The sequence below is a fragment of the Lipophrys pholis genome (assembly GCF_963383615.2).
Source record: "Lipophrys pholis genome assembly, chromosome: 7".
Classification (NCBI taxonomy): domain Eukaryota; kingdom Metazoa; phylum Chordata; class Actinopteri; order Blenniiformes; family Blenniidae; genus Lipophrys; species Lipophrys pholis.
Window position 1 is genome coordinate 2439063 of NC_137638.1, and position 126555 is coordinate 2565617.

The following is a 126555-nucleotide window of genomic DNA, read 5'->3' on the forward strand; positions in this document are numbered from 1 at the left end:
CTATTTATGATTCTTAACGTCTCATTTGGGTGATTTTGTGTGTCTTTGTTGTCATTTTGGTCCGTTTGTGGTCAATTTATATGTCTGCAGTTTGACTTTATATGATTTTGCATCTCATTTGTTCTTTTTGAGGTTTTCTTGCAAATATCTGTATTTATTTTTTGGAAGAGGCAGATTCTTTAAGTCTATTAACCGAAGTATAAATGCTGTGTTACATATTTGCTTAACTTTTTAATTGTTAACATAATTTTAAAATAACAAGTTTTGTTTTATGAAAGTTTGCAAAAAATCTCTTTAAAAAGAACAGAGGGAAATAAAATAACAAAAATATTAGGATTTTCAAATAAAGTTAATGGGAATAACTTCTAATACTTGAGGCAAAGTTTTTTTTAAATAAAATAAGTATACCTTTTAAATATTAAAACAAATCAAGTTGCTCAAAAAATTGCCGGAGAACAATCCGATGAGGGTTGTTTTTATGTCTCTATGATCAATCATTTGTCGATTCTCTTCTGACATGCACACGGGCTGAGAAGAAATTAAGATTATTTGCCAGAGTTACCTGATTTAAACTACAAATAATTTTCATTTAGTTTTTTTTTTCCAGAAATACAATTTATCGCTTTGTGACCTCACAGCATAGTTGCTGTGTGATAACTTTTCTTGTATTGTATTATTTTTGCCAAAATTGTTTTGCTGAAATTTTCACATTGATGTATTGATTTATGGAGAATTTAAGCTTCAAGTATGTTTTTGTTTTCTGTCTGGAACAATGCGACAAGGAATTCCCCTATGGCATAAATACTTTCTATTCTATTCTATTCTATTCCATTCTTTTTTTTCCAACTATATTACGTTGTACTACTTGCTAAAGCATAACATTATTATTTAGTTTTGTTTATTTAATCGTTATTATTGGTGTTGTTCTCTCGTGAGTCTCTCCACCACCCGGAAACATTTATCGTCAAACCGTGGTTCCCCCCCGGAGATGTTATTCTGCGACACATGCTAAACGCTGCTAGCGGAAGATAAACATGGCAGAGGTGAGCTCGGAATTGATTTTTTTTAAGTATTTCTGCTCGTAGCAGCTGTGTTTGAACAGATTTTCTTTGGAGTTGACGATTGTAATTTCCCGGGAAGACGTTTGTAAGAGAAACGGAGAGAAACGTCGTGGAGCCTTTAAGCTTGTTAGTTAGCTTCTGAGCTAAAGGCTAAAGAAACATTGAATGTCACTTTAGTGACGATGAATGTAATTTTACAAACATTTCTTTCTCTCCTGACAGCTCAATAAAAATGGAGCGGTTTTGATTCACGTGGTTGCAGGTTGTCAGGATGTTAAATATTTTCCATAAAGTGAAAGAAGGCAGGATACGTGGGTGCAGCTCAGTTAACTAAACAGTTTACATTTGCACATTAAAATACCATGGAGAAGTTTTGAGTCAAGTTTTAATCTGTGGCATTTTCATCCACACAATCTTTTGCTTGCTACTATTTCTGGACTGGGGTGCATTGTAGATCATCTACACATCCACAGCTCATCACAGTTGACAATTAACCTTCCATGTTTGTCAATTTTATTTTTATAGCACGAAATACAACACCGTCATTTTAATACACTTTTACTGAGAAAAACCAGACAAGCTCCTATTTAACAGGAAGAAACCTGCAGAATCAGACACAGATGTGGGGACTTTCGAACAGAACCAGATTCAGACGTGGATATTTCTGCTGTTCCGGTTTGATTCTGGGGTTGACAGAGAGAAAAGGGATCAGACAAGACAGATCGTGGTGAAGGAGACAAGCCCTGGTTCTTGTCGTCTTTGGATTGTGTGAAGAAACAGGACTTCTTGGAGAAAACGCACAGATCCTCAAGGGCTTCGACCCTCCCGCCACCATTTATCCTCTAATACTACAGAAAACTTTACATTTCTGCCACATAACTTCAAGTATTTTGTTTGAATCTGAGTGTTTTGCATTGTCGCTCTTTCAAAATGTGTTGAGTCTCAGAATAGGCAAGGCAGAAGGATTTCTGTAGCACCATTCAGACACTATTCACAGCTTTATATAGATAAAGGAAAGACATAGAAAAAAAAACACTGAAAAAGGACTGTTGTATTTAGTGCTGTATAAAAAAAGTTGTCGACTCAGAATCTTAAATTTAAGCGATTAAGACGAGACTGCATTAAAACAAATAGATTAAGAAAGACATGAAAAGGAGAACAAATAAAGTGAAAATGTTATTAAGATAAAGATGATAGCATAAGTAAGATATACTGTTTATTTAAAATCCTGAGCAAATGATGTTTTAAGTCGTGATTAAAAAGACGTGAGGAGGTTTGTTCCACAGTTGAGGAGCTGAGGATTAAATCTGCTTCACCTCGTTTCTACTGACTCGAGGAACACGTGGTGAAGATTCTTTGAATGTTGTTGTGTCAGAAAGCCTGTCTAAATAAATAGAAGAGTATTTCTCTTGGTCAGTCCACAAGATTTTTTGCAAATGGCAATAAGTATTTTTATTTGTAGCTGACATAATCTGCAGTGTTTCACAATGAAGGTGAACAATGTTAAAGTTACATCATGCGCAACACAAACTAAGGTATCTCCATATGAATCTTTATTTTTCTGTGCTCGGTCATATTTCAGACTCACAGCCTGCAGGACATGAGGCAGCAGGCGGCCATCGCTGCCAAAGTCTTCATTCAGAGGGATTACACCAACGGCACGGTGTGTCAGTTCCAGACCAAGTTCCCCTCTGAGCTGGAGACCAGGGTAGGTTCTCCTCACTGTCCGATCATCACAAACTGGCCTCGTGTTTCATCTGGTGGACTGACTGTCGGTTGAAACTGCAGAGACGCGAGTGAGAAAGGGAGAACAAAGCACAAAAACAATAACGTCATGTTCTCGTATTTCCTCTCAAATACCGTCGTCGCAGTACTGGACGACGTGATGTCACATTGCATGTTTACCGAACACACTTCAGACCCTGTGGTTAATCTCCTGTTCTTGAACACATCACGTCTACACAGCACTGACGAAACACTTGCTGCTGCAGAAATGTGGTAATTACAGGACATTACCCAAATTGAAACATGTTCTCTCTTCAGCTTTGACTAAAGCAATGTGCGTATGTGGTGCACTCATCAAATTAGCCCTTTCTGGGCACAGATACAAAGACACACAGACACATTTCAATTAATTGAACATGCAGCCAGTATGTGAAGTCAACCCAGTCGGCATCACCGCGCTCGGCCCTGTCCTGACGTGACCCTGCGGGGGAAGTGGGGCTGCAGGCGGGTGTCGTGTGACGCCGCGAGGAAGGAGCAGCGGGTCCCACATTAAAGCCGCCGCCAGCCAAAGCGGCTCTGGAGTTCGAAGGACGGGGAGCTTCTCGAAACGTTCGCACCACATGAAACGCGCAGCTCCACAGCACTCCTAACCGCTCGCTGGTGGTTTATTGGCACTTCCCTCTGGGATGGGTGGTCTGCCATGTTTTTCCGGTGCGCACTGGGTTCACACAAACACGGCGAAGGAAGAATGCTTTTCCTGCTTGAGGTAAAAAATAAATAAATAAAAAGCTTAATCCCTCTTTCATAAAAATGTTTGCCCACATCTATACTTTTCATTGTGTTGGTGTAATCCCTCGCTTTTAGTGACATTTGCAGCGGAGTTCCAATGAGCTGAGCTGCTTCCATTTGTAGGACACTTAATTTATGTCCGTTTTTATGGATGTCTGCAGGCGGCACCGTCAGAAAAAGCCTCCATCTTTTCTTGAATCAACATGAGCCTGATTTAGTTATGCAGATGGACTTGTTTTGTCGAGGTATGCATGTTATAATATTATCTTTGGCGGCCCGGGTTATTATCTTTAGTTGCTCGTTTCTGTTTGAATGCTTTTGGGAAAGGGTGACAAAGGACCTGGGAAATCAATCAAACATATTAAGAAAGTAGAGCCCCATTTCTAAAATGTCTTTCAAGTGAAAATGCAGAACTCTTTTTTGCGTTTTGAGCATCTGTTTGGATGAAAAACTTTTCTTAAACAAGAATGATTAATTTTCACTTGAAACATGTAAACAGAGCCTTAGTTTAACATCTCAGAGATTTATGTCATCATATCTGAATTGTAAAATTTAAATGGTGAACAAAGGCTCTGGATAGTAAATCAGCGACGCCCGAGGATCATTGATGCATTGGGCCCTCTTGTTGAATTCCTCAGACACAGGGAGCAGAGCGTTGGGCGCTTTCCAGAGACTCGGGAGGCCCCCGGTGGGCTCCTCGTCTGTTCCTGTTTGAATAACTGCCTCTTTATCCTCGGGAGAGATCATCCGAACTGTTCTGGACCCCGGTGTCATATCGATGCTTCGGTCAAAACTCTCCCATTCCAGCCAGCCACCACACTTTTCCCCACATTAGGGCTTCATTTTTATTTAATCATTGAAACCATGTAACCCAACAACTGTTGAGATGCGTTTTCACCGACACCAGAGCTCGTCCTCACCACCAAGACGGTTCAACCTTGAAGAGTCCTCCTTGGATCATCATTCTCTGTGTGTTCGTGTTCGTGTTCGTTCCCTGCTGCCCTGTCAGTTATTAAGTGGAAACATTCACAACGCACACGGCCAAGGCATCCTTATCATTTGAGGAGGTGCTTCCAAATGCGGGAAGGAGGCCCAGTATTCCCTTGATGTACGACCAGTCCAAAAAATATTCGAGCCTCATTTATCTCGAGATGGAAACAACAGGAGAACACGATCCGGTGCTAAGAAGACGGTGGTGTTTCCACTCAACGTACCCGGGCGCTCGCACGCCGCCGTCCAAACGCACCCCTGGTTTTTAACCATTTGCTCTTTCCTCTGTGTGTCTGTGTGCATTTCAGATCGACAAACAGCAGTTTGAGGAAACGGTGAGGATGCTGAACAACCTGTACACTGAGGCGGAGAAGCTGGGCAGCCAGTCGTACATCGAAGGCTGTCTGGCCTGCCTCACGGCTTACACCGTCTTCCTGTGTATGGAGACTCACTACGAGAAGGTGGGTCTTCACTGCAGATTCACGAGACCGTTGGGAAGACTGCTTGGCTTTTAGCCAAGGATGTAAATAAAACTCATGTTGGACAGCAGCTGTGCATCAACAACAACAATGCTTTGTGTTGAGCTTGGTGCAGTACAGTGGATGTGATGGAATGTTCATCAGGCTTACAAAATGTAGAAAAGCTTCAAAACATCAGCAGGACCTACTCCACTGTTGACACTCCAACCCAATGACCGATGAGTCAGCTCAGCCAACAAGCCCCCCTGAAGAAATTCAATCACTAATAGTGTAATAGATACCATCTCCTCCTGACATGTGACGGGATAATACTGATTATCTCTTCATGATTCCACCTGATGGTTGCAGCAAGTGAGTATTCTGTTCTCCAAGGCGAGGTATCAGAAACACAAGGAGTATTGGGTTTGACAAGGGTGAAATTGTAATTATTGGACGAGTGTGTCAGAGCAGAGAATGTACAAATACTGATGAAAACATTAAAGTTAAAGTTCCTCCACCACAATCCACACGGGAACAATTGAAAATGTCAGTTTTAGTTGTCGATGTAAATCTCTAATATGTTGTCAGTACCTTTGTGATCATCACACTCACACATGTTCATTTGTTCATGAGCTCCTGACTTACTGCAGGAGCCGCTCTGCCTGGGGCCTCCTTCTTTATCATTACAAATGCTCTTTACAATATTACATACAAGGTCACTCACACATAAACATCATACAGGTAGAGTAGGTAGACTGGTAGAGTAACTTTTTTAAATTTATTTATTTATTTATTTTTTTCGCCCTTGTCCTGTTCGGCAGCTTGGGCCAACAATATGATGTGATTGACAGCCTTCGGAGTCAGAACAGTTTTTGGTCTTGCAACAGGGAGAGACCTGGAGTCTCCTCCTGTTGCCTCCTCCGTCAGAAGTTGGCATGGCTGCCGTACACGACCGGGGGGGAACGCTCAAAGAGAGAGAGAAGAGAAGAGAGAGAAGAAAGTTGAGGGGGGAGGGGGGTGGGGGGAAGGGGATAACATACAATGTCCTTGTTGTGCTACAAATATTATTTGCAGTTATCACACTGATCCAAATACTTTCCAACTGTTTTTGGATTAAACCAGCCTGAGCAGCTCTATCTAGACAGTAGACGGTAGAGTAACTTTAAACCTAACCCAAAATTACCAGATTGAGTACTGAAGCATCCTGACACTTGCAGCAAATCCTTGTCCTGTGTTTCGTTTGTTTTATTGTCCGACTTCCCATCCCAGCCCCAATGTAAACGGGGCCTGAGGTGTAAATGTGAGAGTGTGTGACCCCGTTAAAGTGGTATAGAAGATGGATGAATGGGTTATGCAGAGTAAAATATTTTTGTTAGAGAAATATGATTTCCACCTCTTTACCAAAGTCTGCCGGTTACAAATCCATCCGTCAAAAACAATCCCGATCAAAGTTTTATCCAAGCACACAGATGTAATACATGTGGAGTTTTTTTTTATAAAGCAGCAGCATGTTGAGCGCTCGCAGGGAAGAAGAATTTAATTAAATCAGTGGACGTGTTGTGTTAAAGCGATTCCGTTTCCCCAGCTCCACGTTGAAAAAGTGATCTGGCCACTTAGAGGTGGTAATCTGGGAGGATTACTACATCAGTGGGAAGTTTATTGGATTTTCACATTAAACACCCTTTCTCCAGCTAATTTAAATAAGGAATTTGACACGTCTCCTTTCATAGTAACAGCCTGAGGAGCGTTTGCACTTGAGGAAACGCGTCTTGAACTGGTTTTCCTGCAGTGAAATCTGCTCCGGGGTGACTGAAGCGGCTGCTTGACAGGCAGACAACTCACACAAAAAGATTTAAGTTGATTGATTCAAGAGTATATGTATAAACTTAACATATGCATGCATTTAAAGAGCCCAAAGTTCTGGATTAAAAGATCAAAATGTGCCACAGTTTTCTTATGCCACTGGAAAGCCAGTTTATTTATGCTGCTCATCCCACACAAATGGATTCTTGTCAAATTTGGTTAAATTTTTTTATATTGGAGAAACAAAAATGTCCAATGTTTTTTAGATTTACAGAACGAATTGTTGGAACAAAACAATAATTTACCAGACAGACATTTCCTTGGCTTAGTGCATGATTTAGATTTAGACTTACGAAATAACCGAGGACTTCTGTCGTCTGAATCAGTGGACGATGATGAGGTGTTGGCTTTCAGGAAGAAAATCATCTTTCATTCTTAAAACATCACTGAAGGTTTACGGCACAAAAAAATAAAGAACATTATGACCAAACAAGCACTTAGGTCCCGTTTACGCGTCAACAATTCAAGTGAAAATGCGTCGTTTCAGAAAAGTCTTGCATTTGTTTTTGCGATGTCCGTTTACACGGAAACACTGAAAACGATGTAGTTAACCTGCCAGGCCACCAGGTGCGCATGTGCAGTTTCAGAAACGTTGGCTCTTTACTCCGGTTCCACGGAGGTAAAGTCATAGTCATAGTTTTTGAAAAAAAATCCGCTATGGGAGCCGTTTTTAAAAAGTTGTATCTTCAGTGTCTCCCAGCTCCGCTGTGATGTAAACAAACACCCCAAATACACAACGACTGTTTCACTATTGATGGTATCGGCTATTTTACTGCCAAGAAAATGTACTTGCCATCAATATTGGGGTGCAACCTATTAAAGTTTTTGGTCAATTTAAATAAAAAGTAACTTCAAACATTGGGGACAATTGGTGCTCATACCACAATTTGTTGTGTAAAAGTATTGAAACGTGGTTTTTAGGTCCAAAGTGCATGTTTGCTGCTGCTCGGAGACACGACGACGCGGCGTGGAGACGTCGTCGACTCGTCTCTGCGTGGAACCTCTTAGCTTGGCCGTAAATCTGCAGGTTTTTATTGCTTCTGCGAGAGCGTGCAAATAAATATGATTGATCCATTTCTAAAATCCCCTTTTGGTTGAGCTTATGCGGAATGTAAATGAATCCGTATATCAGCGTAATCCCCTGAATTTCTCTTCTAATGGACAGGAGTGATCTGGGGTGAAAAACATTTGGCTTGGTTTGGGGTTTTATGGGCACTCATAAAGTCAGGCAAATTAAATGTACTGATCATTACCAAAGGAAAAAATGGAGTCTGTGATTCAGCTGCTCGACGCAGGAATGTGGCGTGTTTTCTTTTCTTCTTTATTTTCTTTTGCTGAATCTTTTGATTGCAATTCCTCCGAGGACAGAGCTGCTGGATACACCTACAACAAGAAACTGTTATTTATTGTTCTTCAGTTTTGGTATTACTGTATTTTCTGGAATATAAGTCCCACTTTTTCTGTTGTTTGGTTGATCATGCGACTTATATTAAGTAGCGATTTCGTCATGAAAATATACCGGGACGCACCACCCTTGGACCACTAGGTGTCGCTGTATGACGGCAGAATGCTGCTACTGTACCACAGAAAAACCTCCATTGTTACTGTATTTGACCGACGGCACAAGACAAAAGGAAGCAAAAACAAAAGGCACAACAGAAAAGAAAAGGCACAACAGAATTTGAATTAGAAAAGAGAAAATATCAACGAAGCGTCAGACAGAGTTCAGAGTGTGACAAACTCATTTTCATGACAATGCATGAAGTGAAAACGGATTGTTTTGGGCATTTTCACGTTTTAAAAACGAGAGAACAGTGCGCTGTTCACGTTCCAGCTCCTGGAGCTCCAGTCTTTCTTCATCGTTTTAGTCCAGCCATCATGATCGGCTGTCTAGTAAGAAAGAAAAGTTTCTCCACAGGTGTAGTAAATGTACACTGTTGGAAAAAGAGTGAGAATCACAAAACTGCATTCAGTGTCATGAATGAATCCTTCTTGCACATAGGCTGAAATATTTACTGTGACCGTAGTGAGCATGTGCATCAGCAGCGTTTCTGAAAAGTTACGTTTTTGAAGTTTCCACTGAGGCCCCGTTTACACGACAACGTTTCATGTGACGACACCTAATCCGTTCAAAAAATGGTTTTAAAAGTGTTGCATTTACACTGCAGCAGCGGACACACTGACAGCGATGTAGTTAGTATGCTTGACCATGGGAGGGCGCTGTTACTTGTTTTTGTAATGAAACCACAGAGACGTGTGCCGAGATCAATATGCTATAAACGTGTACAAAATGTAAAGTACCTGACTCAACCCGTCTCGACTATTAAACTACTGATATGGACGATAAAACTAGAATACGGACCGCGAGCAATACCACTACGGGGGCGGCCATGTTTGTTTACAAGTGGATGAGCAGAAGGAACTATTTATCATGGGGGTGGGGAAGCACATGAGCAGTAACAGACTCTATAGCCTCCATCAGTCTGCAGGGGGGAATAGCGACCGTGAAAGAATCTTTCCATCTTGGGAGCCGGGATGAGAAAGTTGCGGATGCAATGGATCTGAACACCGCTGTCGTGTAAACAGACCCCCCCAAAAGTGAAGAAAGTTGTCTGGATACACTCGTATTCGTTGTGGCGTAAACGGGGCCTGAGATGGCGTCGGAGCGTTTTCAGTGACTCGGAGCACCGAGGTCGTTTGATCAAGACTATTCTAAACTTCCTGGTTAGTTTCCGAACCTGTACGACCTTCGCTCAGACCTTCACTTTTAGAAGCAAAACATTCGGTGAAGCTGGTTTTAGCCTCTCCGGGCTGCTGGATCTACTTCCAGGGGCTCTGAATCAGGTCAACGATCTCAACCTTTAACTCAAAACACCTTTTCTGTCTGGCTTTTATGTAATGCAACTCGCAGCTTGCAATCGAAGGGTTTATTGGTTTGATGTTTTTGTTTAAGGGTCAGAAAAGGCTACGGTTACGAAAGTCGGACCACTTTTCTCTGAAATCCACTCAAACATCCTTTTCTCATTCTAACAACTTGTGACACAGAACATCTTTGTCATCTTTGAGTAATTAAGATTAAATAACACGACTGCGCGCGTCAAAAATACTCTGCCGCTTTTGCTTTTTAGAATTCTTTTTAGATTATGTGATTGATTTACGTCAATGGGAACCCAAACAGAACAATGTAGGAATCTTTCAGAAGTGGTCTCAAAGCTGTTCCGGAGCCACTTTTTGTTTTTTTGACAACACTTTTATATTTGATGTTGACACAACCTCTACAAACTACCTAGTCTAATCAGGATACCTGTGTTTCTTTAAGTTTCATTACTGTAGGAGAGGAGTGTTACAAACCTGCTGTGTTTTCAGTGCTTCGGCTCCCTTTTTCATGGATAACTTTTATTACCTGCTGTTTCTTCAATGTTACTGTGTGTTTTTTAATATTTGTATTTAGTTACAAATGAGTGAGAATCATTAGATTAGAAATTTGAAACGCTTCTACTGTGAGTGCTCGCCGTGGTAAATAGTTCTCCTTTTCACTTGGAACGTTGACAAGGCAAGTGCTGCAATTTCACAGACAGACAGACAGACAGACAGACAGACAGACAGACAGACAGACAGACCAGACCAGACCAGACCAGACCAGAATGTTGTGGGAGTCACGCCACTCTGGAGGCCGCCATGTTTATCGTCCATCCTCTCTTTACCACAGCGGTGGTGCAGCTTATCTGCCGTCCACACGAAGACGAAGCGTTTTCAGAAAGTTCCACTTTGTGATCCGTTTCCAAAAAGGCTCCGCCTTCAGAGGGTCCGAGCGGCGTTGTCGTGGAAACGGGCCATCAGTCACTACCTCCTCAGTAGCTTTTAAAATGTTTGTTTTATCGTTTCCTCGGTGACGTCAAGACAAGAGTGAGGGGCGTGTTCTAAAATGTGACTGCTGCTGCTGTTTTCTTCTAGGTTTTGAAGAAGATTGCCAAGTACATCCAGGAGCAGAATGACAAGATCTACGCGCCGCGAGGCCTCCTGCTCACCGACCCCATCGAGAGAGGCCTGCGAGTCGTATCCTACTCTTTCTGTGTGAAGAAATGCAACATGTCTCGAGCGTCCGTGCAGCTTTCACCCAGCTATTGCATCAGAGCACATTTGAAGTCGCACTGCCAACATTAAAGAAACACATTGGAGTTTGAAAGCCGCAATGTTTGCGCGACGAAAAACAATGTTGTTCCGCTCGAGCGAGGACGTACGGGAAGAGAGGGATGGTGTGCTGAACATTCTGGGTCAAACGTTTTAGCTTGTTAAACCGAGCCGGAGACCAGGGAATGTGAACGTAATCGGGCGACGGTTTTGAAGTGGAACAAGGAGCTCTCACAGCGACCTAATAGATGTAGTGATTTACAGGCCTTCTGCCCCCGCTAACTGCTGGCTGAAAATGGAAAGCAGCAGTCAGCGCAGCTTACAGGAAATCCAGCGCTATGTAGGGATACACTGTAAAAACACCAGATAAAAGTTAGTATGTAATCCATAGCATCTGCATTAAATCAGCGGGTGCACCAACATCCTGGCTGTCCCCGTGTGTGTGCGTGCGCGTGTGCGTGCGTGTGTGTGCGTGTGTGTGTGTGTGTGTGTGTGTGTGTGTGTGTTTGTGTGTGTGTGTGTGTGTGTGTGTGTGTGTGTGGTGACTCAACGTCCCAATTAATTGCAACAGGGCAGCAATGGGAGATTAAGGATAACAAAATATGACTGAAATTGTTTGCAGCTGAGTTTTGTTCCCACTGCTGCCTCGTGGCTTTACGGGGTTGACAGTGATCTGGATTATTTCTCCAGCAACGCGGAGCTGCTGTGCTGACTTTGGCACCGGAGCGCTGAGTGATTGATGGTGAACGTCTCACCTGAGCTGCGGCTTTTAACATCTGAACCAAGGAAACGTCGTCATGTTTGTAACTGTCCCATCATGTGGCAACTCAATTTTACCATCTGCACTGTGAAAATGTGCCTTTTCCATCCAGGACTGATGGCTTTAGAGGATGTTTTATAAATTACTTCCTGCCCCTTTTTCAAATGTTAAAAGAGGCCAATTATCCTCATTTTCAGTGTTGTTTTTTTAAACATTTACAGATTTTATTCCCAGGTTAAAAAAAAAAAAAAACTTGATCTTTTTCACAGTTCACCCAGCTGTTTTAGTTTCTGTCATCCCAACTCATGTAAGCCCACTATCATCTGTTCAAAAGCTTGTATTTCAGCTGCACTGAGCCTGCAGTCATGATCCATTAAGTGCCTGTAATTTAACTCCAGCCTCGGCGTCTTCGGGAAATTACGACGAGCTGATGTCGGCATGTCCAAATCAAGCGTCGCCACAGTCTGAGATTGACTCTTAAAAGTGTCACTGAGATTCATGACATGATGAATTCTTCATGAACCGAATGCTGGGACTCAAAAACATGTAACTCTGCAGTGTTGTTTTTTCCATAAATAATGTTTATGGGACATATTTTAAACCTTTTCAGGACGACCACATGTCCTTGAGTCAAAATGACATGAAAACCCCCCCGTATGCATCGATCCCCTGAGACCAACCCGTCACATTTGGTGTCTTATGACGTTTGATACCAAGTTAGACAAGACAAGTTTGATACCGAGTGTGGCTCATGGATCACTACCAACACATCTTATTTTGTAAGTATTTATCAACTACCCATCAAGCGCAAAGGCGACACTACAAGAAAACCAACTTGAATAGTTTTCTTAACTTTCCCAGATTATTTTGAGTCCTCGTGTGGTTTTATCACCACTGAATGTTGCGTCTGCCACTTGGCGTTTGCTTTAACTGCAGGTTGAATACAAAGTGCCATTTGTTCTCCTCCTGGCTTCCACTGATATTATTTCTCTATGGCATCTTTCTCGACGGTGTCTTTTATAGCCAACTGCACCGTTTGTTGTGTGCCACTGCCCAATTCAGAGGCAGAGTTCTTTTCAATTGTTTGAAGTATTTTTAATACTATTATGACGTCGGATTTCTTTTCACGAGGTGAAACACATTTAGCAAACTTAGTTCATTTTTAATCCGAGCGTTAGTGAATTAACTTGGTTGCCTGTTAGCACGGTGCTGTATACATTGTGAATCAGGTCATAGTTTAAACAAAGATGGAAAAACGTGTTTCAGAGGTTCATCATAATTGACTGAGGCGTGGTTACACTTAGAGACCAGGATTGTGCACACAGACATGCTAATTGTCGAGCCGTTCCTGAGTTATTTCGTGTATATCTTGTTGGTTAAAATTGAGCCTTAACCCTCGTTGAAATACTTGGAAATTGGACATTTTGCTTCCACAAATGTACATATAATCTCCCACTTATATGGAGTAGAACGGTTAATAAGTCATTAAAGTGACCCCCAAAAAAAATCACACATTTTGTTATAATATCTTGCAAAAAAAAAAGGATTTTTTGTATACTTGTGTATTCGGTCGATTTACTGTTACAATTTGGGAACAAACAGGAAGTTGCCCAATATGGTCAAATGAAGGGTTAAAACCTTAAAGACCCCACATGAATAAATAGGGTCGACGTGGATCAGTTGGTAGAGCAGGTCGTTTTCCAATTGGACGTCCATCTTCATGTCCATGTGATGAAGGGTCATGATGCTCCCAATGGTGAGAGAGACCCTCCATGGCTCCCATTACCATTGGAGTGTCACTGAATTCTCCTTCCAAACAACCTATGGCATCATCTTACATAAACAAGGAATTTGCCCCTATAGATATTTGGATGGATCCCTCCATACTCACACTGGCATCTCTTCTAACATTAAAGAGTTGGCGGTGGCAGTTGCACCCTACGTCAGTGTTCTTGCAGTGTTTACCCGTCGACATGAAAGTGACAGTAAAGTACAAACTGTGCAGTCGAGCCTCCTTGTCACCACAACTGCTTTGTTTTTGGTGCTGCTCGGCCTGGTTCTCAGCAGACTCACAATATTACTTCACTAAAGACCATGAGAGAGAGGGATGTTCTCCTCATGACGAGCGGGATGTAGAAGTTCTTAAAACTTGTTAGCCTGCAATTACGCGACAATGTATGTCAGATGTTGCGACGTATTGCAGAAGTGTACATGTATCAAGGGTTGTGTATTGAACTACTCTTCACAGGGAGAAAACAAGTAAACAAATGTGTTACTCCTGTAATGAGTTCCTTTTAGCCCAATGACCTCGGTGCTGATTTTGAACCCCGTACGAATTCCCAACGTCGTAAAGGGACAGGCATCGCTTAAGGTGCAAACCACACTGCGGGCTTGTGAAACGATCAACTTATACGAGCTATACAGGTCTTGGACAGCCAATGCCAGGTCCGCGTCGGCCTCTGCCAACAGAAACACCCACCCAGAGGCTTGGAAGCGCACCGCTGTTTCCACTGTCCAAAAAGTCAGTTTCATCCTCGGCTGAGATGCTGAAGAATATGAGCCGCAGCTGCAGTGTCGGCGCATGTTTTCCTCCCCGGTTTCCTTGACCCAGGTTGATGTAGATTGAAGTCACCATCTTCGAAGACCGAAGCCTGACCAGATAAGAGCTGCCCACGGTGAGTCGCACGATCGACGCTCCAAACACGACGTACTCGGCGCGATCAGCTGCCACAGCCGAGCAAATGTTCTCCAATTTCACAGATCTATTTTTCCAATTACAAACCACAAAGGAGGTAATAAATGTGGGCTTGCTCTCTCTCTCTCTCTCTCTCCCCCCCTCCCCCCACTTTGCCCCCGCTGTCCGCCGCCCTCATGCTGAAAGCTTGCCCGGCATTCTCAGAACAAACCCACATCAAAGTTTAAAGCTTTTTTTCATCTGTGAGTAATATCGCCTAACTGCTTCAGCACCGGGAGGCCCATTTCAGACGGTATTTAAGGGATCATTCCGCTCACTTTACGACTCCGCGGCGCTCGCTGCGTCGTCATGCGTTCACTAGGGGATTCACACACACACACACACACACTCGCGTCCAGAACCAAAACCCAACGGCTAAACGCCAGAAGCACCACCAAGTCTCCCATCAATACCATAACCACGTCCCTCCTGCTACACGTATGTTATTAGCTGCAATCAAACAATTATCACATTTTAGTCAAAATGGCCCATTTCCTTGTTATTTTGCCGCCCGCTGGGTTTTTACCACACAGATGTCTTGTTGGAGGAAGTGGGGGTGGGGGGGGTTAATGCCTCAAAATCAACTAGAAAGACAAACAGAAAGCAAAAATATGTTAGTGGGGTTATAATTAAAGTGTGTCAGTAAAGATATAAACACACCTTCTCCCTCTACCTCCTATAAATTCTTTTTTTTAGTGTTACGGTTCGTTAAAGTAAGAAACTTCCTCCAGCCGGCAGATTAATTTATATTCAGTCCTTGAGAGGTTACATTTGTCAGTCTGTTGATATTTGAGGATTTAAGTTAAACGCATTGTCTTTGTGTTTTTTGTGTTCAGATAAGTTTCACGTTCAGCGTATGTGTTGTCCAGGATTATTGTTGTTGTGTTTCCGTGTTGCTCCCATAATCCCTGGAAAAACAAACAAACATCTGAAGTCATTTATTTACTGTAACTTGTCCGGAGATGTAAATCAGAGAGTGTTTGTCTCTCTATGTTTGTCTTGTGACGTTCTGCTCACCTGTCCACGGTGTCGTTCTTATTTTTTTACACACGCACACTCAAAAGTAAAAACAATAATCGGCTGTTTTTAAAGCCAAATTTGACCTTTGCGTTTCATAGATATCATTTATTAACACTCCCACCGGGCAGGAAGACTACAGTTTTCCTCACAATTCTCCCAAAAACAAATAATTGTGAGTTCCTGGTAGTTGTGAAGGTTTTCTAGAACTACATTAATACATTCAGTTAAAACACATAGCAGCAGTACTGTATAGCTTTTTATCCAGTTGGATACCTTCCTAACTGGGGAAAATGTGAAGCTTCTTGTGGTGTAATTTTCATCTTGTGTGACGGAAACACCTTCCAACTAATTTTATATTATATAAATACGATAAGATTTTTTTTCTAACACTATTTGATTGGCATAAATGTCCTAGAGGTGATTTGATACAGGAACGGCTCCGGTTCCAACAACAACAGAACAGAAATGTGACCCGGAGCCGCTCGTGTTGGGAATTCATAATGCAAGTCAGTCGGTCTTTGTGTATTTGACTTGTTGATATTCCTCGTCTCAGTAAACTTTCTCATGTGTCGTCTCAGCCTGGGTGAACGCTCAAATTCCACCGAGCGCGAGACGTTTCCGAAGCATTAAACTGCTCGTTGGTTGAAAATCCATGATGGGAAAGCCTCATTAGACCATTTCCCAAATATCACTCACCGGGTGTTTTGAGTTGGGAGGACGTTGGACGTGGATTGGTTCAGTGAGAGACGTGTTCAGCGTATGACTAACAAGTTGACGGTACTGAAAGCGCAGGCTTAAACGGTTCCAGCTCTTTGACCTTTCCACAGCAAACAAACCAGCTCTTGGCCATAAAACTGATCTCACGGCGTCACAGACTCCTGGCTGATCTCAACCAGAGGACCGCTCACGTCAGCGTGCTGAGGTAGCATCTCTGAGCGGGCATTTATAAGCTCCGTGTGCAAGTAAAGAGTAAAGCCCCACATGATCTCTAGGAACCAGCTGAACACGAGCTGACTGGGAAGATCTACTTCAGGACACATTATAGTTGGTGTGCGGTTTCGTTGAGTGACTCTCTGGCCTCCAGTAATCAGCATGTCCTTTCTCTTTAGCAAAATAAGAGCCGTCCACACGGGAGCGCCATTACAGGTAAACACAAGGCGCCGTTTAGGAACCGGAAACCTTTTTTTTTCTTCTTTTTTTTAACACCGGTCCCAGAGTGGGGAAATTCTGAAACCCCGTCTCGGCTTTGAGGTGTGGACGGCAAAGACGATCATCTGTGGGGAAAAGTTGCCAGAATCCCCCCGGCCCCCTCCACGGTCCGCGATGTCCCCTAATAACCACAACAATCATGGACTACAAGCTCCAGGTGGAGCGTCAGAAGCTACTACTACTAACAGGAGGAGGAGCAGGAGGATAGACCTATAGAACTCAGAGCAGGAGTCTACTTCTAAATTCTATGTGCTCCGTGTCTTCTTCTGTGTTTCTGGTGTGTTTGACTCGCTGTATGGATGGAATATTTGTTTGAGAACGCCCGAGAGGAAAAAAGCTCGTTTTGTCTCGTGCAGGCGAGGACATAGTCTCATGAATGTCCGTGAAGAACTCGGTAATGAGAACCGAGCAATACAGCGAGTTACCAGTGACCGTTGTTCATTTATGACCCCGTCGCTGGCTTCAAAGGGCAAACGGTCTTAAGAAATGTGTTTCACAAAACCAAAATCTCTGTCCTCCCTCCTTCGCTCACCCTGTTGTAAAACCAGTTTTATCGTCCCGCCGCGCTTCGTTTCCTTCCCACAACACACTCTGTTTGCTTAAGATGCTAAAACGTTGAGGATCGTCGCGCAGTATGGCCGTCGACCACAGATGGATTTTATAAAAATCTGCAGGTCTCCCACACTGGCGGGCCTCTGAAGAACACGTCTCGTCCCATAAATCCTTTCATCGTCTCTTAACGGTAAACCCCTGTCTGTCCTCTTGTGTGCAGAGCAGAATGAGACGGGGAGGCTCATTTAGAATCGCACTGAAAAGTACTTTGCACAGAGGCTGGACGGGACCCAGTCCCGCGCCGTAGCCCCGCCGCTGCCATCACGTAGAGCAAGACGTCCCCTGTAAATACTTTACCGGGGGGAATGTTGTGTTTGGCTGCCGCTTCGTGACTGTAGACCCCTGCGGACGGGTAAAGCATTGCCCCACTACCGTACAGACGCACGCGGGGAATAATCTCCTCGTATGAAATTCCTGCCGAGCGCCTGCATACATATACATGTCCTATTGAGGAATGTAAACCCCGGACTTTTATAAGTAGCTGTTGATAGAGGAGTATGTTGGAGCTCTGCCACAGTCGGACGGGGAGACCACAGACTGAGTACACTCACAAGAGTATCCATCTTTCCCAGCGTTGAGGCCTCTTCGTCCTGCCAGGGCCTCCACTCTTCTGTCTTCTCCGGGCTCGGACTGATTGAGCCGCAGATCAGGAAGGAGTCAACCTTTTCTTTTCTTGCCACATTGATTCGTCATTAACATCTCCGGAAAGCAGTAATAAGTCTGCGTTCGTTTGTCACACGAGAGAGAAATGGGCTTTCAACCACCAAACCAAATGTACCATTCCCATTAGTCTGAGCGTGAGACGGGATTCTATTATCATATTATCACCACCCTATTTACTGACTAAACCTTTTTTCTTTGTGGAATATTTTGATATGACCGATGCAATTTATACTCCGGTCTGACTTATACTCTGAACAGTACAGTATTTTAGAAACATATGGAATCATTGGTAATACTATTATCATTGTCTTATCCTGTCCTTTATTTCTATCAATTCCGTGCAAAACGTTTTCATCTTGACGTCCTGAAACTGCTTTGAAACAAATACCTGCAGACGGCGCTGGCAAACTGCAGCATGCACACAGATAACTGTTGTATTTAGCATTTTTACGGCAAGTGACTGTTTTTCTTTGGGTCACCAGATGGTTGAGTTCACTTCACTTATCACCAAATACAACACGGTCAACTCGAGGCACTTTTCCAGAGAAAAGCTCAACTAAAAGCCCAAAGATAGTTAAAGAGCATCGACGATCGGATAATCGACCTATAAGAGCGAAGACGATACGATAAGGAAAGACCATACTGGTAGAAAAACCCTTACGCAGCGCGTTCAAGTATTTATCTTTTAACACCACGAATTCAACAAATCTGCAGACTTTAAATTCTGCCGTTTTACCGTCCCGCAGTTTTGTTGATTTTATCCTTGTGGACTTTAAATTAATTTGAACTTGCCAGAGTTTCTGCACCCGGAAGCTTCTCAGAAACAGAAACCAACCGGTTCGGGCGGGAAGGCTTTATGTCCAACGTCGAGTACAGATGAGACTTTAGCCGACTTGTTGTTTCCCTCCTCCTTACGGCTTCTTTGATTTGATGTCTGCGGCTCCATTTTGATCGTTTGCAGCTCCAAAGAAGTCAGTTAAACTATATGGAGGACTAAATGTGCCGAAATTAAATAAATTCAAACACCATTAAATTATTATTTAAATGCATAATTAATTCATTAAAATACAAATTATTTTCATCTAAAAAAAAACAAACAACATATATAATTATTTCACTATTTAATACATTTTTTCATGGTCTAAATTTGCCGAAATTAAATAAATTAATTCACAAATAAGTCATTAATTAAATGTGTAATTAATTAATTAAAATTGGAAATAAATATATAAATGTCATTAAATCATTAAAATACCAATTATAAATTATTTCATGGTCCAGTGGTCTTTTATCTGTCAAGTCGTCCATCTAAAGACGAAACTGAACCACGGAAATAATTGGAAGATGCTGGAAGGAACTGCTGAACAATTAAAACACTTCAGTTCCAACGTTTGATTTTGTGTTTCATGTTCAAACCGGAGACGTGCGCCGAGACGCGTTCCCCCTCTTATCCAGCGTGCCTTCAGAACGCAGGCATTTTAATCCCCGAGACGGAAATAAAAAGCGAGAGAGAGAACCGGCCGGCGTCCTTTGGCTGCTCTCGGGCTTCCTCCCCGTCCTCGCCCCTCCGTGGTCGAGGCTGAAGGCCGAGCGGGATTAGAGCGGGATTCTTCGGCGCTTCCCGGGTGGACAGCCTGATGGATCGGCCCCTGCTGGGATCAGAACATCGCGAGGAAAAACCAAAGAAAAAAAAACTAAAGTTCTTGGCTCCTGAGAGTCCCGACGACCCCGCTTCCATCCAGCGGCGCCGAGTCGTTGGGTCCGGACGTTTGCTCTCCCGATAACGTGTTTTTCTGGCTCGGCGCAGCGACTCCCCGCCCGGCCGCGGCGCACCAGCAGAGCTGTAAATTAGTCTGCACACGCCAGGATATTCGGTGTCGGCGGGGAATGTTGAACACGGCGAGGACAGAGGAGGGATTCATCGCGGGTTTGCGGTGCTGTCTGTTCATTGTCTGGGGAGAGTTTGTCCTCGCCTGCCATCAGTCTGTCTTTGCCTCAAGAAAAAGCCTTTAAAAAAAACATCTTTCTACACAGTGTCCATCATTTGATAATATTTGACGTAGCAGTTGCTGACTCGGCCATAAAGCTCGACTATGAACCCTCCGGAGTCCACCATGTTTGTTATTGTCCCTCTACTGAGCATGTGCAGAAGAGTTGTTTACTAAAGTCCCGGTGCCCATGAGCATCAGCAGCGTTTCTGCCGTCAACAAAGAAGACGTCCAGAACGCGAGGAAACTTTTATGTTTTCACTGGAAACTGGAAAATTAAAAAATTTAAAAATGGTTGCCGTGGGAACGGGCCCCGCGATCGTACCTCACGAGAAGCCTGCAAGATTGTGATGTTTGGTTCTCTGCCGCAGAACAAATCCAGAAGCAATCAGCTGTTTCCTTCGTCCTGCGTCTCTGTCAGACTTCAAATAAAGAAGGATCATCGCCACATGTCAGCTTCCTTTGACGCTTTCATTTTACACACCTCAGCGTCATACCTGGTTTTCTTTGTCTTTTGAGTTTATTCTTTATATCACTCCAGTGTCTTTTTATCGTCTGTTTCTGCCTGTTGTGTTGTCTGTTTGTAACTCGACTTCTAGAAAATTCCCAAACTACGGGAAAGAAGGAGAGTTTGCACCGTTACAGCGGTGAAACTACTTAAATCAAACGCAGAAGACAAAGTTGAACATATTCAGATTGAAAGTTTCCTTCCTGTTCTTTTTCCTGCAGTTCCTCAACCTGGCCACCAGATGGTGCTCCATGGTTCTGATCAGTGTTTCTTTGTTTCCGCCTGCAGCCCGAGCCGATGACGGCGCCCGCCTCCTCGATGACGGCGCCGCCCTCCTCCTCCTCCTCCTCCTGCACCCTCCACTCTGCGTCTCTACAATCTGTGCACATCGCTCTCCTCGTAAACCAAACCGTTTCCTCCGCGCGTTTAATGGCGTTCCGTCACCGTGGCTTTTTTGTTTTAGTTTTTTTCGCCGGCGTTTCCTTCAGATCCGTCACATATCTGTATCGTGAGCACAAAAGAGGAAGACACAACAGTTTATGAAGATTGAAGCCGTTATATTTCAAAGTAATTGCCACTTTTTGAATTGTAGAATTCGTGCTAATTTATCAACTTTTATATAACCTCGACTCCTTTTTTAAGAACGGAGGGGAAACACAGGGTAACGCCACCTTCTACTAAACTTTCTCTTCACTTTATCTGCACGCGTTGCACCTCGGTTCGTCTTCCTCCCGCATGTTCCCCCAAACATTCCGCTCACACACTTTATTTTCAACATTTCTTCACTTTATATGTTTATGACCGACACAAACCCAGTCCTGCTCGCTCTGTGTTTAGCATGTCAAACTGTTAATGCAAGCACTCCACTCATATTATCATTTTAGTTATTTGGGTTTTTTTTTTTAAAACTGTGCTATGCACAGTGTTAAGTGACTACTGTTCATTTTGGACTCACGCCTGGTGATGAATCCCTCGTATATTGTGAGATTGCCTTTGACCGAAGTATTAAAAGTGCTCTTGTTTGTTGACGGTGCCTCCAGTGGCTTTGAATGTCCTTTTGTTTTTTAAAAGTTTAGACGTGGCGGTCACACCAGGAATCCAATGAAAAGTGCTCAAATTGGCATCGGCTACATTGGTATCGGCTCTGTTGGTATCGGCTCTGTTGGTATTGGCTCTGTTGGTATCGGCTCTGTTGGTATCGGCTCTGTTGGTATCGGCTCTGTTGATATCGGCTCTGTTGGTATCGGCTCTGTTGGTATCGGCTCTGTTGGTATCGGCTCTGTTGATATCGGCTCTGTTGGTATCGGCTCTGTTGGTATCGGCTCTGTTGGTAACGGCTCTGTTGGTAACGGCTCTGTTGGTATCGGCTCTGTTGGTATCGGCTACGTTGGTATCGGCTCTGTTGGTATCGGCTCTGTTGGTATCGGCTACGTTGGTATCGGCTCTGTTGGTATCGGCTCTGTTGATATCGGCTCTGTTATCGGCGCATGCAGTTCAGTTTAATCTCAATGGAGCCTTATCACCATGATATACAGACAAATCCTGAAAACGTTCACGTTTTATACTTTTTTCTTTACAAAATCTCTTCGTTTTTTGTGCAAAAACAAGAATAATCATGTGAACTCATCGATACCCGAATACCGATATCTCAGATGCCACTTCTGTCTTTCATGTAAAAGTGTCAGTATTTACACCGTAGTTACTGTTTAAAAAAATAACATGTTATTGATGTATAAATGTTTAAATACCTTTTTACGATCATGAGCGTCATTTCAAAAATTGGAACGTGTTCATATGATGGCTAACCGCGAACAACAAAGTATCGATACCAAAATACCGATACCACGTGAAACAAAAACACTTAAGTTCAAACTTTCAATATTTAGTTTGAATTACTTGCTAGCATTGCTAATTTCTACTCATACGGCTAAATAAGATCGATATTAGTTTGACGTTTAGTCACTTCTCTCTCGTGTGATTAGCGATACTTTTACAGTAAACGACGGCCGCTAACGCGATAGTAACTATACCAAAATGTCGATACCTCCGATGCTACATACATAAAATATCGATATTTACACTGTAGTTGCGCGCTATGCTGGTTAGCATCACTACTTGTTCCTCCACGTATGACTAGCGATGCTAACACAGCTGTTCAAGTCCCTGGCTCATGACGTCAGAGGCTAACCGCTAACACATTGTGTCAAGTATCTTTTTAACGGCTTTAATTTTAGTTTGACAGGAAATATCTACAATGTGGTTTTTCGTACCGCTTAAGCTCACGGTGTTAGCCTCGCACACTCGTCCGAAGTATCGGTATCGATGATTTACCTGGTATCGTATCGCACGTCGCTACATGAAAGAATCAAAGGTAGTTTACTCACTATTAATTCTTAGCGATCTACCTCCAGGAACTGTTGTAACTTCAATCGTGAAATCGTTTACATTTATTTTTTATTTGTGCAAAGTCATCCAGATTAAAACCTTTTTGTGTGACTTAGTTAAAAGAAATAAAAGTGTTGCACTTATGTGATTTTTACATGATTTTTGATTTGTTTAAAGTTTTGTGCCACTTCCTGGTGTGACCGAGCCTAAAAACTAAAAGATAAGAGTTTGATTTTAGTCTCGTTTACGTGGCGCAAAGAAGCTAAAAACCCGCGTGAGCGTCTTGTGAATGTTTTCCGACAGAAGCATCAAACCGCCACATTTTCTAGTTGTTGTGTCGTCTCGTCTTTTATTTATAGCAGAATTTTATCTCTTTGATTTTTTTTTTTCTCTCTGTCGACGTTCAAATGTTAAATGAAAACTATACTCTAACAAATAAATCATGTACATTCTTTTTTACACCCGTCTGCCTCCTGCTTTCGTCTGCGCAACTTTTATGAGCAGATGAGTGACTTCTTCAAAAACATCAGCAAAGAAATAACATTTTTGGACGTCTTGATGACGTCTTGTTGCAGTTAAATTTTTCAGATTCACTCCTGAAGGAACTCAAAATGTGTGAAACATTAAAGTTCAACAATTTACATCAGGATTAATCAGAAAACGGGAGTTTATCAAATAGTAACTGTTGATTTTCAGGCGTTTTCTTCAATTTGTGGACATTTTTTCCTTAATTTTGACTTTGTTGCTGCATATAACAATAATTTTTGTCAAATTTTGTAATTGAAAATGGGGGAATAGGACTTTAAAAAAAAAAGCAATTAAAACAAAACTTACAATTATTCATGTTTTTAATCTTTTAATCGTTTTAAATTAAATGATGGGATTTAATTATTTTTTTTTAAATTTAAATAATTTTTGTGGAAAGTGTAAAACTGACCAAAATTGTACATTTAAATTAGAAATATCTAAAATTTGATTAAACAATTTAACACATTTCAACTTGACAGTTTAATTTCTCAGTGTTGCTGCAGTTAACTGAACTATACAGATTAACTGGTAGTAATAGTTGGCAGGTTAAGTGTGTTCAAATATTCTCATTTTACTCAGTATAGATAAGTTAAATATCTGATTAAAAAGTCATATTTCATCATGTTTGTCTTCTGTATGTTTGACATTTTTTGTGTTTTTGCTGCTTCAAGCTGTTTAAGGGAATGTTTTATAAGAATTTTCATGAATACAGTATTTCTATACTTTTCTATGAATTCTCAGTGCCGGAAACGATGTGATGTGCTCTTCAGGCCACCAGAGGTCAGTGTTGCACCACATCAGAAGCTCAGCTTTGTGAGTTCAAGTTGAGGATTTAAGTTGGACCAGGAATGTATTTTAATGTTTTATTAATGAATCCAGTTTAATTTTACCCCTTAAAGCCCAAATAATCCCTCATTGATACCGCTAATCCTGCGTGACTGTGAGGAGTTTATAGTCACCTGCACATTGTCAGGGAGATTATTATTATTGTTGTGAGGTGACGGAGCAAACCACTGCACCCATGTGAAGCCAGTGAAACAACCAAGAACATTACTATGAGTCACTTTGAATAATACTTTATTTTAAATAATTTATGTATTTGAGCAGATTTTCTTATAGAATAATTGACTTTAGAACAATCTGCTTTAATAATATTTTTTCTTTCAAATTTTAAATGATTTTTATTAAGTAATTTATTTTTGTCATATTTTCTTAAGGGAATCTTCTAACTGTATTACATTTTGTATTTATTCATTTATATCTTTTTTCTACTTTTTCTTGTTTATTCAACATACAATCATCCATAATAAAAAAATAAATAAATCTAGTACCCGAAATCACTTTTGCGTCGATTATAAAAGAGATTTATATACTTTATTTGTATTTCAGAGGAATATCTGGGCAGGAACTAGTTGAAAGTTCCACCTGTTGCAGGCTCAGTACTTCCTGTGCCTCTACAACCTTCTGATTCCATTTTTATTCCAACATGACTTCCTCACACGTGATCCACAGGCGCTAAACATTCAACGAACAAAAAAACAGGATGAATCGTGAAGTCGGATTTCTGTTTGCTCCTTAACTTTTATTATAGTTTAACACACACAAGCACGTTGTCAGTCCAAGTATACGGTTCGTATACATAACGTAGCTGTTCAACATGTGCTGCGCCTCAGAAAACAGAGGGCCAGCTCCGTAGCACCATGAACACAAAGAAAAACAGGATTCACACACATTTTTACACCAAAAAAAACCCCCAAAACAAAACAAATGGTTTGAAGAAACCTTTAAAGTAAAAGAAGTGTGAGGCTGTTTTAGGTGAAAGTGATGAGACGACGCTTCAGGATGCAAATCTGACGTCTGATTGGACGAAAAAACTAGTTTGTTTACGCTCCGTTCAGAAAACATTCGCACAATATGACGGAAACATGAGATATGGTGCGTTTATATCACGGTACAAACACGTATGCAGACGATGTTGAAGCCTTCGCGCTTGGTTCTTCAAAAAAAAAAGAAAAAAACAGTGCTCTTTCTCTCGGCATCGGTGGTATTCTTTGTGTTTTTGGTCATTATTTCTTTTTCTTTTTTCCTTTTTGTGACTTCTGACTGCCGCCCTGTGGCCTCCGGGGATCAAATGTATGTTTTCATACGTGTGACTATGACTACACAGTGCACAGAAACAGGTTTTTGTTTGCAGACTTTGCGATTTGTGTATTGATATCGTGATTAATCGGCGGTGATTTACACAGTTTTGGGAGAATTCAATGTCTTATTTAGTGAGAGGGAGACTCCGGTGGCGAACGCCAAGAGGAAAATCTTTACGGTTTTCCATCGTCGACGTCGCGGTAAAGAACGTTTAGATCCACTGTCTTGTTTTGGGATCGAAAGGCGAATTAAAGATGATTTATTCTGCTGCACAATTTTTTGTGTTGCGAATAAACAAGCTGTGACTGAGGCCTCATGAAAACACAATTTATAGTTGGTTTCTTTTCCCCCCGACATATTGTTGATATCGCCATGACGACACATTTGCAATAAAATGCACAGACCTCCTGTCAATCGATTGAAATTTTTAAATAAGTTAACTATTTTTTGTTAATAAATTTAAATTGATCACAGTTTTTTTTTAAAACATATTTTAAACTATTTAATCTCAAAACTATTTGTCGCATTTCAGATTTTTTCGGGCGACGTTCACCCCGTGTATTGATGATAATGACAAATCGTGCAGAGTTCAGAACGATATTTGGATCTTGGATGTTTGTTAATAAGCATTATTTTTTTAAGCCTCAACTTTGAATAAAAAAAACTAAAAAAAAAACGTGAAACCAATCAATCAAAGGCACTTTATCGAAGTGACAACTTCACATCAGGCTGCAAATCTTCTGCTTGAAATGAGGCGTCAACCAGTGGCGTTCAAGATGCACTGCTGCATTACACCACTTGAGGGCAGCGTAACCACAGAGGTGGAAAGATGAAAAAAAAAAAAAGTAGAAAGACAGACATGAGGTTCCTTATTAGCTTAAATGTTGCTACATATCATAAACAGGAAAGATATAAAGAGTATTTGGATTAAATAGGACTGCTTCGACACATTTTCACGACACCAACTGGACCGTAGTGCAACTCTTCTGTAGGAATGTGACCGCGGCTTCGTCCAAAGAGGCCCGTTTCAGCCGAACCTCCGTGACAAACTTGCCCCTCGAAGATTTCTCTCCCGCGGAGACGCTCGCGTGACCTCGGAGCGTTTGGACTTTGGTCGCCGAGAAAGGGACAACAGTTGCCGTTTGTCTCGATGTTCTCGTGCGGCCTGACGCAGAAGTCCAAACTGTGGAAGGAGGCGGGTTCTGGTAAAGTGCTGCAATTCAAAGAAGCCCCTCCCCCGAGTGCTGCAGCCGGGTGTGAATCGCCTGCCCCCGAACCTGCAGAAGAAAAAAAAAAAACCCAAAACAAACTAAAAACTGAAAGGCATCCAGAGAGGTTCGCCGATCTCGTGAGGTGTTGTCGGATCCGGATCGGGAGGAATCCGGTTTTCTCTCGGCTGCAGGAGGACAGGAGGGTCATAGAGATCTGAGCGAGAAGGTTGGACCGGTGGCAGACGGAGACGTTGTAGTGGTCCCATGGTTCCATGGTTGGTTGGCGGGCTTCAGACAGTCGACTCAGCGTCCCTGCTGCTGGTTTACCTGTGAGTCACCTGGTTGTTGAGGAGGCCGGGGAACGTCTGTTCCGTTTCGGTGCTTAGCGAGCCGCCTGCAACCAACGGAAGAACACGCCGTTAGCGCCGACGCTCCGGGTCCCTGGACCCGTTCACACGTGAAAACGTGTTTTCCAAACGCTCTTGTCTCCACCTCTAGAGCGGCGCGTTTGTTCTGCTCACGCATTTGAATGAAACAGCTCCTCCACAACAAAGTGTACATTTACTACGCCGTCATCTGCAGACGTGGAGAAACATTTATTACCTTCGCCAACGAGAAAGTTGACCCATCTACTGAGATATTTTATTTATTGGTATGTACTTATTTTACCAACGTTTTGCAAAAACCACTCATCCGAATTGCATGAAATCTTCAGGGATGATTTGCCATCGTTCAAGAATCAAGCGATTTAATTTTGGGACGTTAACGGCTAACCGGCTAACCGTTTCTGAATAAATCCCCCCAAAAATACGAATAAATGTCCCATAGGAAGCGGATGAGAGGTCTCCTCATGGAGATCAAAAGAGATCAGTGTCTGTTGCCATGGAGACGCTCCCTGCTCTGTGTTTCACACCGTGATGTTGCTGCCTGACCTAGCTAGTTTGCATCGATATGAGCTAACGGCTATCATGTAGCGATGCTAACTCGGTTCCGCAAACAAATGTGGCGTTGGCGAAGGTCTGCGCTCTACCGAGTGTAGCTCTAGTTCCGTACAGCAGACGGATTCGCCAAATCCTTGTGTGTTGTGTGAAACCTTACGCTACGCTCGGTCATCGTTAGCGGTCTTGAGATCTTTCGCGGAGGCTGAGAAATTCAACTTTTCCCGAACATTTCAGTCGACTGCTCTTAAAATCCCTCCTGCGGGAGCGGTTACCGTTATGGCAGCTGTACATCCACACGCGGTGGCCGTCGTATCGACATCGGCATTTCATGATGTTGTTGCTGTAATCCGACTCCGGCACTTCGTAGTTGGGATTAATTACGATCTGCAGCAGAGAGAATGGAGATCAGCGAGTGCAGCGTGAAGACGTGGAACAGATTTTATTTTCTTTTTAAAAATCCTCACCTGGAAAATGTAATCTCCAGGCTTGAGTTCGGTGATGTCGACCCACTGGCAGTCGATGTCGTGTCGGTACGTATCCCAGCAGCCCACGGTGATGCCTTGCTCGCCGAAGTTGGCGCATTCGTACACCTTCTCAATACCTGCAAGGCAGAGAAATGAAAATACGTGCTTTAGAAAACGAACCGCGGCAGAAACAGCGGTGACTGGTGGCCAAACGGAGCAGTGGCGCTCGACGTCTCAACCGATCCCGTCTGGGTTTTTGGGATATTTGAATCCGCGAAGGTTTTTCTAACGGATTCACTTCCTGATGCAATTGTCATTTTTCCATACCTGGCAGGACGATTCGGTGAACATGCGGCGTGAGAACAAATCGCATTTAAATCAAATTGCTTCGACAAAATGTGCCCCGTTGTGGGGGTTTGTGGCGTTCCTTGTTTTAATATGGATCAGCTATCTAACGACGTCCTCCTCTCGTTCAGCGCCGTTGTTCACGGCGAATCATCACAGATCTTTGAGAAACCCGACGTCCCGTTAGAGCCCGATATGGAACAATGAAATATAAAATATATGGTAATAAAACCCAAAATGCAATGACTGATCGATGATGGAACAAAAAGTGCTGAGCCTGAAATGTAATTAAAAATTAATTAATTAATAAAAACCCAAACTGTAGTAACTGGTAATAATGATAAAAAAAATTAAGTGATTTTAATATGTTTGATGATTAGATTTTATTTTATACTGGTAATTGGAGAAATTGATTCCAGATTATAGAGAACAGAAAACTATAAATTACTTGGACAACAGCAATCCTACATAAATACCATAAACTGTATACAGATATACGTATTATAAAATAGTCCAAACCTTTAGAGCTCGTTCGTTCAGTGTTTCTCAAATTGAAGCACCAAATCATAAATCAGCGACTCACTTTATGATGTAATAAAATCATTATTATTATATATTTTCTTTTATAATAGCACCTTTGTTTTTTCCTGTCTTGTTTTGGTTTTTATGTTGTTTTAAACTTTTGTGAGATGACCTTGAGTGTTGTGAAAGCCGTCTATAAATAAAATATATTATTCATTTTATTATCATTATTGAGATATTTCTGCCTGCCCCATAATGTAATATTTAAAGTTTTAAAGTTTTTAAGCTCAGCGTTTTATTACATTATCAACCACTTATTACATTTCTGGTTCTATTACATTACATTTTCTAACAATTCGAGCCGTTCTTACATATCGGGCTCTAACGCGGAACATAAAATGCAGAACTTTGAAATGTGGACAACGGCGTCGACTCGCTGCGTTGAGTTGGAAGTGTTGGACCCAAAACAAGGAGAGCAGTGGCACGAACCTGAAATCTGAGCAGGATAAAGTTTTGGCTGCGAAACCGAAACAACGAGCTGAAAGTCGCTAAAAAGTCCCGTGTAGTACGTGACGAAATGCAGTTTTTAGTTATCGTCCTGAATTCAAATCACTTTATATTACATATTTTGGTTACGCGTTGACCTCGAGTGAAGGAAACTCAGCTTCGACTCCCGACTTTGGCGGGAAGAGCGTCCGGCGTGAAAACTAGCCAAAGTCTGCGGGAAATTAAAATGATTGCGATTTTTTTTTCACCTTCGTCACACTCCGAGTCCTCCAGGCAGAAACTGGCTTTGTGTCCTTCTGCCACTTTGGTCCCGTTGAGGCTGAACAGGTCGTAGACGGTGAACACCTCCATGCTGTGATAATGCCTGCAGGCACACGGAAAGTGTTAGCGTTAGCCAAACGCGTCTCCTTAGCCGTTACACTTTCGTTAAACTCCTGTTCACAGGGGAGGGGAAGCGACTCGCTAATCCTGAGCTGCACAAATCCTCTTGACGGCTACATGAAGGAAGTAACATTAGCATTAGCCCCCGTGGTTAGCAATTGGATACGTTAGCTTCTCTCAAAAGCTCAAATAGTTACACCAGATAGCGTAGGATTAGCAGTTACTATTACTAATGTTTCTGTGGGCTTGTTACTTTTGACAAAAGTTAAACAGTTGCTCTCTCTCTCTCTCTCTCCGTTCGGCCTACTGAGCCACCTGTTAGCTTTAGCATTTTTGGACGCTACTGTCCAACACGTTACTGTTTAACTAAACTCCTGTTTAATGTCAAAGTCTCCTATCAAACCTTCTGACAGCAACATAAACGTTCAACGGCGACTAAACTAAGATTTAGCCTGTAGCTTCAGCACCGGCGATTAGCAGTAACTGTAATTAGCATTAGCATAATCAAATAGCAGTTAGCCTCCCTTTCTAAGAGCTGTTTGTGTGTGCTGACGTCCAGATTGTAGAGCATCTTCCTCTTAACATCCAGATTATGGAGTATTTTCCTTCTCTCACATCAGATTATAGAGCATCTTCCTCCCACATCGACCAAGCTAGAGAAGTAACATGAGGTACTTCCTATGTAACCAGTGTTTTTTGGGGTTGTGGGGGCTCTAGGTAATTAGGAGTGAGTAAGGTTTTTTAAGAAATAGTAACTTTGATGACACGCGAGCCTTTCAGCTGAATTCCTGCAGCTGAAACTCGGTTTGAAAGCAGAGGTTTCTGGAAGCGTTCGCTCTGGGGACACTGACCGGTGGCAGTCGTGCCACACCCAGGAGTGGCGTCCCGCTTTGGGCCTGAAGTCGGACTGGCCGTTGTTGTGGATCTGCGAGGAGAAGCGCAGCAGGCGGCGGTAGGTGTTGGCGGGCGCCTGGCTGGAGGTGGAGGACAGGCAGTTCTCCTCGTACGCACACTGCAGCATGAACATGGGCCGGTCCTCCATGTAGGTGGTCTGCTCCACCACCTGAGGGTTCAGCACCAGGTCCGGGGCGGCTGAGGACCAACCAGCACACGGACACTCAGTATCACCAACACAGAGCAACAATCTGACAGTGGGAACGCTTAAAGACTAGAGACTGCAGGATCACTACTGTACCTCACTAACCAAGAAACAATGACCTCACCAAATATATATATATATATATATATATATTTATTTATTTTTTTTTTTTTTTATTATTATTTTTTTTTATTTTATTAAAAAAAAAATTCTAGTGATTTAAGGTGTTTTAGCTATTTAAAATTTTTTGTCATTTTAAACAATACTGGCTGTTTTAGCCAGTTTATTTAATTTAGCTGATCTTGATTACTTTTCCTTTTGACCTTATCTTGTGGTTTAAGGTTTTTTTTGGCAATCTGACAAATTTTAGCTTTTATACTTTGTTAAAGCAATTCGAGCCCAAATATTTTATTTTTACGAAAGTCACAAAAAGCATTTTTTTTCCTCCCACCTTTTCACACGGGTTTGCGTTATTTATTTTTTTCAGTTTTAATCATTTTCACAATTTGACCCTTTTTTTTAAAAGTAGTTTAACAATTCCAGGTCTTCTAACATATTTAGTTATTTTTGACATTTTTGATTCAAGTCGACATTGTGGCTATTTTTTTTTTTTTTTTTTTTGCAGTTACAGGATTTCCAATTTGACTTTTAATAGTAGTTTTAGCGATTCCATTTTAAAAATTTTTTTTTTTTTTTACAGTTTTAGACATTTTAGCTCTTTTATAATTTTTTTTTTTTTACATATTTTACCTAAGTTAGGTATTTTACCTTTGCCTTCTTTGCCATTTTATTCATTTCTTCATTCATTCATTTGAGCTATTCTAGCTGATTTAATTATTTTAGCTTTTTTTTTTACCTTTTCTAATGGTTATAGTTATTTTTGCAATTTTTTAGGTTTTTACCTGTTTTCGTCATTTGAGCTGTCCTTTATGTTTTAGGTGTTTTTTCTCAATTCTAGCTGTTAAATCTGTTTTAATTATGAGAGCATTTCCAGTCATTTTAGCAGTTTTGACTGGTTTTCCTTTTTAAGCTTTGTGGTGGCTTTAGCCACATTTTCCAAATATCAGCCAAAGGTAGAAACATATACTCCAAAGATTGAACCATAGAAGGTTTGAAGTGGATTCATTCGTGTCCATTCAGAAGCTCAGGGCAGCAGCAGAGGAAACATGGCGCTCGGTCAGGTAAAAGCAGCGTCTCACTCTCGGAGCAGGAGACTCCGGCGGCGTTGCGGCCGCCTCCTTTAGCGCAGGTCAGGTGGTCGCCGTGGTGTAGGCAGTGGGACAGAGACATCTCCGTCCCCGAGCAGCGGACGCCGCTCATCATCACGGCGTCTGCGCTCACCTCGCCCGGCCAGTACCACGTCTCCTGTGGAGCGAGAGAGAGCAGCAAGTTATCAGTCATATCTGATATTGTGTACTCGCACTGCTAAACGTTGTACTAAAACCTTTTTCCATCAGCTATGTGACTCCATGCAAGTCAATAGTGCGTTGGTGGGGTGTTATTCTTCGTATAATTCGGGTAATCAGGAAGGAGAAACATCTTCGTAGGTTTTTATTTTTCAGTTTCAGAGAACAACATATGCGATTCTCCCAACACGCCACTAGAGGGAGCACTGAATCTGTGTACAGTAGTGCTGTTAAATCCTGATCACTTATTTTATTCCTTCCATAACATGATGACCTAATCTTGTGTGACTTCCCCTGATCATCACAGTTCAGTCAGCCTTTTAATCACATGCTGATACCATGATATCAATTATTCTATGATATATTGTCCAGAATTAGACCCCCTACTATTTGACTTACTTTCAGATCGCCTGATTAAATCTCCAGTTTTTCCTCATTTTAACAGTGGTCATAATGTTTAGGCTGGTCGTTTCATATTTAAATGTTGGGTTATTAACAGATTGTTAGATTGTGGCATTTATCCACACAGGAGTTCTGGAAAAACTTTGTTTTTCAAAGTAATAGTTGTGATAAAGAAGTAAAGTAACGGTCGTGTAGTGATGATGTCACAGATCGTAATCTCAGCTCCGCTCGCAGCGCTCAGAGGAGAAGAGAAAACAACCTGTGATCATGCAGCTCCTCACTCTCCTGACGTTGACCTGCTGCAGTGTGACCGGAGCTCCGGGGTCACCCGGTTCAAACCCAGGGATCTTTGACTTAACCCTTTCTCATCCAAACGTTTATTAACTTCCTCATTCTTTCACGTTTCCTCGAGGAAACTCACGAAAATTCCGACGTCTGTTAGGAATGTCGCACACAAATATGGTCTGCTTTGACTAAGTATTACTTTAAATATGGAAAAATGTTCAATACTGTTAGAAACTGTAAGTCCAGTAAGTCATATTAGGCTCATTTTGTGCAAATAAGACAACAAAACATTGGGTCTTTCGTGATCTAATTGACTCTTTCTCATAAAAAAAGTTTGTATTTCGTTACGAACGTGCGTCAAAATTAAAACGCCTTTCACCCAGTTTCGCGCTCTCGTACCTGGAAGGCGTTGCTGGCGAAGCCGAGGCCGAGCTGCCTGCAGACCACCATGGCCTCCATGGTCCCCCAGCCCTCGCTGCACACCGTGCCCCACACCAGGGAGCCGTTCCTCTCCATCATCACCTCCACGCGGCCCTCGTACGGATTCCGACCGCCGCTAAGACGCAACTGTGAGAAGAAGACGGGAAAATCAGAGCTCAGATTCACTGTTACGCTTCTGTCATTTAAGATTATCTTCAAATGATGCATGGAAATATGTAGTAAACAAAAGGACATGCACTTTACTGCTCGCTAATTTAAATCATGTTGGGCATGTAACCTCGCTACTATATGGTGGAGGGCGGATTTACGTGATGCACCTGAACGCATCACTCAGCTCCTGTAGTTAAAACCAGAACAACATGGCGACACAAACTTTCTCTTTTATTCCATGTTCTCCCTGTTTCTCCTGGTACTCTGGTGTCAAAAAAACATGTTTCAGGCTAACTGGTGACTTTAAAATTAGGTGTAACTAGTGGGTAGAGTAACTAGTAATCGGATTACTTTTTCAGGGTACCTGAAGCAACACTGATGGTAATGACTTGCTGTGCAGCAATGACTGTGCTGTGTTCAGGAACTGCAAACTCTCTTTAACTACTGCTGTAATCCTTTTTATAGCAAGAACCTCTCAACCCGGGGGGGGGGGGGGGGGGGGGGCAGCAGCTGGCTGAAAGTCCATCAGATCAGACGACTTCTACACGTTTTCATCTGGTCCCGGAACCTTTAAACGCTCAGATCAAACCGGGTCTCGTAAGGACTGCAGGACTGCCTCCAGACTGAGCTCCTACATGTGGCACCCAGCCAAGAAACCAACCAGTAATTACCCCTCGTGTGCGAGCTCACATCACTGCTCTCAACGTTTTTAAACAGGAGACACATGGCGAAGACCAGCCGCTGGGAGGAGACGGTCAACCGGTGACTTGAGGTAAGAAGAGAACCGCTTGAGCCAAGAAACACAAGGGAGGGACGCTGAAGTGTAATTTGTGCGATTCATCTACCGCATGTGTGAACTCCACCTTGAAGTGGAAGGACCAGCAGTTCTACGACAGGACTAAGAGCCGGTGGAGGCTCCACGTCGCCGCGGAGCAACGTCGCACTGTTGCAGATGATTTGGACACAACAGTCGCCCGTCGACAGCCGGCCGAGACAGTCTGGGATGAACTCATCCACGGAGCGAGTGAAGGAGAAGCAGCTGACAAATGGTCGCCATATGTGGGAAAACAGCTAAAAACGGTTCCAGAAGCGAAATGTGTCTGTCCTGAACACAATGTTTTGTACGGTTCACATCAGTCGTCCATATGACCGTGTTGTCTAGTTTATACTGTGATTTAAAGAGGAAAAAAAAGTACTTAAAGAGACGCATACAGACAAAGGGAGAACACGCCCAAGTCCAACACCACAGTGGCCTGGAAGTGCAAAACACTGCAAGGTTCAGGAAACACTTCCAAATCTAAAGGAACAAATACCAATCGAAAAAACACTTCCAAATCGAAAAAACACTTCCCAATCTAACAAAATGTAATTGGGAAGTATTTCTGAAGTTTGTAGTGTTTTGCCCTTCCAGGCCACCGTACAAGACGGACTCGAACGCTCGGTGTCGGCACCAACCACTGCGCCACAGTGTCTCAACGTCTGCTAGTAACTCACCCTCTCCTGGAAGCCCATGGCGGGAACGTTACACCTGACGGCGGCGTCCTCCTCGTGGCTGCAGCCCAGGGCCTCTTTGTTGAAGAAACACTCCGTTATGGACTTCTCCGACCCCGAGCACGCCACCTCGTTCATGTGCACCGGACCCATGCCTGAAACACAAACACACAAATCCACAGATTCAGGCCCCCTGGTTACATCATGATGTTTCAAGTTAAAAAACGCTTCTATTTTGGTGTTTTTGTTTCACAAAAGTTTCACATTTACGTCACAAAGTTGGCGCTGGTGGTTGTTTTTGTAATGAAAGCACACAAATACTTTACAAACATGAACAATGGGACAACATGGACATTCATAGGGACACGCAAGGAATTGGACGCCATCGTGGGCAGCTCTCAACTACAAAACTACCAAAACGAGAATATGGAGTGGGGGTCACGACACTCTGGAGGCCGCCATGATTGTTTCTGTCCATCTACTGAGCATGTGCAGACGGGACTGTTCACTACGGCCGAGGTGGACACGCGCAGTAGTGGCGTTTCCTGCGTCCACAAGGAGACCGGCCCCCAGCATAAAGTCTCGATCTCACCCGTTTCCACGGCGACAGAGCCTGACTACCGTTGTCGAGTGAGCAGATGCTGAAAACGCAATAAAGGTTTTGCGTTTTCACTCGTAATCGTTGCCGTGTAAACGGACTCTTAAGAAGTTTTTACATTTTTTAAATGATGATTTACTTTGATGTGTTTTAATTTAACTTTAAAAAAAAAAATCAGATCTGGAATACGCTTTGAACTATGAAAATGTAATATTTTGGACAATATTCTTTTGATAAATGCGAGTAAGGAAACACAAAATAAATCATATTCCTCGAATCAGGCAAGTGACTAAATACGTAAAAAGAAGCTGAGATATTTTTGACATCAGCCTGACGTCACTTATGTTTCCTGTCAAGTAGAAATGTCTTCATCTGTTCTGATCTTCTGGATCGTGTTCCGTCTCCCGCCGCACTCGCACTGCTTGTTTGGGGTTTTCTATCTTTTCCATGTGGCCGTTGTTTTTCATGAGGTTTAGTCCGAGTGATGAGAAATCACGAAGGAAAATGAATCTGGAGAAGCCACATTCCCTCCATTTCAACACTTTCCATGTCTAAGCTGATTGGAATGTGCAACAATATCCATGTTTATGAGAAAGGAAAAACACCCCCCTCTTTTTTTTTTTTTCAGTTTTTTTTCTTCTTGTTAGTGTTGCACAGACTTTTTTCCCCCCTGATAACTGTTTTGGTGAAAAAGGAGATCTCGCAGCTGCAGCTCATTTAGAAGTGGGTCAGTGGGGTTTGTCTGAGGGGGTCCCGTCCTCCAAACCCATTTTTCCTGTTGTAAACCTCCCAACCAGTTATATAACTCCGCCGGCGAAGCCCCAAACTGGACGTCTTCCTTTGAAAAGAACTCAATAAAATGAGAGACCTTCTTTCCAACCCTCCGTCATTAACCCTGAGAATGACACAAACTTCACTTTCCCACATGTGAACCTAAAACTCATTAGTTTGAACCGTCGACCATCAATATCTTCTTGTTGGAATTATCTACCACGTGATTAAAAATATCACTTGTGCTTAAAATCCTACTTAGAATCACGACTGGGTTTGCAGTGTTTTGATTGGTTCAAGCTTCTGTTGCTTTAAAAACCCAACAAATGTCACCATCAAATTATAATATATTGTGTGTCGCTAAAGAAGACAGTGGAGTATTAAGTTGGTCGAAAAAGAGCCGAGGCCCCCGGCACGTTCGAGTTCGTGACGAGATAATAAAAGACAAAACACGAGACAAGATACAACTAGAGCTACACTCGGTAGAGCGCAGACCTTCACCAACGCCACATTTGTTTGTGGAACTAAGTTAGCATGTTAGCCATTAGCTCATAGCGATGCTAACTAGCGTGTCAGGTAGATACGTCACTGTGTGAAACACTGAGCAGGGAGCGTCTCCATGGCAACAGACGCTGATCTCCTTTGATCTCCTCCATCTCTCATCCGCTTTGCATGGGAAATATTTTCACAGTTTTTGGGATTTATTCGGACAAGTTTTGCTGTTAACGCCCTAAAATCGAATCAATTGGTTCTTGGATGATGACAAATCATCCCTGAAGCGATTCAGGTGAGTATTTTGGTGGTAAAATACATACAAACCAATAAACAAGTAAATACACGCGGACGACAACTTAACATGCTCGGCCGACTTCGTTAGGTGAGATATAACAAAACCAGATACAACAAAGGTTAAGACAACACACTGGACGTTATCTGGGGACCCTGAGCCTCCTGCTGGACGGCGGACAGGATCAGACCTAGGCTTGAATAATCAAAAAAATTTCTAAATGCTGCACTATACAATATAAATCTCAAAAGCACAATAAGCAGTAACGTCGTCTACCTGCAGCCTTACATAACACGAACACTGGTTTCACAACCGTCTGGTCACATCATCATATGAGAAGGAACAGTTTGAATTACAGTCCCTGGGCGTGCGGTTCTACCCGATGGTCACAACCTCCCACCCCACGCCTCGGAGGAAATATACATAGACATTTGTTCCAGCTATAAAGACTGTCATTCTCAGCTCACTGGCACAGGACGGGAGGATCAACGTTATAATTAGTCTCAGCTCGTTCCTTTTCTTTCTTTACTCTTATAGAGGTTTTTTTTTTTATGCAATCGTCTATGTTTCACGGTCCCTTCCTTCAAGTCAGTCTTTCCCAGAACGCTGAGCACGGTTCTCAGGACTGCCTGGAAGAGAGGGTCGGTTCAGAGAAAAGGAAGGGAGAGCCCCGGCGTCACCTTGTCCCAGGCGGCCTCCGGACAGCGCCTCCTTGGCCGTGCCGAAGCCCAGCTCCCGACAAACCACGGTGGCCGACAGCAGGTTCCAGTTATCGTCGCAGATGGTGCCCCACTCTCCATTTTTCAACACCTCCACCCGGCCCTCGCCCACGATGGCCCCGCCGCGGAGACGCACCAGCGGTTGCTGAAGAGGACAAAAACCAGACGTTGTGGAGTGACGGAAAAGTGAAAGAAGAGGAGAAAACCACATATTTGACTTGTTGAAAGTAGCACAGTGAAACTGGAAGACGTTGGACGTGTCGGGAGACGACTGGGTGGGTCGGTGTGTTTATGGGACCGGCCTGTTAATGCTGGTCTGCTATTAGCTGTTTGGATAAACTGGAAGTGTTTCATCTAAACAGTTTCATCTGTCGCGCTGCGACTTGTGTTCCCAGGATGAAATGCTGTTACTCTTCATGTGTGGCCGCCGGATCACGTCTTCGTCCAGCCGAGACGCTTCACGGCGTGACGGCGGAGTGTGACGCGCCGACTCTCAAAAGTTTAGGAAACTCGGGCTTCGTTAACGCGACAACGTTTCAAGCGAAAGCGCATCGGGTTTTTTTACGATTCTTCTATCAGGGAAGTTTTTGCATTTACACGGCGACGTTTTGAAAACAACGTCCGTTTACACAGAAACACTGATAATCATGTAGTTAGCATGTAGGTCCACTAGTCGGTGCTGTTTTGTTTTTTTTGTAATGAAACCACACACACACACACACACACACACACACACACACACACACACACACACACACACACACACACACACACACACACACACACACACACACACGCTCGGCAGAGAACAATACATTCTAAACATTAACAAAAACACAAAGTTCCTCGAGGACAGACGAAGATCCGACACTTTGCAATATGATGGTTTATATAATGTTCACGTCATTTTCTATTTTCTCTATTTTTGTATATATTTCGGTTGTACATATTTATCAAATCTGCATTCAACATTGCTTCATATATATATATATTAATATATACTAATATTCAACTTGGATTCAATAAGGGGGAAATCACAACAAAGTGAAATTTGACAAAACAGTATCAATCAAACGGCACAATCATGAAATTGTCATTTTTTTTCTTTTCTTCTCTCACTTGAATAAACAACGCAGGCGTTGTCTCCTAATGTTTTGGACTTTTTTTTGTCGTATGGTATTGATCTAGGAAGGGAAGAGGCCGGACTCTGTTGCGTCGGCGCTGGTTGCTTCGCCTTTACACTTGTTGTGGAACCAGCAGGAGACGTTGACGTTGTAAAAGGACTTTAAGAAAGGAGTCCCACCTGCCGGATCTCCACACACCGTCACTCGCGTCTTTTCTTTTTATAACATCACTCATAACAGCATAAAAAAAGCGCCTGATTCCAAATTCGAATCATTGTGCTCGTAATTTACCAGTTTATGTCTTTTGTTCCTGTTTTCAACGCCGGTCGCCAAAGAACCTTTAAGGAGCAGAAAACCACGGCAGAGTGAAGCTTTAGGTTAAAGGAATGTAAACGTCACCGCTGCCTGAAGGCTGCACACAATCTGAAGACGGTTATGTAACGCACATCTGGTGAAGAGATTCACAAGATGATAAAATACCTCCTCAAGATGTTTTGAGGTACCTGAACGAAGGTGAAGAAGAAAATTAGAAGCAGGGAAGTTTAATAAAAAAAATCAGGAAAGAGGCCCGTCTCTTTGACCTCCAGCGGTTTTATTGGATCAGAGTGAATCTGAGTGTAATTTCTTGTTTGTTTCCAGGGAAACTCCACAGGGCGTCTTTCAGCCCGCGATTGAAAAAAAAAAAAGCATCGCGCAGAGAAACGTGTCAGAAAGAAAGAGATCATCATAGTTTCCATCCCGGATTCAGAAACCTGAGCGCAGATTGACTCAGGAAACGATCCCCTGCGTCTGTCGCTGAGATTTATTAACCGACAGTGTCCTGCAGCGTTCTATCTTTATCTAACGAAAATGAAGAACAAGAAAAGTTTGCAGCTTTTCGAGCAGCTGGAGTGACTGAACCCGGACGCCACGCTCACGGATGTTAAAGAGGAACAGGAGAAGAAATTTTGTGGAAAAGGTCTGCTGAATCGATAACAGAAACAGACAATTCCCAATTTACTGACTAGTTATGTGGCGAAGGAAGGAAAAATATTAATTAATTAATGGTAATCTTTGCACCTCCCCTCTTAAAGAGACAGGCACACAGAATTAACACAAGTTGTTTTTTTTCCTGCTTTGTGACTCCGAGACGAACATATTTTGAAACGTCGGATCTCCACGGCGTCACTCCTGGCTGAACGTCCCTCCTGGCTGAACGTCCCTCCTCCACTTGACATTACAGCCGCTGAACTGCTGAGCCCGAGCAGATATTTCCTACGTCGGCGTTGTTTACAGTCTCGGTTAGTGCACTTTACTGTTTCTTTACCTCTTGTCTGAAGGCCTTCCTGAATCCCGTCATTGGCGTCGGGGCGAAGGCTCTGCCGGGGACGCAGCTCACCACCACCGGCAGGCCTTCGCTGCAGCTCCCGTTGGACTTGGCCGACGTGACCTGGCCCAGTTTGCAGCTGGACAAGTGAGCCTCGGTGCCGGTGCAGTTGACGGAGAAGTCCCAGTAGGAGGGCTTTCTCCTGCGAGCGAACATCCTGCAGGAGAAGGAACGAAAAATCAACACAAACCAGTTGGAAGGCATTGAAGTTAGGCTACTTCATGTTTGGAATAGAGCTTGGAATTTAAAGAATATATATAAAATAATTAACCAATATTCATGGATCTCAGTGCGCTTCACGAAAAAAGAACTTTGGTTTGGAAAAATATTCACAGACCGACTGTAACACAGTAGACGGGACAGTTGGTTTCCATTAGAGAGGAAAATATATAATAAAGTTAACGCAGCATGTTTGTGAGTGTATATGGAGGCCATTCGTTCTGTGTATTAAAGATCTGGATATAATAGAGCGACAACGTGGAGAAACTGGGGTAAATGCAGACTCCAAATGAGAACACTCTCTAAATGCGTTCATTTTTAACTCAAATAACACTTAAAACTCACAAATATTTGAAACATCCAACATTAATTTTGGCAGATTATGTTTCGATAAGATGTTTGTTCTGATTTTGTGTGTTTTTTTCTTTTTTGTTGTGTACGCATTGGTAAATATAACGCAACGTGAAATGGAAAGGTGTTTGTACAGCAAATAATTGTCAACATGACTGAGTGACAAAATATATCTAAGAAGCCGTATTTTAATGTGAAATGTTAAACAAAAATATTGTGTCGGAAAAATTTTAATAAAATTTAGGCCTCGAACACGACCACGTCAAAACGCATGATTTAAGCGTTTTCCTTGCAGAAAAGTTTCCCGTTCACACGGTAACGTTTTGAAAATGATGTAGTTAGCATGCCGGGCCACACGTTGGTGCTGTTGGTTGTTCTTGTAGTGAAAGACCAACAGGATGAATTGCCATTCCGGTATCGTTGTTATTGTGCGTTTACTCGCACATGAGCAGAAGAACTATTTACTACGGCGCAAGCGAAGGAGCAGTGATTCAGAAAAGTTCAGAAAAGTTGAGTTTCACACCCCAACTTTAGGAATTCTTCCTCCTACAGTCCAAAACTAGAACTACACTCGGTAGAGTCCAGATCTTCATCAACGTCTCATTTGTTTGAATAACCGAGTTAGCATCGCTAACATGATAGCCATTAGCTCATATCAATGCTAACTTGGTTGGTCAGGTAGCTACATCACTGTGAGAAATGTGACTTGTCGCTATGGAAACGGCTCAGCTACCAGGTTACGGAGAGGTTGCCATTCTTTCTGGGAGATGTATTAGTGATATTATTACTGGAACATTTCAAAGAAAACGTAGAGGCCATCCACACGAGAACACCAGTTCACTTAAATGTCCCGGAGTAGGAGCATAGACCTATACAACTCGGAGTTATATATAGTCTATGAGAAGGAGTCTACTTCTGAATTTCTATGTTGTGCTCCGTGTCTTCTTCTGCGTTGTTGGTGTCACAGCTGAACACCCCTGAAGGCCTGGCTTATGTACTACGTGTTCATAGTGACGTGTTCATAGTGACGTGTGGACGGAATTTTTAAGGAACGCCGGGGAGAAAGAAAAGATCATTTGGCTCGAGTGGGCGGGGCTTGAGTGTGATGGAATTAAAGGAGAAGAATGGGAAATTTTTTCATTTTTGGGGGGATTATTTCAAAGACGGTTCGCCGTTAACGTCCCAGAATCTAATCGATTTGTCCTTGGATGATGACAAATCAACCCTGAAAATTTTATGCAATTCATGCGAGTAGATTTTGTGAAAAGTTGCTCAAATACATACATACATACATACAAACCAATGAATAAATACACGCAGACGAAAACACAACCTTCTCGGCCAATCTCAGTAAAAATGTTTGGTTAATTTATCTCAACTGACGTCCAAGCAAAGAGCCATTGACACTCAAAATGAATCTTATGTTCGCCCGACTCCTTGCATTCCCCGAAGCTTTCGTAACGTTGCAGAAACTGCCGAGCGACGTAAATGTTGCTTACATGAGGAAGCTGGCAGCCAAGCAACCGCGGGTTAACGGCGGTGTACCATAAAAACTTCCAGCTTCCGGAGTTAACCTTGAATTTACTGTCTGGCAGTGCTGCAGGACTCCTCCGCTTTAGGTAACCACAGCACTGCTGCCTCACTTTCCATCGACGTGTCAGCTCGCCGCTGCAGCGCCAGTCAAACGTGCGCTGAAGCTTTTACAGGTTTGAACATTTGTGCTGACGCGGAGCCGGGAGGCACCGTCGTTTCATAACCAGCAGTTCGTCTCTGCTCTGGAGCTCCGGAGTAAAACCTTCAGCTCAGGCTGAACCAGGGTCACTGCTGAGCCCATGGCAGGGGGGGAAACTGGTTCCTACTGCTGCAACCTGAACCACTGTTTAAGACAGTTAAAGAATTAAACTTATATGTAGGTTTTTAGGCTGAGATCTTTGTTTTTAACTTCAACAAAACCGAATTTGAGAAACAAACATCTTAAAAGAGTCATATTGTCCAGCTTTATAACATTTTCACGTGGTCTTGTTGGTCCAGAAACCTTCAGTATTCAAAGTTTCTAGCTCCTCCTTGGTTTTCCTCCATTTGAATATTGGATCATAGGAGCTGCATTCAGAATCTGCTGTGTCTTGTGTGAGCTGGACTGGCTCCACCCACACATGCCCATCTTGGGAAGAGGAGGAAGTACTTCCTCTCGTGGTGCCATGTGCCAGAGCAGAGCTGCCTAATTGTGGGAGGAGTCAAAGGGAGGAGCCTACCTTGATTGTGATTGGCTAAACCCCCGATGACACTATATAGGGTTTGATTTCTGATTGGCTGCTTGGAGCAACACACTTTTTAAAACCTGGAACAAGCCATGGAGAGAGAGGACAGACTGTCTTCACTTCTGGGACGTCAGTCCAGGTGTGGGGACGATTAGTACTGCTGGAAAGTGAATTTTGTATAACATGAGCCCTTTAAAGAACCTGCAAGACAGATTTCTTCATTTTCAAAGCTCTGCACTTAGACCTTTTTCACATTTAGTGGCTCCTCTGCACTTTACGATCGTAATTTTGGAAAATATGAGCAATGCTAGTATATCTCAAAGCAATTAATGCCGCGTTTACGCAACGTTTTCAAGCAAAAACTGAAAACTTTAGTTGCATTTAGGTGTCCTTTAACACAACAACGGAATGTGGAAAACACAAATAATGTGCAATAGCTTTATTTGAAAAAAAATATATCGATTTCCCGCCCTATTTTCTTTTTATACACAAAGATCAGAAATGCTGCTCATGGAAACTACAGACAAGCACACGGTAGAAAACAAGAGCAAAGCGGGAGAAAGAGCACTGTGAGTAGAACAAATCCGAGTGCAAGAACATGAACATCATCGACGTACGTGTTTATAATAATCCCAAATCAAGTAGTATCGCTAATCAAAAAATGTTTGCATACTGCATGTTTAACTAATAGATTGTGCAGCCGTGGTGGAAACTTTGAATAGATCTATGGAACTAGTTTGAGCCTCATCATTCACTCTTGTGATTGAACCCGAATGCTTGATTGGACACACACACACACACACATGGGTTTTCAGTTAGAATAATTTCCAGGTTGATGGAGCTCATGTTCCTCGCTGGAGCTGCTTCGTGTTTTGGTAGCAATTTGTAAAGCGCCTGTCAAGAAAAGCCCGAGCGTGCTTAATCTCACGCAGCCATCGGAGGCAGCAGGACTGCAGCCTCAACATGTGATCACCAAGAAACAGGCGGAGAATAGATCAAGATTCTACCGAGCAGCCGCAGCGTCACAAACTCTCCTGAAGGAGACTGTGGATTTCTTGTCCGGTGACCTCCTGCTCGGACCACACACACACACACACACACACACACACACACACACAACACACACACACACACACACACACACTCACTTGTAGACTCTGGCGTTGTACTTCCTCTCGCTGGGGAAGCCGAACATGCCGCAGATGACTCTGCTGTTGAACTCGGTCCACTCCGCGTTGCAGATCTGCTTCCACTTGCCGCCGTCCTTCACCTCCACGTAGCCTTCGGTCACCGGGATGCGCTTGCGGTACGACGACAGGATGGCCCGTATGCGCACGTCCTCCACTTGGATGTCCATGTTCTGTGGACGACACGGGGAGAGAAACACGTCAACGAAAACGTCTGGAGACGCACTCGCTCGTACTCACCATCAAATATCTCAATGTGAAGTACCTGAACATTTTGATTAATTTCTCTGCAACGTGCAGGTTGAAATGTCTTACGTGACGTAACCCCACCCCCCCCACCCCCACCCCCGCCACCCCCCACCCGGGCACAGCAGCCACCACAGCTGCTCAGCCCGCCTCGTAACTCTCCTCGAGATTGCTCAAATATTTCTACAGTGGAATAACCGATTAATGCTTCTTTTTTTTTTTTTTAAAGGCCGCGACCGCCCGCCTCGGCAAACTGTTAGGTGTCAAACACGTTTCCATGGCAACCACACGTGCGACACGTTGAAGTGTGGGGAAAATTGCACAGACGCAGCCTTGTGAGCGCACAGCAGCAACCGGCAATTAGGAAACTGCCCCCCCCCCCCCCCCCCCCCCTCCACAAAATATAGCGTTTACATCATCATCATCCAACCACACAGAGACACAAACTTTCACACTCAAACATTCGGAGTATTTGGGAAGTGGGAAAGTTGCACTTTTTACGCCTCCTTGAGCTCCATATTTTTGCTTTTCTTACCCGAAACTTAACAATGTTCTATGTTCCTTAGCACTGCTTTCTTGTTACAGTGCATTCATTGGGTTCCGACTTCATCAATATGTTGTGTTTTTATACTCTACGCTCATTGTTTTTCCTTCCTTGAAGTTTTGGTTGATCCTTTCAGTTCTTAAAGTATCTTTATTACATTATTTATTTATTTGATTATTTACTTATTTATTTATTTACAACCTTCATCAACGAAAGCTGATTGACTCCACAAAGTTGGCCGAGAAGGTTATGTTTTCATCTGCGTGTATTTATGTATGTATGTATGTATGTATGTATGTATGTATGTATGTATGTATGTATGTATGTATACAGTTATTTTTTATTTTTCATTTTTTTATTTGTTTGTTTTATTAATTTATTGGTTTGTATATTTTACGAACCTTTCGCAAAAACTACACACCCGAATTGGATGAAATGTTCAGGGATGATTCGTCATCATCCAAGAACCAAACAATTAGATTTTAGGATGTCAACGGCAAATCGTTTGTGATTCAATCCCCGAAAACTGCCCCAAAAAAAGTCCTATACAAAGCGTATCAGAGAGGCACCTCATGGAGGTCAAAGGAGATCAGTGTCTGTTGCCATGGAGACGCTCCCTGCTCAGAGTTTTTGACACGGTGATGTAGCTACCTGACCAAGCTAGTTTGCATCGATATGAGCTAATGGCTAACATGCAAGCAATGCTAACTCAATTCCGCAAACAAATATGGGGTTGGTGGCGCTCTACCGAGTGTAGCTCTAGTTCTCATAGTTTTGGCATTTCCTGCCAATAATGTCCAAGTTTTGGTTCATGTTCTGTTGTTATTATGAACAACTGGGAAGTGGGAAAGTTATGAAATATTCAAATCATCTTTAAACTCAATGTTTGGCTTTTATTGCATTAAAAACTTTTTTTAGGTTGATCCTTCTTTTGTTATGTGTTCATGTGTAACTTGTGAGGCTTCCTCAATGTTTGACTCTCTTTATGCTTATAGTTTCCTTTTTCTGCCAGACACGTCAATGTTTTGCTTTGATCAGGCGGTTTTCTTTGTGTTTCGGGTAACTAGGAATTATTTTCTTGCCTAAAACCAACAAGTTTTCTATAATTCTTTCCACCGTTTTCTTGTTACGGTGCATTTAATGGAAACCGGGAAGTGGGAATGCTCGGAGTTCTCGAATCTGCTGTCAGTACCAGCGTTTCCACCGTTTCCATGGAGACAGAGCATTTTGAGAAAGTTTCCAAATTTGGGGTCGTTATCAAAAAGTTGCTTTTCCAGATGTTCACATAAGCAGACACCCAAAACCTAATGAAAGTTTTGCGTTTTCACTTAAAACGTTGTCGTGTAAAAACGTGTGCTGCACGACATGTAAAAGGACAAAGGGTGAAGGTAGAGCTTCAGATGAATAAATTCTGCTTGGATAAAGATGCATTATGTTGACTTTCTTTAATACGGACCTGCGTTTTCGCGATATTTCCTGATACACAAACCACACGGAGGCAAGCCATTAAACTTAATGGAAGACGTAATGCGACAACGGTTAATGTCTATCATCAAACAGCTGAGCGGCGCACTGTGATTATCCTCCAGCCACGCTCTGTGAGGCTTCACATAAGGAAGGGCAAAACATGAGAAAGTGAGTCGACGGAGACATATTTGCAACGCCGCTTTTTGTTTTTTGTTTTTTTTGTACATATTACAGCCCGACATTTTTACAGTCACGTTTGCAGCCCTGGCTGTTATTACTGCCGTTTCCAGCAGCTGTTTCCAACCAAAAAGCAACGGGCAGAAAAAAAACCATAAAACAAAAACCTCTGATTACTGTAAACTGCACAGTTAGCAATCAGCTGGGTAAACATAGTTTATCCGGTTGCCAGGAGACGATACATATATTTATCAGGCACGGTTTGAGCCTCCCCCCCCAAAAAAAAAAGTCAGCATTTCATTCAGCGAGTGCCAGATGACTTTACGAGACACGCTCTGGTGTACAGCTAAAAACTAGTAAAGTACGCAGAGCGTCACTTTAAATCACCTCCTCGCAGAGAAACAAGGTGATTTAAGGACAAACGCTGTTCGCCTTCCTGTCGTTTCTGTGCGAGTCTCATAAATCTGAGGCGTCGGTGAAAGTTGGACGGAGGGGATGAGCACATTAGGAAAGCAGATGTTGAGATTGGAGGAAGCGCTCGATTCATAACATCATAACACAATGTCACTGTTTGAAACGTGCAGTCAATTGTTTGGTAAAATTCTTCCTCCTGTCAACCACGTTCAGTGTTTTTAAAAAAGAAACAAAAAAAAACTCTTTTAACAGAGCCACTGAAAACGCAACTATTTGAAAACGGCTCCCAAAGTTTTTTAGAAAAACGCTTGGGCTCCGTTGCCGTGGAAACGGGTGTAAACAACACACTGTGGAAACGCTCGGCGCCTCATCCTGAGTAGACGGCGGCTAACAGTGAGTCCAATGCGCCGTCCACACGACAACAACGTTTCATTTTACTGCATTTTAGGAGCCTGAAAACTGGGTTGTTTTGAAAACGAGTTCCAGAGTGGAGAAATTTGACATGTGAATGCGCAAGACGCACATTAGCTGAAAACGATGATGTCATCGCCGCGCCTCTGAACTTGATGACCCCGCCTTCCTCTCTGCGGCGTCACTTCACAACAACATCGAGCTGCAGAGGCTACTGATGCTCGTCGCTTTCATAAGGCCACATGTTGGATTTATCGACTTCTCCGTTTTTGGTGTATTTCTTTTGGCAGCGTTACAGCACCGCCTATAGGCCTGGCATACGTACTACATCATTTTGAGTAGTTTTCATTTCCAGTGTGGACGGAAAACTTTTTCAGATCGCTAACAGCAGCTAACAATTAGCAGCTAACAATCAGGAGCTGACGGTGCAGCTAACAGATAGCAGCTAACAGTTAGCAGCTAACAGATAGCCGCTAACTGACCGAGACAGCATCTCTCTTCTCAAACAAAGTTGACGTAATAAACATTTGTTTGGTGCCATTGGAACATTTTTCTGTGTTCAGCTTCAAGTTCAACCGGAAACTCTGCAATTCTTTTACGAAAACTTTCAAATTACTGCGGAATGCACTAAAACACACAGCGGGAGTCATTATACCAAGAAAACAGACTTGAAAAAAAATGTGTGAAATGGGATTCACTCATTACGCAGCAGGAATCAGTCAACAATCAGCTCAGAGACTTTCCTCTTGGACTTTTTTTCTCAGGGGTTAAACAAACATCCCTGTGGTTCATAAATCACAGCAGCAACGCAGTGCTACGTGCTGAATGTGCAGGAGCGAGTTTAGACTGGCTACGGGGGGGGATACGTCTCTTCAGAAAGCAGATGGAGCTGATGCAGAAGCCTCTTAAATACGTCCAAGAACACATCAAATAATGAATAAGAGCGAGTTCCTCCAACTGGCATTGGCTTCCCAAAGGATGGGCGAATGCCACCAGAGTGAAACCAACAAATCACCACTGTTTCTGCTATTTCTGTTCAAAGATCACCACATTAATCACGCCGGTCAGAGGCGATGAGGTCTGGACGGCGGAGATTTGTACTGTAAAACTGCAGAAAGGCTGAAGTCACGGCGCGAGAGAGAGAGAGAGAGAGAGAGAGAGAGAGAGTAGCTAACTGGAAACGTGGCGACGATGAGCTCGTATGGAGGAATTGGTATACATGAAGACGTGACAAAACAAAAACCAAAGAAAACCCCTTCTTGTACTGTCAGTCGGACTTTAAAGTCACTTCAAAGTCAGACTGAACTTGTTCCACGTTTGTCTCAAGCGTCTTTAATTCCTCTCATTTCTCCTAATTAATTTCCTGTTTACAGATCAGATGTGTCTCACGTGCACGTTTTCCAGAAAAAGAGAAGAATTTCACATGTGTGTCTAGTTTTGGCCGACTCCAGGGATTGGATGGAGGGAGGAGAAAGAGGAGAAAGAGGAGGGGGAGGAAGAGGGGGGCTTTCCTGAGTCTTGTGCGGGAGGAAAAGTGGTACGGATGGAAAAGACATTAGTGGGACGGAGTTGTCCAGGAAAGGTGAAGTGGGCCTCAAGTTGTTGCAACACGGAGAAAAGAGAAAATACTTCAACTGGGACTCGCCGTTTCAAATTTTCCGTCACTGCGGGAGGATTTCTTCATTAAAAGCGCTGCTGTGCTCTAGAAACGCTCAAGAATCAGCGCCTGTCTCTCAGTAGTGCAGCTGTCATGTCACGTTAAATTACAACTACAAAATAGAAAAAAAGGATGAAACTGTGAATTCTGTCCAGCAGGATTATACTGTATAGTTACACTAACTGTATGTGGAAGCTAAATCGATTGAATATTTTGTAGAAACATTGGTTTTGATTGAGAAAAGGTTGAAATCTTCAGGTAAAGAATTTAATACAGTCTCCTTCAAGCTTCTCAGAATATCACTGTATGTTGATGACGCCTGTATATCAGCAAGAGGCTGTCGAACGCTAATGAGAGGTCATGATTTTATATGTTAGATCACCTGTTTCAGGTTCTGTACATCCGAGTATTTGCTCCCCAAACTAGTGTTGTATTACCAGAGAAGGTCTTGGTGTCGAGCTCGGTCTCAAAACCTTAAAGTCTTGGTCTTGACTTAAAGGGCTATTATCCAAAATTCACTTCCTAAAGGTTTTCCAACAGTACTAATCGTCCCCATACCTGGACTGACGCCCCAGAAGTGAAGACAGTCTGTCCTCTCTCTCCCTGGCTTGTTTCAGTTTTTAAAAAGTGTGTTGCTCCAACCAGCCGATCAGAAATCAAACCCTATATAGTGTCATCGGGGGTTTAGCCAATCCCAATCAAAGTAGGCCCTCCCTTTGACTCCTCCCACAATTAGGAAGCTCTGCTCTGGCACATGGCACCACGAGAGGAAGTACTTCCTCCTCTTCCCAAGATGGGCATGTGTGGGCGGAGCCAGTCCAGCTCACACAGACACAGCAGATTCTGAATGCAGCTCCTATGATCCAATATTCAAATGGAGGAGAATCAAGGAGAAGAAATATACTTTGAATATGGCGTTTTTTGGAACAATGAGGCCATGTGGAAGAGTTGAAAAGCTGCATAATATGAGTGCTTCAAAGTCTTGGTCTTCAAATGCTCTGGTCTTGGTCTTGGGGTGTTCTGGTCTTAACATAAATGAGATTGTGAGATATGGGATTTTATATTTATTACTGTGTGTTAGACCAATGATTCTCAATCCCGATCCTCACGGCTCACGGCTGCAGCACATCTGATTGAAGTGAATGGATGATAATCAGACCCCTGCAGGGGCTCCATGACGGACCATTTATTTGGATCCTCCAGCACACGCCGGGGCAGGAAGACATGAAAAAAGCGCAGGGCAAAGCGGTATATCGGATCAGGATTGACTGACTGTGTGTGCCCCCAGAAGCTGGCAGACTGAGAGGCTCATTAGAACCAGATGAGAATATTTTACTCTGGATGTAATCCACTGAATTCGCACATCAAAGCCGGCTCCTGAAACATTCTGCAGGCTGCTTCAATTTAAGGGCAAAAACAAATAAAAAAAATCAGTCCAGTGGCGTTAAAGTCATACATGACATTTAGGCCTTGATATCTGAAAACGTTCTTCTGTACAGTCCTTCATGATGCTGCTGTAAGAAATGACTATCAAATAAAATGTGTTATAAGAGAAGGTCAATGTAGTTTATCACCTAAACATGCTCCTAAACAAGGTTTTCAAAGCAAATTAAAGAAAAGAGCAAACCAATAAAGTCCTCCATAAAAGTATTAATCCATGACTGTATTCAGTCAAAGAAACCAGCATTTACCAGAATATAAAGTGAGCTTAAGTTTTGCCACGCAGCAGGCAAATGTGACCGCAAGCTGCATTTATAGGTCATTTCTCTTCATTCCCCTCGTCTTATTAGGAACCACGTTACTAAAAATGCTTCCTGACGACCTCACCGGACTGAAGGTGGAACAAAAAGTGTGTATTCTCGCTATACTTTGATTCAAGGCGGCAAACATCAGAGAGTTTATTCAGTAAAAGCCAAAGGTGCAATTACATGACGTGTTTGAAATCCACGAGCTAAATCTAGGTAGGACTTTAAAGAAAGAGTAGAGTATGAAGTAATGCGAGTAACATCTTACTGGGGTCGTTGAAGTTTTAGTGAAATCATCGCTCTTTACTTTTTATAACATCTAAATACAGATGTGAAGCCGCAGAGCTGCTGTTTCTGTCTGTTCTGCTCGGTCAGTGCTCTGGTAGCTTTAGAATTAGCGTCATCCAACAGGAGTTTTCCCCCAGTGGAGCGCAGCTCTGTTACTATTACCCTGAACTCCTGTTTCCTGAGCTTTAATGTACGTAACACAAACTTCCGCCTGTATCCACAGTACTTCCAATTAGCAGTATGAGCCTTACATAAATGTTAGCTTCTGTTTCTAAGGACTGTTTGTTGATTTTGTTTCTGTTGCTGCTTCTTCCTGTTCACTTTTTATTTTTGTTCTGTTGCAATTAAAGTGGCATTTCAGTTTTTTTCTTGTCACAGCATCTTCCTTTCATTAACCACACCAAAATAACTTCAATCGAACTTTTTAGTCTTTAATATCACTTTACTCCTCAAAGCAATTGTTCCCAACCCGAGGTCTCAGAACCCCTTCGTCCACGGCCAAGTTTACGAAACGCAAAGTTTTTCATGTGAAAATGGAAAACGGCTCCTATGGTGGAACTTGGATGACGTCGTCTTAATAATTGTTTTGACACAGTACTTGACCTGACTCGAAAAACTGTCCTATACTTTTATTTTGAAGACTCCCGCTTTGGTGAATTGATACGAGACGCTTTTGTTTGCCGGTGTTTGGCTTCTTGAAATGTTTAGTAAAATCGGAGATTGGAGAAGGGATCCACAACGACTCCCTTCAACCTTTCACTCAGGTGTTGCTGGTTCTGTATTCCAGGTTCGTTGTAACAGAAAAGGAGTAAAAACAAACGACACTTTCCTTCTTCACCAGTCTCAGATTCCAATCGATGGGACCACATTTCTTTTTGCACTTTTTGACTGTTTCATGCCAAACATAGTATGAAACGGGACTCCGACCAGAAAGCTCCGGGATTGAAACGATTCTCCCACAGACATTCCGACACAGAGATCAGCCCCTGTGCGACTCGGTTCCTTACCGCTCAGGAACATGTGGTTCCCATTGAGACCCTCGACAGCTCTGCCAGCAGAAATCACCTCACATCCACCACGACATACCGAGACCCCCGGTTCACACACAGGGTGCCGCTCACATCCGCTTCTCAGAATTTCACTCCGTTTTTTTTTCTAGTTTTTTTTTTTTCAAGGTACTATCTGGTTTTCAAGACATTAAAAGGTTTCTGCTTAACTCCCAGGTTTTGTGTTGTGAATCGATGAATCCACCAGCTGTGGAGTGAACTCTGGATCATTTGTTAAAGCAGCCAAGCGTTTCCCTAATGCCGAGAATATTACCTCGCAGTGCGCGGCGCCTCGCTTCAAATCCATTAAAGGAGGTTTCTTTGGCCGCTGCAGTGAAAACAGATGTCGCACAAAGTTGTGACAACTGAGCTAAACTGGGGTGTGAATTAAAAACACAATGATCGAATGGAAATGAAGAGCTTTTATAGGCTGTTGCAACTGAAGTGGTTTGGTGAGTGGTTGCAGGGTCTGGGAAGTGGGCGTCATTTCTCAGGGCCCGTTTACGCGATTTCAAGTGAGAACGCAAAACGTTTGTTGTGTTTTGAGTGTCTGTATAGACGACAACGGCGCTCAGGGTCTCTGAAAATGCAACTTTTAGGAAACGGCTCCCAAGGTGGAACGAAAAACAAGTTTTTCTGGAAACAATCCCGGCCCATCTTTTTGTTGACGGTGGAAATGCTCCTGTGCATGTGCACTATGGCCGTGGTAAATAGTTCTTCTGTACATGTGCGTGTAGATAAACAATAACAACACTGGCGGCCTCCTCAGAGTCATGACTCCCATGATCCTTTGCCTTTCACAGTATTGCACTGTATCTACTACAGTAGAGCCACTGTCTGCAGCACTAACCACACGTTCCCATGATTCCTTGCCATTTGCAATAATATGCCGCACACACGTTTTGAGGTATGCCGGTGTCTTGATCTGTTGGAATTACAGAAACCACCTACAGAGCAGAAGACGCAGGTAGAGATGAAACATTTACAGCCTGTCTGAACAGCTTAAACAAATCTTTGTGCACACGCAGCTGCAATTGAGAAAACAGGCTGTAATTTAGCGTAAAAATTCTTCTCGGCAGAACAACGAGCGCTTGTTTGGTTCCACTTAAGAGAAAGTATTTCTTTGGAACCAGGGACGAGCATTAGAAGTGAGAAATCATGTTTATTAACACAATTTGAAGGAAACTTCTAGCTTCTAGCTTGTCATAAGTTTTTTAGGCTGTGCAAATACAAACAGTAACCAATAATGTGACAACAGCCAGGATCATTTTGGCTTTTCCAAATGGAATAAAGCCGATCATAACATTCTGCCAGCCACGTCATTGGTTGTGTCTGTTTTTATCTGTAATCTTGTGATTTTCTCCATAGAATGGATATTGTTTAATCTGTCTCTCCAGGAGGCCGTTATTAGCTTTTCTTGCTCTCACAAAAATGAATCAATCAGATCTTTCTCTATTATATCATCTTAATCCAGACTTAAGTTCCTATTTAATGTTCTAAATGTGTTATTTTGTGAAGTAAAACATAGATTTTCCTGCATTAGTCCAACTCCTGCTCGTCCGTTGACGCTGATGTTCAGATTGAGTGTTTTATTTAAGAATCCCAGAAGCTAAACGTCGGCATGAGACTGCGATGCCCCGAGGTAAAAAGACACAAAACATCGAGCAAAATGATTAAATGAAACCGGTTCAGAGCAGCCGAGTCGTAATCCACGGTACAAACCCGCTGAAGGGCTGACGGGGCGATTTATGATGCCTTACCGCGACATGGTTGAAGAAAGCAGAAGATTTGACCTCCAGGGCTCGTAGGGGAAAATATGACTACCGAGAGGAAAATGGGAGTTAGAAACTCCGCTTGGGGTGACTTCATGGCTGCTTGTACCCTCCTCATGAGGAAAGAGAGCAGTGAGAGAAAAAGAACTTTTCATCGCTACCTGTCAAAGCTCAAAAACGAACCAAACTGAGCACGTCATGAATACCAAAGGTGGACAAAAGGCTCCGACCATCTTGGCCTCACTGTGAGAACTGAGTACTGACAGATACACTATTGTGTTGCTCTAATAAACCAACGCTATAGACCGATTTTTGTTCCTTGTAAAAATCTTTTAATAACCAGCAGTTGAGCACATTCGCACCAGAAATAGCTCAAACAATCACAACCCTCCTCCATGAATACGAATCTGTCTGTGCTGCTCCAGTGTCCCACTTAAGTTTACTTTTCCCAGTGAACCAATCAGAATGTCCCTCAGTCCTCGCAAGTTTCCAACAGCTGTTTTCATCCGTTCCTTGGTGTTGAATAAAATAAAATAAAATAAAATAAAATAAATAAATAAATAAATAAATAAATAAATAAATAAATAAATAAATAAATAAATAAATAAATAAATAAATAAATAAATAAAATTAAAATTAAAATTAAAAAAAAAAAATAATAATAATAAAGAATAAAATAAAAAAAATAAAATAAAATAAAAAAAATAGATTTAATTTGGAGGTGCGTTTCAGGTCACCCAAGGTCACCTTGCAGAGAATAAGACCATAAAACATCATATTAAAAAAACTAAATAAAAAATGAGGTTGAGGAGCCTGACTGGGTCACTGTTGGACTTTGGCAGCTTTCTGCCAAACGCCACATTTCATAAGCCTCACATTTTAAAATGGAATGAAAAGCATCACAGGTCGCACCTCAAGAATACTCAGTTACTCCTGCATCAACAGCAGAGCCACAGTCCCCCTCAGACACACACACACACACACACACACACACACACACTCACACACACACACACACAAACAGAGGAAACACACTGTGTAAATAAACGTGGCAGAGGAGCGGGTGGTAAACAGTGACAGAGCTCATCGTCGGCAGTCTGTCAGTGTTGTTTACCATCCAGCTGCTAAATATAAAGAATCGCGCAAACCTCAGACTGTAAAAGAAAACATTTATAGCATCACGTGTTTTTATTTCTGAGCTCTGAACGAGAAGATTTTCTTTCCATCCAAACAGAACGGAGCACATGTCAAAGGTCAGCTGCAGCACGTGTGTGCGGGAGCTCGTGTTTCTTCTCCCTCTTAGCTCACGCTCTGGGTATTTCCTGTGCGGTCGCTCATTGTGTTCAGCTCGCCGTCACCTGGGAAGCAGGCGGTGCCTCTAGATGAAGCCCACTCATCACCTCAGGCCACCAGAACCCCGCAAACAACGTGACATCACTGGCGAGTCAGCAGACGATAAGGGTGCTGGGCGGCAGAGCCGGCGGCCCGTGTGACTTGTTCTCGTGAATGGAAAAGCTGAGTGTGGCGTTCAGCTGTTATCCTCGCCTGACTCCAGACGTCTAGACCGCTCCCGCCGCACTGCGCTCAACCTTTTGTCTCTGCAGACCGCTGTGCAGGAAGTCAGGAGGACGTCTCCGCTCCCAGCGGGCAGACTTAAAGGGGGAATGATTATCTTTTCTTAAACATCAAAAAGTGCTTCCAGGTCTTGAGGGAGAATGGATGCATTTGTGAAGAAGTCATACAAAGCCTTTGTGCCTCCGGGGGGAAACAGTGTAAAGCCTGATAAATGCCTTCAAGTTGTGTTTCTCAAGTTGGGAAGCTTTTAGGCCCCTGCAGACTCCCGTAAGAACCCATAGGAACAAGAAGAAAAGCTCGACTGTGACATGTGAGATATGAAAGCATTTTTTTCCGGCAGGAGAGTTCAAACTCCGAGAAGGAGCTGTCGAGCTCTCAGGCCACGCCCCCTCACGGCAGGCGTTTTAACTTTTCAGCTGAAAGGCTTATTTCTCACTTCAAATGTTTTCAGAAATACATTTCGCTGAACTATTTCAGTAATAAAAGAGAAAGTTTGTGTCCCAGCCGCCATGTTGGTCTGGTCGTAACCACAGGAGCTCGCAGCTTTGAGTGATGCGTTCAGGTGCATCACGTATGTTCGCCCTCCGACATGTCAACGAGCTGCGGGGCTCTAACAGCTCAATTTGTCTGGCAGGACCAGAGCTCATATCGATGCCAACTAGGTAGGTCAGGTAGCTACGTCACTGTGTGAAACACTGAGCAGGGAGTGTCACCATGGCAACAGATGCTGATCTCCTCCACGAGGCGCCTCTGTCATCCGCTTTGTATGGGACATTTCTTTGCAGTTTTTAGGGATTTATTTGGAAACGGGTAGCCGTTAACGTCCAAAAATCAAATCGACTGGTCCTTGGATGATGACAAATCATGCAATTCGGGTGAGTAGTTTTTGCACAAAGTTGGTCAAATACATACATACATACAAACCAATAAATAAATAAATACATGCAGACAGAAACATAACCTTCTCAAACCAGATTTCATTGGCGAAGGTAATTAGCTAATCACATAAGTTTTGTGAGTCAATCGTGATTAATTACACTTTTTGTTCATACTGGAAATTGTGTCAAAGTGCAATGAAACATCAGTCAGACTTTCACCCTATTTATATTGCATATAAATATATCAAGATAAAAGACTGAGCTGTTAAAGAGCAAATTTGCATTTTCTTTTTTGTTTTCTTTCTTATTAATTCCGTTAAATATCTTCTTTGTCTTTAGCTCAGTTTTTGGTCTCTAATGAGTCCCGTGGTAAATCTGTGGTACTTGTGTTGCAGTGTTGAGCAGGTCGCGTTCACAGCGATGTGAGGCGGACGAAAGCGAAGCACGACATTAAAGTTTGGGAAGTCCTCATTACTTTTACACATTGTTAGTTCAACAGCACCAAACGCCTCCCCTTTAACAAGCTCTGGAAGCCCAGGAGCTTGGAGTAGAGTACTTTATTCAATAATAACAAGCTGTAAATTCTTCCAGTTGCTTTTGGGAACAGATATGGAATCTCTGTCGGAGTTGGCCACACATTTTGAGGACGATATAAAAAGCCAGGAGGTCTGTACTCTCCAACAAAACAGAGGAGTGGGTGAGAAAGTTAGTTCTGGTCTGCAGTTTGCTCATAACGTTGGAATGTGGATTCATGAGGCCGGCACCGTGAGCAGAAAGATAACATTCTGCCTGTGGCGGCAATTAGCTCCCAGCCTATTGGCTGGCCCACAAAGCGACGCTCTGCGGGGGCCTTTAAAGCTCCGGCCAGACGATTCTGACAGTTACAAGGGCAGAAACTAACAATTATCCCGTTAACTTCACTTTCACTGACACTGTTTTCCCCCCAGCAGGATATTGAGAATGGGCTGTTTTTAAGAGAAGGAATTAGGAAGGGTTATTGACCTAAACTTTATAAATGTGTCTCCATAGGAAGAACTGAGGAGATTTATCACAAAAAAAAAAAGCTAAATCAGTAGTACAACTGCACAATGTTTTTGTCAGAGGTTTCAAGTGAAAACGCATCGTTTTGCTTTTTCGTTTCGGAAACTTTTTCTGAAACACTGAAAACGATGTAGTTAATATGCCACGCTATGAGTGCTGTCGGTAGTTTTTTTGTAATGAAGCCACACACACACTCACACTCACACACACACACACCCACACACACACACACACACACACACACACACACACACACACACACACACACACACACACACACACACACACACACACACACACACACACACACACACACACACACACACACACACATGCAGCAGAGAACAATATGTTTTAAACAATAACAATGGGAGAACACCGACATTCTTGTGGACAGACGACCAAGTTGGATTGTTATTACGGTGACTGTCAAAATAAAAGAACCAAGTGCAAGGAGAATATGGACTGGGAGTCAAGACACTGAGGAGGCTGCCATTGTTGTTATTGTTTATGTACTCTCACATGTACAGAAGAACTATTTACTACGCAGTAGTCAACAAGGAGACTGTCCCCAAGCGTTCCCAGGACGTCTCATTTTTCGCCCGTTCACTCAGCGACAGAGCCCGAAACGTTTTCGAAAAGCTCCACCTTGGTAGCTGTTTCCAAAAAGTTGCGTTCTCAGTAGCATCAAGTATCGTTGTCGGCGAAACGGATACCTAAAACGCAACGGGAGCTTTCACTGTATACATGGGGGCGGAGTCTGGGGAACAAAAACAATTCAGGGGATGAATTTGGGGGATTTGCAGGAACCGTTGCCATGACGATGTAAAGTTGCAGGATATGCAATGTAGGAGTATATCACGAAGCTTTGGCCACCATTGAAGTCCTAAAAGTCTTCTCCAAATTGAACATTTTATCCATATTAGGCCATTCACAAAAGGAATCAACATTTTAATCTGTGTAGAAGCTCCAGCTGAACGTCCCGACAGGCTCTGACCCAGATCTTTTTTTTTTTGTTTTATCTTCAACCTGTTCAAACTGACGTTCCTACAAACAGCTGCCTGTTCTGTAGCTTCGCTTCACCGGGTTGTTGGGTGTTTTCCTCTCACATATTTCACACCACTTCAACACACACAAACAGTTTACTTTAGTGGCTTTGGGAGGTTGGAGTCGCTTCTGCATGATTCCCAGTCAGAACAAACTGAGCCGACACGAGTTGACCTTTGAAGAAGGACTGTTTTTGAAAAGGACTTCATGAGTTCTTAATAAATTCAATGCAATATTCAAAATATGACTTAGGAGAAGACAAAGAATGTTATATAGTAATTTTAGTAGAAGTATATCCAATTTTCAGATAAATCTTGTTTAAAATGAATCTTTGTCATGTAATTATTATCCAGATATTTCCACTCTCGCACACTTCCACTGATCCAAAGGCAGGAAAGTTGACAAAACCATTATTCTTTTAGGGAAAGTAAATCAAATTCTCTGATGCGTCTTTTGTTTTAGGCGAGTCTTTTTTAAGTAGCTGCTCACTGGAGGTCACTTCCCTCCACTTTGACACACTTCCACTGAGCCACAGGCGGGACAAGGTGTCAACATCAGACCCCCTAAAGGACAGAAGCTTCACGTCGTGTCGGCTTTACCTCCACATGGTTGGGCAGCGTGTTGACGAACTTAAATCCCGGGATCCTCTTGTCGCTGCACACCACGCCCACGTCTTCGCTGTGTTTGCAGTCGGAAACGCCGATGCCGTTGGACGGGCAGAGAGCTAACGTCTTTTCTTTGCCGGTGCAGTGCAGATTGTCAAACCAGATGGGTCCTGAGGAGAGAAGGGAGAGATTAATCATCGTTTTCATGGTGGAGCAACAAAAAAAACCCCAAAACAGGCAGTTCTCTGGAAGGTGAGGTTGGATTTTCCGGAAATATTTTCCCAATTTCTAAATAATCCCACTGGAAGCTCACACACTGGGGTGATTTCATGTCGAGCTGGAACTGAGAGAAGAGAGTGAAAAACACTGAGTCACCTTCTCCTTTTCCGTATTTGGAGGACGGAGACCAGGACACGGCCTCCAGGTAGCCGAGCTCCCGGCACACCACCTGCGCCGAGTGGATGTTGAAGTCGTCGTCGCAGACGGTGCCCCACTCGCCGTTGTAGAAAACCTCCACTCGGCCTTCGTTGTGCTTCCTCTTGTCTCCCGCCAGCCGGAGCTGGATCCGGGGCGTGTCCGGCGCCAGCAGGGGGGCGCTGTACTGCTCCTGCTCCGGCTCGGGGTAGCCCGGCGGGTAGCCCGGCGGGTAGCCCAGGTGCTCGTACTGGGCCCCGCTCAGCCGGAGCAGCGCCAACAGGAAGACCGTGCAGCGGGGCATTATGAGGGCGGCGGCCATTTTGCTTGAACCTGACAAGGTGGAGGAGGAGAGAGCAGCTCATTAAAATTACTTGGCCGCTCGTCTCGGATATTGTTTATTCCAGAGACACCAAACTGAAAGAACAGGAAGGAGACGGACTTTGGAGGGACACTTTCACACGCGAAGGTCGAAGTGAAGCTAGATAACATCCACAGGTGACGTCACATTGCATTGTGGGAATGAAGTTTATCAGCAGTGCTGGAGACAATTAGGCTTCTCTGTGAAATCAGGTTTTTAATTTCATCACATTTGCAATTCATTTTTTTACACACGTGTTCTCTTTTCTGATATATTTCAATCTGCCAGCCACTTTCTTTCACTCTTGATGTCAGCCATGATGAGCAGAGCTGCAGGAGCAACGGTACCAATTTGACAAAAAAACAAAACAAATAAAAAACGGGATATCCTGGACATGTTCACATTGATCACAATTTAAAATAAAAGAAAATCTATAATGAACAACAAAGTAAAACCGTGTAATCTCAAAGTTTTTCTCTCCAGACTGATATTGGCAGAGAATCTCTTAGCATTGGCGTGCACCCTCAGGTTAATGCTTTAATGCTAATGCTATTTCGCCAATGATAACATTAATGTTCACTACTTTAGAATTGAGTATTGCTAAAAATCGGTTTCGATGTTGCATCGCGTTCTATATTCCATTGTAACAGTGCAACACCTAGTGGACAAAGATGGAATTTTGGCTTTGAATTCTAAATTTGCGGTTTTATTCTTCTCTGCATGTTCATCCCAATTTTAGGTCACAAGTTGGACATTTCAGTATTTATTTAAATGTTTCAGATTCCCTTGTTATCAATAGCTGATCAAATTATCCTAAAATACCGATGAAAAGCAGGATTGTAGTCTTACATCTGGATGTTGAAAGTAGTTCCGGTCCCCTGTAGGAGTGCTGATAAGTGGCCAAACTACCACACAGATGAAATATTAAGTCACAATTCAAAGCCTGACAGGGTGTATTGTTGCCGAAGAGCACGCAGCCATAACCGCCCACTTGACTCATCAACAGCTGTGTTTCCACAAAATGCTAAAAGCTGAAGCTCCTTTTGTGTCAGAACATCTGGCGGGACGGGGATGATCCATCAAGCGCCGGGCTTTCTGCTCCCCTGGTTGTAACGTGGCAGCGGTTACACAAGCTGGAATCAATGCACACATTACAGAATGAACACATGGAATGAGGGACGGAGCCCCCGGGTCGGCGCCGCACGGTGTTGTCGTTGCAAAACAGCGTGAAAAGTCACAGTTAACGTTCAGCGCGCGCGCGGGGTTTTAGGTGTGGCATGTGTCAAGCAGGGGACGAAGGTGATGAAGACATTTCGGGAAGGATGCGCGAAGCCGCTAAAACCACGTCGTGACCAAACAGATCGGTTTGAGAGTTCTGGCTCCGATTAGTGGAAAACAGAATGTCAAGAACTCCACTGAGCCAGAAACCGTGAAACATGAAACCGCCGCTGCTTCTCAAAAATCCTGACAGTTGTGAAACGCCAACCTCCCCCCCCAACTCCACCCATAACCCCCCCCCCCCCCCTCGAAAGAAATCAAAACGTGCTCTAGAGATTAGTTACAAAAGAGTTTCTGCCGCATGAACGTGACTCCTGCTTTTGAAGGCGTTCTTGCTCTTGTTTTCACCTTCATGTCAGACGGGCGAGTCCCACCTGCTGCTGGAGGGAATCCCAGCAGTGGCCCAAAAGGTCAAGATGTCAGTTTATCAGAATGTTGAACCGTGTCTCTTCTTGCCCTTTTGAAGACCTCCAGACTTCAAGCACACATGGAGGGGGAAAAAGAAAGGGTCTTTTCCTCTCCTCCATAATGACTCCCAACAAAGTTTTAAAAGTCAATCTATATTAAAAAAAAACCTATTTGAAACGTGATGCATGTGCAGCGGACTTCTATTTTGTTTGAGTAACTTTGCAGATGAAGATTTAAGCTTGTGAGACTGAAAATAAATAATGTAAAAAGACAATAAAAATCCTCATTTGGAGAAACTGGAGCCCAAAACTGTTGTTTTTAAAAACAGTCATTTGCATTAGTCAGTTCATAACAACAACAACAACATCCAACGTTTTGTAAAACAAAGCAAGATGTGACATTTAAATTCATAAAGTATAAACCAGTGAAAGTGCTGCAGGGTCTGAAAGCATCAGTCTCAAAAGCAAAATGGATCAAAAATAAAAAACAAAAAGTTGTAATCTGGGTGTTAACTTACTTGTTCTTCCTTTTCCTCCTGAAGCTGCAGAGAGAGAGAGAGAGAGTCCCGGACTGGAGAAGTCCTCCTCTCCTCCAGCCGCCCCCTGCTTTCTAAACTCCCCCCACCCACCGCCCCTCCACCGAGCAGCGGTCCGCGGCGGACCCGCCCACAGGCGCCCTCCTCCGGGGAGAGGTCAGCGGAGGGTCCGGCCCGTCGGGACGTGGAAGTCTGCGCGTCCCAGGAGCTGGAAAACACGCTGCTTTCAAGGACTGTCGGAAAGAAACCACATAATTAAGAAGGGAAAGAAAAGAAAAAAAAAGAAAAAGAAAGGCGCCTCTTATAACAGAGCTGAGTCATTTGTTTGTTTGTTTTTTTTAACTTATTTCTTTAAAGGTGATTTTCACAAAGTTTTAATAAAACAACATTTAATACTTTTTAAACGGTATTATTGTTGTTGTTGTTATTATTAGTCTGGTATATCTTTATTTTGGACATTTGCTAATAAAATATAATAAAACAAATTCTAGTACGAATAATAAAATGAGAAAAATATATTAATAATCATAACAATAACAATAATAGTATCAATAATCAATAATTAATACATGTCTGAAAAGGAGTAAGTAATATGCTTATCCATTATTTATGTTAAATATGATTTGATGATTTGAAATTGGTGAGTTTGTGCCTCTTTTTCATATTATGAACATTTAGGTTGTTTTATTATTTGATGTTATTTGGAATAACTCTTATACATTAAGGCAGGAGCTCCCAAACAGGGCCGTGCCGTTCTATGAAACTACAGATTCATTTATTTATTCAGTAATACCCTGCAGTTTGAGAGTGTAATTAACCATGCACTATATATGCACAACAATCTGTGTAGGGATGCGTCAATACCACTTTTTTGAAGGACGAGTACAGTTACAAGTACTAACCTTTAGCTACTTACTGATACTGAGTACTGGTTCTTATCAAATGACATAAAGCCTTATTCATGCTCCATATGCAAACGATATGCGAAAATACAGCATGAGAAAATGTTGTATTTGATATACTTTTTATTTTGGTTAATTTGATACAAATCAAAAGTTATGTTAGTTTCTTTTTTTTCCAATATGTATGTAAAAAGATTGAATAAACACTCCAGTTTCACAAAAATAAAATTTCGTGACAATTCCATCTTTACAGGATTAAGAAATAGAGCAGGGTAAATCTTAATAACATGCTGTGATGTAAGGTTCAGTTCATCAGTGGATCTGAACTCTCAGCTCTGCTGCCACCTTGTGATGAGTTCTTCAAATTAAAGTTACGTGGCAGATTTTTTCAGAAATATAATTTTATATAAATTTAGGTATCTCTATTTTACTGGAATCATTTTTCTGCCAACTTTTTAGTTCTACGTCTTACTTTTTCAGGCAATTGTCTGTACTTTCTACTCTTTAATTTTAAATAAAAACCCTCATTACTCCTATTTCCTGTTTTTAACTTATTTTTATTCTTTTGTAAGCGTTCTAAAAAACAAACAAACAAACAACAATGACGACGACCTAATAAATCACACCCTGATTGGCTGAGAAAGTCGAGATCCTCGGCCCCTGAACATGAATCACGATACAAATGACGTCACACGCCAGGAAGCAATTACTGGGAGCCAGCCAGTCCTGTGCACGTATGCAAATTAGCCACGCGCCAAACAGGAGTCAGACTAAAAATGGCTACCAGGCTAAAGCTGAAGCAGAGTGTGTCCCCGGCAGACTGTGAGTTCACCTCCGGAGAGGAAGAAGGTGGTGCAGCACAGTGGAGCCGCTCGCTAACGGAGCAGAGACTTTACCTGAAGACCAGCAGCCGCTGAGCTAAAGCTAATGTTAGCTGCCACCGCCGCTAGCACAAGACAACCGCTGCTTGGACAACCAATGGAAAGACCACAAGCTAAGAGGCTATTTTTTCTTCATTGTTCTTCAATCGTTCAGGGACTGAATTGTGATGATAGAATGGACTGTCCTTTCCGGTGTTTAGGATTAACTGGTTTCCATGTTAACTGATGACAAACTTCTTTCAGGGTCCATTGCAGCTGCTAGTAACTGCAGGTGTTAAAACTGGATTTAAACATCATAGATATATATATATAGAGATAGATATATATATATATATAGAGAGAGAGAGAGAAAGAATCTGCTGTGGTGCTCTTTTCAATGGGAGAGCAATGTCCTACATACAATATTGTGGCATCTAGAAAAATTTTGTTTTTGTTGTCTAAGCGGGTTTTGTCCTTAATGGCACTTTGTATTACTTTTACTTTTGTACTTTAAATAGTTTTGAAGACAAAACTTTTATACTACTTGAGTAAATGCTCGAGATGATACTATTTTTTTTTAAAAAACCCAGTATTTATACTTCTACTTGAGTAATGAATGTGAATTCTTTTGACACCTCTGCAGCCTGTGTTCAAAAAAGTTTCACTTGTTGTCTTGTAAAGGGGCCTAAAACTAACTGGGGTTTTTTTTTTGTTTATTTTGCGCCACTGTTGGCAGTTGAAAAGTCATGCTTTAATGGTTAAATTTTATTTTTTTTACTTAACATTTTTTATTGTGGTTGATTTTATACAAATCAAAATTCGTATCTAGACAAATCTTTTTTTTTAATTAAAAAAATAATTATTCACTAATTTCCCCCCGTAAAATTTATTTCCTTGCAATTTGATCGTTTAGGCTTTACAGGGTTAAGAAGTGCAGTGGTATTTACCAGGTTAATTCCTGATAATATGCTGTAAAAGTAACTTCAATTTAGTGGATCTGAACTGGACTCAGCTCTGCTGCCACCTCCTGTGAAGTGAGGGCGAGTTCTTCAAATTAAAGTTGTGTGTCAAACTCTGTGAAGTACAATTAAATTATTCAGATTCCCTGAAATCTTACTTTCATTTCCCCGTCCCAGCAGAAACCAGCCTGCGACTTTACAAGTTTGGCGGCATGTTATTGGAGGAAATGTCTTGTTTGTTTTTTTTCCTGCTTGGCAGCGAAGGCAGACGATATTGTGTGATTTAGAGCCTCTCAGCGTCAGAACAGTTTTTGCTCCTGCAAAACAGGAAGAGATTTGGAACCTCCTCTTGTTGCTGAGACACATTTTCACGGGTTTTTATTAAGTCGGTTATGAATGTTGTCACCTTTCTGTCGTGAAGCTGGGTTTGACGTGTGAAACACCTGGTCCTCTATGAGTGAAGAACTGAGCGTGTCGTGAATGGAAACTTTTGTAACGGGAAGAGAAACGTCTTTTAAAACCGGTAAAGCAGTTCGGGTGCCATTCATGATACAATGAGGCCCCGTTTCAAGTAAAAAAAAAAGCGGAAATCTTTCGTTCCGTTTTACACGACGCTATGAGCCACTGAAGACGGCTCCCTATGAGGTACTTTTTGAAAACGCTGTGACTCAAATCTCCGTGGAAACGGGGGAAAACGGGACTTTTCTGAAACGCTGCAAAGAACAATGTCTTCCTCCATTTTGCCATGACTTTCATTACTACAACAAACAACAGCGCCACCTCCAGGCCTGGCAATGCATTTTTCCACTTGAAACGTCTTGTGAAGTCGGACATGCATCAGTGGCCCCTCACTCCAGTTTCACGCTTTTATTTTACAAAGAAAAATTCTTCCATATAAGATTTAAAAAAAAAAAAATCAACTCACAAGCATAAATAAGTATGAAAGTCGTATTTAAAGAGGAGTGTGGGTGAGAATAAGGATGTAAGAAGTAAAAGAAAATTGTGACAGAACAGTGACTGCAGGCATCAAATTATAAAATCACAAATTAATGGTTGACACAAAAAAAATAACCTTTTCCACTTTCCAGTCACTTAATAATTCACCATAATGTCACAGAGAAGGATTTTAATTGGTTCATAACACGTCTTTGGATGATCATGGGTAAACTGCAACCCCTTTTAAAACCATCTCCACCATTAAAATCACAAACTAGACCCATAAACCGCGGCGGTGTGGTGTACTTTAGACCCAGGATTTCTTTCCACTCTGTTTAAAACCGTTACACATAAAGCAGCAGAAGAGAGAACCCAATCAGATGATTTCATTTTCAGTTTTCATACTAAAAAAAATGCTTTACTTCTTCATTTTTTTTTTAAATATTTGCGTGTAAAGTTGTAAAAAAAAAGAGGAATAACTAAAAATGCGTTCATTGTGAGTCACCGCAGACGGTTTCAATCAGACCTCCATTTCTTTTTTCCAGCCTCACCTCAGTGCAGTCGGAACTTCCCGTAATGAGACTAGTGATTTTTTATTTCTTTTTTTCTCTCACTGGTTTCACGGCAGACTTCCTCCAAGCTTTCCTCTACTTCTGCTTTCTGTCGCTTTTGTGACAAAACAGTAGTTCCGTCGCGTTACTTTTTTTTTTTTTTTTTTTGTATTTCAGGAAAAACCTGTGCGACGAGTCAACGCTCCAGCGGTGGATCAAAAGTAGTTCTCACTCGAATCAGACAGCAAATATTGATGGGACTTTACTCGGACAGATTGTTTGCTTTTATTATAGTTTTGGGAGGATGGAAGCAGCTTCCAGGTTATGTTTTTTTTTATTTTGGACAGTCCTTCGAGCAGATGGCCTCAAATCTGACGAGACGTGTTTTGACTGATTCTTTCATGAGCACTTCACATGGTTTAATAATCAAAAAGCACGAGAACGTAGAGGTGGAAAGAGAAGAGGAGTTTTCAGCAGCATCATGAGCTGGATTTAAAGTTCCTCCACCAGAATCCACACAAAAGGAAAAAGTTTTGGTTGTTGATGTTCGTCTTTAATACGATGTCAATACCTTTCTGAAGGACATTTGTCTTTAAGACTAGTCGTGTGGCTCGATTACTTTTCTTCTTCTTCACTCATAAGGAATATTTTTTATATATATTCATATTTTATAACCCTTCATACATTTTTTTTAGAATAACTTCTTGCATGATATTTAATTTTTTTTACGATAAATTCTGGAAAAAAGTGAATCTGATTGCCTTTTTTTCTTCACTAACTTCAGAATCCTTCCATAAAACCTCTTTGTCCTTAAGTGGCTGAGAAAGGGTTAAATGTCTCACCTGCAGTTAGTAAATGATCCAGCCTTGTTAAAAAAAAAAATCGTTTTTTACTGCAGGGGATAAAAGCTGCAGTGCATCGTGGGACAGATTGAGCAATGAGAGAGAGAAAAACTTTTTTATTACGTGAACACAAAACAAACGTCAATCTTAAATATAATTTCAAATACATATTTACACCCACGACACAGAGAAGTCCCAGAAGCTGCTTTTACATTCAGATTTAGTTTGTGTTGATTTCACTGATTCAGAGAGCTGCTTCTTTTTATTTTGTTCTTCTTTTTAGAAACATTCATTGGTTTTCTTCCTGAAGCAGCGGCTGTGAAAATAAAGCAGATCAGGAGGATTAGTGAGAGAGTCACAAGTTTTGAGGGCCCCGTTTACACGACACTGTTTTCAAGTGAAAACGGGAAACGCTGGTTGTAAATAGTCCGACACGTCGCCGTGGAAATGAGGCAAAATCGAAAAAAATAAAAAATGAAAAATACTCCGACACGTCGCCGTGGAAACGGGGGTAAAACGCAACTTTTTAAAAATACTACAACCCATCTCCATGGAAACGGGGGGACGCAACTTCTTTTAAAAAAACCTCCGACCTGTTTCCGTAGAAACGGGGCAAAATCACAACATTTAAAATAATATTCCGACCCGTCTCCATGGAAACGGGGCAAAATCGCAACATATGGAAAAAAATACTCTGACTCGTCTCCATGGAAACAGGGGGGGGGGGGACAAAACTTTTCTGAAACACTACTGCGGCAGAAGCAAATACTTGTTCTGCACATGCTCAGTAGATGAACAAAAACAAAAATGGCAGCCTCCAAAGCGTCCTGATTCCCAGTGCCTATTCTCCTGGGACTTGGTAGTTTTATTTTGACAGTCACCGTAAAAACAAGCCATCTTGGTCGTCCGTTCGTACGATTGTCCCGGTACTCCCCGTTTACAGTGTATTGTCATCTACACGTGTGTGTGTGTGTGTGTGTGTGTGTGTTGTTTCATAACGAAAACAAACAACAGCATCAACTCGTGGCCTGGAATGGTAACTACATCGTTTTCAGCCTTTCTGCAGTTTCCCTATGAACGGACATCGTTTTCAGAACGTTGCCGCGTAAACGTTTATGAGATGAAAACACAAAAACGATGAGTTTTTCACTCGAAGCGTCGTCGTGCAAGACGGGGCCTGAATCCTCTTTTCCCGGACGTCGCGTTTGAATTGTGAAGAGCTTCTCACCGAGTACACCAGATCCCCCGGGCTGGCCTCCGGCCTCTGCCACAGCGGGTTGGACAGAATCTTGAAGACGACCAAACCGAAGGCGACGATCAGAACTCCTAATGAGTTTCCCAGCAAAGCTTCGGATGGGAGGGCGGAGTACGGCGGACTGTCGACGGCGTTTCCTTTCCTGAGGTGAGAGGAAACACATTTTAACGGGAATAACGCAACAACTTCAGCTGCAAATATGGGAGAAACAAAAGGCCCTTACAGGACGAAGAACAGCTTCTCGTTGATGCCGGAGACGCAGGCGGCGATGCTGAGGATCAAAATGGCGGCTCCCATCCACACGTGGACGGGCTTCAGGAGTTTCCGCAGTGCGGGAGGGGAGCAGGGCAGGAAGAAGCCGGCCGCACCCGCCGCCCACTGAGTGGACATTCACACGCAATGAGGAGAAGAAGGAAAAAAAAACAAACGCCAAGACTTGGTCTGGGATTAACGTTTGTTTACCTGAAAGGCGAAAAGGCCGACGGCGGCTATTCCGATCCAGCTGTGCAAGGAGTAGAGGTTTGCGATCTTGTTGGCGTTGTGGAACTGGAATACGGCGCAGAGTCCCACGATGGTGAGGATGAGGGCGAGGAACATGAGCCCGGCGTGGAGGATCTTCCAGGGGAGTTTATTCTGACCCCAGGTCAGAGGGATGCGGTACAACACCGCTCCTGGAGGGCCACAGAAAACGGAAAACTTTCGTAATGTTCCACTTACACTAGAGACCTAATTTTTTTTTGAAAACGCCTCCGAGGTGGAACTTTTTAAAATCGCTCCGTCTCTGTTGAAACAGTGAAAAACCCAACTTTTCAAAGACACTCAGTAGGAATGGGGTAAAACACAACTTTTTGAAAACGCTCCGACTTTGTTTCCATGGAATTCGGGGAAAACACAACTTTTTGAAAATGCTTCAACTCCTTTTCCAAGGAATCGGGGTGGGGGGGAACACAAATTTTTGAAAACGCTCCGACTTTGTTTCCATGGAATTCGGGGAAAACACAACTTTTTGAAAATGCTTCAACTCCTTTTCCAAGGAATCGGGGTGGGGGGGAACACAAATTTTTGAAAACGCTCCGACTTTGTTTCCATGGAATTCGGGGAAAACACAACTTTTTAAAAATGCTGATTCCTTCTCAATGGAAACGAGGGAAAACACAACTTTGTGAAAACACCCAGACTCAGTGGAAATGGGGTAAAATGCAACTTTCAACACTTCTACCTCTACGGCCGTAGTAAATAGTTCTTCTGCACATGCTCAGTAGATTGAGACAAACAACAAAGTTTCCTCCGTTGTGTCATGACTCAGTCCATGTTCTCCTGGGACTTTTATTTTGACAGTCACCTGTAATAGCAATCCAATTCTTCATCTGTCCATACCAGTGTCAGTGTTCTGCCATTGTTAATGTTTATAGCGTATTGTTTTCTACACTCATGTCTGTGATTTCATTATAAGAACACCCGACAGCGCCCACTCATGGCCTGGCATGCTAACTACATTGTTTTCAGCATTTCTGCTGTTTCCATGGAAACAGATATCGCTTTCAAAGCGGTGCCGTGTAAACGAAACCCTTTTCTGTAACGAAAATGCAAAAACGATGCCCTTTCACTTGAAACGTTGCCATGTAAACGACGGCTTAATGAAACACCAAGATTCCTAGCAAAGCATATAAATTAGCAGTAAGATTATTTTTCTCAAAAAGAAATTCCAGTTCCAGTGCATTATCAAGCTTGATTTTCCATATAAAACTGCTTCGAGTCACTTTATATGAGCTCCTGTTTTACAGTATTTTATACAGCGCGTGTCCTCGACCGTGTGATGAAGTTACAGTTTAACTGTATTGATTCACATCCAAGGTTTTTTTTCATATATTATTTATTGGTGTTAGAGTCTGGAAAAGCCCCCCCCCCCCCCCCCCCCAAAAAAAAAAAAAATATTTCTTTTAACAAAGAAACTATTCTAGTTTTTTTTAAATATATATTTTTTACTCATTTATCCTTCCACATTTAACTATATATATATATATATGTATGTAATGGAATAAAATATATTAATACTAAAAAAAATAATAATAGGTATATAATGTGGTAGAGATTATTCATGTAAATATTTCCACACTGTATTTTGTCATTAAAATGTAAATGATGACATTTAAATAGTATATTAATATTATTATTTGTAAATGTTCTTGTTCAATATTATTAATATTATGTACATGTCATGTACATGTGTATATATATATGTGTGTACGTATATGTTTGATATGAATGTATAAACGGTATATATAAAACTTGCGTGTAGTATATATTGAATGTGTAAAGTAAAAATAGTAATATTAGTTTAAAAAGTTTTTGTGTGTGTGACATTATCATCAAATCATACGCTCGGTCTCCAAAACGCTGATAAAGGTGCAATGAGCTCAAATACAACCTGGCCGTCTTGAGGGACGAAGAGCAGATGTGACAAGCAGAAGTGAAACTCACAATGCTATTTTTGAAGAAAAAAAGAAGAAAAAAGAAAACCCCGCCCCTCACCGTTGCCGTACAGCACCACCAGCCCCACCACCATCAGCACCGGGTGCCAGTTGAACTGCAGGCCGGAGCCGTCCCAGGCGAAGCCGCCGCGCCACTGGCTGTTCCACACGCACACGCAAACCACGCAGGCCAGGCTGAGCGCCAGCAGCAGCAGGTGGCAGGCGTAGAAGGTGGTGATGGAGCTCATCCTGACGACGCCGGCGCGCTGCGGCCAAAAGAAGAAGAAGAAGAAGAAGAGAGAGAAATGAAAGGGAAGTGGGTAACCGTCGACTCTGATTTCATCCAGAGAGAACACACCCCGGACGGGTGGCCGGTCTGTGCATTACACAACAGCGGGAATTTAAAGTCACAAATTCATTTTTGGTTGTGTATAAGAATGCTATTTTCATTTATTTAGTTTATTTGGACGGGACAGTGCGTATTAATGAACAGGCCATCTCTTCACAAGGTTACCGTATTATATGCTGGATTTAGCACAAGGCTAATTTCCATCCGTTGTCCCACATAAAACCAGACAAGGTTACAAACACATAAACTATAAAAACAATAAGGTAAAACAAAGATGAATATTTCTTCCTAATAACCATAAAGCGGTAGCCTGACATAGGGAAAGGGCCATTTTTAAGAAATATATTTATTTTAAAGTGCATGATTGTCCTAATGATCACAAGTTTCACGTTTACACAGCAACATTTTTAAAAAGTTAATAAACGGCAGAGAAGCTGAAAACAATGTAGTTGGCATGCCGGGCCACGAGGTGGCGCTGGTGTTTGTTTCTGTTATGAAACCACACACACGGCCCATGGCGTGCATGCACACTGTCAGCATTTCAGGAAAAAATGCATTTTTTTTTCTCCTGTTTCCACGTCGACGGAGTCGGAGCATTTTCAAAAAGTTGCTTTTTCAGAGGCTGCGAGCAGCGTTGTCGTGTAAACGAACGCCCAGAACGCTACGGAAGTTTTCTGTTGTCACTTGAAAACGTTGTCAAGGATTCAAATGAATCTTATACGTCAAAAAAATTAAGTTATTCAGAAATATTTGAATATTTCAAGAGATCAGATGATTTTCCTTTAATTTGTTGAAAATCAGATGATATAATCATCACAGACGTTTTAGTTTATATGAGGCAAATGTAGATTTTTTTAGGTGAATGTGTAGCCACACAATAAATGCTGAAGACATACTGCAGAAAGATAAGCAACTGTTCCAGGAACATGTCACCTTATCATGCTAAATGATAGAAAATGTAATAATGAAAGTTAACAGTTAGAAATTAATCTTACTTGAAATGAAGTGTGTTAAAGAGGAAACATGAAGTTCGTCCTACCTCGTTCAAAGCAGCTGTGACACTGAAAACACTTCCTACTGTTTCATGATGTCGTTCACTCCTTCTGGACAATGTTTGACTGTGTGTGTGTGTGTGTGTGTGTGTGTGTGTGTATTGTGTGTGTATTGTGTTCTGTGCAGTTCGTAGTGAATGTGTGTGTATTAGTGTGTGTATGTACTGTTTGCAGTTTGTGTGGGGGGGGCTGCGTATATTTTTGTGTGTGAGTGTGTGTGTGTGTGTGTGTGTGTGTATTTTAGGTATATGTGTGTGTGTCCTCACTTTGTCCCCCGGTTCAGATGAGTTCCTCTCACTTCCACACGCTGAAGCTCCGCGGCGGCTCAGGGGGAAACACGGGGAAACCGGGGAACAGCTGGAGGATGAAGAGGTGCCACCCTGCTGCATCTGCCACCTCCAGATCAAAAGCATGAAAAGGATAAACGATGAAAGGTTCCTGATGCATTAGAAATATGTATATACGTTTACGTAGGAAGATACGACTTGCAATGTCAACTTCTATAATTACGCCATAAATAAATATCGTAGCTCTAACGCATATTTTATCCACGCCGAATTAAAAGGCGCAATTAAAACTGCAGTTTCCAACCTAAAATAAGTCACAAACATCTCAAATCTATCTCTTGTTTTGCTTCGCGACTTTAAATTATATTGTTTACTAATGGAGTCTGGCGAAGTTAAGTTACGTATCGCTGTCGTATCAGCTTCAAATCACAAATTCCAAACATCCCCAGACAGTGTATAATCGTGCCCCTCACCTGAATACATGCAAAATGTAAATAGACGACGTGAAATCTTAAAATATATCAAAATAAACGCTGAGTTTACGCGAGAAACACTTTCAATTTGACGAAGAGGTATTTACCTAACCAGTTCCTGGATTCGCGCAAGGCCTTCTGGGAAATGTAGTTTTTTTTATATATATAATTTGCTTCAACGTGAAAACTCATTTGAAGAGTTGACCAAAATACTCACCTTTATTGATTTAAATAAAGCACGAATACTTATAAAATCTATAAGCACAGACCTAAATTATTTATTGAAGTACAAGTAAAAGAAAAATCTGCAGGTTGTAAAATGTACAAAGTATAAACGTTATTTTTCTTAATTAATTTTCAATTCTGTACATTTGCATATGCACACATTGTCACTTTTGTAATATATATTTATTAGGATACACAAGCCCAATCATCAATGTCACAGATCATGATTCAACTCGTATCATACTTTTAAATTAAAAAAAAAAAAAAAAAGCTGTTGTTAAATAAAATAAAAAGGTATCAAATGGTTGGACTTCATATAAAGACTATTGATTCTATTTAAACCATTTCTTTTTTACAAGAACAGTAAGGTCCAGGCATTTATATATACATTAATGATGCGACTTGATTCCTCTTAAATTGTCTCCTGGAACTTCAGTATGATTAAAGAAAGGGAAAGTACAGATACCTGGCTGTCAATTTAAGGACGACATGTAAAAGAAAGAGGAGGAGAAAGGCTGGACTGTCTGCAGAGATGTGTTGTGTTTCAGCTCCACTTGGAGGCAGTATTGGTCAGGATGTCTGCAGGAGGCTGACGTCCACGTTCAAAGTGACTTTTCATCCAGTTTTATTGTGTTTGCATGAAGCTGCAAGCAAATTCTATTTCAATTCAACTTTAATTATTTATCATCAAACATAACAGTCATTTCCAGCCATTTCAAGGCACTTTTACAGAGGAAATCAATTTAAATACTAATCATTACAAATGATGTTTAACAGATGGAAGAAGCTCTAAACATATTAAACTGATAAAGATTTAATGGAGAAAAAAAAGGATTTATGCCAATAGTTTTTAAAGTGTGGGGCCGGAATCTTCAGGTGGGACCGCAGAAATAAAACCTGGGGTTCAGGAGGAATCCCGTTTTAAACATTTTTTTTAATCTTTTAGTGAAACTATTAGTTTTTCTATGAACATTTTTAAAGCAGATTTTTTTGTAATTGCAAAATAAACCATCTAACATTGTGTGTTTATCCCTGTGTATGTGTGTAGTGTGTATTTGTATGTGTGTGTTGTCTATGTGGAAATGTGGCCCCAGTGTGAAGAGAAATAATGGAGCTTTGAGTTTTCCTCACTGCTGTGATTGAATTTTCTTTTAAAGATGTCGTGCAGAAAAGTAGTTTCCATATTGGTCTACCAAAGAGCTCTCTCTAAAATATAATAATAACAACAATAATAATAATGGCTTGGATTTATATAGCGCTATCTTCGCGCTGACTCAAAGTGCGTACAGAGACCATGATTCATTCATACCAATCCCACCAGTGATGGTAAGCTGCGTTGTAGCCACAGTTGCCCTGAGGCATAAATACTTGATCTGTTTGTTTTCGACTCATTTTTGCCAGAGAGAACATATTAAGTGGCAGACGGAGCTCTGCTAAAGTAACAGGCCGATTCCTCACAGTCAGACACACGTTCATGTCATGTAACTTTAATAGATATCTTCAAACCTCCTTTCCCGAGCCGTAATTTGGCCGCTGCACTCGATGGCCGTGACCGAATGCTTGCTCTATTTGCGTTATTAGTTACCCCAATGATTCTGTTACGTTTCTGTTTCGTGCTTCTGGGTGAAGGGGCTGTCAGGTGAACCTGCATCGCACGCCTAAGCCTGACCTGCTAAATGAAGAATGAAGTTGAAAAGGGGGCGACGAACTACTGACCCAATTGTCAAGCGAAGGGTGAGTCAGAGCGCCACCTAAAGGGCAGTTCAATTCGAGAACGTCGCTTTGGCCTTCAATATAAGAGTCTTTTTTCTTAGTCGAGAGTTTCGTGACCACGAGTAGTGGGCGGAGCAGGATTCAGCACTTGAACCTGCTGAGTCATGTTGAAAACATCCTTGCAGAAGCACAGAGGCTCCTGTTGTTCCAGGTTCTGGGTGGAGCTCTGCACCGAGCCTCTGATGTCACGCAACTTTGAGCGACGCAACAATGGAGAACATGCCCATCGTACTAAAAGTACTGAAAACACACCTGCGTGGATAATAGTGGTGATGTCAATTGGCTTGATCAGCTGCCATGTTCTGCATGAAAAGGCGTATTTCCCACCATGAGTGACTCCGACGAACCCATTCGACCTTTTCTGGAATGATGCAATTAGCTTTTTCTTTCGTCTTTTAGCACAATGTCCCAATAAAAGTCTCCAAAAGAAATTTGCTTCCCACAATAATTAAATAGAGAAAAAAAGAATGAAAGACAAACACTCAAGTACTTGGGCATCAGAAGGGAGGCCTTGAGTCGGCAGCTTATCCAACCCTGGTGGAGGCCCCGTTGACGCGACATTTTCAAGTGAAAACACAAAACCTTTGCTGCGATTTTGGGCGTCCGTCCCCGTCTCAGATGGTAGGAACGCTGCTTCTGCGCTTGTGCACTACAGCCGTGGAAAATACGTTTAAGTAGATCGACGATAAGAACTTGGTGCCTCCAGAGTGTCATGACTCACAGTCCAAAGTGTCCCGGGACTTGGTAGTGTTATAATTGAGTCGGCCGTCTGTCCATACGAATGTCCATACACTCTCATTGTTAGTGTGTATAGCGGATTGTTCTCTGCAAGCATTTGTGTGTGGTTTCATTACAAAAAACAACAGACAGCGCCAACTTGTGGCCTGGCATACTAACATTTTTTTCCACTGTCTTTGCGGTTTCCGTAAAAATGGACATTGGTTTCAGAACATTGCCAAATTTTTTCGTCTTCACTTTGTGTAAATGGTTCCAAGGGGACATTAATGACTAAACGTGGTCTCAAATGCGCTTGTTTATTTGTTTAAGTTTTGGAGAAATCATGCACAAGAACATGCAAACTCAACAAAGACGGATCCCTGGAATTAGTCCCAGGTCTTCTCTATGTGTGGAGCACTGACAGTTTCAGTTCAGAATCTTTCAAACTCACTAAATATTATCCGTCAACCAGTGAGCCGGAAAGAAGCGTTTCTTTATAATGCAAAATAAATCAAGAATAGTTCAAGACAGAACTGCAAAACTACATGAAATTCCATAATTTTACCATTTCAAAGTATTTTATTGATGCCTTATAAATGGTAAATGCATTGAGGCACATTACAAAGTCATTGAATCTTGAGCTGAAGTCTTGGAAGACATTTCTCTCCTTAATCGACTCGCTTTGAATCGTCCTCGGAATGTCTGCTGCAATGAAAACCAATAAAGCGTGAGAAAGATTGTTTTACAGAATTTTATTTTTTTCGGGGGCTCATGTACAAATCACATTAATCTCAAGAAGAAGAACAGCGTGCGTACCTTATGTCGCACCAACATTCATATGCGCACAAAATCCTAAAGTCAAACCTTCAGCACACAAAACCGCTCGACTCGGAATCATCCGAGGACATCTCTGGGCTGTGGGGACTTGTAGTGCACTTCTCATTGGGCTTCAAAAAGCATTTACCAGCAGCTCCAGAGATGAAACGACAGATTTATTGGTAGTCAAAAATAAAAATGACGATGGGCTTTAAACTTGGCAGACTTTTGAACATGTCAGGAAATGAGTGTTGAGACGCATTTCTTTTAATATCACTCCGTGGCCTCAACAAGAGAAACTAAACCATCGGGAGAAAAGCAGCCAACAAATATTGTTATCGGTCAAATACAGGAAAAGTGTCCTTTAAATGGTCTGTGAGGAAAGTGTGAGTCACCTCCTGTTACACATTATTTTCCTACATAAACTGGTTCATAGTCCAGCAGCGAGGCGCGGCGGCCGTTATCTCCCGACACACTCCTCAAAACAGCAAAGTTAGCTCACATTTACATCGAGTGTGGGGAGTTCTAAACAAGTTCCTGATCTTATACTAAAGCAAAACCTCACCATGATGTACAACTACTCAAATTAAATAAATACAAAGAAAAGTTCTGGTGAGGGAATATTAGGGCGACATTAAGAGGGGGGGGGGGAACAAAACATTAACTTTTTTTTTTTTTTTATTAAGTACATTTGTTTTTAGAATTAAGCCAGTTTACCTATTTTTGGTTGAACAAATACAAATCTTAACAAAATGAAGAATTTTGCATAAAATGTCAAAGCGCGATTGACTAAAATAGAAATTCATTCACTTTTTTGGGGGATGTAAAACATATAAATAAGCTTTTAAAAGACAGGAACAGTCATGACATTGTGTTTTAGGCAGGCGCACTGACTTTAGTCAGCTAGTCTGTAACTATATTAGTAAGCTAAAGACAGTTCAGTGCTTGGTACCAACTAAAATCAAAACAAAACAAAATGGGTCGCCAGAGCGAGTCAATCTCGGCCCGCTTTTGCATCGGATGCCCTTCTTGCTCCGAAAACCCAGATCCCAAACAATCAAGACGACTTGACCAGTAACCAGGAAAAAAAATGGTTAAATTTAAAAAAATTACCCGAATGAAGTTTTATACGTCACTACTGCCACCTAACGCCCAAAAAAGGGATGACGCAGATTTTCCATACACTCCCTTTAAGCTCACAAATATTTTGCCTAAAAATCCCTGAGAAAATACATTTAATGCATCTTGATTTCTTTTTTTTTTTTCCCCCTTAGTGGTCCTCTTACACTATTGTGCAACAATCGTCTTTCTACTAGCATGTTTGCATAGTTGTGTTTATTTTGGCCTTTTGTATTTTACTTTAGAGGAAACAGAAAAACACCAAAAAAAAGCAACAGACAGAAACGTAAAATAAGAGCAAAGAAGTCATGTAACATTATGATTACATCCATAAGAAGAAATGAGACGCAGAGGGAAGCATGTTCAAATCTCTTATTAGTGTGATGCGCACGTAAAAAAATTAAATAAACTAAGGGTAGGGCCCATGGCGTCGTAGTGCAGTACAATAGAAATACCTGAGCAGAACGCGCCGAGGGTGGACGAACCTGTCCGGTGTCGCTGTGATTGTGTCTGAAATGTAACGACGAACCAGAAGCGCGGCAGTGCAGACAGGAGCGTAAAACAAGGAAACTCCATCGACGCTCAGGTGCCTTGGTCAAAAAAAGAATCCAGCATTGTATTTAAATAAAAAAATCTGATTACTCTCCAATATTATAACACAATACACCTTTAGCTAGCTCATTGATTGTTCATAGATAAAGACGATTACATTTAAATAATAAATATGTGTGTGGAGAGTAGCAGTCACAGTGAACGAGAATTTTAAATACAATTCCAGCAGTTTTCGTACACACACACACACATGACATGTGTTCATTTGAAATACTTCACATTGCTTAAACGGAGCTGGAGATAATAAAACTGCTTTCAGCCGGAGCGAAGAAAAACCCAACAAACACGTGGAGTCGTCATTTCTGGAGTTTGTTTGAGGAATTGAACTTAATCTGCTGTCAGAGCTGTGATGTTCAGTGCAGGTAAAGCAGCAAGAAGCAAAACAGCAGCAGCTTGAGTCAAATACACTCAAAAAATACTAATGAGTGTTTGGACTTTTTTTGTTTGTTTGTTTTTTTTTTTAACTTGTGTTTGAGGGAATATCTCCTTAAACTAGCAAGAACAAAAAACGAAAACTTGAGTAAGCAGCCTGGTGCTTTTGGTCGATGCATGAGAACGGGCTGAATTGAGGCCTCATCAAAATGCTTGCGACGCAAACTTCAGTCGCGCTCGTGAAAACTCCAACCGGAGACTTCGGAGTGGAGGAGTCAGACGAGACGGCTGCAGTCGTGAATTGGTAACACTGTTTGACGTCATCCAACGATTGGCTGCGGACTTCGCCGACAACAATCGGATGGTCCCTTTCCGCATGAAAGCTTCCGACCCGGCTAGCGTTCGTAGTGACCGGCCTGAAGCGCCTGGTCCCTGATGGTCTCAGCGGTCCGCTTCTGGCTGAGGTCCAGCAAGGCCCTCAGCAGGCTGTTCAGGCTGGCGTCTCGGCCTTCCTTCTCCACCCATTTGTTCAGCAGCTCGTGGATGCGGTCCTCGTACTGCTGGTGGTCGCAGCCTTTGATGACGTTGTCGCTGATTCCCAGCGAGCGGAAGAACCGCCGGTAGTAGTCCACGTTGAGGTCCTCGAAATACTCGAAGCACGCCCTGAGGGACTCCTCACCTGCACAGTGATGAGAAGGAGTTAGGCGGGGGGACTGAGACATTGCAGCCCGATTGTTGTGCGAAGGAGTAAAAACACTGCACCTTTCACAGGGACAAGCTGTGGGAATTCCTCCTCCTGTATGAGAAGAAGAGAAACGATGAGTCACAACCTGCATCCAACACAATCGTTCACAACAAGGTCACATTCAGGCCCGTCGTTAGTAACAGCAACACATGAGTGTAATGAGCACGGAAGCAACAGCAAGAAACGAGTTAAAGACAATCTCTCCCCCTTTGAGTCATGAACTGACGTGACGATCGGATCGCATGTGCAACCGGAAGGGCATTCGGTGCAAAATTTAAAGTCTAAGAATCGTTTTTAAATCTCATCCAGGGTTTCGACAAGCGTGATTCTCAATCTAGATCAAGGGAGTTAAACACGTTAGTGCAGGAGCCACATAATACGGCCTAATTTCATCTTCGCTGAATCGGACCGGTAAAATAATGTCACAATAACCTTGAAATTTAAAGTTCATCTTCGTTGCGGCGCAGAGTGTACCTGATGGAGATATCTATATTTTCACAAAACCAATCAATTCCTAATGAAAATGACTGCAAACTCAACGTGCAGCATGGCTTTGAGGCTAATGCTAGTTTGCTATCTTTCATGGTAACATCACCGATCTCTCCGCTCGGGTCTGTGTTGTGTTTTTGTCTGCTACTCGTAAGATTTTTTTTTTGGTTTTGTTTAAGTCTATGTTTTAGTCTACGGCCGGACTGCAGCTTCTTGCCGGTCGGTTTTGGCCCGCAGGCCTTATGTTTGACACCCAGTATCTAAATCAAGAGAGTCATCTTCCTGTCCCGACTATGTGTGGGTGAATATTTAACCGTTTCTCATTTGATGTCGATGTTAATCTGTGACTCGCCGACTTCAGTTTCCAACAATCTCTCAAAAAGGAGGACGGACGACGTGTTCGACTCTAGTTTGATACGATAAATTCAACCGTAGTTCATTTCCTCGTGTCTCCTTGACACTCCTGTGGGGTTTTCTTTAGTGTTGATGTAGAATGAAGGTTTTGTTGACGGGGGTCAGAAAACCTCAAAGCCGAGGCAGTAAATCATGAGGTGAGTCACCGGGGCAGGTCGTAAACCTGAAATCGGACAATAATGACGAGCCCCACCTAAGAAATTTATCGGCTGTTTCCCTACAATGTTGTGAAATTCACTCTAAACAATCTTGTGTTTTTTTTGCGGGGTGGGGGGGGGGGGGAGCAAAGCAAAGACAGAAGCAGCTGGGGGAGGAAGAGAGGCGAGGACAGCAGCAGGGTTGGAAGGTTGGAGTGGAGAGGAGCCGGCGCTCTCACCCTCCTGTCGGGACGGCCGGGCGTGGCGAGGCTGGCTGGGGGGACGGACACAGGGGAGGCAGCGGAGGCGGGCAGGCCGATTAGGCTGTGCTGGGAGTTACTGGCTGAGCTGGTGAGGCTTTCGCACAGACGTTCACGCTCCTCCTCCTGACCGGCTGCAGATTTGACTCTCACCAGTTGGCGGGAAAGGCTCAGAGTGTTGCTGCTCTGCCTTCGGGCTTCTGAGTCTCGTTGTACTTCAAACGGGAAGTTGTACTGCTGGAAAACATTGTTTTTTTTAAAAACAAAAAAAAGCTCAGCTCGTTTTCCACCTATCTTGTGAAGGGAAAGCAGAGTATCCAGTAAAAACAGGAAGAACATGCAGAACCCACACATGGTGAAACGAGAGTACCAACCATGACACTACGACTCGTTTACATGACAACGTTTGAAGTGAAAACGCATCGTTTTTGTTTCAAAAAAGTTTCCCGTTTACACAGCAACGTTTTGAAAATGTCTGTTTCCACAATAGCGGCAGAAATGGTGAAACGGTGTAGTTAGCATGCCAGGCCATGAGTTGGCGCTGTTGGTTGTTATTGTAATGAAACACATGTAGCAGAGAGCACTACGTTCTAAACATTAACAATAGAAGCACGCTGACTCTAGTGGACAGACGGCCAAGTTGGATTGTTATTAAGGTGACTGTCAAAATAAAAGTACCAAGTCCCAGGACAATATGGACTGGGAGCCACGAGAACAAAATGTTTGTTTCGTCCATCTACTCACACATAAGCAGTAGCAGCATTTCAGAAAAGTTGTGTTTAACCCCCGTTCCCACGGCGACTGAGCATTTTCAAAACTTAAAACCCTTGTTGCGTAAACAGGGTCTAATGAGCTTCTTAAGACAATAAAGGAAGTGACTCACCAATTCAGTCTTCATTGAATCAGGTAGATCTGGCTGAGAGTCTGCAAAAATAACAAAGAGAGATGATTACGCAACTTTTCAGGAATCCCCTAAAAATCCCACTCAAGCAGCAGTTTAACCTCTGGATTAAAATTAAACTCAAGATGCATTTCTCTCAATCAAATCTACACTGCGTTAGGAGAAAGGCCAGAGAGAGACCGTTGCTCTTCGTCCAGTCCAAAGCTTTGGGCTGCGCCGATCGGCGGTGCCAGTTTGTGTTGGAGCTGGCACCAACAACCTTCTTCTCATGCTTCGTCGGGGCACCAAACCACCAACGACTGTAAAGTTTCTTTCCCACTCGCCTGATCGCTTGCGTCTCCACTTGTATAGGCCCAGAGCGATGATGAAGACGACACACACGGCCACAGCAGTCGCGACACACACCACAGTCACCACGATGGAGTCTGAGGAAGAAAGGGGGAAAACAAAAAGGCCATGTAACAACCAATCACGTGATCATCTGGCCGTTCGTAATATAATAAAGCTGATGATGTAATGAAATAGAAGAAGATTGAGAGAAAGGGCTACATCGTGTGTTTCCTCAATAAATGAATGTGATAATTAGGTCTTCCATTAGATCTATTTTTGATAAGCAAACTGCACAAAAAAAAATAAAAAATTCTGTGGAAACAACTTTACTGAAATGCTGCTACTGTGGATTCGCATCTCGGCTGGAGTAAACAGTTCTTCTGCACATGCTCAGTAGAGACAATCAGAACAAAGTTTCCTCCGTGGTGTCATGGCTCCCAGTCCATATTCTCCTGGAACTTCGTACTTTTATTTTGACAGTCACCGTAATAACAATCCAACTTATTCGTCTGGTAATGTTTATGACGTATTGTTCTCCACGTGTGTGGTTTCATTACAAAAACAACCAACAGCGCCAACTTGTGGCCCGGTATGCCAACTACACCATTTTCAGTGTTTCCGCCTTTCCTTGGAAACGTGAAACATTTCTGAAACGAAGACGTTTTCACTTGAAACTTTGCCGTGTTTTGTTTATCAGTTAGCCTTTACTTATCGTTCAGAAATGGATTTACTTGATTGGTAAATATATGAAAATGAAAGAGCTGAAAGATCAATGTCTTTGAAATATGTCTTGGACTATTGAATGACATTATAGAAGATATACATGTGATGTGTAAAATTTGGATTCGATATGAAAACTGGACTGTAAGATCTCCCTGATTATATATTCTTAAGAAATTAAAGAATTGTCGTGTAAACAAGGCCTAGAAGAAGCTCTGCACGCCTGTGATGATGATCTTGGCACCTGAGGGAGCGCCGGGTTTGCTCTGGATTTTCTTGCACTCCGTGTTGGTGGTGGACGTGCAGTTCCTCACCACCTCCTCGTCTTTCTTGCACCTATAGTTTGGAGGCGGAGAAAGAAAGAGCGCGTCAGCCCGCAAGCCCAAAAAGCCACGAATCGACCATAAGCGCGGCGGACTCAAAGGCGCGTCATGGCTCACTCGGGTGTGTTCTGTTTACACTCACCGAATGCACCTCTTGCAGACTTCACACGCCTCGTCCGGATGACAGAATCTCCCCGGCTTGCACTGACATTTGCCGTCTTCGGCATGGGTGCACTGCTTCACGAGCTCCTGATCTGAGGGGGCGGCGACAAAACGACCTTGTTAAGTCCGAGGTCATGGGTCATGCTCCCTCCGGCGGTCGATAGCGAGCAGGCGGAATTACCTGAGCGGCACTGCGTGCACGGGAAGCATTTGGTGAGATCGCTGTCGTGCTCGATGTACGTCCCCGAGTCGCACTCCTCGCACTGCCCCGCCTCACCGAATCTGGTGCAGGGGGATTTCACATATGTACCTGACACATAGGAAACACTCTTGTTAGCCGAGCCCTCGCGGCCGCCGTGACGGAGCGGCGGAGCCCAGGTTGTGTCTTACCGGCTCTGCAGTAGAGGCAGCAGAGGTCACCGTGGCGATACTGCAGACCCCCCGTGCAGGAGACATCCCGCCGCGTCCTGTTGAGCCCCGAATCCAGAGGGAACGCCCCCGTGGGGTGTGAGAAGACTATCCAGCATGCAGAAAAAACCTTTGGAAGACAAAACAATCATCAATATTTAGTTTTAACCCAAAAGGGAAATCTCTCATCGTACTCGACTTCAGTTACAACACGCGGCGGTTTGTAGTGAAAACGGAAGACTTCTGTTGTGTTTCGAGTGTCTGTTCCCACAACATCGGTGCCGAGACACCGAAAGCGCAACTTTTTGAAAAATTCGCCGTCTCCACGGAAAGAGGCACAACTTTTTGAAACGTGTGGCCTGGATGCTGACTACATCATTTTCAGTGTTTCTGTGGAAACGATCATCGTTTTTGAAATGCTGCGGTGTAAAGGCATAACTTTTCTCAAACCAAAATAATGGATTCAAATTTTTTTATAATTTTACTGTATTTATATCCTACCTTATGATCCATTAATGCCAACATAAAAAAACTAATCCTACGATGTTGACTTACTCAAGTTGACCATTATTGAGCAACAGCAGCAACATTTGTATTTATTTAGTCTCATTTTATTGAGCAACTTCATTGCTTGAGACACTTTTATAACTCGGAATTAAAAAAAAGGCAATCTGTAGGCCATAGTTCATTCTAGTTTTTATCCATAAAAATTAACCATAGGCCAAAATTAGCCAGTTTGGACTCTACATCTCAATACTCCTGAATTCCAATGGAGCAAATAGCACGAAGAACAGAAAGAAACTGAGCAGAAATGAGGCTTAAAAACAAGCATTACGTAAGAGAATGAAAAGAAAAAAAAACATAAGTGGGTCAGAAATCATTGGAACACACTCAGTTAGAAATCTTTCAGGTGAACGTGTGTGTGCGGCGCTGATAAAGCTGTGTGCCTGAAAACAGCCTCAAACAAGCCGTAAAAGAAAAGACGGTGACATCATGAAGGTCCGAGTCCAAGCCTGCACGCGTAAACAGCTCAAATTAATCAAAATAAAGAGATTAAAGTTAAAGAAAACATTTTTTTTTTAGGTATCTGTACATTGAATTTTACTATTCCTTCACCAATATCTAGTTTGTCAAGGTTTTCTTTTCTTGAAATAAAGACGTGCAGAAAATTAATGTAGTATTTTGGTTCATAATAGCTTTATCCTTCCATCATCACAGTTTTAGGAATTTACATCTATAATTTTTGAAGCATTCCTTTAAAAAATACACTACATTTTGTTTATTTTGTGTTGAGGCAGTGCGTCGTCTTTGGGCTTTTCGGGATTCCTTTAACTTCCTGTGTGCAGCAGAACTTTATTTTATTTAGTCGAAAATTGTGAGAAAATTAAAAAAATCTAAATGATTTATGTGCTGCGTTGACAAAATTCCCTTTTAGGTAAAATAATCGTCAGTAGTGTGGCTATAAACAAGCGCGTGTAAAGTTCAGATCAAGACTTTAGGAAGAGAAAATGTTAGAAATCGAAAATGTCAGTTTTTCTACTTAAGCTCGTATTTGAGTTTTTCCGAATTTTGTGGGGTTTTTTTTTTTTTTGAATCATTTAGATTTTTATCTGTTAGCTGATTAAAATTGAAGACAGTGGTGTCGTAGAGAGCGGTTTTGGTCTTGACTACAACAGTAGAAAACACTTTTTTTTTTTTTAAAAACCACCAGAGTTGGGCTGCTGTGCTAAATGTGTGTTAAAATGTCAAATTTCAAAATGCAGTGCAGTGGGTAGCAGTAAGGGTGCTCACGGTTCCAGTCTGGGTGTTAGAAGTGTTCCTGTGTGCAGGTGGTTAAGATTAAAGTAACATTTTATAAGAATACAGCTGAGAAATGTGCTGATTCAAACAAAACCAACAGCCTCCTGTTTTTAAAAAGGTTAATGTCTTACATATTAACCCTCAGACTTGTTCTTGCTTGTATTAGTCATTTATAGCTGTGTTTGGCATCCAGCATTTTTAATAACAGCCTCAAACTTAATTCTTTGTAAAAAAGGAATGCGTGTCTACATTCTTAGTCATCCAACCATTCCTCATAGGGGTGGATGAGCCTCGATGTGTAATAGTGGTGTGATCGGTTCAATACACGGCGCTACACCCGTGTGTCACACTTCTAAGGCCGGATCCGAGCAGGTGGGTGTGGCAGACGAGGAGGGGGGATTTCGTTCAGACAAGTGTAAAGTCCACAGAAGAAACTCGAAGCACTGATGGAGGGAAAAACAATAATTCGAATCTGGAAACATCAATTTCAACTTGTGGAACAGGCTTCAAATGGAATAACGGGGTGTTTGCCAACTAATTGTCACCTGGTATGGATCGTAAGATGTGTCCAAATATAGTCAACAACCTGGCCAGGTTCAATAAAAAAGCCAAATAAGGAATTTGTTTCCTAACAGCGTCGCAGCCGCCCTAATCTGCTGAAAGATCCCATGTGGCCGTGGCCGTGCCTGATTGGAGCCTCTTGTGGGCCGCTTTTGGCCCAGGAACCTTATGTTTGACCCCCCCCCCCCCCCCCGCTATAGAACAAAATAGCAGCTGGATATTAAGCGGAGGTGGAAACAGTACAGACAGTTTACATCAAGTACAACAGTCACACTGCTTGGATTGGACTCGATTGCAAATGATAGTACAGTTGCAACAAAAATACTCAAGTCAACGTATCCTAACAAAATAAATGAAAAATAAATACATAAACTATTTAATGTGTAAGTTACTTTTGGACTGAATTAATTCAAAGGACCTACATGAAATAAGTTTGGAGCAACACAGAGTATCTTATCCTCGGGTTTTACATGCAAAAACAAAGATAAATTGGATATATTACATTTATTTATTATATTAGGAATAGTTCGAATATGATAATAAACCAAATTAGTATTGAAGTAAGTAAATTTGCAATCCACTGAAAATAAAGTTTAAATACCCCAAACAAATACTTGCATGTGATCATTATTTCATGTTCAGATTATATAATGCTTCTCAAATAAGATAGATAGATAGATATTTTAGCACGTTTGAAATCGGCTCGCATAAACAACACACATTGGCCATCTGATGGATGAAATTGTAGTATATTTTGATATCGGGATGCTCTAAAATTCAGCTTTTTATGAAAAATCGAATGAAACTTTACAGCCGGATTGAAGATGGTGTCCTTGAAAATAATTCACATGTGTTTTACTTCCGAGTTTTGGCCGACTACATGCGGAAATATCAATTTCTTTTCTAAATTTGCACATTTTCCAATGAGGATCTGGACGTGAAAACCAGGAAGACTCCAGCTTGGAATTAGAGCGCAGTTTAGGTTATAATATATTACTTCCTATAAGTTAAATCACAAACTATCCCTGACAAAAAACTATTAAGCGGTCTAGCGTCTAAAATAACTAAAAAAAGAAAAGTTAGTTAACTTTTTCTTTAAGCCAATGAGGAATTTCACACCCGACAAAAAACTTTTAACACGTAAATGCGACATTTCAGCGAAAAGACAGACAGAAGACTCTGAAAGTCTCACGTCCATCCAAGTAAAAATATACACCCGAGTCAAACTGATGATTAAAAGCAAGAATTAAACGAGACTTACAAGCAGAATACTGCACATCTTTTAGTTTAAAAATCCAAGCGCCTTCTCGTCGGCTCATTCCACAGACGTTCTGACGCGCGGCGCGTGCCTCTCCTTTCCACTCAACTCAGGTAAAACCACTTCATCGTACGTGGTGACGTGATCCCTAAACCACGCCCACCGCGCAACCTCCCATGACGCAACAGGCTGTTTACTCCCTGAGTGAAGGCACCTGTTTACAAGAATAGTTTATAAAAAAGGGGGAGTTTTCTCTCTTGTTCTATAAATTACACATTTTACTTCTTCAGTTTAGACCAGGTTCAGACTGGTTCTGTACTTTGGACTGGTATTAAACTGGTCTCATGAGGTTCAGACTGGGTCTGGGGTTTCTCTTGGATGAGCCTCAAGGTTTAATCGTGACACGAGTAGCTCAATACATGGCGCCACACTGCATCGTGCCAGTTTAACACACTTCTACGGCGAGAAGCCCAGTGGAGGCAAAAGCAATAAATCCGGAGACAAATCTGGAAGCATCACTTTCAATTTGTGGAACAGGTTTTGAATTGAACGACGGGGTGTTGGCCAACGAATTGTCACCTGATATGTATTGTGAGATGCGTCCAAATACAGTCAATAACCTGGCCAGGTTCAATAGGAAGCCAAATGAGGAAGTCGTGACACATACATTGTTTCCTCCGCATTCATCTGCTGAAAGATCCCATGAAGGAGCGTCTCCCAGCATTTCTCGGTAGTTTCAACTGGGTTCAGACTTTTTTTCTTTTCTACAGTTTAAACCAGGTTTAGACTGGTTCTTTTCTTTGGACTGGTATTAAACTAGACTGGGTCTGGACTGCGCTCCCGTAGTTGTTTCTACTACTTTTTCTGTCATTTTTGTCTGTAGTGTGATCATTCGGTTTATTTTAATAAATGATATATCAGTATACACTGGTACACACCATCTCAGCCCACTAGGTGTCACTGTATGACAACAGAATGTTGCTGCAGCGCCACAGAACAACCTCGATTAAGACTGTATTGATAAAAATGTACATCAGAAAACAGAAACGGGGAAAAACGATAGAGTTGTGAGAGTTGTGAGAAACTTGTAAAGGAAAGGAAGAAAAAAAAAAACTGTTACCGTGATGAAGAAAACAAAGAAGGCTAACTGAGGAATAAAAGCACGACACCCAGCGCTGAGGATAAATTGCGCAGAACAAGGATTATCGACGGACATGGAAAAATAAAAGCATGTCATACACCAGGGTGACTTACTTAAATATGTTTATTTATTATCGTGACTTATTTTTGTTAATAGATGCAACTTATATTCCAGAAAAAAAACCAGTAAGTTTATACATGTAACACACTGAGGGGACCGGCTGGACGAGGGAATTGTCATGCACGCCGCGTGTTTTCCTGTTTAAAAATAAGAAAAATATGGTTATTATCTTCAACACGAGGTGGTATGTCATGTTCTGCAGGATGAACCATAGGGGGCGCTCCCTGAGGTCACAACTAAGGTCAAGGGTGTCGACTCACCAGTGTTTTGTCACACGCAGTTTTAGATTCAATATCCTTCTAGAGTCCTGATATAAAGTTCATTGTCTCCCAGCAACTTGGGGGAGAGAGAGAGAGAGAGAGAGAGAGAGAGAGAGAGAGAGAGAGAGGAGAGAGAGAGAGAGAGAGAGAGAGAGAGAGAGAGGAGAGAGAGAGAGAGAGAGAGAGAGAGAGAGAGAGAGAGAGAGAGAGAGAGAGAGAGAGAGGAGAGAGAGAGAGAGAGACTTTGAAAGCCTTTTCGAGTGTAGAACCTCTGATGCTTTATTTATGAATAGATTTTTTTTTTTATGAAGTGTTTTTGTTGTTCTCAGGACATGAAAACTTTTACATCCTGAAAATACGATTTTTTTCACAAAGTTAGGAAACGTCCACTCCAGCCTGTGCCTGAGCGTTCAACATTATGAACTTACTGTAATAATAAACAACTTGTGTTTTATTGTAAATATACAAACTCTTGTCTGTTTCTATACTTTGAGAAACATTTCACCCATTTCTTCGGACGTTCCAGCACTGTGTACGTGTGTATAGACCGACAACTGTTTAGGCCTGACAAAAGAAACCAATGACATTCATTCCTGTGAATCTCACACCTAAATGAGTCAAACCTTCTCCGACTGGAGAAACATTGTGTGTTTTTAAGATGCAGGACTGGCATTGCAATGCACTTTGTGCACTTTATGTGTTTTTTTCTGTGGCAAAAACTGACATTTTAGTCTCTGCATCGCTGAACGCTTCTATATTCATCACATCTCGGCTGCAGGAGAGTGTGCAAAATGTATATTTTAAATAATTAGCTCATTTACCATAGTTTCCGGACTATAAGCCACTACTTTATTCACACGCTTTGAACCCTGCTGCTTAAACAATGTCGAGCTAATTTTTTGAAATTTTTATAAGTTAATGAGCTTCATACCTCCGATACATTGGTGATGCGTTCAGGTGCATCACGTAACTCCGAATTTTCTTTTTTTTTTCTTTTTAAATTTGGTGGTGCAGCTTATATTCAAGTGCACTCAACAGTCCGGAAATTACATTATTTAACGACAATTGACACCTATTACAAATCACAATGTCACATTATATAAATTGTCCTTTATTATAATAAGTACTGCAGAGCTATCGAACGCCATGTAACCATGTAAAAGTTTGAACGTTTACTTCATATTCACTGTTTAGCAAAACGCTGGCGTTGCCAGTTTAACATTATCTGTTGAACAGTTGTCTGCAGCACACAGATATGCAGCCCGACAGGAAGCAGCGAGTTGAATGGAGAACGCCACAAAAAAAAAATTCATAAAGCCTCCGTCTCAGTCGGCTGATTGTGTCCGACTGTCTGAGCTGCAGCCGAAGACGTCTCGCCGTCCCGCGGGATTGGACTCAGGAGTGCTTTTTGTGACCCGCCGGTTTAAACTGAGGAACGGGGACCGTTCGGTCGATGGACACCCTGCTGTGCACTTCGGCTCATCAACATCTGACTCTACGTTCCTGCAGCTCAGCACTGCTTTTCTGGTTTCACCCGGTGAATTTGCAGAAGCATTCAGAGCCTGACGCGTGCGTCTCTGCGTTTCTGCTCTGCTAACGAGGCAACTTGTGTTGTTGATGATAAGGCCAGGGAGGAGGCTGAAACCTCTGAGCCGCGTCCTGTTTCCCCAGATAAGACATGAATTTTAGATTCAATAACTTCTGCTCGTTGGCTGGATCGAGTTCCACATCCATGGATGATATGGAGAAAAAAAAGGGGTTTTAGGTTCTCTTATGGAGTCACAGAGGAAGAGGAGACATTGAAGGCTTGAAGTAGATATTTCTGCGTCTCGGTGCAGAGGGATCATCTCAACTCACTTTACTCAATTTTCTTGTATGAAGAGACGACCGGAGGCAGCGGAGCGCTGTTACTGCGCATGCGCAACACCCCCCCTGTGGTAAATAGTTCCTTCTGCTCAGGCGCTACTAAACAAACATGGCGGCCCCCGTAGTGGATTGACTCTTTTCTAGTTCATATCGGTAGTTTAATAGTTGAGACTCTCCTCTGATAGCATCCGATTCCTCATCAGTCCATACGGATGTCAGGTTCTCTCCATTTTGTTCACATTTATAGTGTATTGTACTCTGCACACGTCTGTGTGGTTTCATGACAATAACAACCAACAGCGCCCTCCAGTGGCCCAACATACTAACTGCAGTGTTGTCAGTGTGTCTGCTGCTGCAGTGGAAACAGATTAGATGTCGTCACACGAAACGTTGCTGTGTACATGGGGCCTCAGAGTGTATCAGTCATAATTTAATCATGTTTAGCATGTAGCATCGTCGTTGTGTGAGCCCCGAAACTCTTTAGCATGTAGCGTGTAGCATTTAGCACGGAGATACTAGTAGAGGTATCCTTACATCCCTAGTTTCCATGCAGTGTCCATTCATGCCACGCAAATTCAAAATGGCTGAACTTTTAACTTGGAGGAGTTTTTCTTAATTTCCACTAATTCCCCCACACAAAAACAAAACAAACAATCAAACAGGACGAGTGACGTCAAAGTAATGGATGACAGCCATGGCGGTGTGTTTTTTTTCTCGCAAAACAAATATGAAAAGCAGATTACTGTCTCTCATTTACTTCACTGTAAGATTCTTACGTAGATTCTTTGACACAGGCCAAGCTAATATGGGAAGAAAAAACAAACGCAAAAGTCTCATAAATGACTCAGTTATACAATTTTGTAGAAGAAAGAGCATAATATAAATGACTGAAAGACATGACAGACCTAGCGATATTTCTAGGAAGATATTCTCACATTTCAGTTATTCTTGTATGAGTCTTTTTTGGACTCCCTTGTCAAAAGTTGGTTTTATTCATATTGTGTGGTTTTCTTGCCTTGCTATCAAATTGGATCCTTGACATTCTAATATGTAACACTGCCTCACATATGACGGAAATCACCAGGGAGTTTTCTGGATTTGATTCAAATGATGAAACACTTGTGTTCCTTATTTGATTTGAACACTCAGCAGACCATGCCCCAGCCCAAACCCTCCGTTCACAGTCATTTAACCCATTCATGTAGTCCAAAATCCTTTAACAGGCAGAAATAAAAATCTTAAAAATTGCACATGATTTATTATGTATTCTGTAATCCTGGACTCCTCGTCTGGACTCTGCCTAGTCTAGAATTTGAGGTTGTAATAAAATTGTCCATATTTGTAGGTAAGAGAGCTGCGCTATCCAAAGTTGGATGGATTCTCCTCTCTTCGTCAGACCATGTCCCCCCCCCCCCCCAAACTTTTTTTTTTGGCAGGTTGTTCCTCAGCAGGAAGCGTTGACAGGAAGTGTGTTAAGACGTTAATACGTCGGCCTCCACACACTGAGCTCAAAGAGTGACACATATCTTCGTCTTCTAAAGGACTGCAGACTTTTCAAACTACTGTGGAGTGAGATTTGGTTGCCACATACAGGGCTTTTTTTGTTTTGTTTTTGTTTCGCCTATTCAACCTCAAGTTTACACAACTTCTAATCCTTCCCAAACTAAATCAACAGAAATGACCTATGTTGGACAGCAGAGGGCGCTAGTGGCTAATGAACTAAACCTCAATATTTTAAAAGTCAGTGAACAACGCTCATATTTCAAGGTCATTTTCCTCTTTTTCATTTTGACTCCATGTAGGATTAATTGAATTTCACAATTCACCCTAACACCACCAGGTATTTTGTTTTATTTCAATGTTTAACGACAACGTATTGATATGATATCAAACCATTCTTTTAACATAATGAACTCTTTTTCTTCTGTTCTCAACAATTCTTTAATGTCTGGTGCAAACCTAGACTGTGAAATACAACAGAAACACAAAACTCTTTAACGCTTAAACTTTGACAGGACCATGACACACCTTAGTCTCTCGATCTGACATGGTGGCTTCTGTTCTTAACATGTCGCACAATATCCTTAACACCCTGGCGGCAACATGTGTGTTCTACATGACATACAGAACACCAGTCATGTGTGGCTGAGGCTTTCTATGGTGAGGAATGGCCGTGTTGTGGTCCACTCATTCTTAAAGATACATCTGTCTATTGCAGCCCTGAGGCTCTTTTCTTATGTGGCTGGACTTTTGAAAAATAAAATATTAGTGTGAGACACAGAAATGTGTAATCAAAATGTTTTTTTTTTTTGTTTTTTTTTTTCGTTGTAATTTAAGCAAAAGTCTGTGATTGGGAGCATTTTTTTATTTCAATTTGTTAATACATCTTGTTCTGGAAGTAGTTCAGGTTTTCAGCCACCAGGGGGCTCAACCTTCCCAGGAGACGGTTTAATGGGCTTCGAGCTGAAGTAAAGAAGAAAAAATTGTTTCCCTTTTTCCTCCTGATTTTCACAGGTTAGTTAAGATAAACCACAGATGATGTGTCAAAACAACTTTCATATTTTGTTGTGAAATAACAACGTTATGAAGTGATGTCGTAATGACGGTAGTTTTGGAGCCAGTGTGTGTATTATCTTCATTGTTATGTCCATATTACAAGATGCTAATGAGTATTAGCCGAGCAGGCTACTTAGAGCTGCAGGTTGTGACTGCTGTGCTTGTTTTGGAGCTCCTTTTGTTTTTAGGTAACTTCTTTTGTCTTAAGATGGTTTATGTCAACTTACCAGCATTGCTCGTACTTCTTTTTTTGCGGGTGGGGGGAGGGTTGTTCGATGTTAAAGATTTTATTAGTAATGATGCTAAACGTTGCATATGAAAGAGATATGAGGATGTGTTAATCTTATTCACAATTGTACACAAGTCGGCTGTGAAAACGCATATGGTACTTCAGTGGAAAGGAAAAAACAATATCGCAGGAAATGCGTAGTATATTCAACATAAATATATTTCAATTGAACAGAAATAAAGAGACGGGCAGAAGCGGGGGATGAAACCACTACCTGTTGTCCGTCTCACGTTTTTCTCCTGGTTTTCACCGGTCAATTTAACCTGGAAAATTCAATTCAATTCAATTCAATTTTATTTGTAAAGCGCTAAATCACATCAACAAACATCTCAAAGCGCTCTTACAATGATAGAGTACAACAGGACCCAACTAAACCCTTCCAAAGCAAGCAGGTGTAACAAGCAACAGTGGCCAGGAAAAACTCCCTCGCATGGAGAGAAGGTCATAAGAACTCCCTCTTCAGGAAAACACTTCTTCTATGGGACCTCTCACTGATTCTTTGCTCCCCATCAGGGAATCAAACTCCAGTCTCCCGCGTGACAGGTGTGGATGCTTACCACTATACCGCCATGGCAGTGTTTTCACATCCAACATTCTTCTGCTCGTTGGTCGTTTCTCAGGTTGTACTTCACTTGGGAATTAGATTCAACCCCACTTTTTCTTGAAGTAGCATTTCTTACCTGCGCGCTTGCAGGTTGCCCCAATGATGAAGACGCCATTGTAATCCGTGATACTGCGCTGCGTTCAGTCTTGTGTGGGATCAGGAAACATAAATTCTCTTAAGTTTTGGTGTTAAACTTAATAGTCTGGCTTATTTTACTGTTTTTATTTATTGGTTGTGGAGGCCAATCCCCGGGTGTGATGTTCCTGACACGTGGCCATACAAACAATCCAGGTCCAAGAATATTTTCTTGGGTCACTTTCCCATTTATTTAGCAAAAAGAGTCTTTAAAAACAGATTTACATTTTATTTAGTTATTCCCTATCAATGAACCACTCCCCCCAGTGGTCAAAAATAATAATAAACAAGACTAAACAACTATAAATTAAAGTGAAACTAAAATGGCTCCAACATTGGTAATTGCTAGGAGCTGTCCAAAGCAGCATGTAAAAGCGAACAGTGTCATCAGCATAACTTTATCTGCAGCCACCAGTTGAATACAGTGTGTAGAAAGTGTTGAGTCATGTCTTTCAAAACACCCACTTTTCCTGAAGGCAACATAATTAGGGAAGGCCCAGAGCGCTCTTTGCAACGCCGTGACTCACAAGCCCACGCCCTTCTCTGTCGAAGCAACACCAGAGCACGGCCAAAAGTTTGAAACTGAATAAATACTATCTGAAGGTGAAAAAACACACATCTAATACCTGAAAACAGGATTTGAATGTTGCAAAAATAAGTTTCTAATCTGAAAAGATTAAACCTGCAACTGAAAAAAATAACACCTTATATTACAGAAAATATATTAAAGAGTGAAAAACGAAAACAACTTTTTATACACTTATTTTAATTTTGAATATCGTGTTTCAGTTTTTTGTTTTGTTTTTTTAATTCAAGAGCAACACCGTTGCCAAAGCCAGGAAGGAATGCTGGCAGAAAATCACGGACTCTGTTAATGCGTCACTTTGTGAGATTTATTAATCGGACAATGTAGACGGACATCACTGTGATCGCTCAATTTCACAATATTTCAGATGGAACCGTGGTGGAGGTAAAGGGACTTGGGAACAAGTCAAGAACAAGTACTTCAAAGTGCTCAGTGACAAGGCTTTATTTTATTATGTGAGCAGGATTGCATCCATCCCTAAAAACCCTTTCTCTGATAAGCGCTCCTCTCACGGTCTCTGCACCAACGCCGACAGGTGCTCGTTGATCTCGTATCTGGAACATCACCTGCTCTGGAGCAGATTAGCTGTTTAGTGTAAGTTACCACTGTGATGAAGTGGTAAGAAGTGAACCGAGCGTCGTAGGACGTAAAACCCCAGGGTTTAATCCTGAAGTTACCTCGATAAGAGAAACTCCAGCTTCATAGTTCAGGCCTCTGCACCGCGGGGAGGTGTTGAAGAGAAAAGCGTTTCCTGTTGAGGATGTGTGATGACACATGATGTCAGTGTTACTGATCTTCAGCTGCTCACATGAAGACTTCCTGTTGACAGGCTGAGAGAAGCGCATATCGTGTCGTGGTGCAAACGAAGGAGACGCTCCAGGAATCATACTTCTGTTGATGAACCATGAGCACAAGAAAACTCAGTGAGTCTCATTCCTTTCCTGTGTGTGTCCTCGCAGACTCTCCACACTTAGATCCCTCGGTCATAAAGCCGTGATGTGTGAAGTGGAACTCCATGAGTGAACGTGTGACGGTGCTTTTCTTCATTCGGTCATGTTCTGCCAGCTTTCTGTGTCAAACATGGAAACTTCTGGTTTCATGGTTTCTTCAGACCGAAGGTTCTGTCACATCTCACGGGTCTGTACCAAGTCAAAAGTTTCTCTTTCCTCTTTTATGAGTTCCACAAAAGTTGAGACACTCTAATTTTGGCTAAACCTGGACGGCAGCATCGCGGGTCCCCTGGAGTTAGCATGCGCTTCGGGTGATTACGCCACATCGGGTGATCCCTGAAGGGTAACCCACTTTCTCTCAGACCTCTTCCAGAGACACGGTGCCTTATAGCGGCCTTTTCAGAGGAGACTGTTCTTACTTTGTCTGAGGACAGACTGTGTCTGCTGGGCACTTTGACTTTTTAGTTCATAGATTCTAAAAGAATTACAGTTTTTCATTTTAAAATCTAACTGTGCATTGCTTTGAAAGGATGAACGCACGTCTGCGTCTTCTCTGCGTTTTCTGCAGATTTGCGTCTTTGCCCGCCGGGCCGGTGTTTTAGAGTTTTCCCACTCTGGGACCCGTGTTACAAAAAGAAATCCGTTCTCAGGCTCCTAAAACGTTCTGCGTGGAGGATCGGCCAAAAAACGGTGTGTTTACATGAAACGGCGTTCTCGTGTGGATCCTCTTGGCGAGATCTGGAGCGCCCAAGCTGCTCACACACACACACTGCTAGAGAAGAGAGAACTCAAGAAATCCTTCCTTTTGTTGAAGATTATCTATATATAGCTCATACCGTTCAAGGCTTATTGTTAGTTTGTTGGCGTCAACATATTTTGACATTATTAGTTTATTAATATATATGATTTTTTTTTTCTGCTTCTTGCTCCCATGGGAGGCGGCGCCCTCTATTGGCCAGCTGCAACTGCATAAGAGGCAAATCAGATGTGTGTTATGGGCACATATAGTTTTTTTTATTAAATGTCATTTCAGTGCAGGAAGCACCTGCAACTTCCAAATACAGTATAAATACAAGTCCGAGTATTCCTCTGAAGTGGAGCAGCGAAGAAACAGAAGAACTACGTTTACTTTCACTTCTTTTTACTTTCAGTACAAACAGAGAAAGTGATGCATTAAAAGACGCTGACAGAGTTTATTTGTGTAAACTCATGAAAGAATGATCTGTTGACCTCTGCTTCTCTGTGCGCACTGTTCCACTCACAAGCAGCTTCATGGGCCTTTTTAAACCAGGCATAGATGCGTCTTTGTGCAGTTTGAAGCCGAGCTCACACTTCAGCCCCCGAGTCCAGCTGAAAAAGGACAATCCCTCTCTGTACATCCTCTGCACTTGTTCTGATATCCAGACACGATGCGGCCGAAGGTCTTTAGTCCAGTAGTCTGTAAAACTAAAACCAATCATCTCAAAGAGTAGTCTCTCCCACCAAAGTTCAACGAGTTCACCTCTGTAATAAATTAACATTTGAAAAGGTTTTAAAATCAACAAGTTGTCAAAAGTTACATATCTGGTGCTGCAGTCGTTACACAGCAGAACGTGGGTTCTCCAGTCCATCTTCTGCTTCTTTCTCCAGCTCAGTCTCAGGCCGCTGGATCTGATCCCAGCTCTCAGAGTCAGAGGTGGAGACCTTCTGCAGTTCTGGTTGGAGGTCAGAGGACAGAAAGAGAAAAGGAGAGGACAGAGAGCAAGAAGCCTTCACCTGTCGTGTGTTTCTATGGGACACATCTGCTGCTTGAGCAAACCGCAGGCTTCCGAGTGTCAGTTTAACATTATCTAATGAATAGTTGTCTGCAGCAGGCAGATATGAAGCCCGGCAGGAAGCCGAAGCCGTCTCGGGGTTTTGAGCAGTCTCGGGCGGCTGTTTGGGAATCGTAGATTTTACTGGTTTTATGGACTGCCAAGCAAAACCGAGGAATCGAGACCACTCGGTCGCTCGACAGGCACCGCTGTCTAAATGTCACAGCAGCTTTTTGAATTTTGAAGTAGCCTATTTGCGCTACTATTACTCAGTTTAACTTTGAGATTCAGTAAATGACTGGTCATCACTCAGCAGAAATTTCTATCCTGAGCTGAACTCACTGGTTTCTGTGCTTCAGGTCACATTTCCAAAAATGGATATTTCCCCATTTACGTTTTCAAAAATCACTTTTTTTTTTCTTTTTTTTTTTTAACTTAATTTTTATTGAAATTTTTTCAGTTTTCACAGTTACAGTGTCAGGGCAAAACAAATATACAAAATCTATCCATCTTTCATCAACCAAAGTCTCTATTGTCCAGTGGTGGCGGTGTCCTCTTCTGTCCTCCTGAAGTCAGTCCATTTTTCCCACTTTTCTTCAAATTGAGACTCCTGTAATCTTAGTTTGTGAGTGAGTCTCTCCATTACAAATATTTCCTCAACAACACGTAACCACCGCTCCCGGGTCGGCGGCTCCACTTTGTACCACAATCTGGTAATCACTTTCTTGCTTGGTCTTAGTAATATCTTAAACAGATATACGTCTTCTCTTTGTATCACATGAGTTATGTTTCCCAAATACAGCATCTTACAAGTTTTGGGGAACTGATACCCTATTACTTTTTGTAAACTCTGCCATATTTGTTCCCAATACACCTGTCATTTGTGACAGGACCAAAATATGTGTGTGTGATCTGCATTAACGTGTCCGCACAATCTCCAACATGGCTGTTGTGCCGACACCACTTTTGTCCTTATTTTTGGAGTTATGAAAAATCGAACAATATTTTTCCAGCTAAATTCCCACCAAACCCTGGAGCTCGTGGCCGTAAAAATCACATTTTTAATTGCAAAAAATTATTATTTTACACAAACCCACATAAAAATGTTGGCAGGCAACTCTTAGTGTTGGTGGGAGGAGAAGTGGATGTAAAACTGTTGACCTCCGAACTCTTCTCCTCTGCTCGTCCACTTTATAGAAGATTTGTGATCGAAAATGGAAACAAGCCAAAAGCGTTTGGTCAAATGGGAAAACGAGCTCTATTGTCATCACAGCAGCCGAACTGTAAACACAGGTCGCACTCTTGTAATGCTGATGACATATTCTGTTGCATCCTGTCACGATAAACTCCGTCTCCCCCTCAGTGTCTACACGCAAACGTAAAGATATAAACGATTGCTTGATTTGTAGCTTCATCTACATGTAAACAAAACATCTAAACACATTGTCACAATCTGTGCAACATGGAAACTGGCCCTCAGTGTTTTGGAGATTCATTCAAGCTCTTCTTCTTCTGCAGGTTTGAAATGGTTCGGGAGCCTCACCAATCTCTCCACTCGCCGCTCGAAAGACAAAGATGGCAGAGCTCAGCCATCGGATGTGAAGGCTCACTCCGTGGATGACGGGGAGTCCTGCCTCCACTCCCCCGGCTACGCCCGCTCCTGCGACATGTACACCCACGTGGGCACGGTGCCACGCTGGGAGAGAAAGAAGAAGAAATCTCTGCGTGGTGGGCAGAGCCAGAGCCAGAGCCAGAGCCAGAGCCAGAGCCAGAGCCAGAGCCAGAGGGAGGCGGGGGACTGTGTGAGAGACTCCCCCCTGCTCAGTGCCCTGTCCGGCCTCAGTGGGACCAGCATGGAGCCGCCTGAGCCGGCCTCTGTGACCCCCAGCCGCCCCCTGGCAGAGGACCCCGTCACCCAGCAGCAGGCCGCGAGGAGCCAGCCGGCTGCTCGCTCTTCAAGCATGGCTCATCCTCCAGCTGCTTCAGCGCAGGATGTGTACGTACCGATGGATCCTATCGCTGACAGAACCACCGGCCAACCGGACAGCACCGAGTCTGAGGCCGGCTCACAGGACCTGGACCTGGATCAGGATCAGGACCATTCACACATGTAAGGACCTTCATTCTATTATCACTTCAGCTGCATGCAGAAATCATCTGTGCTGAACTTCTAAACCTGGGAATGATATCATTAAACCAAAGAAAGTAAAACAATCTTCCACGAGGATAGTATTTTTATTTAAACAAGTTAGGTTGACTTGAAGACGTTTTCTTGAAGTTCCTTTCTTTTTTCGTTAAATAAAATATACTTAGAATATACTTCCCATAAAAGTTGTTACTTCTGCACAGAGAATAAACCAAAACACGAAAACCAGACCATCACCACTCATTCCCACTAATCTCCAACGCGCAGTTTCCTAAATCGATCACACCAAAGTCCATTTGTTTACAAACAAAACCAGAATTTGTAGCCGTCAAACTCTGTTTATGTTTCTCTGACTGACGTCAGCTTCGGAAACCTGCCGCAAGATGGCGTCGCGGCAGCTCAGGCGTAATTTGACCGATGCAGCCCGAAAATAAAAGCCACACTTTTTCAAAGAAAGAGTCTTCAAGCCACTAGAATAGTCTGAAATGTTGTGAAACTGATCGTAGATCGTTTTTCCAGTGCAAGTCGAGATGGAGTAGGGATCTTGTGTACACCGCTTCGGGATAGTTCGGGAGTTTCCGTGAGCGCTATCCGTGTCAACACAGCAGAACGAAATTTAAAAGTTGAAAATACACTTGAGTGTAATGACAAATTTCCTTCAGAAAGGTTTTGACAATGTGTTAGAGATGTACATCAACAACTAAAACTGGTCCTAAATATTTAGATTTTTCCGTCTGGATTCTGGGAGAGTAACTTTAATATTTTTCATTTATTAGTTGTTATAATAATCTAAGGAAGGACAAAAAAGTCATGAAGTCATTTCATCTGTACTGTAGCTAGCTTACTGAGGTGTTAGCATGCTAACAGCTAGCCTCAGCCTTGTTTACATCATTGTAAGTTGTATGGCAGATGTTATTGAAATACTTTAAAGACAAAAAGCGGTACAATTATTTTTTTAGCTGCTGTATTTGAAAGAGAAATGTTGGGAAGACGTTTGTCCTTTTCACGAACTGCTGTTCTTTGTGGCGTTAAACTCCTGAGCGTCTTGATGAATTTTGTTCAGGACCTAAAGGGGTTATATTATCCAGATTTTCAACACTTTCACAGGGTCTCATTGGTCCAAAGACAATGTATTCCAAGATTATTGCTTTTCCTTGATTTTCCTCCATTTGAATATTGGATCATATGAGCTGCATTCAGAATCTGCTGTGTCTGTGTGAGCTGGACTGGCTCCGCCCACACATGCCCATCTTGGGAAGAGGAGGAAGTTCTTCCTCTCGTGGTGCCATGTGCCAGAGCAGAGCTGCCTAATTGTGGGAGGGGTCAAAGGGAGGAGTCTACCTTGATTGTGATTGGCTAAACCCCCGATGACACTATATAGGGTTTGATTTCTGATTGGCTGGTTGGAGCAACACACTTTTTAAAACCTGAAACAAGCCAGGGAGAGAGAGGACAGACTGTCTTCACTTCTGGGACGTCAGTCCAGGTAAGGGGACGAGTAGTATTGATGGAAAACCAGTAGAAAGTGAATTTTGCATAATATGACCCCTTTAGTTGTGCTGGTTGAATTTGGATTCATGCCACTATGCATTGAAAACAAGCAGCAGGTCTGTGTTCCTCCTGGGGGACCAGGTGTCGTTATCAGGGATCTTTTTTCAAATACGAGTACTGTGTGCAGTATCAGACCCAATACTAGTATTGTAGTCTTGATATTGTCATGACTCATGAGAAGGACTTGAACTGTGTCAGTGAGTTTAGTGTTTTTCTGAATCGCCTCGTCTTTGTTTCGCAGCCGTCAGGACGGGCCCGATCGTGGTGGAGAATACGTCAAAGTAAGCTGTTCACACATTTTATTGATCCGTTTTCTCTCTTTGTCTGGAGTTGTGCAGATGGAGAAAAAAAACTCTTTTAGTGTGTCATATGCTGTAACAAGCCATCAACTCTCATCCTTTAATTCACTGAAATGCTTTGATTGTCAAAAACAGATCAAATCTATTCAACGGGGACATTGCTTGCACTTCCATTCGTTTCCTGCACCATTTACCCCCAAATGTCAATCCAAAAAGATTCAGTTTTGTATTTCAGATGAATACTCTTGTCTCGATTAACATCACTTTCATACAGCGAACCATCATTTTGAAGGCAGCTCGTCTCCAGCTGCAACTCCATCGTCACCATCGCAGCTCCTTGACCTTTGACCCCTCTGGCTTAACAAACACTTCATCTGATGTGGAAAATCTCATTTTATCACTTTGTTGATGAAAAACTCCACATGTCTGAAAACTGGGATTTGGAAAATAATGTGAAACCAGTCACAGTGTTTATCAGGAGAATGTCTAATCTGTTAGTTTTTTACACATGAAATATATGTTGCATATGAATGATATCATTTCTTTTCCTGATTAGAAAAACACAGAAGTCTTCATATGTTGTTCAATTACAACAATTATTCCAATCAGAGCCGCATGAATGGCTTCATAACATGACCAACAACCCCGTTAGTTTAATCTCATTACCTGTGCAGCCCATTTATTTAGTTTATATTAGAATCAGTCACATAATGAATATTATTAAACCTGATATAGGAACAATTCATCTATTGTCCCTGGATGTGAAATGCTTATAGAAGTAACGCTACTTTCTTCAGCCTGAACCAAACGCAAAACATGTACAAGTGGAGTGGTTTCTCTCCACACACACACACACACACACACACACACACACACACACACACACACACACACACACACACACACACACACACACACACACACACACACCATGAAGACCATCCACCCCTCCTGTGGCCCTGCACTGTGAATTACGAGCTGTGTCAGTGTGTGTGTGTGTGTGTGTGTGTGTGTGTGTGTGTGTGTGTGTGTGTGTGTGTGTGTGTGTGTGTGTGTGTGTGTGTGTGTGTGTGTGTGTGTGTGTGTGTGTGTGTGTGTGTGCGCACGCTCTGAGTGATGGGCTTCTCACAAACACGTTGCCATGACGATGAGTCAGGAGTCTCCGATGCCACTGTGGGAACGACTGAAGCCTGGGCGCTCCCCGAGCAAGTCGTTTGCGAGTGTGACGGTGTTGGAAGTGATAAAGATTTGAAAAGATGCTGACAGGCCGTTGTTTTTCTGTGTTTGTGCGTCTGTGATGGATTTCCAGTTCTCCAAGGAGAGGTGGTGGCTGGAGCCGCCGACGGAGGCGCTGAGGAAGCAGCTGGAGGAGGAGCTGAAGCTGAGTGAGCGCGATGTGAGGAGCCATGCCTGGTACCATGGACCCATCCCCAGGGAGGTCTGCACACGCACACGCACACACACACACACACACACACACACACACACACACACACACTCACATGTTGACGTCAGTTTGTATTCAGACGTGTGTAAAGCCCAGAATCCATAAAGATATAAGTACATATTTATATGGATTCAGCTAAAGTCTGAAGAGTAAAATAAATAAATAAATAGTGTAAATAGAGTTGGTTGTGTTTTTCTGCTTATCTCTGTATAAATTAACATTTAACATTACTTATTTAACTTTACTCTGCCGTATTGATATTTTTTCTTTGTTTATTGTGTGTTCTTTTCTGTGTGGACCTATTACAAGCATTTATCCCTAGGATTAATGTAGTGTTTCTATTCTATTCTATTCTATTCTATTCTATTCTATTCTATTCTATTCTATTCCAGTACACCTGTATCGTGCTTTTATAAACTCTTGGGTTTTCTCAGTTCATGTGCGTTTGATGAGATAACCTGGACCAGTCTGAAGTAGAGTTGACTTCACACACTTAGAGAGAAATAACAAATCATATTGAAGTCGTGACAAAGGAAGAACATCAGAACAACCTGCTGACTAATGGTTATTGAAGCACTTATGCTACCTTTGTTCTCCTTTCTCACACAAACATAACTCCAGGAGGCTTTTCTTTGTCAGTTGATGCTGAGTGTCGGATCTTTGAGCTGCTCTCCAGGGTCAGAGCTGGAGCAGCAGGTTAACTCACCACTTTTATCAGAAGTGAACTGGAGCCGGTCCTCGTTGTGATGTGTTCAGGTGTCAGAGACTCTGCTGCTGAACAACGGAGATTTCCTGGTCCGAGACTCCCAGAGCAGCCAGGACGACTTCGTCCTGAGCAGCTGTTGGGAGCAGAAGAGTCTCCACCTGCCCGTCAGGAGGACGTTGGTCCCGTCCTCTCAGACGTACTCCCGTCTGCAGTACAGCCTGGGGGAGGGGGAGGCCTTCAGCTCCTTACCGGCCCTGGTTCACTTCTACGTGGGCGGCCGTGCGGCTCTGACGCACAGCGGCGGAGCTCAGCTGGTCCGGCCTGTGAACCGGACTTTCCCGCTCAGCTACCTGGAAACGGCCTTCAGCAGGTGAGCGTCCCTCACAGTGTTGCTCGACTTAAGTCAAAGATGTGCCGCTCATGTTAACCTCACCGTGTTCTTACAGCTCAGGTCTGGCAGATTGTATACAGACCATCCATGAAGTGCTATTTGCTGCACGTGTACAACTACAAGAAGCTTCTGCTAATAGATCAATGCACAACATCAGGAAACTCTTTAACAAGAGCTGAGAGACATTTCCTCCATGCAACGGTACGGTTGTACCGGTTCCACTTTCTTAAAGGACGAGTACAAATTTTTTAGCTACTTGCTGAAGCGAAGTACCAGTATGAGTACTTACTAAATCCCATTAAGCATCATTGATACTCCATACACAAACAATGGTGCTGCCACACTCTCCAGGTCGCTATTAATGAGTGCGTAAGCTAGGCTTTGTTCATGTTTAGCAGGTAGCATCACTAGCGTGTGACCACTGACACTCTTTAGCATGTAGCATGTAGCATGGCTCGAGATGTGCTGAGCAGTTAAACTACTGAGCGACATCGGGCTAACTCTGATGGTCCAAATGTCTCTGGTGAAGTTGCTGGTGTTGTACGAACTCGCCGGTTGTGTCAGGGATCTTTTTAAGAGTACAAGTACTCGGTGCAACGTCACCCCGATAAGCAATACTAGTATCAGTATCGGTGCATCCCTATGTAGTTCTTTCTTTCTGTCTTTATTTCTTTCTTCCTTCCTTCATTATTTCCTTCATGAAGACATTCTGTCGACTCTCCAGTGATGTTGTCTTCAAATGAAATTGTGATACACCAACAAACGTTTTCGTCATGACTTCTGCCCTCTGTGTCTCTGCAGTCCTTCCTCTTCCCACCACCAGGGGGCAGAAGTGGAGCAGAACCAGGAGACCCTGCTGAGCCCCCTGGACAGACACAGTGAGTCCAACACACACACACACACACACACACACACACACACACACACACACACACACACACACACACACATAATTTGTATATTAATTTCAGGGTAATACAGTGCTCGTGTGAAACTAACAGTGGATGATGAATAATTCCTCAGACCACAACATTTTCAAAAGTTTCTCGAAATGTTTGAATCCATTTTACTTAACTCAATAAGGTATGGAGGCAGTTTTTGATATATTTAACTCATGTTTATTATTAAATCTCTGGGAACCTGACAAGTTTGTGAAACAAACGATCAACACATAACATCACAGGAATGTGTCATTTACATCAGTAAATTCACCTACAAGTTGTAGATCAACACTTAACACTTAACCACATCACAATAAAAATGTAATTCATTACAAAATAAAAACAGAAATAATCTTTTATATATATATACGGCAGCTTCAGCTCTTTACTGACCCGTGGGACTGTCAGTGCAGAGCAAAGCAGGTGGTGAGAGATTAAGTAGAAACTTTCATTCACTTTTGACTTTGCTCCTGGAACAAACCTTCCTCCAGACGAACTTCACCATGTAAATAAAAACAGTGAATGCGAGTGACAAAACGAGCAGCAGAAATCCCACCACATCGATGGAGTAGTACTGGATCTTGGACATTTTGTAGGACTCTGTCCGTAGGTGAGCTGCTCCTTTATGCCTCATGACGAACTCGATCCAGAACATGGCCCGCTCCAGAGGTTTCGTGGGCTGGTCTCTGTGCAGGCTGGACAGCTCCTTCATCTTCTCGCTGTAGGATGGATTGAACAGGACCTCCTTCACCGCCTCCAGGAAGATCTCCTCATTCACAGTTCCAAAGTCCAGGACTTTGGCCACGCCCCGAGCTTCCATCCTGAAGAAATTGTCAGGCTGGTCAAAAAGAAGGGGCAGGCCAACCAGTGGGACTCCATGGTAGATGGCCTCCTGCATTCCATTGGTTCCTCCGTGGGCCACAAACAGCTTGGTCTTCGGGTGACCCAGCAGGTCATTTTGTGGCAGCCACTCCAAGAGTAAGGTGTTGTTGCCAAGGGTGGAGGGTTTTTTGCCTTTGTGTCTCCAGATGACCTTCTGAGGGAGTTGAGCGAAGGCTGCAGCGATGTCCTCCGTGATGTCCTGGGGAAGTTTCTCCACCAGGGTGCCAAGCGTCATCACAATGATGCCATGTTCACCGGAGCTCTGCACGAAGTCCTCCAGCTCTTTGGGCAGAGGTTTCGGGGGTTTGCACTGGAATCCCGACATGTAGACTACGTTTGGCATTGTGGGTCGAGGAAACTCAAAGGTGAAATCGTTTCTCATCAGCCAGATGTCGGCTGCCTGGAACAGCTCCATGTAATGGACGTCACTGCCAAAGTAGCGATGGACGAAAGGTTTGTAATTTGGCTCGGTAACATACAGAATCTGAATCCAAGTGAACAAATAAAAAAACAGGTTCTGTATCCGCTGGGGAAACGTCATCTTATCAGTCAGTTTTGACCCCGGTATTGGCACATATGAAAGCGGCGACGGTGCAATGGCCTGATGCCCCTCCCCTTGAATCGTCCATCGCACGTTCAGGACAAGGGGAAGACCCATGCGGTGAGCTAGAAGCACCCCTGCGCCAAGGGCCGGATCTGTGAGGACCAAGTCATATTTGGCGTCGTGCAGACTCTGCATCAGCTGGTCGTTGTCGAACACTTCTCCCATCACCTTCATCAACTGCTTGTTCATCAGATAGAAATGTTGCACCAGGTCGTACTCCAGAGACAAACGGGTCCACAGCGACGCCCCTTGCCGTCGCAGGTGCAGTGTTTTCATTATGTAAGCTCCAAAATGTTTTTCGTCGAACCCGAATGAAGAGTTGATGGTGATGCACGTGTAGTGAGGAGAATCCAGCTTGACGTACCACGTGTCAAATGGCCTCAGCACTGTGACTTCATGGCCTCTGGAGTGAAGCTCCTCAACGATGACCTTCATGTTGACCCAGTGGCTCCCATCCACTGGGACCACCAACACTTTTCCTCCATTAGCCAGCGGTGAAGAGCAGAGCAACACGGCAGCCGTCACCAAGATCGAACGGTACATCTCGGCAGTGGACTCTGAAAGCACAAGAGATGTTTGATCGGTCTCAGCGAACTTCTTGGCACGACTATGAAGTTTCAAGTGCTGTTTCTGAGTGGGCCTCTCAGATGTGCCTGAAAAGTAAACTGTTGCAATGAACCTGAACTCAATGCGTTCACTATCTCTGACTGGCAGTTTATGTCGAAGTTCAAAAGTCATACATTGTGACTCTGTCATGATGTCGTAACACTTAGTGCATATGGGGTCGTCATTACATCACAGAGAGATCATGTTCACAGGTGAGAGTGGAGATGGAGAGAGCTCCCCTTCACCTGTCCAACCGTTCACACTGGCCAGCAAATGTAGCTTCCCTAAGGTCATGCTGCTGTGATCTTTGCAGAATACGAGATTACAAAAATATCTCGATACTGTCCAGGACCACCTTTGACTGCTCAGCTTTCATTAAAATCGAGTATTTCCTCCAAAGTCACAGTGCTGTAAGTCTTACATAACTCCCAGCTTACAGCCGGCTCTCCAATTACACAACTACAATGTGGGCATTAGTCCTAATAAATCCCACAAGTTTTACAAAAGCTGTTTGCGAGACGTTCCCTCTCAGCTTTCACAGCTTCGTATTGAAGAATGTTGGCTGCTGAGTGGCAATAAATGTCAAGTTCTAAAAGAAGTTTTTTCAAGTTCTGTGTTCCCGTCAATAAAACTCCTCAACATCAGTAAAATACTGTGAACTATTTAAAGAGGACTTCAAAGATGATACGCACTTCTGTTTGCAGACAGGCGTGAATGTACCAGTTTCCAGAGCTGAACAACAGCAACCAAGTACACGTTGTCTTAATCTCAATGGGAAACATCTGGAATGTGTCCGCTCATCTGGAGCCACTCAAGCGTCAACCCGCTTCCCACGTGTGCATTATCATGAGACTTGAACTGAAAAAAAACAGTTCTGTTCACAGTCGGTAAACCGAGTCTTCTATACATCGACACTATTCTGTTCAGATAACAAACACTTGATGCTCAATACTTACTGTAAGCTCAGCCTGCTGCGGTGGCTCCAGCCTCTGTCCTGAGGAGACGGTGGTGGTTGCTGCTGGTCAGCTTGGAGCCGCTTCAGCACTAAGCGTGCAGCGCCAGCCGTCAGCACATGTGGTCTCTGCAGCAACAACAGCTTACATAAGGAGGAGCTGGAGCACTGTGATGAACTTTGAACTTTACCTGCTCTTTGGCTGTGGAACAAAAGTCAAGGGACCCTCGACTCTGTCTTCTGACTAAACCAGCAGAGAATCTAGCACATTTCACATGTGCAGCAGTACTGATGCCAAACAATCAAAAGAACAAAACGATCCAATCTTCTCGACCAGAAATACCTGATCAATGAAGTGCTGCTGAGATAAACGTTCCGTAATGTACAGTGGAAGCCTCCAGAGGCTTTGAGTGGTCGTCTGGAATGTTTTATCTGCTGATTTATGATGTGTCCATTAACCCCGGATAAGATTAACCCTCACTGAGTTTAGTGATTAACAAAGGATGGAATCTAATGCTGGTGATGCTGATCAGCTCTGTGCTGGCAACTTATTATTATTATTATCATTATTATTATTATTATCATCATCATTATCAGTCAATAAACTGCCCACTTTTCAGATACAGTAATCTAGCAATGTGATCATGAGCATTAACGTCATAATTGATCAAAGAAATACATTTAACTCATCATTGACTTATTTAAGTAACTTATTACTTCTTTTGAGATAAGTGGCTTCAAGCTGTAATCATTTTCCAGTAACCTTGATCAGTACTGTAGCTATAACACTGATTTTGTTACGTGATCATGTGTAAGTTTTATATTAGGGACTGATGGTGCAACAACAGCTTTATCATAATGACACAGCGTGTAATGATAGAATGTGAGTGTGTACTATCATGTGAAAATGTCCCAGTCGGATCCTGTAGTTTCTTGTTCAAGCAAAAGTTTTTTTTTTCTTTCCCCAGTACTTTCCCCAAGTCGATCAAACTTCCACTAAAGCATTAGTCTTACAGCATGAAGGTGTTCCTGTGGTGTAGCTCTCTATAATTGGTTCAGAAGAGACTTAAAAGCTGCTTTGTAGTTGATTTATTGACGTATTTATTGACAGTGAAGGAAGTTCTTTTACAGTCCCTGAGCAGCTTCCTTCCTCTCTCACCTGCAGCTCCACCGTCCAGTGGGACCTCCTCACCGAACGACTCCACCCGCTCGAGCCTGCACAGACCGTCCCCGGACCACTGCTACACGGAGCTTTGTCCTGGTCCTCAGACCTACGTGGACAGGCTGCAGGCGGAAGAAGGCGTCCACCCGCTGAGGGCGAATGACGGAGACGTGTACTTCTCGCCGGTGATGGAGACGCTGTCCTGTTTCCAACCCAGCGGGTACACGTCGGCGCTGATGCCCCGGGACAACAAGCCTCTGGAGGTGGGCATCCTGCGGAGGGTGAAGGAGGTGCTGGCGGACGTGGACCCCCGGACAGCGGCCAAACACATCACCAAGGCTGACTGCACGGTACTCTGTCCTGCTCCCCCTCTATCTGTAAGAGCGACCCCTGCAGGATGAATGTTTGTTCAGTCTTCCAGTAATTCTTGTCTGTGGTTCCCAGGTGGCCAGAATCCTCCAGGTGACTCCGGAGGTGCAAAGGATGATGGGAGTCAGCTCTGGGCTGGAGTTGCTCACGTTGCCACACGGTCAACAGTTGAGGTTGGACCTTCTGGAGAGGTTAGTGTTTTTCCAACGTAATGATATGATAATGTGAGTGTTCAGATAATAATAAGACTTGAAATCTTTTTTAACGCAATAGCCAGAGTAAGCATCTGGACAGTCCTCCTCCATCAATCTTCTGATGTCCCTTCTTTCATGTGTCTGCAACCTTCCCCACCCATCAAGCCATTTGTTCCTCGGACCAAAGTTAAATTAGTTTTCAGCAGCACATTTAAACCTCACAAAAGTCATGTATGGTTGTATATATGTACTTTAGGTATGTCTGTGAAAAGCAGTAAGTCATTAAAAAGCAGAACTCTTTAAAACAGACTTAAATGCTTAAAAGAGGAAATTAAAGTTTCTTCACTTAAAATGAAACTTTTATTTTCCTCTGAGCGCTTTTGTTATTTATTTATTCATGTGTGATTGACATTGACATTGTCATGGAGTCACTAATGGCACTTTCCCACTAGTACCTACTCGAACCAACTCAACTCGACTCAGTCGTTTTCCATCAGTTTTCTATTGGTGGAGTCAACAGAGTTTTCTCCATCTTGTACAAGTACCCCTGATATAATGCGTAATGAACGGTTTGATTTATTTATTTATTTCAAATGAAGGAACGATTAAATTTAGATGCAACAAATGGAAAAGAAAAAATTTAATCAAAATAAATATATCAGCTCAAATAAAACATTAAATAGTATATACTTATATTTATTAATAATATTACAAAGTGTGGATTGTTACGATCGTACTTCACTGTCCAGTGTTTTGGTTTAACTGGTGCCCATGTTAACTGGTGATTTCTGCCAGCAGCCGTTAGCAGCAGCTGATGTTAAAATAAGACAAACAAACGCTACGATACTTTAAACTTTAAGAGAAATACAGTTAAACAGCGTTCGCCAGGGCAGCTACGAATTTTGGTGGGGTTTATAACATCTTCTGTGACGAGGGACCCTCAAGGCAAAAGGTCACCAGTTCACAGGGAAACCAGTTAATCTGAAACACCGGTGGTATCCGTGGCTCGGAGACCTCCCGATTCTCATTGAGCTTCTGAATCCTCTGGTCGCCACCAGACAAACGTCTGCAGCTCGTCGCTGCTCTGTGGGGTTAGTTTCTGTGCGTCTCTCTCTGTTTGTGAGCGTTTTTGTTGTGATTGGGTTTTAAAAATGGCGGGTGAATGAACCGCCCTCCTGACTCATCTGTGTCGTCACGCACCGGCCAATCAGCGGCTGCTGTATGCTGATGTCACATTATCTACTGGCCTCAGCTCGCCAGGAACCTTGGCTGAGGAGGAACTGGACAAGTACCTGGTAGCAGATACTAACACGTAGTGGAAAATCCTCAAAAGCAAGTAGAGTTGAGTTGAGTAGGAACTAGAGTAGGAGCTGTAGAGCAGCATGTTCTGAACTCTGGTGTGTCCAGGTGAGACGGTCAGTCTCTGTTAGGTGAACACTGAAACCCTGCAGAGACACTGTAAGACGTCTCACCAGCTGAACCATCCACGGTCGTCCCGCAGGTTTCAAACCATGGCCATCATGTTGGCTGTGCACGTGCTGGGCTGCACGGGGACGAGCGAGGAGCGCGCCGGTCTGCTGCACAAACTCATCCAGGTCGCCGCCGAGCTGAAGAGTGGCATGGGCAACATGTTCGGCTTCGCCGCTGTGATGAGGGCGCTGGAGCTGCCACAGGTGAGCCACTGACACCGCTGCCGCATCCAGTCCACACTGCCTGGATCGGCATGAGCACCTCCTTAACCCTTTATGGGGCATGAGCACCTCCTTTACTCTTTATGGGACATGAGCACCTCCTTTACTCTTTATGGGGCATGAGCACCGCCTTTACCCTTTATGGGACATGAGCACCTCCTTTACTCTTTATGGGGCATGAGCACCGCCTTTACCCTTCATGGGGCATGAGCACCGCCTTTACCCTTCATGGGGCATGAGCACCTCCTTTACTCTTTATGGGACATGAGCACCTCCTTTACTCTTTATGGGGCATGAGCACCTCCTTTACCCTTTATGGGGCATGAGCACCTCCTTTACCCTTTCTGGGACATGAGCACCTCCTTTACCCTTTCTGGGACATGAGCACCTCCTTTACCCTTTATGGGGCATGAGCACCTCCTTTACCCTTTATGGGGCATGAGCACCTCCTTACCTTTACCCTTTATGGAGCATGAGCACCTCCTTTACCCTTTATTGGTCGCTCATTGTGCTTTACAAGACACTGAACTCCAAACTGCCCCCAAACACCTCGCATGGCAGCCGCCTCCAGCAATGTGTGTGATTAACAGTGTAAAGCGCTGACAGAGAAACGTTCTATAAGAGTAAAATTAATTTACCATTTAATGTATATTGTGCTATTTGCATAAAAACACTCTAAATGTTAAGTATTGGGAATATGTTTGACACTTCCAACGCTTTGATCAAACGGTTTTTTAATATTTAATTCTGATGTTTTTAATTTAAAAGCTTCAATGAGGTGAACTGACTGGAGGGAAAATAAGATTTCTATGGAAAAGAAGCAGGTCAAACAGGTGAAAAAACTACTGACAAGCAAATAAAACAGTTTGAGTTTGATAAACAACATCATTTTATTCTCCTGCAAATGTCCCATAAAGACGCATTTAGTTCAGGACCGCAAACAGATGAGAAAAAAAACAAAAAATGCGTAATGACTAATAAAATATGACACTAATTCTAATGAGCTATAAGTTTAACATTCAGTGACTTCTGGTGCCAAATGTGGTTAAAGGTGTAAAAGTTGTGAGTGTGGCTCATTTGTTCTCTTTGAATTGTGTTGCCGTCGATTAACAGACGACTTTGTGTGTCTGTGAACGACGGCAGTCACGTCACCGACTGCTGACGGTTAAACGTCTCTAACCGCCGTGACTCTGAAGCTCAGACTAAAGGCCTCTTCCTCCTCCATAAGAACAAGACGAAAGTTCGTCAGTGCGGGGTCCTGTCGAACAAAATGACTTCATTTCCTTCGGCCAGCTCCTTCTGGCCGAACAAATTTGTTTGGGCTGTGCCAACCGCCCTGGCCGAACTATGTAGGAGCCGCACTGCCGAAACTTCTGCACTGCCGTGTGCTGCGCATGCATGTTCTAGTTCGCTCATGACTATCGATAATATTTTAATCATATTTAGCTTGTAACAGCGCTACTGTACGAGCGCCGCAGCTCGTTAAAATGTCGGAGTGTAGGCTGACGTGATGCACCTGAACGCATCACGAACAGCTGTCAGCTCCTGGAGTTAAAACTGGACTACACATGGCGCTCGGACAAAAACTTTTTTATTACTGAAAAAGTTCAGAGAAATGTATTTCTGAAAGCACTGGAGGCCAGAAATCAACTGTGCTGTTGAAAAGTTTAAACTCCGCTTCACAGACTTGTGCCTGCTGCGAGGGGGCGTGGCCTGCTGCGAGGGGGCGTGGCCTGCTGCGAGGGGCGTGGCCTGCTGCGAGGGGGCGTGGCCTGCGAGTTCGGCAGCTTCTTATCGGAGTATGAACAGTCCTGCCGAAAAAGCTTTTTTTTTCTGCTGCTGGCTGACGTCACTGCCGAATTTTCTTCTTGTTCTTATGGGTTCAAAAGGGAGTATGCAGGGGCCTTAACTCAGAGAATAAAAAGTGCGGCGCTGAACTCTGTTTAGTCTCTGGGATCATCTTCAGTGTGTGTTTGAGTGTTTGTGTCTGTCTGACTCTCCGTGGTGACGCGTTGGTGTTCAGGTGTCCCGCCTGGAGCAGACGTGGACCGCGTTACGGCAGCGACACACAGAGGGCGCCATACTCTACGAGAAAACACTCCGGCCTTTTCTCAAGGGAACAGACGCTGGAAGAGGTATCCTCCTCTGCTGCACCAAACATTTACCACCGAATGAACGACATGTTTAACTTTTAAGGAAATCATATTCTGACTTGATTTTCTTTGATTATAAACACCCGAATCAGCAACACGGAGCGTTCGGTCGACAATATTCTCATTTGGTGGATTATTACGAACAGAATGAGAACAAGAAGCCCCACATTGGTGTTGCCCCCGCTGGACGGGTTGGTTCTGTGGTTGAACGCCGTCCGTTTGTCCCGCAGAAAGCTTCCCACTGTCCAGCACCACCTTCCCCCACGTGCTCCCCCTCCTGGCGCTGCTGGAGAAGAGCGCGGCGGTCCAGGACACGGAGCCGTGGGACAGCGGCGACGTCGGGGTGGATGTTGTGATGTTCCACCTGGGGGCGGCGAGGACCACCGCTCAGCTGGGGGGCAACTACCGCGCCAATGCCGAGAGCAAACTACAAGGTGGGAGGCCGCTTCCTCAGTCCAACAGGATGAGTCAGGAGAGACGGAGCACCGAGGGACAGTTTAACTCAGGACTCCGTGTCCTCCAGGACCAAGACATTGTTACAGCATAAACCGTGTGAACGATCTGAAACAAAGAGCCGTCACACCCGATGCAGGACGACCAAGAGAGACGACTTTACCACTTCACAACACAACAAACTCAACAAAACACGTTTAGGAAAACGCAGCTGAGAAAGTTTAGCTTTACTGTCGCCACCAACACTGGAGCTTATTTACAGAGATTCACCGGAACCTTCAGCTGTTCTGCACATTTTAACTTTTTTCAACCTCCAATTTTAACTGCTTTAATCTTCTTCAGCTGTTAATGTTTGTCGTAGCTTCCGTTAGTTTTTGAGGCAGAGCTGCATCACTGAACTCGGTGAAAGTAAAGCAGGCAGGTGAAGCTGAACATTGACAGATTGTTTGTTGTGTCTTGATATCAAAGTTTATATCCGTGTTCTCCAGTTGGAGCTTCATGGTGCCTCGACAGAAAAATAGAAGCCAGTTTATTTCCTGTTATTTCAAACAAGAAAACTTGCTCCTTTCTAAAATGTGTTGCTGATTGAATTGGAGATGAGCTGATATTTTAGGTTTTAGATCGAGAGCCGGGTTCTGCAACCTCGATGACCTGCAGAGATGTTTTTTTGCGATTTTCCATCAAATAAAATTTGTCTGGAGCCACAAAACGTGGGAATTCTCTGAAATAGAGAAAAAAAATCCTTAAAAAAATGTGCGTACTAAAAATAATTTAGGTTGGAGGGTTAAAGTGTCATAGGTACAATTCAGATATATTTTAGTTTTTCTTCTTTTATTTCATAGATTTTCTGCTTTCACTATTTTATGCATCTTGGGTATTTTAGCCACTTAAGCTATTTAACTACTTATAGACAATTTTATCCATTTTTTAAAAAAATGTTTTTCCTCTTTTTTATTTTTTCCTTAAATTTTTTCCTTTTCATTATTTGTTCTTTTTTACTTCTCTTCTTTTTTTCCTTTTTTGATTTTCTTTTTTCTTATCTTCTTTTTCATTTTCTTTCCTTTCTTTTCTTTTACATATTTTCCCTTTTTTCTTTTCCTGAAAGAAAAACCTTCTGTACTGGCAATTTTAATAATTTTAGTTGAACCATTCTTCCTGTATTTTAGCTATTTTATCTATTCTATTTTCTGATTCTAGCTATTCTGGCTGTTTTTTAGCTGCTTTGCTTTATTTTGCTGTTTTTAGCCTGGAGATTAGAAACATTTTTGAAAATCAGTGCAGTATGCAAGTAAGATAAATATGTGTAAGCAAAATGTATATTACAGAATAATATTCTGAAAACTTCAGGGAGCCACTACAGAGGTCCTGCAGTCTGTGGGATTGCTGTCTGATCAGGGCTGATTGATCAGGACTGTCTGATCAGGGCTGATTGATCATGGCTCTTGTTGTTGCAGGTTTCCAGGAGCAGGCTGAGGTGATGGAGCTCTTCCTCACAGACTTCCAGATAAGGCTGCTGTGGGGCAGCCGAGGAGCCGAGGCCGACCAGGCTCTGCGATACGACAAGTTCCAGCGAGTGCTGACGGCTTTATCCTACAAACTGGAACCTCCCATCAGAAAACACTGAGTCTGGAACAAGCAGCAGAGCCGCTTGTCGTGCTCCAGGGCTCCCTCCAGTGGCGGGCAGGAGCACTTTTACTCCCACAGATAAAACACCTGAGGAGCTGCTTCAGGACGTTTCCAGTTCCAGCTGCTGTTCTACAAAAGTGCACTGAAGTTTGTCTCACAGTTTGTGAACAATGAAATGTGAGGCCGTCCAACCTTCAGCCATCTGAAGCCACTTCCTGTGTCAGTTCATGCTGCAGTTTTTTGTAATACTTCTTTCTCTCTGGGAAAGAAAATCTTATTTTATTCGTTCAGGACGAAAATGTCCATTTTCTAAAAAATACTTTAGAAATGTAACAGAATAATATATGTAATATATATATTTCTTTTTTTTTTAGGGCGGGGGGGGGGGTGCTGTTTTTTGAAATAGATTTCAGTCTTGGAAAAAATAACTGACTAATTATCAGGATTTAACCCTTTGAATCCACTTTGACGCTGATTTATCGGTGAGTTTTCTTCAGTTTAAAAGTTCATTCTAAAATATTTTTGTGGTTCACAGTTGAAGTTTGTAAAATAAATATTTATTGATAACTCTGAAGCCGATTTAAAGTGTACTTTGTTAGAACTATTTGTTGCTGAGCGGCTTCAGAACGCCTCACCTCTTCCTTTTCTTTGTGGGAGTTGTAGTTCTTTCTCTCTCCACTTCCGCCGAGTGAAAACCAGCTGTGATGGTAAAAGAACTACAAACCGGTCCCGAGAAGATCGGATATGCATCAGCTTGCCCCGCCTCCTCACTTCCTGTCTCGCCTCCGCCTTTTCTTCATGGGAGTTGTAGTTCTTTCTCTCCACTTACGCCGCGTGAAAACCACCGGTGAGGGCAAACGAACTACAACCCGGAAGTGAGCGGAGCGGCTTCAGTCTGCCAGCAGGCAGCAAACATGTTGGCAGTTCCGTTACTGCTCCTGCTTTTATCATATTGCGACTCAGTTTGTGGCGTTTTCCAGCAGCTTTACTGCACTTTATCGGACAGCTGTGAGTGCGACTTCAAGCCGAATATCAGAGGTGAGTGCAGCCGAGCGGGTTAGCCGTTAGCCGTCAGACGTAAACAATGCTCCTTCCTACGTTAACCCGCCGTAATATTCTGGGAATCGCACGTGTTTATATAACTAATCTTTTGTGTTAACGTTGTGAGGTGTGTGTATGTTCAGGTTATATTTTTTCGGAGTTTCCAGTTATTTCAGTAAATTCCTGTTTCTGTGGTTTCATGACAAGAAGTCCTCTCTACTGCCTGATTTTATTCACTCCCTTTATTTTTTCTGAAAAAACTATTACATCCTATGTTAAGTTATGTCCACAAACTGACCAGAGGTGTCTAACATGTGGCCGGTGGACCCAAACCAGCTCAGTAGATGGAGCGATGAGGCCATGAGAATGGTGTTAGCGTTAGCACAAGAACTACCAGACGTCAAAATGTGTTTTTAAACGAATCGGTTGTATTTCTGTGTTCATTATTGAGTGTTTGTCGTAATATGGAGGTGTTTACGTGCTGAAATGAATCAATTTCTGTATACGATCAATGACGTGCCATTCCAGAGCAAGCAAGGCAAAGTTTGACTTTCTCATAATCACAATATAAAATCGACATAATCTATGTCCTCAGTTTGCTGGAAGTACTGTTGTAGTGGGGTGTGGTTCTGGCACCCTGCTCCTCCGGCTCTTTTCTGGGCTTCTCACCTAACAGAAGCTGTTTTGTGATTTTTCTGAGGAGCAGGCTTGGAGTGGGACCTTTACAAGAATGTCTTTGGTCAGCATCTGGTTCAGGACATCGTGTCGGAGGAGGTGGCCCGGTTCCTGGCCAACAAGAGCCCCGATCGGCCCCTGGTGCTGTCCTTCCACGGATCCTCCGGGACGGGAAAGAGCCTGGTCAGCTCGATGCTGGGGAACCATCTGTACGGCTCGGCCATGAGCAGCTCGTACGTCCACCAGTTTGTTCCTACGCTCCACTTCCCTTCACCCCACCGGGTCAAAGAGTACCGGGTAAGTCACGTTCTTCACTTCTGACTCTGGTTACCGCTGACCCGGAGGATCTGACGCTGGCCCCGATCACGTTGAGTTGAGCCGGACTGTGTTTTCTGGTTTCCAGGAGGAGCTGAAGGCCTGGGTACAGGGAAACCTGACCGAATGCGCTCGCTCCGTCTTCATTTTCGACGAGATGGAGAGGATGCCGCCTGGCGTCATCGACGTTCTCAAGCCTTTCCTCGGACCCTCCCACGTCGTGTTTCGCACCAACTACCGCAAGGCCATCTACGTCTTCATCAGGTACTGCACGCCGATCAGAGAGGCTTCGAGGGGAAGCCCCATCTCCGACACTAAATCCTCATTTCTAACAGATATTGCAATACACTAATGTTTTTAACAGTTATAACACCTGCTGAGTGAAAAGAAAAAAATCTACACAAACAGGATTTTTCTTGATTCCCAACAGAAATTGTCATTTGAAATTAATATGAAATCTCAGGCTGAGTGAAACTTAGTTTTAGTCCCGTATTGGTCCGAATATAGGACAAGCCACGCCCCTTTTACAAGGGTCATATATTTTTATTACATTTTTTTATTCGTTCATTTCAGGCATGTCACATTTCAAATATTTTGTGCAATCACATACATAACCAATATCATTATTATATCCCTACACACACACACACACACACCTCATATATCTGATTAACGTGCCTGAAAAGACACTAATGACTGAAACAGGTTAAATTGAAGACGTGGGAAAATTAATGTCGGAACATGTCAGAACATCTATCAGGACAGATGTTCTCCAGCTGATTTATTCAATCGGTCTTCAAGTCAGTGACTCACAGTCAGTTTTAGTTCTGCTGGATAACAAACAAGCTGATAAAGTCATCAACTAAACTGCACACTGCCATGTTTTCGAGAGTTTCGGGGAGTTTCAGGGTGTGTCAGGGGGGTTTCGTGGTGTGTCAGAGGGTTTCAGGGTGTGTCGGGGTGTGTCGGGGGGGGGGGGGTCGGGGTGTGTCAGGAGGGGGTTTAGGAGTGGTTCAGAATGTTTCTGGAGGGTTACTTGGGGTTTAGGAGTGTTTCTGGGTTTCAGAGTTGGTACACCATCATCTGTCGTTTCAGTGAGTAAGATGTTTCTGTCCTGTGTGTGTCCGTCCTGCAGCACCACAGGACAGGAGCTGATCAGGGAGGTGACCATGCAGAACCGACTGGCCGGACACGAGCGAGAGGACATCAAACTGTCCGCCCTGCAGGACCGACTGGCACAGGCAGTTTACAACGACAGCAGCAGTAAGACTCCTCCAGACGCATTTAGTATCGAACCCACAGGGGGCGGGGTTGACAGTACTGAAGCCTCTCTCTCTCTCTCTCTCTCTCTCTCTCTCTCTCTCTCTCTCTCTCTCTCTCTCTCTCTCTCTCTCTCTCTCTCTCTCTCTCTCTCTCTTCCCCCCTCCCCAGGCGGGTTCTTCCGTTCGAGCATCGTGAAGCAGAAGCTGGTGACGGTGTTCGTGCCCTTCCTGCCGCTGAGCCGCTGCCACGTGGAGCGCTGTGTCCACTATCTGCTCTGCCAGTCGGGGAGCTGCCAGCGCAGTGACGTGGTGGAGGCAGTAGGGGGCGACATGACCTACACTCCTGCTCAGGGCCAGTACTTCTCCACCACCGGCTGCAAGGCCGTCGCCGCTAAGGTCAACTTCTTCCTGTGAGCGCCAGGTTCCAGAGGAGGAAGAGCTGCGTCCGCCCACAGTGGGGACAGCGCTGGGAATCGAACCGGGACTCTGTGGTGAGCCCTGCACCGGACGGCACCTTCAGAGAGCTGCAGTCTGTATTTATTGATTTCTAATGGCTTGAGTAACGTCACCATCATACTGCAGGAGGCAGTTCTGTGTGCAGGCAGTGGAGATGCGCACACACACACACACACACACACACACACGCCTGAGTGAGTATAAATCCTCCGCTCACACTTCACCATCATTGATTCATTTTCCTATTTATCGGGAAGGTTGAAGTTATTTATTATGAAACCATAATAATGAGCAGCTTGTGATTGGCTGCTTTTTAAGTATTAGTCCAGTTTCTATTCAAATTATTGAATAGGCTCAAATAATGACTCTTATCGAGCACCGATAAAGATTTATTTGTTAATGATGCCAGAAAACCACTGAATGTGGTGGACACGCCCCCTGGTGGAGGACACGCCCCCTGGCGGTCAACCCTATAAATAATAAAATGTATTTTTGAAGAGAAGAAATACACATCAAAACAAAATGTGGGCGTCGTATGAACGCGGACTCGCTCGCCGTCTCCTACTCTGCAGGTGCAGAGTAGTACAAGAATGACTCAGGAGTGCCCCCTACCATGAGGCAGAAGAGTTGCTTGCCTCATGGCCTTCTCTCTGGATCAGGTGTTTCACCTGCTGGATCCGCTGCGTGAGGGTCACTGGGGCAGTTCCCCGGGGGCTGTAGTGACAGAATCCAGGCAGCAGGGGGCAGCAGACAGTGAGGAGAGGGAGCAGCGTGCTGGCCGGTCAGTTTGAATGTTAAACATGGCGTGAAGCGGTTGAAACACTGAGCTCATACGGAGGCCGCGGTGAATCCACACGGAGGATTTTCTAAGTGTTTTACGCTCTTAAAAAAAACAAAAAGAGCTTTTATTGTTGTTAGTTTACGATGAAATGTTTTTATTTTAAAGTTTAAAAACACTCAGAAGTGCACTTTAATGAAGGTCATGCATTCACTGTCGGACAAATGGAATTCTGTCTTTTGTTGTGTTTAAATGTGTTACCTTCATTTTTTTGAAAATGTATTTCAGTGAGCTGGAAAGAGTTTGTCTCTTTCAGGACTAAATCTTTAGTATTTCAGTTGTTTACTTTGTCTGTTTTGTCTCGAGACAAAGTAATGAGCTGATCTGTAGAAAGACACCAGGGCTGGATGGAGGACGGCTCTGAATGAAGGGACAATGAACATCTGAATATTTTGCCAAAGTTCAAACATCTAATATTCTGGATTTCCCCTCGTTTGACGCCAATAAAAGCTTCATAAAACCTGAAATGTGTGTTTACGTTCCATCTTCATCTGAGACGGAGCTGCTGTGGATGTGAAGTGTAAAATGAGTTTGATATCAGAGCGGGACGGTGAGGACCTCCCATCCTGCCCAGCTGACGTCTCTGTGATGACTTCATCAGCCACACACACACACACACACACACACACACACACATACATGCATGGTGAGGAAGAGGAGGGGTTCAAAGGTCACCTCGGAGGCCTCTTCAGCCCAGCTGCTGTGTGTCGCCGTCGCCGTGCCTCTGGACAATGGAACACATAAAGCCAGCAGGAGCACACACACACACACACACACACACCTACACCTCGGTGACCTCCGCCTGTTTTCACACGCTGAAGAGTTTCTAGATGTTCGTCTTCTTCTGTCCTCAGAAGCTCTTCGTCCTGAAGGAAGAAGAAATGTCTTTTCTTTCAGCACATAGTTTCCTTCCTCTTCTTTCCCTCGGACTCCTCCACGCAGATCCAGAGTAACCCCCCCCCTCGGCCCTCCTAACAGTTGTGTGGTGGGGGCAACAATGGGATGCTGCCCCCCTCCCTGCCCCTCCGCCTCTTCATTCTTCTCCCTAACTGCTCCATTATTACTCTGCTTTCACTTGTAAATGCAGCCAGCGATACTTCTGATGGGTCTTTTATGCCCGCGGCCGGGGTCAGCGGGGATGGGGGGGCGGGGGGGGGGGGGGGGGGGGTCTTGGGGTCTTGTGCTGTTTTGTCACTCTCTCTCTTGCGGACCACAGAGTATGAGGGGACAATTGTGACAAAGAGTTAAATCCTCTTTTTGTGTGTGCAGTCATGTGGGACAGTGGGGACGGGATGTGGCCCGGCGTTACTGCAGCGTCCGTCCCCCCAGCCCCCCCTCCCCCCAGCACTGACCACTGCAGGAAGCAGCGTGTTCAACGCCACAAATCAACCAATCAAATCGGGATGTCTTTCAGGGGATGAAAAAAAAACAGTTTTATAAGTGTGAATCAATACAAGTACTTTAGAATTACAAAACTCTGTCGGCACTTCAAAAACAAATTGACAACCGTCACCAGTATATCTGTGGCACATGGTGGAGGTACCATCATGCTGTGAGGCTGCTTTGCTGCCTCTGGTACTGGACTTATTGACTTTAGTTTACACGAAAACATTTCAAGTGAAAACATCATTTCAGAAAAGTTTCCGACTGACACGGCAGCGTTCAGGAAACTGTTTTCACAAATGAGCAATGTTGGTCACCGTTACGTTTTAATAAATGATGTTTGTGATTAATAACGCTACGCGTTTTCACAAATCAACAATGGTGGCTCGTGTGTCGAAATGATCCTGACGGTTCTTGCGTCCGTCAGGAAATATTGTCCCCCGGAACTAAAGCCCGTTCCCTTGGGACAGTGTTTACTGATGGACTATTCTGATTAATGTTGTTATGTGTGTGTGAGTTTGTGTGTGTGTGGGCGGGGGGGATTGGTGGGGGGGGGGGGGGGGGGGGGGGTTGCTGGTGACCTCTGAACCCCCCCCCCCTCCACCACGCACACACACATGCAGGAGCACTGGGGGTCCATGCCCATATCTCCAGGACAACAGGTGAACAAAGGGGACCAGGAGGGGGGGAATGTGAGGCCAGCACAGAGGTGGGTCAGGGGGTGAGGGGTGACTCCAGGAGGGGGTGAGGGGTGAGTTGGGGGGGGGGGGGTTGATGCCATGAGATGAGAGGGGTATTTGGAGGTGATATCAGGAGGGGGTGGAGGGAGGGTGGGGGTGGGGGTGGGGGTGGGGAATCATTTTGACCTTGGCCTTTAGCGTGATGGTCAGATGGCTGCGAGGGAAGAGGAGGACGAAGAGCATGTGGCACCCATCGCTCTTTTTAAACCTGCAGTGTACACACACACACACACACACACACACACACACACACACACACACACACACACACACTCAGGCTGTGGCGTGAAAATCAAACGAACCTCTGCTTCAAACCGGAGGAGGCCAAACTCACACTGAGTTTGTTTTTCTCTTTCCCTGTGAACAAATCAGACAAAAGGAGCAGGAAAACATTAAAAAAAGGTTATTTTAATTTGTTGACACTAATAGAATGTTTTAATCCATTAATTACCTTTTTTCTATTTTAGTATTTTACACTGAAACTTACTCACCATCCAAAAATGATGCATCTATTTTTCTAATGGAGGAAAAGCAAATTAAAAGTGAACATTACATCTTTGAATCAGAACTTTTATTATTTATGCTGAACAAATACACAATAATTTATGTTCTTTACATGAATTGGAAAAAAAAAAGTGAGTGTTTCCTGTGATGATCATTGATTCTTCTCCATCCTTCACTGGCGTGTAGCAGCGTCCCTCGTCGGAGGGATAAAGGGCTTGGAAAAGCTCTGGGTTTGTTCAACTACATTTAAACATGATACATTCCTGGAGAATTATGCAAATTATAATCCCCAAAACGCCAACAAAAGGAGGCAACAAAAGCTCAGCAGTGGAGCTTCCAGACAGAAATCTTAGTTTCACTCCAGCAAACTGTAAAACGAGCGAAGCAGTCCATTAATTCAAGACAAATCTCCCGTCCTGTGAGTTGGACGTCCTCCTCCTGCAGGCCTGGAGTGACTCTGAGAGGGAGAGAGAGAGAGTTCTGCCTCAGTTCATCAGTTTAAGGAGAATAAAGTTCAGTACTGTGATGACGGGAGGGACAGAGGTCCTGCGAAGGCCCTGAAAGGAGTGCAGGAGCTTCCAGCAACAGATGTCCAGGCACAATTCTCGAGCAGGGTTTGAAATCATACAAGAATTGCGTTTGGACAATCAGCAGCGAGGGCTCAGGAAGCTCGGGAAGCTCCGGAAGCTCCGGAAGCTCCGGAAGCTCTGGAAGCTCTGGAAAGCTCTGGAAGCTCAAACGACAAACAAAAAACAAAGAACTAACAGAAGCTTTAAAAAAATAAAAAAAAATCCACGAAATGCTAAAAAGCTCCAAAATGCAGGAAAAGAAGAGCATGAATGTGCAGATAATCTTAATCCTGATTGGGACCCCATCCATTCATAAAGTCACACAGACACCTGTAACTCCTCCACCAGCTCCACCAGCTCCAGAAAGCTGCTGCCGCCACGGCTCCTCCACACACACCTGCAGCTGCATGGAGCTCCACCCGGACCTCCGCCCGGGGAGCAGCAGGCTGCACGCCCTCCCTCCACGGTGGTCGCAGCGCCCTGCCTGGGGTGCGAGCCTCCATCAGCCACTGCTGCTCCGCCTTCCACCCTCCCTCCCTCCCTCCACCCTCCCTCCTCCCTCCTCCAGCTTCTTCTGGGTTTCCTCCAACAAGAGGAGCCGGTACGAGTCGGTGACACCGGGTGGTTACCGCTCTGGGTACTGACACACACACACCCCGACGGAGGGATGATAAATGTCCATTGTGACCCGGAGGAGGAGGAGGAGGAGGAGGAGGAGGAGGAGGAGGACAACCTTTCAAGTGGCCCATTTTTCTGAGAAGGCAGTAGTACAGTATATTTGGTTCCACCTCGGTCAGTAATGTTGACAGACTTGATATATTGAACTCAGCATCTTTACAAACTATTCCAACATTGAAGGAAAAATATTTTGAATATTTATATTTGAATTTGAATTTGAATGGTTCTTGACCTGATCGGAGCGACTCTGAAACTCTGGAGACCTTTATCAGTTTGGTTTGGAAGGAGTTGGAGAACCTCCAGAACCTCCAGAACCTCCAGAGACTCATTGAGTTTCACTTGTGTGAATTAATTCAAATGTTTTTTATTGATACGCAGGACAGAACCGCAGACAAAACAGCAGAACGCAAAGTAGATCACATCGATTCAAAAAGCAGTTTTCATGTCTCCTCGTTCTGCTCTTTTATTTCTTTAAAGGCCAAAAGTCCGTACAAGACGTCATGGAGTTGTAAAATCAGGGAGGAAGTTCAGGAATCATCAACCTGCTGGATTCACAGAAGAGAGAAACATCAGTGACGCTCCGTCATGTGGAGGGACGGAGAATATTGATCCTATTGAAAAAACCAGAATGTGTCGCTCTGACTTCGTGTTCCAGTTGATGGAGGCGCTGGTGGGGTTCGAGGGTCGACCCCCTCCTGGACTGAGAGCCCACGGAGGTGGGAGGAGGGGGACGTGGCCATTCCTGAATAAATTAGCTCTCTTGTCTGAAGGCGTCCAGCCTGCTGCTGACCTCCGACCTCTGCTGAAGAAAAGTTATTGAGTTTGCAGCTGAAGCCTCCTAAAGCTGACCAGCGAGGTGGAGGCTGGGAAAGTGGCCTGATGGAGGAGAGGGGTCCGTCAGCGGGGTCACCACACAGGGGGGGGGGGGGGGGGGGGAATGCTGCTCAATGTGTGTGTGTGTGTGTGTGTGTGTGTGTGTGTGTGTGTGTGTGTGTGTGTGTGTGTGTGTGTGTGTTTGGGCTGGTTGATGCCCTTTTGTTTCTGGCCTTCCTTTCTTCTTCGGTCCTCCATTGGAATTCGCTCTGGCCTCTTTTGTATTGATTTCACTCTTTCAGGGGCTCGTCGGCGTCTTTCCGCTGTTTTATATGCCCCCCCCCCCCGGGACCCTCTATCACCTCCTCCAGCCCTCCTCTTTCACTCTCTGCAGAGTGAGAACACAACGCTCCACTTGACGGGATGCGACTCATGACATAAACCCTAATTAATGAAGAGCGTAATTAGTTAGACATTAGAAGGTGAAATCAATATGTTTTAGATAAAAGAGCCTGGGGGGGGGGGGGGGGGGGGGGGGGCACGGTGGGAGAAGAGCAACATGTGGAGTAGAAGAATTAAGCTTCATGGGAACAGTTTGTTTTAGCTTGTGGAGTTTATTCAGTTCAAGGTAACATTAAGAAAATTATCGGACTGAAAACTCAACAACAGTTTTCAGTTTTTAACCGTCAGAGTAAAGCTGATATCGTTTGTCTTTTAATGCTTCATTAACTTTTGCGGTGTGATGTTACGTCTGTTGTTTGTGCCAAAAAAAACAAACCAAAAACCTTCTTGTACTTACAGATGTGTGTTTATCCTTTGGACAAGTTTTTCACAACTTTTAACAAAAAAGATTTTTTTTCTGAAAACCATCTTTCGAAATATGAGACTTGTAGGATTTGGACACATTTTAAATTTTAAAGGATTAAAGCTGATAAATGTGACGTCATGGCCTCCAGCAGATCAGATGGGAATTCCCTTCTGTGTTAACTTAATTGACATGAATCAAAAAGTTGTTTGTTGTTTGTTTTTGATAAGTAGTGATATAATTGATTTAGAAATAAACCGTCTGATGGATTTCTATCTGAATATCAGAACCCCATGATGTCAGTAAAAACGTTACTCCTCGAGTTGAAGGAATCCTATGAGATCTGCCAGACAAGGCTATGAGGAAACATGGCATGCTGCAGCGTCCCCTGTTGGACGGTCGAGGAGCTGCAAGACTGAAGTTG

At 43.1% G+C, this 126555-nt stretch overlaps 7 protein-coding genes across 16 annotated transcripts; 3 read left to right on the plus strand and 4 right to left on the minus strand.

Moving 5' to 3' along the window:
- The first annotated feature begins 984 nt into the window (after positions 1-984).
- On the plus strand, positions 985-23356 carry LOC308111729 (golgin subfamily A member 7-like). The gene is made up of 6 exons (XM_080466739.1): positions 985-1043; positions 2644-2769; positions 4874-5026; positions 10841-10942; positions 14399-14452; positions 20800-23356. The coding sequence occupies exons 1-5, from the start codon at positions 1035-1037 to the stop codon at positions 14438-14440; spliced, it is 432 nt and encodes a 143-aa protein (XP_080322865.1). The 5' UTR covers positions 985-1034; the 3' UTR covers positions 14441-14452; positions 20800-23356.
- Positions 23357-24981: 1625 nt separating this feature from the next.
- On the minus strand, positions 24982-62570 carry loxl2b (lysyl oxidase-like 2b). Of its 2 annotated transcripts, none has more exons than XM_080467401.1 (14): positions 62483-62570; positions 59880-60251; positions 59499-59674; positions 44553-44764; positions 40517-40733; positions 38048-38231; positions 35215-35366; positions 33529-33696; positions 32236-32401; positions 30789-31029; positions 29805-29920; positions 28183-28319; positions 27991-28102; positions 24982-27171 (listed from the first exon to the last, which is right to left on the minus strand). In XM_080467401.1, the coding sequence occupies exons 2-14, from the start codon at positions 60238-60240 to the stop codon at positions 27101-27103; spliced, it is 2313 nt and encodes a 770-aa protein (XP_080323527.1). In that variant the 5' UTR covers positions 60241-60251; positions 62483-62570; the 3' UTR covers positions 24982-27100. The 2 variants fall into 2 exon arrangements, with proteins under 2 accessions (XP_080323527.1, XP_080323528.1); XM_080467402.1 differs by lacking the exon at positions 62483-62570 and adding an exon at positions 61906-62032.
- A 5081-nt stretch (positions 62571-67651) lies between these two features.
- On the minus strand, positions 67652-73571 carry cyb561a3a (cytochrome b561 family, member A3a). 5 transcript variants are annotated; one of them, XR_013935490.1, is made up of 7 exons: positions 73438-73557; positions 72944-73073; positions 71338-71542; positions 69268-69476; positions 69029-69183; positions 68244-68947; positions 67652-68085 (listed from the first exon to the last, which is right to left on the minus strand). XR_013935490.1 is itself a non-coding variant. In XM_080468042.1 (7 exons), exons 2-7 carry the CDS (start codon positions 73064-73066, stop codon positions 67840-67842), a joined length of 888 nt encoding a protein of 295 aa, XP_080324168.1. In that variant the 5' UTR covers positions 73067-73073; positions 73545-73571; the 3' UTR covers positions 67652-67839. The 5 variants fall into 5 exon arrangements, 3 of the variants coding, with proteins under 3 accessions (XP_080324168.1, XP_080324169.1, XP_080324167.1); XM_080468042.1 differs by having other exon boundaries at positions 67652-67866; positions 68779-68947; positions 73545-73571; XM_080468043.1 differs by having other exon boundaries at positions 67652-67866; positions 68779-68947; positions 72944-73066.
- A 3349-nt stretch (positions 73572-76920) lies between these two features.
- Positions 76921-87694, minus strand: LOC308112014 (tumor necrosis factor receptor superfamily member 10B-like). 5 transcript variants are annotated; one of them, XM_080467186.1, is made up of 10 exons: positions 87583-87694; positions 83943-84090; positions 83734-83862; positions 83533-83644; positions 83312-83403; positions 82341-82442; positions 82000-82040; positions 81270-81350; positions 79834-79867; positions 76921-79750 (listed from the first exon to the last, which is right to left on the minus strand). In XM_080467186.1, the coding sequence occupies exons 1-10, from the start codon at positions 87598-87600 to the stop codon at positions 79467-79469; spliced, it is 1041 nt and encodes a 346-aa protein (XP_080323312.1). In that variant the 5' UTR covers positions 87601-87694; the 3' UTR covers positions 76921-79466. The 5 variants fall into 5 exon arrangements, with proteins under 5 accessions (XP_080323312.1, XP_080323310.1, XP_080323309.1 ...); XM_080467184.1 differs by having other exon boundaries at positions 81096-81350; XM_080467183.1 differs by having other exon boundaries at positions 81096-81353.
- Positions 87695-95948: 8254 nt separating this feature from the next.
- On the plus strand, positions 95949-116623 carry sh2d3cb (SH2 domain containing 3Cb). The gene is made up of 12 exons (XM_080467323.1): positions 95949-96059; positions 99398-99989; positions 101818-101857; positions 103185-103313; positions 104079-104398; positions 105221-105297; positions 109570-109916; positions 110011-110126; positions 111631-111802; positions 113844-113955; positions 114204-114407; positions 115881-116623. Exons 1-12 carry the CDS (start codon positions 96041-96043, stop codon positions 116048-116050), a joined length of 2298 nt encoding a protein of 765 aa, XP_080323449.1. The 5' UTR covers positions 95949-96040; the 3' UTR covers positions 116051-116623.
- Positions 105520-108535, minus strand: LOC308112098 (UDP-glucuronosyltransferase 2B31-like). Its single transcript, XM_080467324.1, has 2 exons — positions 108409-108535; positions 105520-107403 (listed from the first exon to the last, which is right to left on the minus strand). The coding sequence occupies exon 2, from the start codon at positions 107387-107389 to the stop codon at positions 105809-105811; it is 1581 nt and encodes a 526-aa protein (XP_080323450.1). The 5' UTR covers positions 107390-107403; positions 108409-108535; the 3' UTR covers positions 105520-105808.
- A 265-nt stretch (positions 116624-116888) lies between the features above and the next one.
- Positions 116889-121103, plus strand: tor2a (torsin family 2, member A). The gene is made up of 5 exons (XM_080468256.1): positions 116889-117090; positions 117800-118065; positions 118172-118347; positions 119219-119346; positions 119515-121103. The coding sequence occupies exons 1-5, from the start codon at positions 116967-116969 to the stop codon at positions 119757-119759; spliced, it is 939 nt and encodes a 312-aa protein (XP_080324382.1). The 5' UTR covers positions 116889-116966; the 3' UTR covers positions 119760-121103.
- The last annotated feature ends 5452 nt before the right edge of the window (positions 121104-126555 follow it).

Excerpts from the sequence above, each read along its gene's own strand:
- tor2a (XM_080468256.1), top strand. The coding sequence starts at position 116,967 with ATGTTGGCAGTTCCGTTACTGCTCCTGCTTTTATCATATTGCGACTCA. Across the intron at positions 118,348-119,218 it reads GCCATCTACGTCTTCATCAG|CACCACAGGACAGGAGCTGA; the intron begins GTACTGCACGCC and ends TCCGTCCTGCAG. Across the intron at positions 119,347-119,514 it reads AGTTTACAACGACAGCAGCA|GCGGGTTCTTCCGTTCGAGC; the intron begins GTAAGACTCCTC and ends CCCCCTCCCCAG.
- LOC308112014 (XM_080467183.1), bottom strand. Across the intron at positions 83,645-83,733 it reads GTGCACGCAGTGCCGCTCAG|ATCAGGAGCTCGTGAAGCAG; the intron begins GTAATTCCGCCT and ends CCGCCCCCTCAG. Across the intron at positions 83,404-83,532 it reads GTCTGCAAGAGGTGCATTCG|GTGCAAGAAAGACGAGGAGG; the intron begins GTGAGTGTAAAC and ends TCCAAACTATAG.
- loxl2b (XM_080467401.1), bottom strand. The coding sequence starts at position 60,240 with ATGGCCGCCGCCCTCATAATGCCCCGCTGCACGGTCTTCCTGTTGGCG. Across the intron at positions 59,675-59,879 it reads CAAATACGGAAAAGGAGAAG|GACCCATCTGGTTTGACAAT; the intron begins GTGACTCAGTGT and ends TTCTCTCCTCAG. Across the intron at positions 33,697-35,214 it reads CCATGGGCTTCCAGGAGAGG|TTGCGTCTTAGCGGCGGTCG; the intron begins GTGAGTTACTAG and ends TTCTTCTCACAG.
- LOC308111729 (XM_080466739.1), top strand. Across the intron at positions 5,027-10,840 it reads TGGAGACTCACTACGAGAAG|GTTTTGAAGAAGATTGCCAA; the intron begins GTGGGTCTTCAC and ends GTTTTCTTCTAG. Across the intron at positions 10,943-14,398 it reads TCGAGAGAGGCCTGCGAGTC|ATTGAAGTCACCATCTTCGA; the intron begins GTATCCTACTCT and ends AGGTTGATGTAG.
- cyb561a3a (XM_080468042.1), bottom strand. The coding sequence starts at position 73,066 with ATGCAGCAGGGTGGCACCTCTTCATCCTCCAGCTGTTCCCCGGTTTCC. Across the intron at positions 69,477-71,337 it reads GGTGGTGCTGTACGGCAACG|GAGCGGTGTTGTACCGCATC; the intron begins GTGAGGGGCGGG and ends GTGGCCCTCCAG. Across the intron at positions 69,184-69,267 it reads TCGGCCTTTTCGCCTTTCAG|TGGGCGGCGGGTGCGGCCGG; the intron begins GTAAACAAACGT and ends ATGTCCACTCAG.
- LOC308112098 (XM_080467324.1), bottom strand. The coding sequence starts at position 107,389 with ATGTACCGTTCGATCTTGGTGACGGCTGCCGTGTTGCTCTGCTCTTCA.
- sh2d3cb (XM_080467323.1), top strand. Across the intron at positions 105,298-109,569 it reads GAGCCCCCTGGACAGACACA|CTCCACCGTCCAGTGGGACC; the intron begins GTGAGTCCAACA and ends TCTCACCTGCAG. Across the intron at positions 109,917-110,010 it reads TCACCAAGGCTGACTGCACG|GTGGCCAGAATCCTCCAGGT; the intron begins GTACTCTGTCCT and ends TGTGGTTCCCAG.